General features: G+C 42.6%; 1 protein-coding gene and 1 pseudogene across 1 annotated transcript; one reads left to right on the top strand and one right to left on the bottom strand.

Annotated features, from left to right (window-relative positions):
* Positions 1-50,893: 50,893 nt before the first annotated feature.
* On the bottom strand, positions 50,894-51,371 carry LOC134565758 (programmed cell death protein 6-like; annotated as a pseudogene).
* A 25,364-nt stretch (positions 51,372-76,735) lies between these two features.
* Positions 76,736-143,437, top strand: LOC134565757 (serine/threonine-protein kinase 17A-like). The gene is made up of 7 exons (XM_063425406.1): positions 76,736-77,305; positions 124,434-124,646; positions 137,651-137,795; positions 138,509-138,635; positions 140,267-140,315; positions 141,001-141,180; positions 141,686-143,437. Exons 1-7 carry the CDS (start codon positions 77,211-77,213, stop codon positions 141,933-141,935), a joined length of 1,059 nt encoding a protein of 352 aa, XP_063281476.1. The 5' UTR covers positions 76,736-77,210; the 3' UTR covers positions 141,936-143,437.
* Positions 143,438-144,179: the final 742 nt, after the last annotated feature.

Raw genomic sequence — 144,179 nt, 5'->3', positions numbered from 1 at the left:
CAAAGACACATACACACACAAGACATACATACAAAAACAAGACACATATATACAGACACACACAGGCATACATACAAAGACACATACACACACAAGACATACATACAAAAACAAGACACATATATACAGACACACACACAAGACACACATACACAAGACACACATACACAAGACACACATACACAAGACACACATACACAAGACACACATACATAAGACACACATACAAAGACACACATACAAAGACACACACACAATCAAACACACATTATTTTTAAGTCACCCTCCTGTTTCCTACCTTTAAGGTGCAGGAGGGTGACTTTCCCTGGGGTCCAGTGGTGGCTCAGGTGGATGGGAGTCAGAGTTCCCACTCTGACTCCCCCCTCCTCCTTCCTCCCGCGCGGCTCTCAGTTTTAGCTGGGAGGAGTGACCGGGGAATCACTTCCTCCCAGCTCTGTGATGTCATCACAGGGGGCCCGGTCGCGCTGTTAAAGCGCCCAGCGCTGACCGGGCCCCCTCACAATCCACATCCATCGGGTGGCCCTGACAGCATGGGCCACCCGATGGACCCCTCCATATGAGGCCCCGGCGGATTGCCGCTGGGGCCGCAAGTGGTGATGGCGGTACCCGGTCGCAGGGGTACCGCTAGCTCGCACCCGCCCGCCGGCTCACCCAATCTATAAAAAAATTTGAAAATCCCTACCGCCCACCTGGAATCCCGAAACGCCCACTAGTGGGCGGTAGGGACCAGGTTGACGACCCATGGTGTAGACTTATGAAGCCTTCTCATTATTCAATACAGGTGAGGATGTTAAAGTGAGTGAAGAGATTAGTGGCACTAGAGGTGAAGATCATGAAGTTCACTTAAAGGGCTAGTAATAAATGAGAAAAGCCTTGCTTGTCAGATTTAGAATCTGACAGACTGCCTGTAACTCTGTGTGTGTGTGTGTGTGTGTGTGTGTGACTGTCTGCCTGTGACTGTGTATGTGTGTGTGACTGTGTATGTGTGTGTAACTGTCTTCCTGTGACTGTGCATTTGTGTATGTGTGTGTGTGTGTGACTGTCTTCCTGTGACTGTCTGTGTGTGCCTGTTGTTGAGGAACGCTGCCTGTAACTGTGTGTGTGTGTTTGTGTGTGACTATCTGCCTGTGACTGTGTGTGTGTGTGTGTGACTGTCCAGTGGTGTATTTTGGATTTGAGCTGCCCTATGCAGGACGGTGCTCAGGCACCCCCCTCCTTCCCATATTTAAATTTTCCCCACCCCTTCCTGTCAAGGGCGCACTTTGACAGACAGACACTTTCTTACTGATGCATTCACTGACACACTCACTAAAAGATACAGTAATTCTCACACATACTGTTTAATCAACACACATTTTCACTGACAGACACACACGCACACACACTCACTGACAGACACACATTCTCAAATACATTGACAAACAATGACATACACACTCACTGATTTGACGCTCTGACAGACACACACTATTACTCAGACACACACTGAGAGACACATACTGAAAGATGCACACTCACTGACAGGCGCACAGACTCACTGATAGATGCACAGACTCAGACACACACCCTCACTCACAGAAACACACACACTTACAGACACACACATTCACTCAGACACACACACCCACATTTACAGACAAACACACACACACATTTCCCCCAACACGCTTATTATTTATTTATTTTAATTTAAATCCACCCAGTCTCCCTGGGAGAGTTGGAGTGGATTACTTACCTGTTGTCCAGTGGGGTTGCTGCACAGTCAGGCATGGGGCAAACAGGCAGAGTAGGCAGTGAGGGAGCTCTAATCTTCCTGCTCAGCTCCATCGATTATCGCTTAGTGATGCCGGCAGCCGGAGTGACGTCATATTCCGGCTCCTGGCTTCATTAAGCGACGGGAGGGAGCTGAGCAGGAAGAGCTCAGGTGAGCATGATCCATCACTGCCTGCCGCTATAGAAGCTGCCGTCCGCCTCGGTGGGGCTCAAATGTGACCAGCTGGCTAGCTCTTGAGCCCCCCAGGACACGAGGCAAACAAGGCCTTTGCCTGGGCGTTTGGGTGCAGCTTTTTTTGCCGTCCCCTGAAAGGTGCTGCCCAAGGCAAATGCCTTGTTTGCCTCGTGTAAGATACATCGCTGATCTACACAACAAAACAACATGCGTTAGAAGGAGAGGACACCCAGGGAGACCTATAGTAAGGGTATCATTACAGGTTTGCAGTTTCTCAAACTGTCTGCAGCCAGGTTGTGACTTTAAAAACAGTTCACTCAGTGCTGTTCTGGCTGTTCGAGACTGGGTGCATACCTTTGCTAAGGAAATCTCTCTGGCATGAGGTGGCATAGATAAGAAGGCAGGCTTATGGTTCAGCATACTGCAAAACTAATTTATTTTGAGAAAAAAAATTAAATAATTGGGCATGCAAAACTACAGCATATTAATATATTAATATATTATAGGGACACTATAGGCACCTAGACTACTTAATCTCAACTGGTCTGGGTGCAGAATCCCTGTCCTCCTTAGTCCTGCAATACTAAGACTGCCTCTAGTGACTGTCTAGTGGCTTCTTGGAGATTCACTGAGCTGGATTCCGTGAGACATCGCTGGATGTCCTCAAGCTTTGCATCAGAGAAAATCCCATAGGAAAGCATTTATTTTTCTATGGGCTAGCGGCAGGGCCGGTGCAAGGATTTTTAGATACACAGGCGAAGATGCATTTTGCAGCCCCCCACCCCTCTTCAAAAAATAAAATAAAATAATGCATCTTCACCTGTGTGTCTTGTTGTAAACCCCCCCCCTTTGAATTTCTTACCCCTTTTGTGCTCTAGTGTATTCTATTCCCCCTTTAGTGTGTCTACCCTTTGTATGTATCTTACTTCCTCCCAGCCCCTTTGTGTGTCTCTTCCCACCAGCCCCTTTCTATGTCTCTTTCTTACCCCAGCCCCTTTCTGGGTCTCTTTCTTACCCTAGCCCCTCTCTGGGTTTCCTTCTCCACCACAGTCCCTCTGTGTGGCTCTTTTTCCCCTCAGTTCGTTTTGTGTGTCCCTCCCCTCCAGATCCCTTTGTGTGACTTTCCTTCCAAACCACAGGCACACAGGCATTGTTTCAGACACACTTTAATAAAAGGCACACAATCAAAGTCATACAGGTACACTGTCATACAAACCGAGACATACAGGCAGAGACATACACACATACAGAGACATACACACATACAGAGACCTGCAGGCATACAGAGACATACATGCATACAGAGGCATGCCGTCATACAGACACATATATACATACAGGCATACCGAGACATACATACATACAGAGACATACATGCATTAATACAGAGACATAATGCATACAGAGACATACATACATAGACATACATGCATACAGAGACATATATATACATACATACATACATATACATACAGAGGCATACCGTCATACAGACACATACATACAGAGACATAAAGGCATACAGAGACATACCGTCACATAGACACATACACACAGGGACATACATACATACATGCATACAGAGACATACATTCATACAGAGACATACATACATACATGCATATAGAGACATAGATTCATACAGAGACATACATACATACAGAGACATACATTCATACAGAGAAATACATACATACATACATTGATTGATACAGAGACATACATTGATTCATACAGAGACATGTATACATTCATACATACAGAGACATACATACATACATACATTCATACAGAGACATACATACATACACAGACCATCACAATTACATACCTACTGTACAGACAGGTCCCTGGGTAGATGCTGTCCGGCTCTGTGGAGTCCTGTCCTGCAGCCAAGCCTCATCACTGGGCGCCAGCCACGCTGTGTGGTACACAGGGAGCAGGGACATGATGTCATTAATAACCACACCCCCTCCACGCAGCCTGCGTCAGACACCAGAGTAGGAGGCAGGGTGGGCGGGAAGAGGCTGGGCTCCGCGGGCGGGAAACTCTGGGCTGCGCCCGGCCACTCTACAAGTAGTAACCGGCTGGAGGGGAGCGCAGTGCACAGCCTGATGCTGCGCCCCCAGGGCCGGTGCGCCCAAAGGCAGCCGCCTGGGCCGCCTTATGGTCGCCTGGCTAGCAGCGCTCACTGCACAAGTCCAATAGAATGACGTCAGAGGATGCGGATCACGAACCAGTGCAAAGGGTAATTGGTGCTGGAATAGTTACATGAATCGATAAGTGAATAAAGGGTTATTTCACATTCAACTAGCACTCAAAGGCACACTCAGCCTCCTCCAAACATACACACACAACATACAGCTACTACACACTCTCACGCATACAAGACTCAACAACCCACACACATTGATAGAGCAGGGCCATAGGAGGGGACCCCAATCTGGCACCATGACTAGACCCTGGGCAATACAGCTCTACACATCACCATTTAAGTCAATCCAAACCTATTCCCCATTTAAAATGACACCATAGACCCTATAAACATAAATGGACAAGATTTATATGAAATTTAAAAAAACTGGGTTAATGCCTCTAAAAAGTAATACCTCTGATAAAATTGAAAGACTATGAAACAGAAGAACAATTTGGGGAATTAAAGACTCACATACAGGTATGGGACACAGTGTGGTATAGTGGTCATGGTGCCAGGAGTTTGCTTGCACAGTTTGAAAGAAATATATACAGGCAAATCATGTGCTTTCTAGGGTTATTTAAATCCTCTATGCTCTTGGTGCGTTGCCCTGTAGAGGTTTCTCTTGGGGTTAATCGAGAGTGTGTTATTGTCTACTTGACTATTCTGGTATACTCACTCCAGCTAGTTCCTGACCACTTTCCATTCTGTTATCCTTGACTTTGACTTGTTTGTCCATTTACATGTCCTTCTGTATTGCTAGACCTTGACTCGTTTCTGTCTCCGCTTTTTGCCTCTTCCTCTGCCTATAATCTTTATCTGTCTCTGCGTTATGCCCGACCAACACTAAGAACTATTAACACACATTGATCCATTCCATATTCTTAGTTAGGTTTGACCTAAGTTCTGCATGTAGGGCTTGGTATATTGTGACATCCTTTTGCCACTATTCAAGAACTGCAACCAAAATCTATTCTTCCATTGGAAACAACGTCCCTAAACTCATAAACAAAAATTAAGAAAATTAGTATCGCTCTCCCAGTACTCCGACCAGCTGTCCCGCCCCTCTGCACCGGTGGGGTTATCCCAGTCCCCATTGGCGAACACCACTAACTTCTGCTGCCTTCAAGCACCCGCACCGACACATGTCCTGGACAGGGCAGATTACCTTAAGATGGCAGACACAAGGGCCGGACTGGGAACTAAAAGCAGCCCTGGAAAAAAATTCTATACCAGCCCAATAATGCGTCGCACCAGCATAGTGTGCTGATATAGAGTGTGAAAAAATAACTTAAAACTGAAAACTCTTACTCCAACGAAGGAACCCATATAGGGCTTCAAAATAAAAATAAAGAGCGCCTTTATTTTAAGTAGACGTACATTTGCATGTTATCAATGTTTCAGTACAACAACTTTGGCCTGTTAAGGACATTTTAGTAATGGTACTGAAATGCTGAATGTCTGCAGTTGCACAACTGAAAAAAATTAAGTGATCTGGTTTATTTTGAAGTTCTATGGGTGCGCTCTTCACTTTGAATATGTTATTGTGCATGAGTATGCAACTAGCAACAAGACTGGGCCACTACGTGCTCATTACAGATATATATATATATATATATATATATATTAATGACATTTATGTGTGTATTATGCATATAAGTAATGTATATTACTATATGTGTAAATATTATAGGCATAATTCTATGTTACTAATACACACATCAATATACATGCATATATATATATATATATATATATATATATATATGTGTGTGTGTATTACTGTCAGGATGACATCAATTTACGTCTATTACGTTTACCTCGTTTAGTGTATCATCTCCAATTGTCTCCTTTTTTTCTCTTACAGCGACCCTTGTGCATCTTTTACTTCATCCCAGTCCCTGTGTGTTTCTTTTTACCCTTCTCCAGCCTCTGTATTTCTCTTTCGACCAGCCCATTTTGTGTTGTTCTTAGCCCCAACCACTTTGTCTCTTTCTCCCCTTCCAAATCTCATCTGTGTGTCTCTTTCTAACTCCAGACTCTGTGTGCCTCTTTATCTTCTCCCAGCCACTCTCTGTCTCTTTTTCCCCAGCCCAGCGTTGCCTCCCACAAATCTTGTGTCACTTTGTTCCCCTTCCCTACTGTAGTTATTACTCTATGATGTGGCTGTGCTGGGAATTGTGGGAACCGCGAGGGAGCATGGTAGTTAGCTCTGCCCCCTCCCTCAGTCCTCCTGTGCTGACAGTTGTACTGCGGTCAGTATCAGTGAGTGTGCCGCCGGATCGCTTAGGCGGCCATCCGGCACACTCACTGATACTGACATAAGTCATGCAGCACGGGAGATGGGGCCGCCAGCCACAAGGTGAGTACCCCCTCAGAGTGTGCCGCCGGAGCGACCACCCGGCGGAACAGACATGCGGCCAGCGGCCGCGATATTATTAAAATATAGGGCTCAGGGCTCCCTCTCTATCTCAAGCCCCCCAGGTGCCGTGGCCCACCGGGAAATTTCCTGGTATCCCGGTGGGCCAGTCCAGCCCTGGCAGACACGCTGCCACCTCGTGTGACACCTGTCACGATCACACAGAGCGCATGTGAGCATATACAGCAACGCCTGACTGAGATCTTCTGGGCCAAGCTATCAGCTCACCTTGAGGCGACAACAGCTCAGGTTGAAGAGAATGAGAGGAGAGAAGAGAGACGAGAGAAGAGCAGGTCCCCCGGGCGCTCCTTCCACAACAGCGTTGCAGTTTCCCACACGCGGCCTACCCGGGCTGAAGACCAACAGGCATATAATCCCAATGCATCGACCACCGACGCAGAAGATCTAAAGACGCAGGCAGCGAGTCCATCAGTATCCACTGCCATCGCCCTAAAGGGAAGAACTCGGCCTCCTATTTGAGCTCCTAAGTTCATGGACTCTGGATGCAGGCCTTCATGATGGGCTGGGGCTGTGGGAATGTCTTGCTCAGACTCTCTCATAATGCCGCTCAACCCTCTTCGACTGCCACCGAGCCAGGGCATCGGCTGATTCCGGGACTTCACCCAGCAAGCCCTCAGATAGTAATTGACTCACTTATTTGCTTAATCCAATACCCACTGCATGCCAGCCGGCATCCACTTCTTCCCATATGTTTTTGCTCACATTGATCACCATTTTATTTTATTTGTTTATTTTCACTGTAATTAAGACCGCTTATCTCTTATGCTTTGATATTATGAGATGACATTAAAAGCTTCAGTGGTTCTACGATTGCGCAGCTTAGTATGAAAATGGGTGCCAATGGGTGGCACTGGAGAATCTTGAGCCCAAGGGATGTGATGGGCAGGTAAGTTTGCTTGGAAATTTGTCTTGAAAACGGAAGTGATGCTTACCTTAAAGGGACACTATAGGCACCCAGACTTCTCATCTCATTGAAGTGGTCTGGCTGCAGTGTCCCTGTTCTCTTAACTTTGCACTGTAAAACATTGCAGTTTTAGAGAAATTATAATGTTTACATTGCAGGGTTAAGACTGCTTCTAGTGGACTAGAGGCGCTTACTGCAGTTTCACAGATTTTGACTCCATGAAATGGACATACTCGTGTGCATTAGGATCCCGGATTGTGCTGACCTTGGTGGAGGAGGAGCAAAATCCAATGTCAAGGGACATCGGTGCTGCAATCAGGTGAGTGTTTAAAGGGTTTTAAAGTGGCAGTGGGACATTATAGTGTTAGGAACACACCTTTGTATTCCTAATACTTAGAGTATCAATAAGCTCCATATTTTGTAGATTTTTGTCAAGCAGAGGAAAGTAGTCCTTGATTTCTCTTTTAAGAAAAATAGAACAGAAAAGTAAAAGATTGAGAGACAGGGAGATTAGAAGAATGGACTGAGAAAAGTTTAAGTATGACTTGACAGAGTCACTTTAAGTACTTGATTTTAAATAAATACTATAGTGTCAGTAATACAAACATATATTCCTGGCACTATTGTCCTGCTGTGTCATTTTAGGTGACCTGGCCCACTCTGATCGCACTGAAAAGGTGATTTTACTCACCTTTTCTCCTGCACAGCTCTTTCACCGTGGCTAGTTCCACCTCTCTGGCTGAGATCATCAATCTTGATGATCTCAGCCAATCCAATGCTTTCCCATAGGAAAGCATTGGGAGGCAATTGCACATGCATCTCCTCATATATAGTAGCATCTCTAGGAGAACATTCAGCGTCTCCATGCACAGTGTGGAGACACTGAATACCAGTGTTGCACAATGTTCAACACTGGACTACGAAGCACCTCTAGTGGCCATCTGAATGACTAGCAACTAGAGGTGTTACTAGGCAGCAATGTAAACACTCCCTTTTCTCTGAAAACTCAACTTTTACATTGAAAATATTGAAGGGACAGGCTATAAACACCAGAACCACTATGTTAAGTTGTAGTGGTACTGGTGACGATAGTGTCCCATTAAGAATCATTCTTCCAAACATTCTTAAGCATCCTGAAGACAGCCTTTCAAGGGAAGGCTTAGTCACACTTTGCTCCAGATTGTAGCACCAGGGCCGGACTGGCCCACCGGGATACCGGGAAATTTCCCGGTGGGCCGCGGCTCCTGGGGGCTGCTCTGGCAATATGTGCCACCGGGTGGCCGGTCCGGTGGCACACACTTTGAGGGGGCCGGCCGGCCGGCAGGCAGGCGGCCGCATTGCACGCTGCAGCCTCACCGGTCCGGCGGCACACCTAATGCTGAGGGCTGAGGGAGGAGCATATCTCTACCATGCTCCCTCGCGGTTCCCACAATCCCCAGCAGCATCCGTGCTGGGGATTGTGGGAACCGCGAGGGAGCATGGTAGAGATATGCTCCTCCCTCCTCCTTCAGCCCTCAGCGTTAACAGTGCTGCCGGACCGGCGAGGCTGCAGCGTGCAATGCGGCCGGCCCCCTGACTCCTCTCAGGTGGGTGGGGGGGTGAATAGAGAGAGAGACAAGGGGGGGGGGGGGTGAAGAGAGAGACAAGGGGGGGGGGTGAAGAGAGAGACAAGGGGGGGGGGGTGAAGAGAGAGACAAGGGGGGGGGGTGAAGAGAGAGACAAGGGGGGGGGTGAAGAGAGAGACAAGGGGGGGGGTGAAAAGAGAGACAAGGGGGGGGGTGAAAAGAGAGACAAGGGGGGGGGATGAAAAGAGAGACAGAGGGGGGGTTGAAAAGAGAGACAGAGGGGGGGTGAAAAGAGAGACAGAGGGGGGGGTGAAAAGAGAGACAGAGGGGGGGTGAAAAGAGAGACAGAGGGGGGGTGAAAAGAGAGACAGAGGGGGGGGTGAAAAGAGAGACGGGGGGGTGAAAAGAGAGAGCGAGACAGAGGTGGGGTGAATAGAGAGAGAGACAGAGGGAGGTGGAGAGAGAGAGAGGCAGAGGGGGTGAATAGAGAGAGAGTGACAGAGGGGGGGGAATAGAGAGAGAGAGACAGGGGGGGTGAATAGAGAGAGAGACAGAGGGGGGGGTGAATAGAGAGAGAGACAGAGGGGGTGAATAGAGAGAGAGACAGTGGGGGGGTGAATAGAGAGAGACAGTGGGGGGGTGAATAGAGAGAGAGAGAGAGAGACAGGGGGGGTGAATAGAGAGAGAGACAGAGGGGGGGAGAGTGCCACAGGGAGAGGGGGGAGAGTGAGACACAAGGGGGGAGAGAGGGGCGAATAGAGAGAGACAGAGGGGGAGGGAGAGTGCCACAGGGAAAGGAGGGAGAAAGAGACAGAGGGGGGAGAGTGAGACACAAGGGGAGAAAGAGGCGTAAATAGAGAGAGACAGAGGGGGAGGGAGAGTGCCACAGGGAAACTCTAGCCCTGGAGCTACGGGCTAGAGTTCACTCTCACCACTGCGACCACCAGGGATTCCTGGTGGTCCAAGTGGTGAGAGTGAACTCTAGCCCCATACAAACACTGCCCACACACACCATACACATTCACACACTGCCCCCCCATACACACACACAGACCCCCATACACACATTCCCCTACACACACAGCCACCCATACACACATTGCCCCACGCACCCTACACACTGAACCTTTCACACACATTGCACCCCTCACACATTGCACCACTGCTCCTATACCCTACTACAGCCCCATATCCCAGCAGACCCCAGGTAAGTTGTCAAACTGTACTTAAACGGTTTGACTACTTACTCTGGGAGCGGGTCCCGGCACTCCTGGCACCATACCCACTACACAGAGCAGTAGTGGTTATTGTGCATGGATTATTTCTTTAAATAATCTATAGGTGCCCCTCCTGAGATCAGGCTCTGGATCTGCCACTGATTTATATTATAATATATAATATATTATATATATTATATATTTAATATATAATATATAATATATATATTATATTATATTATATATTTATAATATATAATATAAATATTTATAATATATATAATATATATATATTTATAATATAAATCAGTGGCGGATCCAGAGCCTGATCTCAGGAGGGGCACCTATAGATTATTTAAAGAAATAATCCATGCACAATAACCACTACTGCTCTGTGTAGTGGGTATGGTGCCAGGAGTGCCGGGACCCGCTCCCAGAGTAAGTAGTCAAACCGTTTAAGTACAGTTTGACAACTTACCTGGGGTCTGCTGGGATATGGGGCTGTAGTAGGGTATAGGAGCAGTGGTGCAATGTGTGAGGGGTGCAATGTGTGTATATATATATATAATTATGCCTATTATATTTACACATATATTAATGTACATTTATATATGCATAATACACTAAGAAATTTCATTGATATGTACAATATGTAATAAGCAGATATTGGCCCAGTCTTGTTGCTAGGTGCATAATCCAGCACAATAACATATTTAAAGTGAAGAGTGCACCCACAGGACCTCAAAATAAACAAGATAACGTCATTTTTTACAGTTGTGCCCTACATACATTCACCATTTCAGTCCCATTACCAAGCTTTCCTTAATATGTCATGGTAGTTGGACTGAAACATTGGCTATATGCAAAGGCACGTCTGCTTAAAATAAATCTGCACTCTTTTTTTTTTAAGCCTATATGTGCTTTTTTTCACGTTGGAGTAATAATTTTAATTTTAAGTTATCTTTTCTAACTCTGTATCTGCACACTATGCTGGCGCGACGCATTATGGGGCTGGTAAATAATTTTTTTCCAGGGCTGCTTTTAATTCCCAGTCCGGCCCTGTGTAGCACTGCCCTTTTCTGAGCCTAGAGATAGACACTTCTTTCACCATTTTATCTTGGCCATATAATTACAGCATTGCGGATGATATTCTGCACATTGTCTAAATAAGTATCGTAGCTTTCTGCGTATCATTGATCCTCACCACACCCCTCCTGGTTTAAAAGCCATACTTACCTCGGTTCCCGTAACCAGTAAAACGGAAAACTCCACATATTTACAGCGCACTGTATGCTCCTAGTCCTGGGTTTTGGACAAGAGTGGACAAACTAGAAACATAGCTAACTTAAAAAATGGCTCCAGTTGTGCTATTTTTATCTTGAATTTGACCTTGTTAGTCTCTCTTCGCCTTAGGGCTTCATTATTATAATGCTCTTTGCACCTGCTACGGTATCCATTAACAGGGTTATACACTACAGTGAGAATTCAAACTAAATCTCAAATTGAAGGCCAGAGGGGCTAAACTGAAAGCTTAGATGGCTTAGAGAATTTCTCAATTTCGGCTACTTTTACCTTAAATTTAAAATTTACTTTGAATTCTCACTTTTGTAAATAACCCTGTAAAAGGACACTCTGGTCAACAATACAATTTCAAAGCATTTGACTTCCTTATCAGCGCGTGTACACAGCTCAACCCCTAAAAGCACTGAGAGGGCTGCTTTTAATTCACAATCCAGGTGCAGTCAAAGAAACTATAAACAGGTGGTGATATCCGTAATATATGTCTCCATGGGTGTCCTTTTCTAATGCAGTTTGCTTTGCAGTTCATATCACTCAACGCTTTCAGTTGCTGACCTGTATATATTTGATAAGCAAATCTTTTTCTAAAGTGAGGAGACGTAGATATTTTTTTTTAGGGTGCTCTCAATGTTGTTAATGACAATAGTATGAATAAAGTTTTTGACCCGCCTCTACCCTTTGAGTGTTGAGCAGAGAGGTACAGTACATGTGTGCATACCTTCCAACAATTCAAATGGAAGGTATGCACACATGTATCCTCTTAGGGTGTATGTGTATTTATGTCCAGGGCAGGGCTGCTCTGAGAAATTTTAGGTGACTTACTATTAGCAAGTTATGCAACTAAAATGTAATTTAGAACAAGAACAATGCATCTTATTTACACAGACTGATTTCTAAACACATTTATTGTAATTTAAAGACACATTACACTGGAAGTATCATTGCTGTGGAGATCCGTTATGCACTTAGACACAATATGGATCTCCTAAAAAAGAGGGACATTAGGATATAAAATAGGAACTGTCCCTCCTAAATAGGGACACTTGGGAGGTATGCGTGTATGATATTGTTTTCCTACCATTACATAAACTAACTGGTTATCCTACCCTTTATCCCCTTAACAACAACTGGCATGCTAAAAAAGGTGGGCTTTAACGCGGTATGGCGGCATAACAAGCCCTCATAATCGTCACCCACCGTCCCCTCTGGCCTGAATACTCACCCTTCACGATGATCGCAATCTTTGAGACTGCCTGAAAAGCCCTATATTCGATCCTGTAACTTCCTAAAACCCCATAAAACCTGCACTATTGTACTTGTGAGATATTGCTGAACACAAATATGAGTGTTTTAGATAGTGAAACGTATAATGATGATGATATCATCAGCGAATATCATATAGTTTGTGTGTGAAAAAGCAAATATGAATCCTAACTTTTGGCAACATGTTAAATTACTTTTAAAGCGGCACTGTCATGCCGAATCCCGTTTTTTTTTTAACCCCCCTCCCGCCTCCACTACATCCAATCGACCCCCTAGTCACCCCCAAATGCCCCTAAGCCCCCCACATTACCTCTTTTTAATTCTTTATCTTCTGCCCCGATCTATATTCAGGGGGCCGCCATCTTTGTGTGGGTAGGTGAAGTCCCTGTGGGACACGTCATCTACCCACACTACACAGACTGTGAGATTCCCGCACATGCCCAGTGAAACACCTGGACATGCGAACGGGAATTTCACCTATTCATTCATTCATCAGACAGACGAATGAATGAATAGAAACATCAGACAAACAAACTAACACTGAGTATCAGTGTTCGTTTGTTCGTTCAGTTTATTACAAGGAGGGAGCTACCGGCGTGCAGCTCCCTCCTCCAGAGCTCCCCACCACTTCATAAGCCCCCCAGGTCCCCCCCTCACTCTATGGGGGTCCCTAAATGACCCCCCCCATCAAGGTGACTAGGGGTCCCAAGCCCCTAGTCACCCCCCACCCAAAACATTCTATCCCTTACCTACCCCCCTCACCCTAAAAATAGTGAGGGGGGAATAAAATAACTAACCTGTAAAAAAAAAAAATTCTCCTCCAGAGCTCCCCACCACTTCATAAGCCCCCCAGGTCCCCCCCTCACTCTATGGGGGTCAATATGACCCCCATAATAGCACAAGGGAGATTAAAATCTCCCCAATGCCCCTACTCGCTATACCGCGAGTAAGGGCATGTCCACTAAACAGTGAGCAGCCTGTGGCTGCTCACTGTAAAAAAAATGGTAATAAGGGGGGGGGGAACTACTGTCCTCCCCCCCAGCCCCCACCCCTGCGCGGTGGGTGGGGGCCCTAATAAAACAATAAGGGGGGGGACCTTCTGTCCTCCCCCCCAGCCCCCACCCCTGAGCGGTGGGTGGGGGCCCTAATAAAACAATAAGGGGGGACCTACTGTACTCCCCCCGGCCCCCACCCCTGCGCAGTGGGTGGGAGCCCTAATAAAACAATAAGGGGGGGGACCTACTGTCCTCCCCCCCTGGCCCCCACCCCTGAGCGGTGGGTGGGGGCCCTAATAAAACAATAAGGGGGGGACCTACTGTCCTCCCCCCCGGCCCCCACCCCTGCGCAGTGGGTGGGGGCCCTAATAAAACAATAAGGGGGGGGACCTACTGTCCTCCCCCCCTGGCCCCCACCCCTGCGCGGTGGGTGGGGGCCCTAATAAAACAATAAGGGGGGGGACCTACTGTCCTCCCCCCCTGGCCCCCACCCCTGCGCGGTGGGTGGGGCCCTAATAAAACAATAAGGGGGGGACCTACTGTCCTCCCCCCCTGGCCCCCACCCCTGCGCGGTGGGTGGGGGCCCTAAATGACCCCCCCCCATCAAGGTGACTAGGGGTCCCAAGCCCCTAGTCACCCCCCACCCAAAACATTCTATCCCTTACCTACCCCCCTCACCCTAAAAATAGTGAGGGGGGAATAAAATAACTAACCTGTAAAAAAAAAAAATTAAACTTACCATTTGACGTCTTCTTTTTTCTAAATTCTTCTTTCTTCAGCCCCCCAAAAGGCCAAATAAAAATCCATAAACCCGTCGCACTTTAAAAAAAAAACAAAAAAAATTAATCCATCTTCACCCATGGAGGGCACGCGGCGTACTGAGCTCCGCAGGGCGGGTCAAGGCTTATAAAGCCTTGCCCCGCCCTGCAATTAGGCTTAGAACACAATGATTGGTTGGTTTAAGCCAATCAGAGTGCTCTGTGTCATTTTACACAGCGTGGGAAAATTCAAAAGAACTTTCCCACGCTGTGTAAAATGACAGATCACTGTGATTGGATGGTTTTCAAGCCATCCAATCACAGTGCTCTGTGTCATTTTACACGCGTGGGAAAATTCCAAAGAACTTTCCCACGCTTGTAAAATGACACAGAGCAGTGTGATTGGATGGATTTCAAGCCATCCAATCACAGTGCTCTGTGTCATTTTACACAGCGTGGGAAAATTGAACTTTCCCACGCTTGTAAAATGACACAGAGCACTGTGATTGGACGGTTTGAAAACCATCCAATCACAGTGATCTGTCATTTTACACACGCTGTGTAAAATGACACAGAGCACTCTGATTGGCTTAAACCAACCAATCATTGTGTTCTAAGCCTAATTGCAGGGCGGGGCAAGGTTTTATAAGCCTTGACCCGCCCTGCGGAGCTCAGTATGCGGCGTGCCCTCCATGGGTGAAGATGGATTAATTTTTGTTTGCGCTCGTTTTTTTGTTTTTTTTTTTAAGTGCGACGGGTATGATGGATTTTAATTTGGCCTTTTGGGGGGCTGAAGAAATAAGAATTTAGAAAAAAGAAGACGTCAAATGGTAAGTTTAATTTATTTTTTTTACAGGTTAGTTATTTTGGGGCTTGGGACCCCTAGTCACCTTGATGGGGGGGTTCATTTAGGGCCCCCACCCACCGAGCAGGGGTGGGGGCCGGGGGGAGGACAATAGATCCCCCCCCTAATTGTTTTATTAGGGCCCCCACCCACCGCGCAGGGATGGTGCCCGGGGTGGAGGACAATCGTTCCCCCCCTAATTGTTTTATTAGGGCCCCCACCCACCGCGCAGGGGTGGGGGCCGGGGGGAGGACAATAGGTCCCCCCCTTATTGTTTTATTAGGGCCCCCACCCACCGCTCAGGGGTGGGGGCCGGGGGGGAGGACAGTAGGTCTCCCCCCTTATTGTTTTATTAGGGCCCCCACCCACCGCGCAGGGGTGGGGGCCAGGGGGGAGGACAATAGGCCCCCCCTTATTGTTTTATTAGGGCCCCCACCCACCGCGCAGGGGTGGGGGCCAGGGGGGGGGAGGACAATAGGTCCCCCCCTTATTGTTTTATTAGGGCCCCCACTCACCGCTCAGGGGTGGGGGCCGGGGGGGAGGACAGTAGATCCCCCCCCCTTATTGTTTTATTAGGGCCCCCACTCACCGCTCAGGGGTGGGGGCCGGGGGGGAGGACAGTAGATCCCCCCCCCTTATTGTTTTATTAGGGCCCCCACCCACCACGCAGGGGTGGGGGCCAGGGGGGAGGACAGTAGGTCCCCCCCCTTATTGTTTTATTAGGGCCCCCACCCACCGCGCAGGGGTGGGGGCCAGGGGGGAGGACAGTAGGTCCCCCCCATCTTTAACCCCCGCGCAGGGGGGGGTGTTTATTAGGTTTTTGTTTTTTTACAGTGAGCAGCCACAGGCTGCTCACTGCTTACTAGACATGCCCCTACTCGCGGTATAGTGAGTAGGTGCATATTATTTACTAATACTAAGTAATCTTTACTTAGTATTAGTAAAGTTGGCTGAAAGACCAATTCAGGTCTTTCAGCCTTTTAGTAGATAGCTCCCTGATACCGTGGGAATTAGGGAGTTATCTACTAAGCGGCTGCAAGATGCAGCCGCGGCAATGAATAGGATCGGAGTTTCATTCATTAGAATGAAATTCCGATACAAACAAAGTACCGAATTTCATCCTAACACCAATGGAGAAACAGTGCTCATTCTGTTAGGATGCAATTCGGCAGTTTTGCCGGCGTTCTGTCTAAGTGACAGGACGTTCGTCAATACTGACAGGAAGCATTGTGGGAACAGGGAGGAAAGCTAGGGATCATGGAAAAATTGCTCTGACCAGCGGAAATGAAGCACACTTTGCTCCTCCGCTGGTCTGAGCTGGTCAAGCGGAGAAATCCTCCATAAGACAAAGAGTCCCTACTTTGTCTTATGATTTTAAAGAAAACTAAATAAGACAGGAAGAAAAGAATAACAGATCCCAGAGAGGGGGAGAAGAGGAAGAGATTGAGGAAAGGTAAGTTCGGCATGACAGTGCCGCTTTAAAGCTTGTGAGGGAAACTCTTGCAGGCACTCCCTTGCAGTCCCAGAACTCATTGAATGAGTCAGAGAGGTACCACCAGGTTTTGGGGCTTTAAGCCCTTAAGGACCAAACGTCTGGAATAAAAGGGAATCATGACATGTCACACATGTCATGTGTCCTTAAGGGGTTAAAGGGCTTACACTGATTCTTGCACCAGTGGCCCTGTGGTTTTTAGTTATGCTCTTGACCACAACAACTGCAATGTGCTGTACACATTAGTTAGTCCTGCATTGTATCTGGCTCTCCATTGGCAGTAATGGAGGTAAGGAGAGGCGTGCGGTGGACCTCGGGTGAGGTTCTAAAATGGAGTAAGCAATTATGACCCTCTGACTGATGCTCTCAGTTTATTGGCGGTTTCCAGTCCAAGGCTTCCTGATTGAAACTTCGGACTGCAGTGGATGTTTGCGGGAAGAGCGAACGGGCACGAGGTTCAAGACTTAGGAGTTAAACTATTTAGTAATGGTTTAACACATTCAGGTAAAGAACCTAGTCACCGAGTATGACTTTAAGTGAATTTTATCCATGTTCCACTGCACGACAACCTAAGTAAATTCTTCAGATGCAAAAGAGACAGAACTCTCACCAACAAAATGGTAACAGTCAGTAGCGGAACTACTGCGGTCGCAGGCATCACAGCAGGTCCCGCCGGTAAAGTAATGCGGCCCCGGCCTGCGCGGTGTAACCGCCAGGGCTTCATTGAAGGGGTCCATCAGGTGGCCCATGCTGTTAGGACCACCCAATGCTATGTATTTCCAGGGGGCCCGGTCAGGGCTTTAACAGCGTGACCGGGCCCCCTCTGATGATGTCAGGTGCTGGGAGGAAGTGACTGCCCCTCCCAGCAAACACCGAGAGCCGAGCGGGAGGAAGGAGAGGAGGGAGTCAGAGTGGGAACTCTGACTTCCATCAGGCTGAGCCACTGGACCACAGGGAAAGGTATGTGTGTCTGTATGAATGTATGTGTGTGTATGTATGTCTGTATGTGTGTGTATATCTGTATGTGTGTGTATATCTGTCTGTGTGTCTGTATGTATGTGTGTGTCTCTGTCTGTGTGTCTATATATGTGTATGTCTGTCTGTATGCATGTGTGTGTATGTATGTTATGTGTGTCTGTATGTATGTGTGTATGTCTGTCTGTATGCGTGTGTGTATTTATGTGTGTATCTGTTTGCATGTGTTGGCCAGGGGGAAACATATTGGAGGGGAACGGTAGACGTATGGAGGAGGGGGTGGGAAGTTAGATGTACATGGGGGGGCCCCAGTGCAATCTTCGCACCAGGCCCCCGTGGTTTGTGCATCTATCTCCATTTTTTGGTTTACATCATTGTCAGGAAACTATTTAACATTTAAGCTGTCTTTAAAAGTAGAATGGAATAAAAAAAAGCTAAAAAAAGTTTTAGTTTAAAGGGACACTATAGTCACCCTGACCACTTTTGCTCAATGAAGTGGTCTGTGTGCCAAGTCCCTCTAGTTTTACCCCTGCAGCTGAAAACATAGCAGTTTCAGAGAAATTGCAATGTTTACATTGCAGGGACTGGCGGATCCAGGGGAGGGGCAACGGGCAAATGCCCCCCCCCCCCCCCCCGAGAATCCGAGGTTCTCCCTCTCCCCTGCCGGCTAATGCAGGGCTGGCGCTGCCTTCATGGACCGGAGGGGAGATCAGAGATCTCCCTCTCCGGTCCGCAGGCACTGTTTGCTGGCCGCCGGCAGGGGAGGGAGAGGACCTGGGGGAGCTCAGTCTGCAGCTCCTCCAGGTCCTTCTCTCGCGAGCACGGAGCGTTGCCATGGCAACACCCCGGATCTCGCGAGAGTGAACTCTAGCCCTGGAGACCGGGGCTAGAGTTCACTCTCACCACATGGACCACCAGGGATTCCCTACCAGACCACCAGGGATCGAGAAATTTCCCCCTCCTCCCTAAACAAAGGTAAGAAGGGAGGGAGGACGTTATGTATATTTTATGGAAACGGCACTGACCAAAGTATCCAATGATCTACTCGCTGCAAAATCTCGTGGTCACTACTCTATCCCAATTCTCCTTGACCTATCTGCGGCTTTTGACACTGTTGATCATCAACAGCTTCTTCTCATCCTTAGCAATATCGGTCTACAAGATATTGTTCTCTCCTGGTGCTCCTCCTACCTCTCCCAGCACTCTTTCAGTGTTTCTTTCTCTGGCTCTGCTTCTTCTCCCCAACTCCTCTCTGTCCCTCAAGGTTCAGTCCTTGGTCCCCTACTGTTCTCCATCTATACTGCCTCCCTTGGTAAACTCATTAGCTCCTTTGGCTTCCAATATCATTTCTATGCAGATGACACGCAAATCTACCTGTCCTCTCCTGATCTCTCCCCGTCCCTCTTGACTAGTGTCTCTGACTGCCTCTCTGCTGTTTCTAACTGGATGGCTGCCCACTTCCTTAAACTAAACTTGACCAAAACTGAAATTCTGGTCTTTCCTCCCTCAAGTGTTGTTACTCCTGTGTCTGTCTCCCTCCAAGTCAATGGTGCTACCATCAGCTCCACCACCCAGGCTCGCTGTCTAGGTGTTCTCTTTGACTCCGACCTCTCCTTCAAGCCTCATGTTCACTCTATCGCCAAATCCTGTCATCTCAAAAACATTGCGCGCATCCGCCCCGCCAGATGCGACTAAGGTGTTGGTCCATTCCACTGTACTTTCTCTCCTTGACTACTGTAATCCGCTTCTCAGTGGTCTTACGTGCTCCCAACTTGCGCCGTTACAGTCCATAATGAATGCGGCGGCGAGGCTCATCTTCCTGTCCGCCCGCACCTCCCATGCCTCACTCTTCTGTCAGTCCCTACCTTGGCTTCCTATAAAATATAGAGCTCAATATTAAATTCTGGTTCTTGCTTTCAAATGTCTACATAATGCTGCTCCCACCTATCTATCCTCCCTTATACACAAGTATGTCCCGTCTAGGCCCTTACGATCTGCTGAAGATGCTCGCCTTCAAGACTTCTCGAGGGCTGCACCGTTCCTGTGGAACTCGCTTCCCTCCTCCGTTAGATGCTCACCCAGTCTCCACTCCTTCAAAAAATCATTAAAAACCCACTTCTTCATAAAAGCGTATCAATTAAACTCTTAATAGCTCCCAACTGATTCCTCTTCTGCAACTGTCACTAGTCTAATACTATCCTTACCTTTTGTGTCATTTTACCCCACTTTCTCTAGCATGTAAGCTCAATGAGCAGGGCCCTCAACCCCTCTGTTCCTGTGTGTCCAACTTGTCTGGTTACAACTACATGTCTGTTCGTCCACCCATTGTAAAGCGCTGCGGAATTTGACGGCGCTCTATAAATAATATAATAATAATAAATAAATATTAAAAAAATCATTTTATCAAATTAAAAAAAAAACATTAAAAAAGCACCCCATCCTTATCACACACATACCCTACACACACACACACACATACACTGCCCCCACACACACACATTGTCCCCCACATACATAGACTGCCCCCATACACACACACTGCCCCACATACATAGACTGCCCCCATACACACACATTGCTCCCACATACATACACTGCCCCCACATACATACACTGCCCCCATACACACACATTGCCCCCACATACATATACTGCCCCCACATACATACACTGCCCCCATACACACACACTGCCCCCATACACACACCCTGCCCCCACATACATACACTGCCCCCATACACATGCACTGCCCCCGTACACATACACTGCCCACATACATACACTGCCCACATACATACACTGCCCCATACACATACACTGCCCCCATACACACACACTGCCCCCACATACATAGACTGCTCCCATACACACACATTGCCCCCACATACATACACTGCCCCCACATACATACACTGCCCCCATACACACACACTGCCCCCATACACATACACTGCCCCCATACACACACTGCCCCTACATACATACACTGCCCCATACACATACACTGCCCACATACATACACTGCCCACATACATACACTGCCCCCATACAAATACACTGCCCCCATACACATACACTGCCCCCGTACACATACACTGCCCCCACATACATACACTGCCCCATACACACACATTGCCCCACATACATACAATGCCCCCATACACACACACTGCCCCCACATACATACACTGCCCCCATACACACACATTGCCCCACATACACACACATTGCCCCCACATACATACACTGCCCCCATATACACACATTGCCCCCCACATACATAGACTGCCCCCATACACACACACTGCCCCCACATACATACACTGCCCCATACACACACATTGCCCCCATACACACACATTGCCCCCACATACATACACTGCCTCCATACACACACATTGCCACCATACACACACATTGCCCCCCCATACATACACTGCCCCCGTACACACACATTGCCCCATACACCGACATTGCCCCCACATACATACACTGCCCCCATACACACACATTGCCCCCATACACACACATTGCCCCCACATACATACACTGCCCCATACACACACATTGCCCCCATACACACACTGCCCCATACACACACATTGCCCCCACACACATACACTGCCCCCATACACATACACTGCCCCCATACACCGACATTGCCCCCACATACATACACTGCCCCCATACACACACACTGCCCCCATACACACACACTGCCCCCACATACACACACATTGCCCCACATACATACACTGCCCCATACACACATTGCCCACCATACACATACACTACTGCTCCCACACACATACACTGCCCCCATACACACACATACACTTCCCCCATACACACACATTGCCCACATACACTGCCCCCAATACACACACACACCCTACACACACATTGGCCCCCCACACACATACACTGCCCCATGCACACAAACTTCCCCCCATACACACATTGCCCCCCACTCACACTGCAACGCACACACACACACTGCCCCCCTAACACACACTGCCGTCCTCACGTGCACACTGCAACTTTCACACACACACACACACTGCTCACACAGTCCTTCTTACACAAACACACACACACTGCACCCCTGCTCCTATTCCTTACTACAGCCCCATTTCCAAGCAGACCTCAGGTAAGTTGTCAAACTGTTTTTAACCCCTTAAGGACTGGACTTTTTTTGCGATGTTGTACATTTGCGACCAGGCATCTTTTTACACTTTTGTGGTGTTTGTGTTTAGCTGTAATTTTCCGCTCTCTCATTTACTGTTCCTATACAAATTATATATTGTTTTTTTCAGGACAAAAGGGGCTTTCTTTACATACCATTATTTATATAATCTCATGTAATTTAATTTTTAAAAAATGAAAAAATATGATGAATAATTGAAAAAAATACATGTTTTTTGACTTTTATGTGAAAAATATTTTATTCATCTACAAAAGCGAATGAAAAAAACTGCTAAATAGATTCAAAATTTTGTCCTGAGTTTAAAAATACCCAGTGTTTACATGCTTTTTGCTATTTTTTTGCATGTTATAGGGCTATAAGTACAAGTAGGATATTGCGGTTTCAAAACATACATTTTTAAAATGTATCAATAGTGACATTGTAACACTATTATCTGTCATAAATCGCTGAATAACACCCCACATGTACATATTTTTTTTAAAGTAGACAACCCAGGGTATTCAATATGGGGTATGTCCAGACTTTTTTAGTAGCCACTTAGTCGCAAACACTGGCCAAAGTTAGCGTTCATATTTGTTTGTGTGTGAAAAAAGTAAAAAACTAAATTGAACGCTAATTTTGGCCAGTGTTTGTGACCAAGTGGTTACTAAAAAAGACTGGACATACCCCATTTGCAATACCTTGGGTTGTCTTCTTTCGCAAATGGTATGCCATCATGGGGGTAATTCTCATTCCTGGGCTACCATACGCTCTCAAAGGCAATGTAACCAACCTGGCCATTTTCAATGCAAAAATATTTGACCCATATATTTGACCCTGTAACTTTCAAAAACGCTATAAAACCTGTACATAGGGGGTACTGTTATACTCAGGAGACTTTGCTGAACACAAATATTAGTGTTTCAAAACTGGAAAATGTATCACAACAATTATATCATCAGTAAACGTGCTGTTTATGTGTGAAAAATGCAAAAAAAGTCACTTTCACTGACAATATCATCGCTGTGATATGTTTTACTGTTTTGAATCACTAATATTTGTGTTCAGCAAAGTCTCCCGAGTAAAACAGTACCCCCCATGTACAGGTTTTAGGGTGTCATAGAAAGTTACAGGGTAAAATACAGTGCTAGCAAATTAAATTCTCTGTACTTTCGGCCTGGGTTGGCAGGCAGGTCCCTTAAATTGCAATCAATAAAATAATTTAATTATGTAAAAATATTACATAAATACGCACGTAGAATTTAAATATATGTGCATATTTATATATTTGAAGTCTACGTGTATATTTATATAATTATTTATGTCATTTTGTATATGGACATATGAATAGTTCGTATTCTTTTTATTTATTTATATATACATAGATATATATACAATTTCATTCTAAGTGTATTTTGATATAAATATATATATATTAATATCAAAATACAGTTAGAATAACATTTCGTATAGATATATAATTTTTTTTAATTTTTATTATTATTTTTAATTTTTTTAATTTAATTTAAATTATTTATTATTCGTATTGTATAATAATATATATATACAATATATATATAGTTATTATACATATTATATATATACGTGTGTAAATTAATTATAAGTGTATTTTTATATTAATATATGTACATATTAATATAAAAATACACTTAGCATGACATTATATATATATGATATATAGACATATATTATATAGGTATAATATATGTCTATATATCATATATATACACATATATAATAATATTTTTTTTTTATTAACTATAACTTTACATTTTTTTATGATTTTACAGTTGCAGGGAGACTGCCTGTCAGCACAGACAGTCCCCCTGCAGGCAGAGACTAGGACACCTATTGTGACCATGTGGTCGCCCTGTTGGGCGATCACATGGCCACAGGGGTCCTAATCCGCCATGGGGAGACTGTCTGGGCTGCAGGCAGTCTCCCCACAACGGGAGCACCGCCGATCGCCGCCGGGGGAACGACGGCGATCGGGTAAGTACATTTTAAATTTAGGCCGGTTCAGGACCGTCGTCGGTCGGCAACGCAAAAATGCCGATGACGGTCCTGAACCGTCTTGCGTCCTTAAGGGGTTAAACGGTTTGACTACTTACTCTGGGAGGGGGTCCCGGCACTACTGGCTCCATAACCACTACTCTGAGCTGTAGTGGGTATTGTGTCTGGACTATTTCTCTAAATAATCTGCAAGTGCCCCTTCCGAGGTCAGTTTGTTTTCCTGACACTATAGTGATCCTTTAACCCCTTAAGGACACATGACATGTGTGACATGTCATGATTCCCGTTTATTCCAGAAGTTTGGTCCTTAAGGGATTAAGACACTACTGGAATCCCATCCAAACATTTCTGCTTATCATTGTGTTACACCTATTTGATTGTCCTTTTTTTTTTTTTTTTAATAAATTCTTTATTTTTAATTTGTTTTTGCATTTTCAGTGCAATGTAGTCATTATATAACAGGCTTTGTGGTTATTTCAAAAGAAAGCAATGTGAATAATAACATCCACAGGGTAACAAGGTACAAATATGATACAAAGATATTATATATGGTATATGGTATACATTACAGTCGATAGTATGGAAAAAATGGGTGGCAGTGTTGGGTAAGAGGAGGTGTGCCTGGAGCACTGTGATTGTTCCCTTTAGGGGGTTCGTCAGTATGCTTTTTTCCCTCTGGTCTCTGGGGGGAGGGGGGTTCCGCTCGCAGGGGCTCTTTTGTGTCCCCGGCTGCGGTTCCCCGGGGCGTTTTGGGGCTGTGCGGTCGCATTATCCCTGCGTATGTGACGAAGCCTTAGCTTTGTTAGGGTGCTAAAAGACAAATCAGTTTGGGCTATCTGTGGCTATGTACCATGGGTGTAGGCCTTGCGTTTCGAGTCCTGCCAACTTAAGGTTAGGGTTGGCGTCTGAAGGGATTGGTAAGAGGGAAATAGAAAGGGGGAGGGAGAGGAAAGAGGAGGAGAAAAAGAAAAAAGGGGGGGAGGAGGGCAGAGGGGGAGGTGAAGATCCCCTGCCGCTCCGCTGTTTCTGCCGACCCATGTAATTAGGCAATGTGTTCCCATGGGGTCAAATGTTCGAACCAGGAATCCCAAATCTTGTGGAAATGTTAAGTGGTATCGTGGACCAGAGCGGATAATTTATCCATAGCTATGGCAGTCGCCTTTTGCTGTACTGAGGGTTTGGTATTGTTTCCGCATTGTTCCGCTATTGCTCTACGTGTTGCTAGTGCGATTTTTTTCTTCCATGAGTGTGCTGTATGGTTTGGAAAACAGCCAGAACCAGGGGGTCTAAGGATATATATGTTTGCAGCATGTCAGTCTTAGTTTGGAGATATCCTGCCATAGCAGTGTTATCTCTGGGCATTTCCACCAGAGGCACATCCCTTCCAGCAGAGATCAGAGTCCCTGCCCCTCATTTGTTTCAGCCTGAGGGGAGTCAGGTACCACCGCAGCTGTTTTGCCACAAGTAGAATTGATGTGGAACACAACTGCAGATTGGAAAGTTCCTTTTTATTTTAACAGAACGTGATTGAAGATAGGAGAGAAATCCTACTATAAAGGACAGTTACTGTAGCTTTAAGGATTCGTGGATATTGCAGGTAATTAGTGAGAAGCAAAAAACACTAACAACTGTAGCAGAGATATTGGTAACAGAGTTTTAGTAGGAGAGTATTAGTAATTAGGTTAAAGTTCATTAGCAATGCAATTCCCAGAGAATTACTAATTGTATACTTAGAGTTTGATGGGAGTAATCTTCCAGAGGTAGTTTAGTTTGAGCCAAGATAGAGGATAAACTTCTTTCAGTCCGGATCTTCGGGGTTGGAGAGAGCAGGAAAGTCCAATATTCAGTCCGAGATCAAAGGAGAGGAGAAGGCAGGGAATCCGTTTAAACAGTCCAAGAGGTCGGTACACAAGTGTTAACGAAGAGTAGCTTAGCCGGCAATATGAACGCGGAAGTAACCTAACTCAAATCACTAAGCAATTTTGAAACTGGCGCGGTTTCTCTATAATGCTTGAGAGAGCCGTGTCAGAGAAGGGGACGGGGACTGCTCCGCATACCCGGAAGTGTCAGAACGGAGCTGATCGGAAAGATAAGTCCTGACAGCAGCATTGTTTTGTATGCTTGTTCTTTGTGATTAACGCAGATTGTTAGGGCCACCACGGATTCCCATATCTCCTCCCAGTCTGCCGGGACGTCCAGGGGGCCCAAGTCTGTTGGGTGTTTACCGTTTTTATGTTGTGTGTGTCAGTTAAGAAGCTGCGGAGTTGTATGTAGCGAAAGTGATCGAAGGTGTTAAGTGGTGTGGCTTGGGAAGATCTTGGAATGGTATAAGTTGTTGTTTTTTGAAGAACTAGAAAAAACTTATGTGGCCGTTGTCTTCAAAGTGTGCAAAGTGTTGTGGTGTCATGCCCGGGGCAAATTTCTTGTTTCTCAGAACTGGTGTCAAATCTCATAGCCAACATGCCAAATATGTCAACGAAATTGCCAAGGACTTGTGCCTTATTCTATACGATGTGTTTTATGTATATCTTGGCTCATGAATATGTCCAGACTGCGTTATATGTATCACTGTTTCTTGTACTGATGGTGTTCCACCTTGTTATAAATAAATAATAATTAAAAAAAAAAGAACTGGTGTCAATGGGGAGGGTGTCCCGCTCGCCTGAGTATTTGTGTGATATTCTGTCCCAGATTTGAAGTGTTGTAGTGATCACCGGTGTCATGGGGGGTGTGTCTGGTCTGTCTTTCTTGGACAGCCAGGACAGTAGCGAGGGTAAGTCATGCCCGAACAAGTCATGTTCCAGGTCGACCCATAGCTTTAGTCCTGCTGGTGAATGTAAGTGTTGGAACTGTGTCATTTGTGCTGCTTTGACGTATTGATAGAAGTTAGGGAGGCCCAGTCCCACATTGTACCTCCCACATTGTTGCTCTCTTTACTCTGGCTTTTTTGCCCGCCCATATGAAGTTGTCTATTTTTGTTTGTAGTAACTTACAGTATTGGAAGGGTCTGGAAGAGTTATAGGAAGTGAGGTAAAAGGTTCATTTTTATTGACGCCAGTCTCTGCAGCTTTGAGATGGGTGACTGGTGCCAGGTTTGAAGATCCAATTATGCTTTGTGTAGTAGGGGGTATAGTTTAGTTGGTAAGTTTCGTGTAGGTCTTCGGAGAGGTCTGTGCCCAAATATTGTATGCTTTTTGTGTTAACGTGGAAAGGGTACTTGTTGGAGGTTGGTCAAGTTATTTGGTGCCGTGCCTACAGGGAATTCCTCCATCTTGTCCAAGTTCAATTTGTAGCCTGAAACTTGGGAATAGGCATCCATAAGAAGGGGAGGTAGTGAGTGGTTAGGGTCTGTGAGCGATAAGAGCAGATCATATGTGTATGCCGCTACTTTATATTCTTCAGCTCGAACTTTGAGTCCTCAAATTCCTGATTTTTTTGGAGCAAGGGTTCCAGGGAGAGGACAAAAAGCACTGGAGACAAGGGGCATCCCTGGCATGTGCCATTACGGATAGCGAAGAACGGGGCCTGGGTGGGTGGAATCAAAAGGTTTGCCATCGGGTGGGCATAGAGTGTTTGAATGGCTCGTAGGTATGACTCTGGAAAGCAAAATTTCCTAAGGATCACAAACAGGAAGGGCCAGAGTATGCAGTCAAATGCCTTTTCGGCGTCGAGGGAGAGGAATAGGGTGGGTATTTTCCTGTTGTTGGAAACCCATAGTAAGTCATATGTGCGCCCTGTGTTGTCATGCACTTGTCTCGAGGGTATGAAGCCGACCTGACCAGGGTGGATGAGTTTGGGCAGGAATGAGTGGAGGCAGCTCGTCAGTAGCTTTGAGAATAGTTTGAGATCTATGTTTAGCAGGAATATGGGCCCTTTATTGTCCTGGTTCTATTTGAGATTTGTTTGGTTTTGGTATGAGGCATATGTTTGCTTGGATAATTTCTGTGGGAGAGGGTCTCCTTTCAGGAGAGAGTTGAAAAGTGCTGCAAGGGGTGGGATTAGGGTGTTCAGGTAGGTTTTGTAGTAAAGGCCTGGGAAGCCATCTGGACCCGGGCTCTAGTTGGGCTTCAGGGTTTTTGTGATTGGGGCCGCGAGAATATTCGCCACTTCTGCTGTGAGAGAGGGCAGGGGGATCGATGGCAGAAAAGCATTAATGGCGGATTCTCTTGTGCCCTTCTCCTGGTCGGGGTGTAGGTCATGGTTATCAAGTGCCGTGTAGTATTCCTGGAAGACGGTCGTGATGTTTGATTATTCATTTTGCTAGCTTACATTTAATTTTCTATTTAGTAGTTCACCTTTCTTGAACCATTTAATATATTTTTTAAAATAATGTTTGTGTTTTCATATCCCGTTTATGGGCTTAGGATCATCTGTAAATGGTTCTCTAGATGCCCATTCCTGCACCATTTAAAGATTTATAGTAATTTTTACTTTGCTCAAGTTTATCTTTCTGGTGAGTGGATATGCACCCTGACCTACATACGTAATTGTATTTATATGGACTTAGCTGTATTTACAGAAGTTAAAGAATCATGGTAATGGATTACAATAAAGCAAAGTGTCTGAAATGAAGTTTGTTTCTACTAATATAATGTAACTTTTAAAGGACACGCACCAACACAACTGTGGAAACTGAACAGATGGTGCATATTAACTATGTTACAGAGAGAGAGATCTTTGATTGAGAGTCTTTGTCCAGAAAATCAGGGCAACAACAGAAGAGTAGAACGCGGTCTACTGTTTTTTTATAGACATGACTATGGCGATGTCAGAACTTAAAAACAAAAACTCATAAGGACACATATGAAGACCCTCGGCCCTCAATCCTCTCATTATACGCCAACATTCCAGACTTCTCATGGTACAGCATAGCAAACTTCCATGTGTTATTTTTAACCCATTAGCCATACCTAATATGAATATAGATTATGTAACATTCCACATTAACAAACTATTTGCTTTTAGCCTCATTAATATGCTTTGTAGAATGTTGCACTATACGCCTACCTCCTTAGCCACTGAAATATTAAAGGGTACGTGTCAAACACAAATACAACTTAATCTAAAATAATAGAGAATCAGATTGTATCTATACATTGGTCTAGCAGAATTGCTAATAAATGTCTAGATTTTTCTCAATAGTTAAAGGGACATTATAGTCACCAAAAAGCGTTAGCTTAATGAAGTAGTTTCCGTGTATCATGCCCCTGTAGTCTCACTGATCAATTATCTGACATTTAGAAGTTAAATCACTTGCTTTATGCAGCCCTAGTCACACCTCCCTGCAAGTGACTTACACAGCCTTTCTAAACACTTCCTGTAAATCCATTTTAAAGGGACACCGTCGGCAATGTCTCTGCTTCATCTCATTAAACTGGTTATAGTGTTTGGAGTCCCCTGGTACCATAATTTCTTTCAGCATTAAACAGTTTTTAATGTTTTAATGCTAAACAAGAGTCCCTGGCAGGCCACTCTGTTCTGCTTTGGCTAATAAGGAAGTATTAGCATGAGCAGCAACAGGCAGCTGTGATTGCCTGAGAGTGTCAGCTGACTGCTTTTAGCCTCCAACTAACAGTATGAATGGGTATGACAACAAGGAAGTGTGTAATCTCTGCCTTAGCTACACATACAGAAGGGGCCAGACTGTACGAACATGGTGCAACACTGAATGGAGGGACAGTGCCAGGGCACTCCAGGCACTATAACCAATTTAAAGAGATGAAATGGTTATAGTAAATACAGTGTCCCTTTACGTTTACTCTCCCTTTATTGCAAATTATGTTTAATTTAGAATGTATTATCTCCTGCTCTGTTAATAGCTTGCTAGACCATGCAGTGGTTCAATTTACAAAGCAGGCAATACATCTTAAAGTAAGTAATAGCTAATTGAATTTAAAACCATTTGTTCATGCAGTCTGTGTCAGTCACAGACAGGGGAGGTGTGGCAATGGCTGCATGGACAAAAATAAAAGTGCTTTAACTCCTAAAAAGCAGAAAATTGAGCAGTGAGACTTCAGAGGCTAAGCTAAAGTTGTTTTGGTGACTATAGTGTCCCTTTAAAAAACAGCAATTTCCCCCTTACTGTCACTCACTGATCAGCACAGAGGTAAGAAGGCTATGCTTTGCAAATCTCTTCCTCTGGGCATCTCTCCTACGGTAAAGAAAGCCTGTAAGGGGAAGTAGGGAAGAGGGGCAGGCTCTGTTTGAGCAGCATGAATAAAGAGTCAAAATGATTTATTGCAGCAGCTTTGGACAGGCAAACCTATATCTGTTATGACAAGTACACTTTAATGATACACATAGTAAGTATTTCACTATATACCTTAGTAAGTTTCTCTTACTTTCTGCAACATGGAACATGAAACGGGTTTGTTTTCCTGGCACTAGAGAGTCCCTTTAAGCCTTATATTATAAATTCAGTTTGTACTCATTTTGAAAATAATACAGTCAGAATTATTTCTTGAAATAAGAGTAGCAATGTCCAAGTCATTAGTAACATGTTTGCATTCTGTTGTCAAAGGCCAATATTAGAACAAAACTAGCTACAGCCATGCTAGGCATCTGAGTCAGGAGGCACTCAGAGACCCGTGTAGGGTAAATTCTCAGTTTTGGTATTGTATTTCTGGGATACTCATAACTCAAATGCTATTGTGGTGCTTTGGTATCAGCTCAACATTTCTTGTTACTAGTTTTCCTTACATATTGAAATCCCAGGAAGGCAGATTTATTTATATAAGCCACAGAGTACTTGGTATGGAAGAAAAATGTAGTTATGTAAATTAGAATTCGTTTGGGGATATTTGTCTCAGCAGGAGATGATGAGTTTGTGCGTTGCTGTTAGATGTACTCATAGTGTTCTCTTACCAGGAATATGTGAAAGGTATGTGAACTGATGTTGGAAAATTAAAAATAGATAAGAGGTTTGTATTAGTTGAAAGTAAGATTTATGATGATGCCTTTGCAGTATGAGATGTATGTGCCCTAAAGTCTAGTAATTAGTGAGAGATGTGTGAGAATGTGGCATTGTAATGTCCATGTATTTTGAGATTTAATAATAGTAGTATGAATCTATTAATTTGATATGTCAGGACACATCGCTTCAGGTTAAATATATCTTTTTTTATCTTTTTTTAAATTATGGCCTCTCTTGTAAAATAAAAAAAAAATTAAAACAAAATTTAAACAAAGCTGTTTTTACTCACCTGTAATCTACTCACCTGTATTCTTGCGCTTGCACCGAAATATCTATGCTCTGATACTTGGATGTTTCTTATATGAGTAACACTCCCAGTGTTTGGCGGATTTATGCCGGGCGTGATAATGCTGTTTGTGAGACCTTCCACGAGGTCCCTCTGATACCCACTAGAAGTGTGGCTTAGGCAAAATGTAAAATATAACATTATACAAATATATTCGGGTCCAATACAAACCATTGTGTGGAAATCTATTCACAAACCGGACTTTACATAGGACACGAAGTCATGCGTTTAGACTAGAAAAAAGAAGATTTCGTCTAAGGCAAAGGAAAGGTTTTTTTACTGTAAGAACAATCAGGATGTGTAATTCTCTGCCTGAAGAAGTGGTTTTATCAGCATCCATACAGATGTTGAAACAGCTACTAGATGCATACTTGCAAAAACAGAATATTCAAGGATATAATCTTTCAATGTAGGGTAATAACTGCTTGATCCAAGGATAAATCTGACTGCCATTCTGGGGTCAAGAAGGAATTTTTTTCCTAGCTTGTTGCAAAATTGGAAGTGCTTCAAACTGGGATTTTTTGCCTTCTTTTGGATCAACAGCAAAAAAACAAATGTGAGGAAGGCTGAACTTGATGGACGCAAGTCTCTTTTCAGCTATGTAACTATGTAACTATGTAAACATTAGCATTTCTCTGAAATGACAATGTTTTACATTTGCTTGACAAGTGGGATAGGGTCTCAAATGCAGTGTAATATATAATTGTATAATTGTGACCTTCGACTATTTGTCATGTTCCTCAAACCATTCCTGAACAATTTTTGCAGTGTGGCAGAGTGGATAATCCTGCTGAAAGAGGCCACTGCCATCTGGGAACACCATTGCCATGAAGGGGTGTCATAGTCTGTAACTTTGACACTTTGACATGTTACGTGTCAAAGTAACATCCATATGAGTGCCAGGACTCAAGGTTTCCCAGCAGAACGTTACCTAGACAATAACACTGTCTTTCCATAGTGCATCCTGCTGTCATTTCTCCCCAGGTAAACGATGCATATGAATCCGGATCTAAAAGAAAATGTGATTCATCAGAACTGGAAACTTTCTTCCATTGCCCTGTGGTCCAGTTCTGATGCTTGGTTCAATTAGAAAAAGCCTGAACAAGTATGGCTTGTTTGGAAGGGTTGACAGGAGAAAGCCTCTTCTCTCTAAAAAGAACATGGCAGCACGGATTAGGTTTGCAAAGTTGCATCTGAACAAACCACAAGACTTCTGGAACAATGTCATTTGGACTGTCAAGACCAATGAGAAGGTGTTTGGCCATAATGCACAGCTCCACTTTTGTCGAAAACCGAACACAGCATAACAGCACAAACACCTCATATAACTGTCAAGCACAGTGGTGGAGGGATGATTATTTTGGCTTGTTTTGCATGTACAGATTCTAGGAACCTTGCAATCATTGAGACAACCATGAACTCCTCTATATACCAAAGTATTCTAGAGTCAAATGTGAGGCCATCTGTCCAACAGCTAAAGCTTGGCCGAAACTGGGTCATGCAACAGGACAATAATCCCAATCACATTAACAAATCTGCAATACAATTGCTGAAAAAGAAAAGATTCAAGGTGTTTCAATGGTCCAGTCAAAGTCCAAACATCAACCCGTCTTAAATGCGGTGGCAGGACCATAAGAGAGCTGTGCATAAACAAATGCCAGCAAACCTCAAAAAACTGAAGCAATGTTGTAAAAAAGAGTGAGCCAAAATTCTTCCAGTTATTGCTGCTAAATTTCTACAAGCTCTTAACAATGTTTGAACATTGTCAAGAGGAAGCTAGTGTCACAGCTGAAATTAGAAGGCCTACACAAAACATAATACATGAGGAGGAAGAAATTCCCATACCCAGACCTATACTTACAGAGGGTTGCCAACCTGAATTTCTGTCCTAATATGGCAGAACAGCAAATATAAGGAAGATTACCAAAGATCACTGGAAAACTGCCACCGGACAGTATGCTAGCAGCGGTTAATGAGGCACTGTCAACAATCCCAACCAACACCATCACAAGACCAACCAAGAAGTTCATATATGCCACTGCATTAGTGGTCCTCCAGCTGCTTGACTACAAGATCAGGCAGAAGGAGAAACAAAGACCACCATTGAGACAAAGACAGGAAGATGAGTTAAAGGCAGCACACAAGGAAGTTAAGATTGATAAACTTCACAGAGTCTGAAAGATCAAGGTTAGGTCCTGGCTCCTAATCCGCCCCTCCCTCCCCCCCCCCCCCCCCCCCAAAAAAAAAAAAACAAAAACAAAAAACAAGAGCATGCCCATACCAGAGGCACTGGAAACAGCTGAGCAAGGCTGACAGCACTGACAACCAGAATGAGCAGATACACCAAAGAAGCTGAGAGAATAAATGCTCTATCTACCAAAGAACCATCCAAGGTGTATGCACAGCTGCAGGGTAACCACATCATATCTCCCCAAGATCCACCCAGAGCTGAGACTGAACAGTACTGGGAGAACAACGAGTAGCCGACATGAAGAGTTGGTCAGGCCTAGGACTATACTTGCTTCACATCTACTGAATAAAATAGTAACAATGCAGCATAAATGCCTAGCAGCACATATGAACTAGCTACTAGCAACACACTCTAACCCTGACTGGCTAACACAAGGCAGAACAATACCAATCATGAACAACACCAACTAACTACTGACCAATCACTTGCCTCCCCAGAACATAGAAGGCCCTATCAGGCATCATAGCCACCAATATTGAGGGGCATATGAGTCAGTACATGAGCAATCACATTGGATTCACATAGAAAGGCCAATCTGGTCTTAGCCTGGATTGACTACAAGAAAGCCTATGACACAACGCCACACACATGGATACTGGAATGCTTGGCCCTATAGAATGTCAGAAAAACCAGGAAGACCTTTCAAGAACTCCATGGGCAAGTGGAATGCAACTTTAGAACTCCATGGGCAAGTGGAATTGCCCCACCTCTTCACCTTGAGCGTGGATCTGAGAAGGGTAGTACACATGTGTGATATTGTTCCTCCGACATTATATACTTCTTAGATTCCTTGCTATCCTACCCTTAAAGGGACACTTCACTGCTAAATAAAAATCACTGTTTACTAGATATACCCCAAATAAAAAAAAACTTGCATGCATTTAATAATGCATATTTTCATTGTAGTTATATCTAAAAAAAACACTTGCAAAACCTGCAGTTTTCTGAAAGCCTTCCGCTTTCAGTGGCTGTTAAGTCACAGCTTTAATGGTTGAGAAATCTTTGCAAGGCAGGTGCTCTGGGCAAGGGGGTGTAATCAGGTTAATTTATAAAAGTGTCAATTTCTATTGAAAACTGCACTTTTTGTAAAATAAAAAAAAAGAGGACACTCTGTGCTTTAGAGTTCTGGAGTGTCCCTTTAACAATGCAGTAGGCAACAATACCCCTGTGACTGACTTAATTGACCACTAAAGTCAACCAGACCAATCTCAATGCAGTGTTCTGGATGCAATGGTCCTATTATTTTAATCCTTCAATGTAAAACAGTGTCGCTTTGTAGAAACAGCAATAACAACATGGAGGGGATAAATGCCTTCCTGACAGCCCCTAGAGGTGCTTCCACCTCCATAGCCGAGTTAAACACAGCTACTCAATCAGTTGGTCTCATAGAGTCCATTGGATTGGCACAGTGTCGCGTTTTGCTGTGCATGCGCATTACCCTCCAAATGTTTTCATCTTGTACATCTTGATAATCACAGCTGAAGAGTTTGGGTGACCATGGTGAGGGAGTAAAGGTAAGTAAAACTCCCTTTTAAATCCTCACAGCAAGGGGGCAACCACCTCCAGGCAGGGGAACACTATATTGTTAGGAATACATGTTTGTAAGCTTTAGTGATCATTTAAGAGAATTTAGTCAATTTCACTCAATTCAACTGTTGATTAATATGTAATGTATGATTTTCATAGATTTTTTTTTCTCTTTTCTTACCAACATTGTTTGTTTTTTCCCAAATCAGTACCAAATAAATATTTATGGTCTAGGAATGCTCCGGGCATCATAAGTTAAAGGCCTGCTAGGATAGCCTTTGCGCTATGCCAGTGTAATATTTCAAACCATTTAAGCATGGTTTCACAACTTACTTTGGGTCCCACCAAGAGCCTGCCGCCACGTCCCCTGCATCTAATGTTTTTCTTTAGGAGAATCTGGTTACTCTACTGAGTTAGGAAGACCAGGTTCATTGGACGAATGTGCTCATCCATTGAGAGTGTATCTGTATTAGCCATGCCTAGTTGAATAGAGGTATCTATCTTCCCTTGCAGAAACGAGACTGGTGGGCATTTTGCAGGACCAGGTGAGGCAGCTGCTGATCAGGATTCTAATTCCCACTAACGCAAGGCAGCAACAGGTCTTGATTTTCCATTAAACAGAGAGGCCATGGCCTCAGGGTAGCATGTGGCAGTGAGTGTGTTCTCTGCACCTCCATAACTCTACTCTTGTGCCCCTTCCTGATCATCAGTTGAAGCAGCAGAGATGGTAAATCGAGCCCTGGCCAAGATCAGGGAATAGGAAATGCACAGAATGAATCCATTTATTATTGTCCATTCATTACCATGACTTCAGCTTGGAATATAACAGGCAGATCATTTTGAAAACACTGCATGTCTTGATTTGTTGGCTACTATAAATTGGCTGGAACTCTAAATCTAAAAAAAAAAAAATTTTTAATAAAATATTATTCCTGTGCGATTTATAAGGTTCACAATTCATTGTGTTTTTCCATTACTAAAATCTTGCCTGCTTATACCTGACACTTTAAATAAATAGGGTCGGTGTATGCCACTTCATGCTGCTGGTTTATCTATTAAATCCCAGCCTATTGTGTGCAGAAAGCCAGAGCTGATAAAAGAATCTCAGCTTTCACAGATTTGGGCTAAATAAACAAACAGCAGCAGGCTCTAAGCAGGAATCTGGAGAGTGTGTTAAATAAACTACTCTTTATCCTCTGGTGAAGGTCGCACTGCAGAACTTGGTGAATCCAGTCTAGTATCAGAAAAGCAGCTCTCTTAAAGGGCCACACCAACCACAATATAGTGTTTTAATAAAACATAGTTTTTGGTTAAAGGGCTTTGTATAGTATGTCCCTGCAGGCTTTTAAATGTAAACACTGTCCTTTCAGAGAAAATGCACTGTTTCCATTGCTGCCTAGTAACACCTGTAGTGGCAGTCACTCAGATGGCCACTAGAGATGCTTCCTAGTGCACTGCTTGATTCAATGCATCTCTATCAGGAGATGCTGATTGGCGCAGTGCATGCGCAATAGCCTCCCAATGCTTTCCTGTGGGAAAACATTGCATTCACTGAGATCATCAAGTTTTATCTCAGTCAAGATGGCAGAGCGGGGGCAGGGCAGACCTGCGTGGTGCTGGAATAAAGGTGAGTAAAATCACCTTTCACTTAGCTGATGGGTGGGGGTCAGACACAGAAATTAGATTTTCGGGGGGGCGGGGCCGGGCCGCCGAGCTGAGCGGTCGCAGGACAGATCAGCTCCCGCACACTATGACCCATTAAGCATTAAAATCGACCCATTAAGCAAAAAAAAAGGTCACCATCCACGACCCTCGATGCACACAGGCTACCGGAGCTGAGGAGAGGCTTGCTCCTGGAGCTCTAGTCCCTCGGAGGAGAGGTCCCTGCTGTACCAGGCGGGGGGCCTACCTGGCGGTGAGTGGAGTGGACGGCCGCCGCTCCACTATCCTGCCCAACGGAGCCTGTCAAGAGCACCGAACACGGCAGACCCGGTCCCGGTCCCCCCCCCTCTGGGCCGGGGGGGTGATCCCGGTCCATGCCCCAGAGCCACCCTCGGAGACACCGCCGGGCCGTCGGGCCTTCACCCAAGATGGCGGCGGCCGAACCCACTGCAAAAAATGTAGAGGGGCAAAAGCTACAGGAGAGTTGCGGAGAGAAGACAGGCAGTCTATCTTACCTCCCGACCACGAGTACCCGATGGCTGACAAGCACCGGAGTCCACCAGCGCCTCCTACACCACAACAGTCGTCAGGTATGGCGGCACACCCACGCACTCCCAAACTGCAGAGTTCAACTGACCGGAGATCTTCTAGGGCCTAGCATGGAGGTTCGGGACGCATCGACCGAGGCCGTGTGAAGTGGCGATACCTGCAAACGGGCTTCCCGTCGGGGGCCCGGCGCGGCACTCTCCTCCCTGGAGCTCACGGACAGGCGACTAAGTCGGCTTCAACCGGATAATCCCCCCAACGGCAACACCCCTATGCAAGCGGGGCACCGGCTGAAAATACCACACCACCGAAGCACTGGCCCGCTGCCACGAGGCGGAAGCAGGTCGGATGATTAGCCTCACACATTCGGACATTGGGACTCTTACCTGCAGTTCACGTTACAGCCCGTCTCATTAGTGAATAACGCCATCTATGTCATGTACATTCCAGCATGTTATGCCATTACGATTAATGCCTAAGCAGTCGTATTACTAGCAATGTCTTATTTACGCAACCTGATCCTCACAAGTCTTGCTTAAAATGCTCAGATGTACTTATGTAGCATGCTTAATTTGTTTATCACCTGCTATGCCTATACTATCATGCATGCCGATACTCATGCCCCTTAACTATACCTAAGCCATATAATTTACTAAGCTTTCAAAAAAAAAAAAAAGTGCTGTATATGAACGCCAAGATGTTTTCTAATATGTCTTCTTTCATCTGCTTGTACCAGCTATCTTGGCGATACGAGCATGTTTGTCAAACTTTAAGCACTGCAAAAATAAAGAATTTAAAAAAAAAAAAAGAAATTAGATTTTCACAGCTATAGTGACTATATAGTGTCCCTTTAAAGTAACTCTTACTGACATGGTCCACCATAAAAAAAATGAAAAATCCTGATGTGAATCCATGCCGAGATTCCGTTCTTCCTGCACCCTGATCCTCCTCTGGGGATGTAATTCGCTAGCGTGGAACTCTCAGTTTCTGATGGTAAATAATGCTGATTTAGTTGGAGTCACCACTCCGGCAGCAAATGCCTTTCATTCTTTATTTGCAGTGTTTCATTGAGGAAAGCTGAAAATGTAGACTCCACGCACTATTACCACTTATGATCACTTTGATTACATTTAAATGGTTTAGGTTTAGGGCAGATTAACATAACCATAGAGGTTACAGCTGCAACAACAGTATCACTTCATGTTGACACAATTTGCTATTAAAATACCACAATGAAAAAGGTGTGTAATTACAGATCAGGAATACCCATAACCATCCACATTAGTCGTCTAATCCTAAACCTGGTTCCCTAACTCCTAGTCCTATGTATTACATAACTAACTCACCTTTGTCACTACATCATAACTGGCACTGTAACAATGTTGTATTCCTTTTTATGCATCAACATTATTCTTATTTTTATTATTTTTGGCATTCATATAGCACCAGCATATTTCCGCAGTGCTTTGCAATATTATAAAAAAGGGGAAATTTAACAATGAATGAGATAATTACAAAATGTTGCAAAAACAATAGGTTGGTGAGGATCCTGCGCAAAGAAAACAGTACAACTGAACAACCCCTTCCAAAAACATCCGTCTTAGAGCACCAAATCGGATCTCCACCTTATCTGACCCGATTACAATGTCCTCACACTGAATCCCGCTCATTCCCGCCCGATTAGCACTGTAAGAACAATCAGGATGTGGAATTCTCTGCCTGAAGAAGTGGTTTTATCAGAGTCCATACAGATGTTCAAACAGCTACTAGATGCATACTTGCAAAAACAGAATATTCAAGGATATAAACTTTCAATGTAGGGTAATAACTGCTTGATCCAAGGATAAATCTGACTGCCATTGTGGGGTCAAGAAGGAATTTTTTTCCTAGCTTGTTGCAAAATTGTGCTTCAAACTGTTTTTTTTTGCCTTCTTTTGGATCAACAGCAAAAAAACTAATGTGAGGAAGGCTGAACTTGATGGACGCAAGTCTCTTTTCAGCTATGTAACTATGTAACTATGTAACAATTACCCGATCCTGAAAGCCCCGAAAAAGACCAAAACAAAGGCCACTGAAAATAACACCGCCTCATATGGAGATGAACATGCCGTCGGCAGTCCCCATACCAACTTCTGTAAAACGGCAAAGGAAACCAGCCTCCTCGTGTCCACCGACTTCCTCCCTTTACGGAAACCCCGTAATGCTTGCCGAACTAAATAATTCTTGGTCACATCCTCCTAACCGTTCAATTTAAACAAAAACGCCAAGGCCGACATATGCCGATCTATCACTGACGGTGGCACTAGCTGAGCAAACAAGCGACATAAGATCCACAAAAGAGCATCCAGTCGACTATCGGGAGGATGCGCTACCCCTGCCTGCTCCACTATCTTATGCCACTCATTCTAAACATTTACGTAGAAAGCCCATGCGCCAGAGAACTTCTTATGAATCCCCCAAGCATGATGTCCCGAGTTGCCACATCTCCTCCGGACAAGCCTGTCCCACGTCCTGCGCATCCGCAGCCACCTCCCGAAAACGTTCCCACTGTGAACAAGACAGAGAATCAACCACCACGTTCAGAAACCCGGCACATTCCGAGCCTTAAAAACAATGTTACATGACATACACAACCGCCTGAACCACTGCCATATTATCAGAGTACACTTTCCTATTCCCGAGAGCCTCCCCCCCACAAAGCCACCGCTACCACCAATGGAAAAAACTGAAAAAATGCCAAGTTCCTAATCAGGGGGCTCAACTTCCATGCCTCGGGCCACTGCTCCGCACACCATCGATCATCCAGAAAAGCCCCAAACCCGATGCTCTCAGACGCAATCCGTGAACAACCCAATGTCCTCCGATGCCGCAGTCGGAACCCGAAAGAAGACCCGGCCATTGAAATCCTGCAAGAACCGTTCTCATACTTCCAAATCCGCCTTCATAGCTCCAGTCACTCTAACATAGTGAGTCGGGGACTGCACTCCGCTCATCGCCCAGGCTAACAACCGGCAAAAACCTTGCTCCATGGGAATCACCCAACATGCAAAATTGAGGTTGCCCAGCAGGGACTGCAATCCCCGCAAGGTCACCTTCCTCGCACCCTTGATGGCCCCCACCAGCTAGCTGTCAGGGTACCTGAAGCCTCTACCTGCGAAAAAGGTAGAGACTTAGTAGTTTACTCCTCCAGCAGGTCGGCTTCCTCCATCCCTCGCGGCTCTCCTAGACACTCTCACGCCGGCCGCGAGGGATCCGTCTCATTTTATGACGTCACGCACGCTGCCCGACATCATGACGTCAGTCGGGACCGATCTGTCACTCAAGTGACTGGAAGCCACTCAGGACTCGTCGGAGGCGGGTATACTCACTGTAACCAGGGTATTTAAACCTGTTTCTCCCATTCACTCATTGCCCTGTCGTGGTTCTAGCCTGTCTAGTCACACAGTGCTCTGGCGATTTCAGTTATTCCTTTGGTTCCGACCCGGTTAGTTTGACTTACTCTGTTTCCCTCTGGTATCCTTGACCCGGCTTGTTCCTCGCTCACCTGTCCTCTCGTTCCCTCGACCTCGGCTTGTTTCTGACCATTCTCTTTACTCTCCGTACGTTAGTCCGGCCATTCTAAGGTCCGGTATACGTACCCTGTCCTGTTTGTACTTTGCGTGTTGGATCCCTGTCCCGATCCTGACATTACGACAGGGCCAATGGATCCTGCAGGTACAAACAGTCAGGTTGGTCCCTCTGATTCCAGGTTTGACGCCATGGAACACAGAATGGACCAGATGGCACTAGCACTACAGGCGCTATTATCTCGTGCCAATAACCCACCTGAGGAGATCCGTACTACTTCCATCTCTCCTGTAAGTTCTGGTCTAGAGGTAGCCACTGTAGGTGCCTCTTCCCGTATTACCCCACCTGTACGTTATGGTGGTTCACCGGAGAAGTGTCGTGGTTTTTTGAACCAGATTAGTATCCACTTCGAACTACAACCTCGCTCCTATCCCACAGATAGGGCGAAAGTTGGATTTATTATCACCCTACTCATTGAGAAAGCTCTGAGATGGGCCAACCCACTATGGGAGAATGATAACCCATTGGTATATAATTATAATGCCTTTGTAGCTGCATTTAGAAGAACTTTTGACCCTCCTGGTAGGAAGGTTAATGCAGCCAGATTACTGTTGCGCCTGAGACAGGAGAACCGAACACTTGTGGATTATGCACTAGAGTTCAGGTCTCTGGCGGCAGAAGTCAAGTGGAATGAGCAGGCTTATATAGATGTATTTTTGAACGGGCTATCAGATATTATCCTTGATGAGGTTGCTACTAGGGAGCTTCCTGAGAATTTAGAGGACTTAATTTCGTTCATTTCTCGTATTGAGGAGCGTTTAAGAGAGAGACAGAATACTAGAGAGAGGAACTTCAGACCTGCCTTTAAATTAGCCCCTACATTTCAAAGTCCTGATTCCAATACCTCACTGTATCCTGAACCTATGCAGATAGGCAATACTCGCCTCTCTGAAGAGGACAGGCAGTACAGGAGAAGGGAGGGTTTATGTATGTATTGTGGAGCCAGAGGTCATTTGCGTCTGAATTGTCCTACTCGCTCGGGAAACGCCCGCACCTAAGTTTCTCTAGAGGACAGGCCTTGGGTGTTTCTATTTTGTCCTCTACGCATAATTATAAAGATCACAGGCTTCTGCTACCAATTTCTTTAACGTGGGAGAAGGGAATGCTAAAGACCATGGCCTTGATAGATTCCGGAGCTGCTGAGAATTTTATCGACCAAGTCTTTGCTACTAAACACACTATCCCATCCCAGTTAAGGGATACACCCTTGGCCGTTGAGGCCATAGATGGTAGACCTTTACTTGAGCCTGTTATCTCTCGTGAGACTATACCCATTAACTTAACTATTGGTATCTTACACGAGGAAAACTTATCACTTATGCTCATTTCATCTCCTTCTGTTCCCATAGTCCTGGGCTACCCATGGTTAAAGAGACATAACCCTATTATCGATTGGGAATTAGGGGAGATAATCTCATGGGGCCAGGGTTGTCAGGAGAGGTGTTTACGCAGGGTGTCTCCATTGGCTATGATTAACACACCAGATAGTTCTACCCAGTCTACAGGGAGACAGATACCTCCTCTGTACATAGACTTGAAAGCAGTGTTCGATAAGAAGAACGCTGATACACTACCCCCACACAGGACCTTTGATTGTAAAATTAATCTTTTGCCCGGCACCATGCCCCCCAGGTGTAATGTATATCCTCTATCCATTAAAGAGAATTCTGTTTTAGAGGAATATATTCAGGAGAATTTAGACAAGGGATTCATTAGGAGATCCTCTTCTCCCGCCGGGGCTGGATTTTTTTTTGTTAAAAAGAAGGATGGCTCACTCAGACCATGTATTGATTACCGAGGTTTGAATAAAATAACCATTAGGAATGCCTATCCGATCCCCTTGATTACCGAGCTCTTTGATCGGCTAAAAGGTTCTAAGATTTTCACCAAGTTGGACCTCAGAGGGGCATATAACTTGGTGAGAATTCAACAAGGTCACGAGTGGAAGACGGCGTTTAATACCCGCTACGGGCATTATGAGTACACGGTCATGCCTTTTGGCCTTTGTAACGCACCGGCAGTATTCCAGGATCTAATTAACGAAGTTCTTAGGGAATTTCAACAGGATTGTGTTATTGTATACCTGGATGACATTCTCATACACTCTAGAGAGATTGAGACCCACCATAGACAAGTCAGAAAGGTATTACACAAACTTCTACAACACGGCTTATACTGCAAATTGGAGAAATGCAGCTTTGACCAGACCCAGATAGATTTTCTTGGATACGTGATTTCTGGGGAAGGCTTTAAGATGGATCCTGACAAACTCCAGTCTATTCTAGATTGGCCATTGCCTAAGGGACTCAAGGCTATCCAGAGGTTTATTGGGTTCTCCAATTATTATAGGCGCTTCATTAAGGGTTACTCTTCTATTATTGCACCTATTACCAATATGACCAAACAAGGGGCTGATACTAAGACTTGGTCTACTGAAGCTCTCGTTGCTTTCAAAAATCTCAAATAACTTCTTGCTTCTGCTCCAATATTAGTCCATCCTGATACATCCTTGCCGTTCCTACTTGAGGTCGATGCCTCTGAGACAGGAGTAGGTGCCGTTCTCTCACAAAGGTTGGGGGTGGATAAACCGTTACATCCTTGTGGTTTTTTTTCCAAGAAACTTTCTGGGCCTGAGAGCAGGTATGACATCGGAGACAGGGAATTGTTAGCAGTCATTAAAGCCTTGAAAGAGTGGAGACATCTATTGGAGGGCACCTTACATCCGGTTACTATTTTGACGGACCACAAGAACTTGTCCTATATTGGGGAGGCTAAGCGTTTGTCCTCTAGGCAAGCTCGTTGGTCCTTATTCCTGACTCATTTCAATTATGTACTTACTTACAGACCTGGCTCTAAGAACTCTAAGGCCGATGCTTTGTCTCGACAATATGAACCTTTCACTGTATCTGAACCGATTCTTTCTTCTATAGTTCCTAAATGCAAGATTGTTGCTAATACGAATCTCAGGATTCATTCTCCGTTACTGGCCGAGATCATTAAGCTGCAACATCTAGCACCTAAACAGACTCCTGAGGGTCGACATTTTGTTCCTCCTACTCTTCAACTGGAGCTGTTGCAATGTTTCCATAACAGCAAGATGGCGGGACATCCTGGTATCCGCAAGACGTATGCTTTGATTTCTAAAGACTTCTGGTGGCCTGCTTTACGTAAAGATACTAAAGATTTCATCGCTGCGTGTGAAGTGTGTACTAAGACCAAACAACCTCATACGCTCCCAAGTGGATTCCTGCATCCCTTAGAGGTACCAGAGAAACCATGGTCTTGTTTGGCCATGGACTTTATTGTCGATCTACCTATCTCTAAAAAACAGACTGTTATCCTCACCGTGGTTGACAGATTCACCAAGATGGCCCACTTCATTCCCTTGCCTAAACTTCCATCCTCCCAAGAGTTGGCAGAGATATTCGCGAGGGAGATTTTTCGCTTACATGGGATACCTTCCCAAATCGTATCTGACAGAGGGTCCCAATTTGTTTCCCGTTTTTGGAGATCCTTTTGTTCTCAACTAGGTATTAAATTAAATTTCTCTTCTGCCTATCATCCCCAGTCTAACGGAGCTGCTGAACGTACTAACCAAAAGATTGAGCAATATCTACGTTGTTTTGTTTCCGAACACCAGGACGATTGGGTCGGTTTGATTCCTTGGGCGGAGTTTGCGCACAACAATCTCGTTTGTGACTCTACTCATTCGAGCCCCTTCTTCATGAACTATGGCTTTCATCCATCTATTCTTCCCTCGGTTTCTCCTTCCCAAGGTGTACCGTCGGTTGATGTACATGTTGCCAATTTGAGGAAGTTGTGGGATCAGACTCGACAAATTCTTCTACACAATTCTATGCTGGTTAAGAAACACGCCGATAAACGTAGAAGGGCGGCTCCGATTTTCGTTCCTGGTGATAGAGTATGGTTAAGCACTAGGAATATTCGGCTTAAAGTTCCTTCCATGAAATTCGCTCCTCGATATATTGGCCCTTACAGGATCTTGACTCGAATTAACCCAGTGGCGTATCGTCTAGCTCTCCCAGCTGCCTTACGCATCCCTAACTCCTTTCACGTTTCATTGTTGAAACCCCTAGTTTGTAACAGATTCTCCTCCACGATCGCCCCTCCTCGCTCTGTTCAGGTGGAGGGTCAGGAGGAGTATGAGGTTAACTCCATCATTGATTCTCGTATCTCTCGGGGGAGAGTACAATATTTGGTCGACTGGAAGGGATATGGTCCTGAGGAGAGAAGTTGGGTACCACAAGAGGATGTTCATGCTCCTCGCCTTCGCAGGGCGTTTCACTCACGCTTTCTGTCTCGTCCCGATTCCTTCCGCCCGGTGGGCGTATCTGAGAGGGGGGGTACTGTCAGGGTACCTGAAGCCTCTACCTCCGAAAGAGGTAGAGACTTAGTAGTTTACTCCTCCAGCAGGTCGGCTTCCTCAATCCCTCGCGGCTCTCCTAGACACTCTCACGCCGGCCGCGAGGGATCCGTCTCATTTTATGACGTCACGCACGCTGCCCGACGTCATGACGTCAGTCCGGACCGATCTGTCACTCAAGTGACTGGAAGCCACTCAGGACTCGTCGGAGGCGGGTATACTCACTGTAACCAGGGTATTTAAACCTGTTTCTCCCATTCACTCATTGCCCTGTCGTGGTTCTAGCCTGTCTAGTCACACAGTGCTCTGGCGATTTCAGTTATTCCTTTGGTTCCGACCCGGTTAGTTTGACTTACTCTGTTTCCCTCTGGTATCCTTGACCCGGCTTGTTCCTCGCTCACCTGTCCTCTCGTTCCCTCGACCTCGGCTTGTTTCTGACCATTCTCTTTACTCTCCGTACGTTAGTCCGGCCATTCTAAGGTCCGGTATACGTATCCTGTCCTGTTTGTACTTTGCGTGTTGGATCCCTGTCCCGATCCTGACACTAGCAAAGTGTGATCAGTTTGTCCATGGGCAACCTACATTCCCCCTTTACAGAGTCAATTTCAAGCTCCAGAAAACTAAGGCAATTGGTAGGGCCTACCATCTTATCCTCCACCAAAGGAACCCTGAACGATTGAGCCACCCCCTGTAAAATCCTCAACGTCTGGCTGCACCGGTCATAACCAGCAGGGCCCACGAACAAACAACCATCAAGGTAATGCACTACGGAACCCCCACCAGGACGTATGGGCACCTCCACTGACGTCACCGGGCCTGGCTGCACTCCCTTCCACATAGGATCCTGCCGTCTACACCTTCTGCCCGTGCCCACTAGACGCCTTGCGATAGGGCATACTCTGCTCTGGGAGAATCCTCCGGGTCACAGCCCTCATCTGACCAGTAGCGAGTCGAACAGATGGCGCCGGCCGCTCACCCGCACTCTCCGTTCCTTCCGCCGCAGAACCAGCAGCCCCTGCTCCTCGTGCAGAAGTGCTCCGACACCGCCTTAGGGCAGGTAGCACGCCCGGACTCAGCCGCTGGGGAGGCCGCGTTCTCCGCACGGGCCATCGCTCCAAAACTGTGGGGGGCCCAGCAGACATTCCCGCCAATAACAGCCGCTCCTGTAGCCAGGCCATCCCCCGATCTCTCACCACCGCCCGGACACCTGCCAGAAGTTCCTTCAATGGATCCATCCTGCAAAACAAAAGAAAAACCAACACAGACCTGACAGAAACAACTAACAGGTAAGTGAAGGCTGTAATTAAAATGGCCACTTCCTAAGATGTCTGCTCTATATATCCTTAAGCCCCACCCCCAAATCCAAATGACTAAACCACAGCCCAGAATTAAATTAATATGCCATGCCTACTTCCTGATTCTGTCAAGGCCCATTCCCTTATCTGCGCTGTTCCATGGGCTACAAATGTGGTGTGGGCATACAAGTAAGTATCCCCTCTAATGCACCTTTCTTCATAACTAATTTTTTCAATCACCATTATTAAATTTTTACCTCACCTCTGCACTTTTGTTAGTTCTGTAATATCCTTCTTTAAAATTTGTGACCAAAATTGCACCGCATACTCAATGTAGGGTCTTACCTATTATTTATAAAGAGGCAAAATTATATTTTGATCACGTGAGGTGAGGTGTCTTTTTTTAAGTCTTCCTTTTTTATTTATCCACTCATCTTTTGCCAGTGAATAGGTCCTTCCAAGTTGTAAATATGCACTTATCATATGAAAATTAACCTTCAAAGTGTAAAGTTTTTTCAAGCCTATATAAATATATATTTTTATTTTTTTATTTTAAGTGTTAAACTCAAATTCTATCACATTATGGTCATTATCGCACAAGTGCTTTCCAACTTCAATATTTGAAAAGAGGTCAGCATTATTCATTATTACAAAATCCAGACAAGCATAGTTGGTGCTTCTACAAATCGAGATACGAAAGTCCCTTTTAACAGGTTCAAAAATCTATTTCCCTTAACTGTACTACTAGTCCCACTGACTCAGTCAATGTCTGGACAATTAAAAACTCTGATGATTAACAAATCACCCATATGTACAGCCCTATTCATTGGAGATAGCAGTTGATCTTCCATAAATATTAATGTTTGGGGGTTTGTCACATATTCCTGCTATAAATGAATGCACCCTCTTTCCTCCTATGCAAATTTCTTCCCATAAGGCTTCCACATCCTCACCTGTATCATCACATACCATTTCTTTAAAAGGGACACATTGAAGTGCTCTGGGTGCAGTGTCCCTGTCCCTCTTAGTCCTGCAATGTAAAACTGCAATGATTTCATTGTAGGACCAAGACTGCCTCTAGTGGCTGTCAATCAGACAGCCACGAGAGGTACTTCCTGGATCCTAACAGACTCTTGATCCCTTGACGTTGGACATCCTCACGCTCTGCACGAGGACATACAGCATCAGTAAAATCCTTATAGGAAAACATTGAAGCAATGCTTTCCTATGGGGAGGGCCTCATGCACGTTAGGCTCCCCTGTCTGATAATGTAGGAGGAGGCGGATTGCCAACGCAACACTTGACTTCAATTCAGGATTGATATACAGAAACAGTCTTCCCTCTTTTCTATTTTTCTATCATACCTAAATAATATCTATTTAAAATAGTAGCCCAGTCAAGAGTTTCATTCCACCAAGTCTTATTAATCCCAATTATGTAATATTGTTCCTTGTATGCGAATTTCTCAAGCTCCCATATTTTGTAACACAAGCTTCTTGCATTAGGTACATTTTTTTGCTAAAAGCTCTGACTTTGCTTACCTGGATGCAGCTTGCTGGATAATCCCCTCGCTTGTTACCTCTGCTGTTTCTGGATTGAAAACTGTCTCTGACTCATCACCATAACAATATGAAATTGTCTTACTGTAAAGAATACAATGACATTCTCTGTTGTTGTGTTTTGTTTTGTTTTTTTCATCCAGTATCTTTAATTACTAGTACTTTTCTGCTGCCAATCTTGGAATGGAACATAGAGGAAACAGGCCTCACTGATTAATGGGGGTGGAAGGTCAAGAAATCTGGCAGAGAGCATCACTATTTCATTGGGGCCCTTATCAGTTATGCATCAAAATTCCTTACCTCCCAACATTTCAAACAACCACAGAGGGACACTTTTATTTTAGGGGGTGTGACTAATGATTTCTGAGGCACGGCTATTTCAGGACATTTTAGTTGACTTTATGATCTGATATTATGTAACTGAAATAGTATTTTTTATAAAAGCCTATTACCGTATGTCACAAAAACTATTTACCACCTACTGACTGAGGTTTTTCCAAGAACAATGAATTCAAAAAAGAGGCCTCTTTGGCACTTTTGCTATGTGTTATTTCCATCCTAATTTACCACATGAATATTAAATATTATTCCTTTAAAATTTGGTATGCTGAGAGTATAACTTTAATATTAGTCGACACGTCCAAAACTGCTAAACAAAAGGATATATTTATGGAAAGTTAGACCCCCCCCCCCCCCCCCGCCTCCCCCAGTGTATTCACTCAGGAGCATTTTGACATTTGTCATGTAAACTTGTTGTTGCTACACAAATCTCCTTGCTCTTTTGAAGTTTTATTTTTTACACACATCCATGCAAAACATTGCATCTTACCTACTAATATTGTAATTATAATGTGCTCCAATGCAGAAACAAAATATTTTGTATTCAGCTACACCACCAAGTACAGAAATACTCCTTAACAGTGGAGCAGTATAACAGTGGAGCAGTATATTTGGGAACATATAACTCCATTTAAGGTATCTGCTCTTCAAATATCTTCATTTTTGACAGATTGCTTTACTTGACCCATGTTACCTTTGGGGTAAAATAACAGATCCCATCTGAAATACCTTTTTTTTTTTTTTTAAATAGACAACACAGGCTATATTCTCTGGGCCTTTTCAAGCATTATTACCAGAGATGGATTTTAGATTGCCCAGGTCCCTAGGCAGGATGCTGGATTGAGGTCCCCCTCCTATAAACTTGGACTCTGTCCTGTGAATGAGGCATCAGAGTGTTGTGTTGTATGTGTGTGGGGGTGACAGAGCGTAGTGTGTCTGGTTGGTTGGGTGTGGAGCAGAATGAGAGGTTTGTGATGGGTAGGCCGAGTGTGCTTTGGTTGATTGTTATGTGTATGTGGTAGCTGCATTTTCTGTATGGAGGAGACATGGTGCGTGGAGTGGAGTCTGAATGTAGTGTTGTGTGTGTGGTGGAGGGAGGCTGTGCTGTGTGTGGTGCCTGAATTTTGTGTGTACTGGGGTAGGAGGTGGAGTGTGTGTTGGGGATTTGTATTTTTTTCGTTTTCCCCCTTCTTGTTAATCTTTTGGCAGAAGGGGGTATAATTCCGGGTGATGCTGGGGACAAGAATCTCTAGTGGTCTGGCAGAGAAACACTGTAGTCTTGGTGCAGATCACTTAAAAAGCTCCCTCTCCGAACTGGCGCTCTGTCAATGTTTCTGCTGCTGCACACTTAGTCTATGGGAGATCTTAAAGTGATCTGCACCCAATAGAGGTGCAAACCACTAAACTCTCTTGATGTAGTGAGAGGAGCAGGGCGATCTTTTGATAAAGTTTGTTCTTTACTTTCTTAGGATGTAGTTTGTTCTTCGTTACTCTAGTTGTGCTGTGAATCAATCAGTCCTATGGTAAATCCAACCACTGGCTGCACATAATCTGTAACAGAACCTTTGGCAATGACTTAATAAAATTATAACTGATGGCTTCTACCTTTTTGGAGTGTATTTTTATTTTATTTAAGTCTTCTCTGCTGATTTAACATCTAGATGCTCATCAATACCTGAAATATGGTGAACAAAATAGCATATGTTAATGGTAACTTTATCAGTACATATTGGATCATTTGATGTTTATCAGACAGATGTGAATGGCCTCAACGAATTTGGCATCATATGTATAATCAAGGACTGTATTGTAAAACAAGCGGTGTTGTGTCAATACATTCCATGCTAGATGTTTTCCCAATTGTGCAACAAAACGTCTAGTGTACCCAGTTGTTAGGGCCTGATACTGTGAACTTCTACTAAGAACCAGCAATGAGATATCCAACTTAAAGAGGGAGGGGGTACTTAAAGACACTCTGGCACTTGTTTAAAAGACAACAATTCAACATATATTTCTACGGAATTCAATGTTAGTGAGCGTGTTAGGATTAGCCATAATATTACTATTGTACATAAACTTGCAGCATCATGCACTGAAGCATATTAAATATCATATGAATTTCATTTTGGCCCAAGAAAGCTATATTTCATGTTAAAACAAGGTAAAATTAGGTTTTCCTCATATACAATAACAATTTTGTTTATGATGAACTATAAAAAAAATGAAGCGGTTTGTACATTGCAGTAGAATACTCAAGTATAGTAAAGGAATATGGGGTTTTTGCAATTCTAGTCTATACTGGTATGGCATCATACAATGCTGAAGGCCATAGAAAGATATTGTTCATAAGATACCTGGATCCACCCATCCTGGTCTGTGTCATATCTCCGGAAGACATCAATCAGTCTCTGTAAAACAATACAGCACTGAATGAAGTAATCAAAAGCAACTTGTCCCCTTCTTTGTCCGTCGAATTTGCGAATGAGAACATCATAGAACTGATCTGTTAGACGATAGCCAAAACCTGTTAGCGACGGCTTTAGTCTGTTTTTGTCAATCATCCCTGAATTGTCTCTGTCATAGGTTCAAAAGATAGTCTGCCAGTCTGTTTTGTACTTCCAAACCCCAGAAAACTTGTTGAAGCTCACTCCACCCTTATTTTCTCGGTCAAACATGGAGATTATGGAACACACAGTTGTTGGATTGATGGGTGTCCAGGTACCATTTTACAAGGCTTGCTGGAGTTCTGTATCAGATATAACCCCACTTCTGTCCCTGTCCACTTTCTGGAAGATGTTTCACAGGAAGGATTGGTCGTGGGCCCCCGGGGGCTTCTGGTAGTAAGCCATGTCCTATGCTCCCGGTCCGAGTGCGGCAAAAAACTATACATTTACCGGTTGATACTCACCCTTTTTTTATATTATTCTTTATTTTGTTGTGCAAAAGTTTGACATACAGACAAGCTTGCAATGCCACACCAGGGAATACAGACTTTTCAAGAGGCATTAGATTGTGGCATGTGATAGTACTGCACTTTTTTTTTAAAGGATATACAGGTTGATGCATATAATGTCGCTTAACAAATAAAAAAAGTAGAATTGTATGAGACATACTATATGGATTGACATTAACGTGGTCGAATATATTAAATCAAGAAAACAAAATAGTATAACATGCTGGGCTTACGCACTGGAGGTAATATGCCACTGGCCCTTGTCACCATTTATGCAGCCTTGGCTGACTGTGGTAAAAGAAAAAAAACTAGTGGCACAATGCCGTGTGGTTAACAAAATAAAACAAGATAAAACAATGAGGCATAATACTGGCACTGGTTACCTATTCAGCCCTAGGTGTTAAGTACCAAGCTAGGTTTAGGTGCTGCTGTGTGTGGCCTTGCATTTGCAGCTAACCAATGCCCCTCAGTGGGTATACACAGTCCCGGTCTGTGGAGCGTCCAGTCATGCAGGAAAAGTGCAAGGCTTTATCTGTCCCTGGTGACCTCAGGTGAGTGTAGGCTTGTGATGTAGCATTTGTCATCACCTGGGGCAGCGATCCACTACTTTGGTGCTTTTCCTTTAGATGTATAGGATCCTTCAAAGGGTGTGAGTTGTGCCGTTGGCAGTTGGTCACAGCCAGAACGTGTCGGCGGTATCCAGCCGACCTCTTAGTTTTCAGTGTTGTAGGGGTTCGCTTAGCAAGCTGTAGCTGGACGTGGTGCTTTAGGTAAGTCGGCTTTTCTGTAACCGTTCTCCACCCACGGCTTTCCCGATATGGGACCGCTACAGCGGGACCGCGGACCTTCCTCTGCTTCTCGGTAGGAGCCAGTGCTTGTGTGGTTGCCGAGGAACGGGGGACCCGTATGGTGTGTGCTCTCCGAGTGGTGGTTGCCTTTCTGTGGGCCCCTGGTGCCTTTGGTGTGAGCTTGTTTCTGCGCTTCATGTCAGGCATAGAGCCGTCAGCCACCGGAGGTGAGTAGCTTTGCATGTTAGCACACCTTTGTCTCTCCTCAAGCTTGCGCCAAAATTCAGTGAAGATGGCATCCAGCCTTGCGAGGGTAAGTTCCACCGGGCCTTGTGGCATGGTGTGAGGACATGCGTCCGCCATCTTGGTTCCCGCCAAGTCGTCCAGCAGGAACATGTGCTGGGTCGCAGGGCCACCAGGTGATTGTGAGTACGGCGTGTGTGCTGGGGCCGGGATAACCCCCACTGGCAAGGGGGGGGGGGAACGGGAGCCCTTGCTGCGTCTGCTTTTGTCAGTTGGGTAGCCAGCAGGAAGTTCGGCCGCTTCCTCCACGCCAGCCCCCCCAAGTAGGCCGCTGTTGTGTTTCAAGACTAATCTGCTCATAGTGCATCTATAAAACTGCCAGGTGTTGCAGAGGTGTAGTCAGCTTTTTGCCAGTCGTGGATGGCTGAGTGTGATGAGGCAAAAGTTCGGATTTAGGGCACTTCTGTAGTATTTCGCACGGAGCACACTCTGCATGCGACCATTTAGGTTGGAAGCCAGGCCCCGCCCCCCGATACTCACCCTTTTTTAAACATGCAAAGGTCACTTGATTTTAATACTCAGACAAACGATCAAACCATAGCCCTATATCACTGCTTCCGCTTGCATCTAAACTCCTGACCACTTAACCTCCTCACTGTCCTCCAACTCCATGCTTGAACCCCTGCATTATGGCTTCTATCCTAATCACTAGACTGAAACTGCGCTCATTAAGGTTACTAACAACTGTCTTTATGCTAAAATCACCAGCCACTTCTATATTCTTATCTGACATGACCTCTCAGCTGCCTTCAACATAGTTGACCACCTACAGACTTACCTTTCCTTGTCTCTGATACAGCTCTCTCCTGGACCCACTCTTATCTCTCTAACAGATCCTTTTCATGTCATTTGCTGGAAACTCCTCCTCTGCTTTGGCCCTGTACCTCAGGGCTCTTTCTTGGGTCTGCTACTCTTCTCCATTTATACTTCTTCTTTGGGTAAGCTTATCAACAGCTATGGCTTCAAATATGATCTTTATCCTGATGACACTCAAATCTACCTCTCCACCCATGATATCTCAAGATTTGTTATTTCTCATGTCAACGACTGCTTGTCTGGCATTTCTTCATGGGTGGCCTCTCGCCATCTTAGTATCAATATGTCTAAGATTGAGATGCTCCTTGTTCACCCCTCTGGCTCTACTCAGATTTTTTACTTCTCTATCACTACTGATGGTATCACTATCTCCTCATCACGAGAGTCAGCTGCCTCAGAGATACACTTGACTTCAATCTTTCCTTCTTCCCCCATACCCAATCTCTTCATCCTGCCCCAACCTCTTATCAAATATTTCCAAAATGTGTCTGTTTCTAAGCATTGACTACACTGAGCAACTCATCCACTCAATTGATATTTCTTGACTACTGAAATCACCTACTCAATGGCCATCCTCTCTCATTTCTCTCCCCCATTAAGTCCATCTTGAATATCTCTGAAAGGCAAATTCACCTTATCCATCATTTTGTATCTGCTGCACCTCTCAGTGAGTCCCTTCACTGGCTTCCCATTCACAGCAGAATTAAATAAAAAATTCTCACCCGACCTACAAAGCCCTTACAAATGCATCACTACCTGTCCTCACTAATCAACAAATATCAACTCCACCCAGCCCCCTAGGATCTAACAACGACCTTGCATCTTCTATTGTTACCTCTTCCCATGCGAAACTTCAGGACTTTTCTCATGTAGCATCAACCCTCTGGAGACCAATTCCATTGTCAGACTTTTCAGAGTTTGCCTTCCTTTAAGCTCTCCATAAATACATTCTTGTTCAGGGAATCCTATCCCACTCAACTCATTAACTGATGCGTTCCACTTTACTAACTAATGACCTCACCTCACTGTGTATGAACAACATCATTCTCACCTTAACATTCACTACCTCTTGTTTCTCACCCTCCTATCCATCTAGATTGTATGTTACTGTGGAAACAGGGTCCTCAATTCCTCCTGTGCTTGTTATATACACTGCGCTCCACTAATATTGGCACCATTTGTAAAAATGGGCAAAGAAGGCTGTGAAAAAATGTCTTTAATGTTTAATCTTTATTTTTAACACTACACAAAAATACTCTGCTCTCATCGATATAAAACAATAGCAAACACAACTCAGGTTTATCCAAAATAAATCTTTGTTAATTATATGTGTGACACAAATATTGACACCCTTTTTAGTCAATACTTTAAGCCAAGATAACAGCTCTGAGTCTTCTCTATAATACCAATGAGGTTGGAAAATACATGGCAAGGAATCTTAGACCATCCTCCATAGAGAATCTCTCCAGATGCTTCAAATTTTGTGGTCGATGCTTTCCTCTTCAGTTCACCTCACAGGTTTTCTATTTCTATGGGGTTTAAGTAAGGGGTCTGGGATGGCCATGGCAGGACCTTGATTTTGTAGTCAGCAAATAATTTTTGTGTTGATTTTGAGGTACTTTTTTAATATTGTTATCTCTCTTTATGCGCCAAACCCACTTTGGGTGTTTATTGCCAAAAAGCTCTATTTTGTTTTATTTGGTTTAATTTAACCATATAACCTGATCCCATTTGAAGTTCCAGTAGTGCCTGTAAACTTGAACCCCTTGAGTTTGTTTTTGGGTGAGAGTAGAGGCTACACCTTCCAAACAACTTCTGCAATTCTCCAGCTGTGATCCTTGAAGATTTTTGGCCACTCAAACCATTCTCTTTACTGTGCATTGAGACAATATAGACAGGGCCGTTGCTAAGATTTTTTTTTTTTAATTCTTTATTTTTATTGTGCAAAGAAGAAAACATTGTGCTTGTAGCACCCCGACAGTGTTGACAAGCACTGCATTGATGTACAGGAATATACAGTGTCATGGCATTAGTAAAACGTGCACATATTTTATATAACAAAAATAAAACAGGCTGATCTGCATTTCACTTGTAGCTTAGAAAGAGAGTTCGGTTGAGTTGTTAGGTAATTCAAGTGAAATTAGCTATGTTTGTATATAAGCAACACAATTATCGTGTATTATGTTATTTGACAGGCTAGATTTTCACATTGGAGTGGTTAGATGCTGAATGCCTTGTACAGGAAATGTGTATATGCGAGGGTTATGTCCTTTTCGTTCTGGTGTGATTTTGAGGACAGATTTTGTATCATCTACAGGGATTATAATATGTAACGTACACGATTGGTTTGTACCCTAGAGTCTCCTTACAGGTGTGTGTCTAATTGTAGTGTAGGCGTTAAGGATACTGGCCTATACGGGCATTTCTTCGCAGTGTCAAGCTGGGTGTTTTAAACTTGAGTGACTGGCCCAGAAGAATCGAACATGAGAGGTTGGGTAGTGCCTGAGTGCTAAGCCATAGTGGGCCTGGGTTCAAGGTATTGGGAGTTATAGGTAATGTGGGCACAGTGTTGTACTCGGTTAGGGGGTTGTGAGCCTTGCTGGAGGCTTGTCTATGGCTGTTTAATTTACCCCCATGTTGCGGGGGGGGGGGGGGTGTGGAAGGAGGTAGCTCTGCTTATGATGTGCCTTCTAGCGGATAAGGTGGATTGCCCCTTCTCATGTTATTCACTTGGATAAATCTACGGTGTGGTAAGTGTAAAACTTAATAAAATGAAATCGTAACTTAGTATATACATGATGAACAGTATTGTACTCATGTGTACACATCCTAACAGTAGAGGTATTAACGGCATTTTCTGGCTTGTCTGGCGTTAGGTGTCCGGGTGAACCTCCCTTTGGTCTTGTGGGACGAAGGGCACCACATGACTTGGGTCCCAGATTGGGGTCGTGCGTGTTGCCTCTGGGGGCAGTGCAGGCAGTCCCAGAGCTTGTAAGAAAGCGGGGGCCTTGGTGATATTGGAGAGCCGGTGAACAGTTCCTTGGTGTGTCACTATGAGGGACCTTGAGGGGCCCCAGTTGTAGGCTACTCCAGAGTCTTTCAGGTGGCTTGTCACTGGCTTGAGGGATCTGCGCCATTGGAGCGTGGATCTAGTGAGGTAATGATAAAACGCGAGAGGAGAGTTCTCAAATGAGTAGGGGGTCTTGTCTCGAATTGCTGACATGATATGTCCCTTGTCTTGCAGGGAGGAACATCGCACCACTACGTCCCTTGTCACGTTAGGGGGTGCGTTAGGGGACTTTGGGAGGCGATATGCCCCATCTAGGGTTATCTTTCTTGCCTGATGCTGAGGTAGTATGGGCGCCAGCAGCCGTCTTAGATAGTGTGGTAATTCTTCCAGGGGGATGTTATCAGGTATGCCCCGAATCTTAATGTGTTGTCGTCTATAACGATCTTCCATGGCTGTTATTTGTGTGCCGAGTGCCTGTTGGGAGGTCTGGACTTGCCTTATGGTGTCGTGCATTGCGGACATGTCCTTGCGTATGTCCAGAATGTCCTCCTCGGAAGCCCGGACCCTGTCTGTCACAGCTCGTACCTCCTCCTTTATTACTGCATTGTCCGTTTCTAGCCACTTTCGGATCTCCAGCATGAAGGTTTGTATGTCTTGCTTGGTAGCTAGCTCAAGCCCTCCTTGGGTTATCAAAGGTGCTGCAGGTGCTGTGAGCTCTGCTCCAGTTATGGGCAGAGGTGTTGGTGCTGCAGGTTCTGTGAGCTCTGCTCCCATTGTGGGTAGTAGTGTTGGTGCTGCTGGTTCTGCGGGGCTGGATGCAGGAGAGGGGTCCTGGTTCTTTGCGGCCGCCATCTTGTGTTGCGGTTGTTGCTGCAGGAGAGTGCCGATGTCTCTCGTGTCGGACACTGTGGCTGGTGCAGGTCTCTGGGATCGGCGTCTCTGCCTGTGAGGTGGGTGCCGGTGGTTTGTTTGGCCAGAGTAGGTCGCTTTTTTGAAATCCGCCGAGGATGTACTCGAGTCTGGGAATGGAGGGCGCATGGTAGGCCTCAGACCTGCGCTTCGGTCCCTTCGTCCGTGGGGTGTGGAAAAGGGCATCGGGCACTGCAGCGGGATACCCGGGTGTGCTGTCGTCATATACCGTTGTGTTATTTCTTAGATTGCTCATTTTTAGAGTGATTTTGGTGCTTTTCTTGCGGGAGCTCGGTGAGATGGCGTCCACTCTGCTCCCGTGCTGGTTCCGCCCCCGGTGCTAGGATTTTTGACTACACAGGCGAAGATGCATTTTGATGACTCCCCCCAACCCCCCCCCAAAAAAAAATAAACAATGCATCTTCACCTCTGTGTCTCATAGCCCCCTTTTGAATTTCTTACCCCCATTAGTGTTGCATATCCACTCTCTTGAATTTCTTACCCCTTTGGGCCTTACACCCCCCTTTAGTGTGTCTCCTACAACCCCTCTTATGTATTTCTTACTTCCCCGCCAGACCCTTTCTGTCTCTTTCTTCCCCCCAGCCCCTATCTATCTCTCTTTTTCTCCCACATAGACAAAGATACAGGTAAAAATACATACAGGAGAAAAACAAGTCGCAAGAGTGCACTGAGGACGGACAGCCGCTGAAATAGCCTGCCCTTCGGTGGGTCCCCGCTCAGAACTCAAGCTGGTTTTAGCTCATCTTGTGCCATTACAGAGAGAACATCTCTGAAGCATATCAGACTTATCCCACCCATACGGGCAGTCCAGATCCGAAATGCCAGCAAGTTCTCTCTGCACGAGAGATACAGCAACCCCAGACGATCGTTTCAACCTTGTTAGGCATCATCAGTGAGGCATAGCTGATATCTCTCTAGGCACCGTGAGCAAGGGGTCCACGTCTGGATTATCCTTTAAAATTGTGGAGAGCAAAAAACAAGTCGCAAGAGTGCACTGAGGACGGACAGCAGCTGAAATAGCCTGCCCTTCGGTGGGTCCCCGCTCGGAACTCATGCTGGTTTTAGCTCATCTTGTGCCATTACAGAGAGAACATCTTTGAAGCATATCAGACTTATCCCACCCATACGGGCAGTCCAGATCCGAAATGCCAGCAAGTTCTCTCTGCACGAGAGATAAAGCAACCCCAGACGATCGTTTCAACCTTGTTAGGCATCATCAGTGAGGCATAGCTGATATCTCTCTAGGCACCGTGAGCAAGGGGTCCACGTCTCGATTACCCTTTAAAATTGTGGAGAGCAAAAAACATGTCCAGTTGACATGCCCCGGCTGCTACTAAACTACAACGTACCTGAGGCCCCCCTGGACCCGTTCACCCCCCCCCCCCTTTGGACCAGCGGGGGTTATCCCGGTCCCCACCAGGCAAACTACCACCTCAGCAACCAACTTGGGCGGCTCACTATAATGGCTGACGGCGGCGCAGCGATCCCACTGGCCACCAAGGATGAACCCTCTGTGGCGCGCTGCAGCAGTGCTCGTACACTTCACAATCCGAGCTGACATCGTGGGGATTCTCAGATGGCTCTCGTCATTCAAAGTGAATACTCCTGGAATAAGCTTGAAGACAGGCAAGAACCACAACAGCCTGCATTTATTACACCTTCTCACACTGCAGTGGCAATCCCTAGATGCTGGCTCAGTGCCTACTCCGACTGAGTGTGCCTGACCACCGGTCCGCACCAGAGACAAACACTGGAAGTGCACTCAGGGAAGTCATCCCCATGCACCAACTACACTATACTGCAGCCCGCACCTGTACACTGTGGCTTGGAAAGTACTGCGACCATAACCATCCAACAGCCGGGAAGCCTGTCAACAACGGTCTGTACACACTGTGGCCTATGGCGGGACTTTGGGACTCAGCGGGCCTCTTAGGTGCATTACAGGGACTCACCTCATGTCTAGGAACAGGCTGCTTTTTCCTATCTTCCGCATTGCCAGAGCCAGCAGCGACCCCAGTTTCAGATAACATATACGAATCAAGACACACAACGTGTATTGTACCACTGTTAGCCACATCAGAGGTCACTTAGGCTGCATTTACTGATAGTGTGTATCTCCTCAGTTAATGTTAAAGTAAATGTTATTTTTTTTATTTTTTCATGCCTTCTGCTGATGTCTGCCCAGTATGCTACACTCTACCTGGTGGTAACTTGCCTTTATACCTATCTTGGCTAAGCTTGCGACCCAATAACCCACAAAAAATGTCAGTATGTTTCTCTGTATCCGTACCTCATATGTCGTAACCTGTAACTGACAAAGAAGTTTAACCCTTGATGAAACCACATTACTTTAAAAATAGTGCTGTGAATCAGACATGTGATGCTCTGTACTGGATGTGTTATTACCTTTTGCAATGTCTATGTTTATATGTGAAATCTGCAAAGCACTACAAAAATAAAGAATTATAAACAATAAAGACAATTTTTCACAGTCTTCTTCGCTCACATTTACCAATATAAGTGAAGGGCACTTTATTTGTTACATTTTGTATTGTCTCAGATGTATTGGACCTTTTTATTTTTACACGTACCAATGGCATCTGTATACAGCACTGTGGAATGTACTGGTACTTTATAATAAGTATAATAAAATTAATTACTGACTCAGTCAGAGCTGGTGCTCCAGGCTCAAACAGAAGCTGACTACTGCCTATGCCATCTTATGGGTAATCTAGCTCTACTTATCACGTGACCATTTCATTTTATGTCCTGATGTATATGGGTTTAGGAACCGGGAGGATGCGGGGGGGGGGAATTCTCTCCCAAAAAGTCTTTCATTCTCTCACCTATACATTGTTCAATATGCACACAATTGTGTATGTGTGTGTATTGTGTACATATATATGTATATATACAGTGCCTTGCAAAAGTATTCTCCCCCTTAGCATTTTTTGTGTTTTGTTGCCTCACAACCTGGAATTAACATGGATTGTTTGAGGATTTGCATCATTAAATGCCCATAACATGCCCATAACTTTGAAGATGTTTTTATTTTTTATTTTTATTGTGAAGCAAACAACAAATAGGACAAAATAACAGAAAAAGTCAATGTGCATAACTATTCACCCCCCTAAAGTCAATACTTTGTAGAGCCACCTTTTGCGGCAATCACAGCTCCAAGTCGCTTTGGATAAGTCTCTATGAGCTTGCCACATCTTGCCACTGGGATTTTTGCCCATTCCTCCTTGCAAAACTGCTCCAGCTCCTTCAAGTTGGATGGTGTGTGCTTGTGGACAGCAATCTTTAACCCCTTAAGGACCAAACTTCTGGAATAAAAGGGAATCATGACATGTCACCCATGTCATGTGTCCTTAAGGGGTTAAGTCTGACCACAGATTTTTTATTGGATTTAGGTCTGGGCTTTGACTAGGCCATTCCAACACATTTACATGTTTCCCCACTCAAGTGTTGCTTTAGCAGTGTGTTTGGGGTCATTGTCCTGCTGGAAGGTGAACCTCTGTTCTAGCCTCAAATCACGCACAGAGTGATACAGGTTTTGCTCAAGATTATCCCTGTATTTAGCACCATCCATCTTTCCCCAACACAAGTCCCGGCTGCTGAAAAACATCCCCACAGCATGATGCTGCCACCACCATGTTTCACTGTGGGGATGGTGTTCTTTGGGTGATATGATGTGTTGGGTTTGTGCCCGACATAGTGTTTTCTTTGATGGCCGAAAAGTTCAATTTTAGTCTCATCAGACCAGAGCACCTTCCTCCATACATTTTGGGAGTCTCCCACATGCTTTTTTGCAAACTCAAAACGTGCCATTTTGTTTTTTGCTGAAAGTAATGGCTTTCTTCTGGCCACTCTGCCATAAAGCCCAACTCTATGGAGCGTACGGCTTATTGTCATCCTATGTACAGATACTCCAGTCTCTGTTGTGGAACTCTGCAGCTCCTCCTGGGTTACCTTAGGTTTCTGTGTAGCCTCTCTGATTAATGCCTTCCTAGCCCGGTCTGTGAATTGGTGGGCGACCGTCTCTTGGCAGGTTTGCTGTTGTGCCATGTTCTTTCCATCTGGTTATGGTCGATTTGATGGTGCTACTTTTTTTTAACCTAACCCTGACTTGTACTTCTCAACAACATTGTTCCTTACTTGTTTCTTACATTGTTCCTTACTTGTTTGGAAAGTTACTTGGTCTTCATGGCAGTGTTTGGTTAGTGGTGCCTCTTGCTTTGGTGTTGCAGCCTCTTGGGCCTTTCAAAAAAGGTGTGTATATGTAATGACAGATCATGTGACACTTAGATTGCACACAGGTGGACATCATTTCACTAATTATGTGACTTCTGAAGGTAATTGGTTGCACCAGAGCTTTTTATGGGCTTCATAACAAAGGGTGTGAATACATACGCACATGCCACTTTTCTGTTTTCTATTTCTAATACATTGTTTTATGTATATATTTTTATTATATATTTTTTAAAATAGGTAAAAATTCAATGGGGTGAATACTTTTGCAAGGCACTGTATATACACATATACACATATACAAGATCCAACACACTCTCTCATACACTAAACAGCAATTTCAAGTCTCACAGAATGATATATATATATATATATATATATATATATGGGTAGCGATTTAGAAAATCACACCTCTCTGTCTCATTAGAGATTATAACTGAACACAGAAGGTGACCTAAAACCCTCCAGTTATTTAAATGTGCATTTGACATAGTGTGCAAGTAAATTTCTTCTCCTTTTTTTTTTTTTATTGTATAGCTTTATTGGGACTGATGTGCACTATAGTCATTGCACCCAGGAGTAGTGGGAGTTTGAGCGCAGGCCTTAATTTTGTATGTGAATATATATATATATATATACAGTATCTCACAAAAGTGAGTACACCACTCACATTTTGTAAATATTTTATTATATCTTTTCATGTGATAACACTGCATAAATGACACTCTGCTACAATGTAAAGTAGTAAGTGTATAGCCTGTATAACGGTGTAAATTTCCTGTCCCCTCAAAATAACTCAACACACAGCCATTCATTTCTAAACCGTTGGCAATAAAAGTAAGTACCCCCCTAAGTGGAAGTGTCCAAATTGGGCCCAAAGTGGAAATATGTTGTGTGGCCACCATTATTTTCCAGCAGTGCCTTAACCCTCATGGGCATGGAGTTCACCAGAGCTTTACGTTGCCACTTATAGCCACTTCCGTAAAAATATATTTTACATATCAGGACATAATAACAACCAGCTGTTCCTTAGCAGGTCTTAAAATGAGGTAAATACTCATCTCAGATGAACAAGACATGACATATTACACTGTGTCATTATTTATTTAAGAAAATAAAGCCAAAATGGAGAAGCAGTAAATGTTTCATCTCCACCATTTGGATGCTTCTCTTACATGTTGGCGATCAGGTACTGCCCAAAGTCTTGTAATACCTGATTGCGAATAGAATAATTTTTTTATGATTAATATAATTTATTTATTGGAGTTTTATTAATTGATTTCGTTATCTTACCAACTGCACAATCCTATTTTCATTCCAACACTAAAAACTATTTAGAAGGTCATAACTTAAGCTTGTGTTAATGTCACTTCTCATGACTGTATTAATACCCACATGTCATTAAATGGATTTCTTTTGGAAATGCCAGTCATTTTTCTGGGATGACCATGATGCTTGAAATATTTTTTAAGGCTTCATCTGAGTATCCTCCAATAGGACTTTAAATGGAAGAGGTATGAAGATATCCATCCAATACAAGTCAGGACATTCTAGTGCAGAGACAAGCAGGAGCTTCTGAAGGCCATATCACTCTTTGATCACGAATTCCATAATATTGCTTGTTAAAGTCTATCTCTCATAGCAAACTTCAGGCTATCATCTATTTAATATGATGTGAATTTTAGATATCAACCAGGTAGAGTGGCCTTCTCTTCTGTGTAGAACTAAAATGATTCTCTGCAGAAGAAGACCTGAAGCGGTGTTGCAGGCCGCGGTGCCTGGTAGGACCAAGGTAAGTTGTAAAACTGTGCTAGAACAGTCTGACTACTTACTGTTGGACGTTGCCCGGGTACTTGTGGAACCATAACCACTACAGGGGGCTTTACTTTTTATGATGATTTAAGTCTTCCTTTAACATTGAGCCCTTTATATAAAATGTTCTTCAGCCACTTTAATATATGGAGGTTTAGGGGGGCGGGGCCTGACGACCATGCACACAAGTCACATGGAAGAAACAGTCCCAGCATTTGCAAACCTTTTGGCCCACAAAAGCGGTCTGTTCCTTTACTAGGCACCAAGAAGCGACAACCACATGCACTAAGTGGTACTGGTCCTGAAGATCGTCTCGAAATCTAAAGTCTTGGCCCCCTGAGGGGAGAAATCTAATCTTGGTACCTAAGGCCTACTCCAACGGTGAGTGGGGTGGACGGCTGCTATCCTGCATACTGGAAACATGCCAGACCCTCGACTCCACTAGGTGTTGAACCTGCTTCCCCCCCACTTTGGACCGGTGTGGGTCATCCCGGTCCACCCTGAAGCCCTACCACCAGCTTACTAGCATTGTCAGCTACCTGCATTGGAGGACTTGCTTACCGAACAAGATGGCGGTGGAGTCTATTTCTCCATCCACAGAGATGGTGGTCTCTCTCGGGGCTCTTGGCGCCCCATGCGGGCAAGGCAGGTCAACACTGTCTGTGTCACACATGGCTCACGATTGCTAACAATCGACACCGAGGCAGACTGCCGGAAGCACCAACCTCTCCCTCTCCACATGCCACCTCCTGGCTTCGCAGCATCAGCTCCCACAAGTCACTCCACAACCTCAAGTGACACACTGCACCTGATCCTGAGGAGTGACGGGCTAGCAAGGCTTTGGTGGCTGTCCACCAACAGACCCATGTCTGAAAATGGGGACTCTAGCCGACTGGCGGTGGGGGCTGGGGGATCTCTGCCTGGGGTGACTCTCCATGCAGCCAGTCCAGTGGATACCCACTTAATCCGATATGGCATGCATAATCTAATATAATCTTATCTCCTATTGTTTTAATTCTAATGCCATACTGTTTAACTTGTTCACTTATGATTTATTTACCTTTAAAAAAAAAGTGCAGCATCTATGACATATGATACAGATTTTTATTGTTAAACATGCTTAAGCTAATGTGTCTCAACAATCCTGCATTTTATCCATGCATTACAAAAATAAAGAATTTAAAATATATATATATATATATATTTATTTGCTAAACTGAGAATTGTGAAATACATTGTGAACCATATATTGTAGGGCTTAAGAAAAATAAGGATCAGTTGAGATGAATATGTTCTCCAGTTTTATTGTGTAAGGCCTAAAATGTGTTACATCTACTTAATTCACAATTTAGTGAATAAACCCAGAGAGACTAAGTGTTTCTACCGAAGCTGACCTGCTCTAACACATCATATATATCAGTATGTTTATGAAAGGGAAAAAATATAATGAGAACGAAAACATGATATGATATAACAGCTGTTAAGACTTAGCCATTTGTCTATTCCATCTAGAATGACACATGGCTGCATCATAGCATGGTAACGTGAAAGTCACTTTGGTTCATACCAGCGAGTTTCGGTGGTTAACTAAGAAGAGTAATTATAGCATGATGCCAAACTATGACTTCATCCTGCAGTCTTTCTCTTGGATAATAAAGCAATGAATGATTATGACCCAGTCATCAACAATTTAAATTGAGAATAACACGTTTTTATCTATAAAAATTAAATAACTATATGAATAAATTAAACTATAAATTTAGATTATTATTTAATAGGTATACCTTTCTAATACATAGAACCCCACTTTGCCCTGTTGACAGTCACTGTAATGTTGACAGTCACTGTAAATTTTTCAGCTGTACATTCAGTCTGTAAATATAATTTTCTGTAAATTTTGTGGTTTTTTTTTATATAAAATAAGACTATTTATTGAAAGCTTGACCGTGATAATACAAACTCAAAAAAAAAAAAGAACAAAAACTATTTTGATTTAGTAATAAGTATAATTTTCAAGATAATATTCCTTTTCACCAAGTAATGAGTTATTTCAAATTTGCACATTGGTACAGGTAAGGGCCTAAATTTTGAGCCCTGGATTAGTATTTGATTGACCATATCTGACACAAAAGGGTTCACATGTATGAGAATAGACAAGATTTATAACATGCTGTACATTTGGGTTCTCAGCACTCGGTAAATCATTTGCTGGTAGAAGAACTAGAAAATGATTTTTATTAGCTATTGGATATAAAAATAATTACTTGCAGTTTGAACAGAATCCCGAAAATCTACCCTTAGATCTATTGTAGAATTTTCTCATATGATGACCCTCTCACGTATTAATCAACACATTCAGGGTTATTAACTAATAAATAGAATACCGCACTCAGAATAATGCAAAAAAGTTATGTATTAGAAGTTTGTTCAAAAGAAAATCAGAACCAATATTTCCAATATAATGGAAGGGGAAAGAAATACACACAATTGCTATGTATGCTCATAAAGTCCAAAAACTGGATATTGTCTAGGAAGATCTCTGGAGTCTGGCACCGGTCTTAGGTTCAGTCAGACGTGCAGGTGACTGGTGGGCTGAAGACAGGTGGGCTGCAGACGGGCTGCGCGCTCGAGATCACCTTGTCCCTTCAAAGACCGGTGCCGGACTCCAGAGATCTTCCAAGACAATATCCATTTTTTTTCTCCAGCATCCATCCCCCATGGACTTACTCACCTGATCAGCACTGAGAAAATGTGCAGCACCTATGGTCAGTGTCTCTGCTGAACTTTACCCATAGAGATGTATTGATTTAATGCTGATTGGTCATGGCGGCATTTGGCTCTGCCGCCCCCACCCCACCTCCTTGGCGGAGATCATCAAATTTGCCAATCGTAGACAATCGTTCCTATTGGAAAGAATTGTGATTGGCTTAGATCATCAATTCTAATGATGTCAGCCAATGGCCGAAATGGGGCGGGGCCATTGGAAATAAGGTGGGTTTTCAACCTATTTAAGGGGGCAAAGGGGGGCAGGGGACCTAAATAGTGTTTGTAACACTGTAGGGTCAAGAATACACATTTGTATCCCTGACCCTATAGTGTTTGTTTAAGGCCAAAACAGTCAAACTGGAAGCATAGGTGAATGTGATCTTTCCCCTATTTGACTATTTTGGCCTTAAATTTTAAATTCACTTTGAATTGCCAATAATTCTCACTTCTGTGTATAACCGGTTTGTATTTCTAATGGAATTCTAATATCGAATAGACTAAATAAAATATATTATCACAAATCATTATTTTACATAAAGCACTAACCTATCCAGTAACCCTGTACATTTATCACTAGATTGCACATTGTAAACATTGTCCATTTCTATACAACCACAGGGGTAATAGGTTGTAACAGATGGACTACTCAGCCTATTATGTCCCTTTTGTTTTGTAATTGTTTCCTGCTATTTCCATGGAAAACTGGGTGGAATCCTGGGAATCTTAAGAGGCAAGTTATAGACATGGTTTAAAAAAAAAAAAAAAAAAAAATCTTTACTATTTAAATGTATGCAGAGAGATAACTGAAAACACAGCATTCATTCACTGCCCCCTAACATGCCACTCAATTAATCATTGACCTTGTTTGTTAAAGTCAAAATTCCATTCAGTGTTTCAAATTTTGTATATTCTGGTATAAAGTTAGAAACACACTGCGCCAGTGGTTTCCTTTTTTTTTCTCTTGCAAATAATAGTGCACTGTTATCTCTGATTATTTGATACCTTTTTTTTTTTTTTAAACAGTATTTCTAGCTAAAACCATAAGAGTTTTATTCACTAGATGGTGAAATGTAAGGGCTTTATAATGGCCAGTACACACAACATTTAAGCCATTTTTTGGAATCCAGAAATAACCAATATGATCTGATCTGCAAATGCAGTTTCAGTGTAACTCAATTTACAGTTTAGTGAGGTCACACCAAAATGAAGTTGTTATGGTGCCGGGAGGACTCTGGGAGCATTCTTACATTCAGGGGTTAAACCGTTTTAGATCAGTTTAACCCCGAAGTTCCCTCCAGTGCCTATCATACACTTCTTGTGGCTATCATACTGACAGAGTAGAACTCGGTTATGTGACCCAGAAACAAACGTCGGAAAGCGCTGATTTAACACTTTTCTATGGAGCAGTTTGGATGTGTGCATGGCGCTTCTATTAGGAGCAATGGATTGGACCAACAGTGGACATGCCTTCTCCATGGAAAAAGGTACATAAATCCCTTTATTTATTTTTTTTTAATGCACACATGGGGAAGTACCTTTACAACTAAGAAAAAGGGCACTAACGTGTTAAGAATAAAGTTTTTTTTTAATTCCTAACCCTTTTGTACTCTAGCAGTGACAGCTCAACCACGCAGGAGGAGAGGGAGGTGGGCAGGCTATCATTGGCAGTGATTGGCAATTCCTACCTGTGTAGAGTCCTGGCTATAACACACTGAACGGATACAAATAATCTTCTTGCACAGTTGCACTGAAGTCTATGCAAGGAGTATAATAGGTGGGTATTGTTGTCCTTGTTGTATAAGGGGTTTCACTGTAATAGGAGGTAATATCACGGGCAGTCTGAGGATTTGTGGGCATCGTTTGGCTATGCTGGGTTAATTTAACTCTAAAATAGTTTTATTTTATGGCTGTTTATTTTTTTATGGGAAACATTATGAACAACACCCACTCCATTTATACAAGCATACATTCAAGAGCATGGGAGGTAAGGGCTTATTTTTAGAGTTCACTCAGTGGTTGGAGTAATGAAATATGAGATTCCCCGCGCACACAACCCAGAGACGAGCTGAAACCAGAGCAACACAACCCACCACCACACAGAAGGGGAAACCCACAAGGGGGTCCTTCACCGGGATGCCCTCAGGGGGGAAAAATACGACTGTGCAGGGTAAAGCAAAAGCAAGATGTGCAGAAAGAGGAAAGAGAGACTATCAATGGAAAAATTAAAAGTAGATTGAGAAAATAGGTCAGGATGACTGAGTGAAGTACTCAGTAGTGATGGTGTGAAAATGTAAATAGTAGTACAAACTATCTATGTTATAATGAATAGCTTAAAGGGAAACTATAGGCTAGGAACACAAAATTGTATAGCTCCCTATAGTGCCCCCCTCACTCCCTTTTGTCACTTACCTGAATCCAAGTTAGGATCTGTCTTGGCTTCTCGCCGGAGATCTAATGCGCATGCGTGGCATGCGCATTGGGACAGCCTTTATAGCCCCATAGCATTGTATAATGCTTCCTATGGGGTTTTTGGTGATACTGCATGTCCTAATGCATAATATGGGGATGACCAGCTTCAGCAAGCGACCAAAAGTCACCTAACGACCCAGAAGTCCCTCATGTGGCTGTCTGGTAAAAAGCCACTAGAAGTGGAGGTAACCCTGGATAGTAATTATTGCAGTTTCTCAATAACTGCGATAATTACTATTGCAGGGTTAAACTTACAAGGGCCAGTTTGTGTCTGGTCTGGGTGCCTATAGTGTCCCTTTAACAATATGCCAACAAATTACCTTTATGCTGTATAATTAACATTCGTTATGCCTCTTAAAACAAACGTGTCTCTCTTTGTTTATTTGATATTCGTAACTGTACTTCAATAGGTTCCAACATGTTTTAAAGATTTTAAAAAGATGGTTTATGTGTGCAATGATTTTTTTTCAAATTGTTATTCTTGTATTTACACCCAACTCACTGGTGTGAGAAGTGTTTGAAGTACAAATACTGACATTTGAGTTATGCAGCATTAGGTAAACAATTAATAATAGGACACAATATACAGTAGAAACAATTCCACTGAGGATTTTTGTATGTATGATGAAGCTATACAATTATTAATATTGACATGCCAGCTGCTGGCGGTTAAAATAATTATATAAGGCTAGAGTTGGCACACTATAGCTTGGAATATAAAATAAAGAAAGACACATCTAATGTGTCATAGACTTGAGAGTCCGCATACTGGGGATATTAAAATTAAGTGGGAAAATCCAGAAAGAGAAACTTAACCACAGGCCTCCTGCTTGTCATGGACCAAAAAAGGGAATTTAGATTTATAAAGACATAAGAAAATTTCGCCTCAAGGGCATACTATCCATGCATAAGTGGATCTGGGGGCGGACGGGTGTAGGCCATTGCACTGAACTGTCTGAAAACAGGGTACACAGCACATTTAAATAAAACAAAAATATTAAGCGTATGGAATTAAAAAAAACTATCTACAATCTTAACATATCAAACATTCTTGGCTAATTAATGTGTAGATTCAGGTAGTAGCCACAGCAAAGGCGTCTGAATAGGCCAGTTGAGGAATAAATGGAGTGGTATTCTCTGGATCCCATCTATAGACAGTTTCTGGTATCCTGTCCTGGCCCAGTCTGCCACAGAGAGTCCAGTGGGAGGCAAGGGTCTCCAGCAATGCCACCGCTCCTCGTAAACCTTGAACTGGATATGAAGAGTCCCCTTTGCAGGACCATAAGAGATCAGGATAGGAGCCATCTATAGCAGATACCATGATCTCCAAGTAGCATTGTAAAGGGGTGGAGAGATCCGCATAAAAGGTAAGCTCCATATTCTCAAAATCACAAGGAGATGTCCCCTTGAGGGTGGCCTGGACTGCCGATTTGTCTCTTCTGGTTTGAAAGGACACCACCAAGGCTCTCGCATCTGGGACCTTTGGTGGCTTGGTAATAGTCAAACATGACGAACATGGCCTATTTAGGTGACAGTAAGGCCACAAGCATACGCCTCAGGAAATGTGGAAGCTCTGCAGCTGATGTTCCCCTAATCTTCAAATAATTGTAGCGCCTCATATCTTTTAGGGTTGTGAATCGTCGCTCATGTGTACTGTTGTTGCTGTAATGCTTGAACAACATTTTCAAGTGAAGTAATTTTCTGGTTTTGGCTTACAGATGAGGCTTCCATAGAACCCAGTTGGCTGATAAAATCTGTAAGTTAAGTGCAGAGTGAGGCCACATTGGCTAGGATGCTTTTCATTGAGATCTGCTAACAGCTCCTGAGATCTGCGCTCTGTGGGACCGGCTGGGGTTGTCGGTGAGCAGGAAGGTCCGTATTCTCTGTGCCAAATGACAACTCCTCCAAGTAAACAGAACAGCCATCAATATAAGCTGCAATTTTGGACCCAGACGCGCCATGTGCCTTTTGGGGAAGGTCGGGGTCGGTCTCATGCTGGTCACTTTATGTAGCATGGCCGAGTGTCTGTACCATGGCTACCTGGCACCAAGTGATTTTTAAGGGGAGGGGGACGAGCGAGGGAGCTCAGATAAATTTCAGCACTGCCTGTACAGCTCCCTCGCCAGCCCTGTAGAGGTCCCTGGAGCTGGAATGTGATGTTACTCCAACCCAGGCACCACTACAGGGAGCTGTACATGCAGTGCTGAAATGGATTGGAGATCCCTCAGAGGAGCGCTGTGGCAGCCAACTGGACCCCTGGCTATGGATCCACTCCAGTTCTCTTAAAGGTAAGGAGACTGGGTGGATTTAAAAAACAAACAAACAGTGTGTGTGTGAGTGTCTAAGCCCCACTCCCCCACAATACTGCCCCTACATCCCTCATACAATACTGCCCCAGCCCACCCACAAATACTGCCCCTATCCCCAGGGCCGGTACAAGGATTTTTGCCGCCCTAGGCATAAGTTAAGTTTGCCGCCCCCCCCAATGTGACATCACAATGCCCCACCCATATGATCTGCCATGTTAACTAACGCCAGTGCTGCAGTGCCGCCGTGTTTACATTAAAAGGCCTGCAGGGACAGGCTATAGACACCAGAACCACTACATTAACCCCTTAAGGACACATGACATGTGTGACATGTCATGATTCCATTTTATTCCAGAAGTTTGGTCCTTAAGGGGTTAAGCTGCAGTGGTTCTGGGGACTATAGTGTTTCTTTAATGTGAGGTAAATTAGAGATTAGAGCCACGAATAATATACTAGATTGCCTACTTACAACCAGATGAGGATGATGATGGGCTCTAGCTGCAGTCTGGATCCACTGGTCTGGTGTAGAACAGGATCTCTGGAGGCTGTTTGTAACTGTGGTCACAAAAATCAATGTTCTAGGACAGTGATGGCGAACCTTTTTGAGCCCGAGTGCCCAAACCGCAATACATGCCAACTTTTTTTCCCTTAAAGTGCCAACACGGCAATTGCGTGTGTGTGGGTGGGGGGGGGTGTGTGTGTGGGGGGGGTGCGTGTGTGTGTGGGGGGTGCATGTGTGTGTGTGGGGGGTGCATGTGTGTGGGGGGGTGTGCATGTGTGTTGGTCGGTGTGCGTGTGTGTGGGGGGGGTGCGTGTGTGTGGGGGGTGCGTGTGTGTGGGGGGGTGCGTGTGTGGGGGAGGGTGCGTGTGTGTGGGGGGTGGGTGTTGTATGTGTAAATGAGGGGTGCTGTGTGTGTGTGGGGTGCTGTGTGTGTGTGGGGTGCTGTGTGTGTGTGGGGGGTGCTGTGTGTGTGGGGTGCTGTGTGTGTGGGGGGGTGCTGTTTGGGGGTGTGTGTGTGTGTGGGTGGCTGCTGAGTGTGTGGGGGGTGCTGTGTGTGGGGGGGCGTGCTGTGTGTATGTGTGTGTGGGGGTGATGTGTGTGTGTGGGGGGGTGCTGTGTGTGTGGGGGGGTGCTGTGTGTGGGGGGTGCTGTGTGTGTGTGGGGGGGTGCTGTGTGTGTGTGTGGGGGTGCTGGGTGTGTGTGTGGGGGGGTGCTGGGTGTGTGTGGGGGGTGCTGGGTGTGTGGGGGGGTGCTGTGTGTTTAGGGGGGTGCTGTGTGTGTGTTTGGGGGGGTGCTGTGTGTGTGTGAGAGGGGTGCTGTGTGTGTGGGACGGGTGCTGTGCTGTGTGTGGGGTAGGGGTGCTGTATGTGTGTGAGAGGGGTGCTGTGCTGTGGGGGGTAAGGGGTACTGTGTGGGGGGTAGGGATACTGTGTGTGGAGGGTAGGGGTGCTGTGGGGGGGGTAGGGGTGCTGTGAGGGGGGTAGTGGTGCTGTGTGTGGGTAGGGTGTCAGGGTACCTGAAGTCTCTACCTCGGAGGAGGTCAGACTTCCCGACGGCCGTTCTCTCAGGGGGGCTGATTCATCCAATCCTCACAGCTCTCTTAGTCATTCCCACGCCGGCCGCGATAGCCCCGCTTCCTTTTATGACACGACGCTCAGGAGCCGACGTCATGACTGCAATCACATCCCGACCTGTCAATCTAGTTCGGAACAACGAATCAGGGCTCGGCAAGGGCGGAGTCATCAATTAGAGAACCAGGGTATAAAAGAGGGATGTGTGTAATGGTTCATTGCCCTGTCGTGGTTCTAGCTTGTCTGGTTCCTCAGTGCTCTTATGTCTATTGTTCTATTTGGTTTTGACTCGGCTTGTACTATCGTTCCTGTTTACCTCTCGTGTCCTTTGACCTCGGCTTGTCTCTCGCTTACCTGTTCTCTCGGTCCCTCGACCTCGGCTTGTCTCTGACCATTCTTTGCTTTCTCCTTACGTTAGTCCGGCCATTCTAAGGTCCGGTATACGTACTCCTCTCCTGTTCGTACTCTGCGTGTTGGATCCCTGTCCCGATCCTGACATAGGGGTACTGTGTGTGGGGGTAGGGGTACTGTGTGTGGGGGGTAGGGGTACTGTGTGTGGGGGGTAGGGGTACTGTGTGTGGGGGGGTAGGGGTACTGTTGTGGGGGAGTAGGGGTACTGCTGGGGGGGTAGGGTTTTTTCTGGGGGGGTAGGGGTACTTCTGGGGGTAGGGGTGCTGCTGGGGGGTGGGGTGGTGCTGTGGGGGTAGGGTGCTGCTGGGGGGGTGGGGGGTGCTGTGGTGGGTAGGGGTGGTGCTTGGGGGTAGGGTGCTGCTGGGAGCGTGGGGTGGTGCTGTGGGGGGTAGGGGTGGTGCTGTGGTGGATAGGGGTGGTGCTGGGGGGGTAGGGTGCTGCTGGGGGGGTGGGGTGGTGCTGTGGGGGGTAGGGGTGGTGCTGTGGTGGGTAGGGGTGGTGCTGGGGGGTGGGGTGCTGCTGGGGGGGTGGGGTGGTGCTGTGGGGGGTATGGGTGGTGCTGTGGGGGGTAGGGGTGGTGCTGTGCTGGGTAGGGGTGGTGCTGGGGGGGTGGGGTGGTGCTGGGGGGGGTAAGGGTACTTCTGGGGGGGTAGGGGTGATGTGTTAGTATCCCACCCCCCTCCTTCTTACCTTCAATGAAGTGTGAGATGGGTGGGGGACAAAGCCATCCCTTGTGGTCCGGTGGTGGTAAGTACTGCAGGGGGAGGGATCTGTGTAGCAGCTCCCCCTGTCCTCCCGCGCGATGCAGTGTGGAGCGTTGCCATGGTAACGCTCGGCAACGCTCCACACAGCATCGCACGGGAGGACAGGGGAGCTGCTACACAGATCCCTCCCCCTGCCTCCCGACCCGGAAGCAGAATAGGCGCCTGCCATTTCGGGCAGGCAGGCGCCTATTCTGCAGTGATGGCGGACCTGTGGCCGCATGCCCACAGAGAGGGCTCGGCGTGCCACCTGTGGCACGCGTGCCATAGGTTCGCCATCACTGTTCTAGGAGAACAGGAAGCAGCTCCATTTTTGGGGGCCCTTTACACAGCTCAAGGTCTGGGTCCCAGGGTCCACCTTCATGTTTCACCAATGAGTTTGTTCACAGGGGGTGGAGTGTGTAGGGGATGTCCTGATATGTGTGTAAGGAATGCATTGTGTAAATCTGTGTTTGTATGTGTAAGGGCTGCAAGGTGTGTTTCTGTGTATGTACAGGATGCAGTGTGTGCGTCTGTAAGGGGTGCATTGAGTGCGTGTAAGGGGTGCATTGAGTGTGTGTAAGGAATGCATTGTGTGTTTCTGTGTGTGTAAGGGATGCATTGCGTGTAAGGGTTGCATTGCTTGTGTGTGTGATGGATGTCAATCTCTCCCCCCTTTCTTGTCACTCTCTTCTCCCCCTTGTCCCTCTCTTCTCCCCCCTCTCTTGTCACTCTCTTCTCCCCCCGTTGTCACTCTCTTCTCCCCTCCCCCTCCCCACTCTCTTCTCCCCTCCCCCTCCCCATTCTCATTCCCCCTCCCTCGTCAATTCCCCTCCCTGTCAATTTCTTTCTCTCCCCCCTGTCAATTTCTTCCCCCCCTCTCAATTTCTTTCTCCCCCCCATCAATTTCTTTCTCCCCCCCTCCTCCCTGTCAATTTATTTCTCCCCCCCTCCCTGTCAATTTCTTTCTCCCCCTGTCAATTTCTCCCCCCCTCCTCCCTGTCAATTTTTCTCTCCCCCCCTGTCACTTTCTTTCTCTCCCCCCCCGTCAATTTTTCTCTCCCCCCCCCTGTCAATTTCTCTCTCCCCCCCCTGTCAATTTCTTTCTCCCCCCTCTCCTACCTCTGTTGTAGCGTGGTCGAGCCCTGTATGGTCCGCGGGTACAGGGAGCTTTTGTTTCCACGCTACAGTGCTTCCCTCCTGAGAGCCTTCATGGACGCACCAGCCCGGGCAAAGCAGCAGCCGCCTGAGGCTCTCTATAGAGCGCTCGGGCGGCTGCAGCATAAGGGGCGCCGGCGCTCCTGGCAGCGCCCCTTCCCAAGGGGCGCCCTAGGCGGCTGCCCAGTCCGCTTAACAGGTAGCGCCGGCCCTGCCTATCCCCCAAAAAACTCCCCTTATCCCGAACATTACTGCTCCTAAGTCCCTTTTTCCCCATGATGCTAACCCTATCACTCTACAATACTGTCCCTATCCCCCACATTACTGTCCCCATCTCCCACAATACCGCCCCTACCCCCCACAATAAAGCACAGTGACACAGAAAGGAACTGGTGGGAAAGTAAGAGATACACAATGATGTGTAAGATACACTAAAGGGGGGATATCATACACTAAAAGTGGTTTAACACACACACAGGCAAAAAGGGTAAGACATTTAAATGGAAATCATAGTGCCTGGAAAACAAAGTCCTAATGCACCTGCGTGTCAATAGCCGTGCTCGCATTAGGATTTCCCCATAGGAAAGCATTATACAGTGCTTTCCTATGGGGTTTAGGGTGACGTGGACGTCCCCATGCATAGCGTGAGGACGTCCAGTGTCAGTTAGGCGACCAAAAGTTGCCTAGCGGCCCAGAAATTTCTCTAGTGGCTGTCTAGCAGACAGCCACTAGAGGTAGAGTAAACCCACCAAGCTAATTATTGCAGTTCTTAAAAACTGTAATAATTAGCTTTTCATGGTTAAGGGACCTGAGCTGAAGTGATCTGGGTGCCTAAGAGTGGATATGAAACACTAAAGGGATTAAGAAATTCAAAAGATGGGTTACGAGATACACAGGTGAAAATGTATCATTGGACCTAAAGGACCTTTGCGGCAGTTGAACTCGCTCTGGGCTGTGCAAGAGGGAGGGACAGCAGTAGGAACAGAGACAGGACGGAGGAACAGACAGTATCTGCATTGGGAACTCTATATGCCCGTTTCCAGCATACTATATGTGGTTGCAAAGGACATATTTTGTGCACAAAATTCTTATTCGTCAAGCTTGAGCAGAGTTCCGGACTGAATGGATCACAAATGCTGTAGGTGGGATTACCCCTCTGGCAGCTAGATCAAACGTCTATATCAGTACGTGCAGCATATAATACTGAAACCATGCACATACGGACTCATTGTACCATAACAACTTCTAAATATTAAAGTGGTCATGATGCATGGAGTAATCTTTTAAAGAAACATTACAGCACTAGGAATTCAAACCTGTTTGGAGTAGATTCTCAATGCTTTCCTATGCACTGCACTCACACGACTGAGATTTGACCATGACTTGTCATGACATTGTAGAGAAAGCTCTTTTAATGGCTGACAGGAAGACAGCCACTAGAGGGGTGTTTAACCCTGCAATAAAAATACCACAGTTTCTAGGGTTAAAATAGGGATAAAACTACAGTGTCATTGCACCCAGACCACTTCATTGAGGTGATATTAGTGGTCCTTTAAGTGTTTATATTGTAGTGAACTGAAAACTGAAACTAACAAATGCACAACTTGGGAAATAAAAGTGCTGATATTACCAAATCTGTTTTTCAAGTTACCATTTAGTGGATAAGCAACTCAGACTGCTGCAGTGAACTAATTGTGCTTAGAAACCTCCAACGTGCAGTTTTTTATTATGAGACAGCACCTTCCGTCTAGCGTTCTCATAGCATCCAGTAGGAGGCGCTGCGCTGCGCTGACTGATTGGTTTCTGCCAGCCAGCCTCGTGTCTGGGAGGTAGCTCAGCCCAGCCAGTCTGTGCAGATGTGCGCGATCGGATCTCTTATTTCACAGAGTTCCTTTGCAGTTCCAGACACACACGCTTTAGACTCCAGCTGCTGGGGATCTGAGGTGAAGGACTCACTGCTTACTGCAGAACCTGGCCAGTATATCACAGGAAATCCCCTGCATTCTAAACCTGGTTTATTTTGTCTGCTGCATTCTAATTCTACTTTATTTTGCTAACCCACTGAGAGGACGTTGCATAGGTTTTTGAACTGATCACAAGGACCTTAAATCAAGATCTGCAAGATTTTTGTGTTTTCCATCATGTTACATTGGAAAAACTATATATCTTCCAATGTAAACTCATTTTAACCATTTACAATTTGGACACTTTTGAGGACATTTGCATTTTTTTTTCTTAGAGAATGCATGCTTCTTAGACGTCATTTATCTTAAAATCCAGATTGTGTAAATCCACTTAAAAAAATAGAATTGGATTTAGGACGACATAAATTGGACCAATGGATACAAGCACCCTTATCACCCATACAAAGACCCTGCTCAGGACAGATCCATTCTCTGATAACTACCGGCTGGTGGGGAAGGAGCTGGGCAGGTAAGTGAATTGAGAGCAGATAACATAATATACACTGACGCCATACAATGTATAATAGGTGCAACGTTCTGCACTCCAGATGTAGTGGACTAAATCTCCCAGAATGCTCTGAAAAGCCACCATGCTGGCAAAGCATCAGGGGAGATGTAGTTCCACAACATCTGGAGTGCCAAAGGTTGCCTACCAATTCATAATCCACCATTCTGATTATTCGGTGCATACTTGGGCAACAGGTAGACCTCCAGCTACAGTTAGGATAACGTTATGGTTACCCTCAGCCAGTCTGTGAGGATCATAGGGATTGTGGTCAAAACTAATACTGCGTGTATGGTATTACAGTACGTGTTTTTTTACATATCTTATTTATTCAGTAACAGTGATTTGTATCTCTCATAAAGATATATACATGTGTACACTCTCTCTCTCTTTCTTTCTCCAAAAATAATGTTTACATTATTTGAAAGTTAAATATCAAAGAACCCATCAAAGGTAACCTGCTTGGACTGTTTGTATGTTTGTCAATCTGTTCTATGGCGATGTAACGCTGCCAATTTGAACACCTTTAACTTTAAGGTATATGACATAAAAAAAATCATGCTTCCTGTTATTTATGTTTAAGTTAAAAACATTCAAAAAGTGCAAACATCATTTTGGGACACTCTGTATATATATATGTGTTTAGCTGTCTTTAGCTGTCAAACTGGTTCTGTAATATTTGTTTTAAGTGTGCTATAAAGGATACCTCAATACATTTTGCAAATCACACTCATGATGCTGTTATCACGGTCACAGTGGTGTGATCAATGATGTGGCTGGCTAGCATAGTGGCACAATGTAATGTGGGCAGCTGTCTGAGAGATGACAAATATGATGTGCTTGTTTCAGCCAATAGGAATGCTCTAAAATAGAACCAGGACTCCGTTTTGGGTCCAGATCCAGATTTCAAGTCATCGGCATATATATATATATAAGCATTGTAAAGTAACACTGCTTACTGGCAGACAGCCATTTTTGTACACATAAAAAAACGTATATAACAAACATTAATGTATTCTTCCCGATAAAGAATTTTACTAGTATATAAAAATAAGATACATTTATAGGTGTGAATTGCGTATGGAGATCACTTCTAAAATGTCACCATATTTTGCAATGCAGGTGAAAATGTTCCAGCATTTGTAAAAAAAAAAAAATGTAGTCTTATCCCCAAAAAAGATTTTAATAAACGTTTCTACCAGTTGACGGTATAGATGGATTATCAACAATGGGTAGGTTGCTACAAACTTCATATATATCTTTGTTACTGGATAAATTGCTTGACATGACACTTCAGAACCTCAAAGGGTTAACACCTTAGCAGTCTGTACAAAAGGGTTAACATTCCAAAGATTTCCTCAATAAAACCAAGGCATTACCAGCATCTTGTTGCCCATCAGTCATTCATGTTCCTACACTGTGTGTACTTTTCTTAGTTTGAAAGGTATAAAATACCCCATGTGTCTTTTTCCAACAGATCATTAGCAACCATTATTACTTGTTTAGTTAAGCCCTGTGCCTGATTATGCCCTTTGTTTAAATGGGTTAAAACAACAATGAACAGTTCTCACTTTACATTCTTTTAGAATTGCACACCAGGGATGGCTGAATGGGGTGGGTTTGGCATTCCTCTTTGTAAGTTATTCCATCGTTACTTTTGTAATATTGAAAATAAACATTGAATTGAATGCAGGTAGGATTCGCTTGGTTGAACTGGTTTGTGATGTTTCCTCCTACGACTATTTTGGTTTTAAGCTTTACACTATTGACTTGTAGAGTTGCATTTTTTAAATCATAATGAGACCTATTTCAAAGTAGTTTAAGCATATGATAAAGTTCCTCCTGTTAAACAGACAGTTAAGCGCATACATATTGTTTTGTAAGCTTGTATTGTACTAGGAACAATGTGTAATCCAAACACTATAGTGCCCTGTTGACCATTTAGGTGACTGCTCCTGAACTGCAGGGAGCAAAATTGGTATTTTATTTATCTTTTCTCCCTCGCAGAGCTGGTCTCTGACTCCTTGGCTGTGATTATCAAGATCGATGATCTCAGTCAATTGGGAGGCTAATGTGCATGCGCAACAAAATGCACTAGAGGAATTTAAACCCTGCAATGAAAACATTGTGTCCCATTGCCTATAGTGTCCCTTTAAAAGGGCTTTCGATGCTCCTTAAAGGGATAGTATAGTCACCAAGACCACTTCAGCTCAATTAAGTGGTCTGGGTGCCAGGTCCCTCAGGTTTTAACCCTTCACATGTAAACATAGCGGTTTGAGAGAAAGTTTACAGAGCAGGGTTAATCCAACCTCTAGTGGCTGTCTTCCTGACAGCCGCTAGAGGCACATCTGCGAAGCTGGATGCGAAATTCGCATCTAACGTGCAGAACGTCCATAGGAAAGCATTGAGGAATGCTTTCCTATAGACAGTTTGAATGCACGCGCGGCACTTGCCGCGCATGCTTATTCCGCTCCACTCGGGAGCGGATGTCGGCGGGGGAGGAGAGGTCACCAGCGCCGAGGGAGCCCGGCACTGGATAAAGGTAAGCTGCTGCAGGGGTTTTAACCCCTTTAGCGCCACGGGAGGAAGACCCTGAGGGTGGGGGCTCCCTTAGGGCACTATAGTGTCAGGAAAACCGCTTTGTTTTCCTGACACTATGGTGATCATTTAATCTTTAAAGCCCAGTGTAGTGTTAGGCTTGGTCTGGGCTTTTCTGTATATACACTAGTGTCTAATTCACTTCTAAGGCAAATTGATGGCCATGATCTACAATCTCTCTGACATAATCCATTGAACAGCGCTGCAGAATTTGTTGGCCCTTTTTAAATAATAATAATGATAACAACTAAAGTTTTTGTGCACATAAACAAAACTGTCAGTTCTCAGCTCACCACCCTCCACACACAGTTGCCCTGTTAAGCCCGCTTGTAGTGTTTATGGATCCAAGAGTGCCCTGGCACTGGCCCAGTGTAATTTGTCAAACCATTTAAGAATGATCTGACAATTTACCTGGATCCCCTGGATGCCCTGCAAGAGAAGCCAATGTCTCCCTTGAGCTAAGGAATGCTCGGTACAGGGCTGAGAGCTTTTAGCTGACACTCTCAGCCAATAAAAGCAGCCCCTCACAGCCCTGCTTAGTTCAGATATTTCTGTCTTAAATGTTTAGCAAATTACTCTGGATGGGTGCCAGGGCACCATAAGTACTGCAGTGGGCTGTAGTGTTTATGCTGCTTGGAGTTGTACTTTAAGAGTGCCTTGTGAATTGTAGATGGGTCTAATTAAAGGAACACTATAGTCACCTAAATTACTTTAGCTAAATAAAGCAGTTTTAGTGTATAGATCATTCCCCTGCAATTTCACTGCTCAATTCACTGTCATTTAGGAGTTAAATCACTTTGTTTCTGTTTATGCAGCCCTAGCCACACCTCCCCTGGCTATGATTGACAGAGCCTGCATGAAAAAAACAACTGGTTTCACTTTTAAACAGATGTAATTTACCTTAAATAATTGTATCTCTTTCTCTGTAAATTGAACTGAATCACATACAGGAGGCTCTTGCAGGGTCTATCAAGCTATTAACATAGCACGGGATAAGAAAATCTTAATTAAACAGAACTTGCAATAAAGAAAGCCTAAATATGGCTCTCTTTACAGGAAGTGTTTATGGAAGGCTGTGCAAGTCACATGCAGGGAGGTGTGACTAGGGTTCATAAACGAAAGGGATTTAACTCCTAAATGGCAGAGGATTGAGCAGTGAGGCTGCAGGGGCATGTTCCATACACCAAAACTGCTTCATTAAGCTAAAGTTGTTCAGGTGACTATAGTGTCCCTTTAAGCAGTAGTAACTATGATCCAGTGTAAGAAAATGAAGATTAGCACATGCTTCTGCCACCATTTGTTAGTGGATGATCTAAATACATTGAGGCCCTAGGATGTGAGTAGAACTACTGTATTATATTATTATTATTATTATTATTATTATTATACTAAACAATTTTTTTCTTATAATGTTACTGATTTACAAGCTTACAAAACAATATGTATACCAACACTGCCTACTATTAATATGCGCTTAACTGTCTGTTTAACAGGAGGAACTTTATCATATGCTTAATTTGGGCAATCCCACTTCAAAGTCTTTGTCCCTACCCTTACAAGAGCCTTTTAATTAAGGCTGAAGGAAATCATGAAAAAGAACATCTGTTCTGTCCTTAAAAAGCTTACAAGTGTCCTTAAACGTTATATTGGGCCATCTTGAGTAGTAAGGGTTAATTAAACAATTCATGTGCTATTTACACCACAATGTCAGCTCACATGTTGTCATTACTATATATGTAACACCAATGTAAGAAAGCCAAGCCAAGCATTTAATTATAGAACATAGATGTGTTAATTGGTGTCTGGGCTTCCCTCTGACCACCCAACGCGTTCCATAAACGCATGTGTAAAGATAAGATAATGTTTGTGAACAAATCTGCTTTTTTACCTTGCTTAAGGGATATGTCACAATACATATTCTTCTTATTATTTATAAAGAGCCAACAGATTCCGCAGCGCTGTACAATGACTATACATAGACAGTAACCGATCAATAAGGTTTTCCATCTTTAGTCTGGCATAGTGTGAATGTTTTAAACGCAATCACAATCTAATCTTGGAATCGGTTTCTGGTGGTCATACAGTCATAGCTAGAAATTGCGATTGACGTTAAAGGACCACTCTATGAAGTGGTTTGGGTGCAAAGGCCCTGTCTTTTATATAAAGTAGTAGTACCTTTTTATCCGTTTTATACTAAAAAAAAAAAGTGAGAGGTGTTGGACAACCTAACATTAATCTAACTAAGGCACTATGGCTTCAGGAATACAAGTTGGTATTCCTAACACTATAGTGTTCATTTAAAACTTGTTTAACTCCAGTCACCGTTGTTAATGATGTGATCTCTAGATCGATACTCCAAGTTCATGAGGTTAATAACAAACAACATGGATTCATCTTGGAATAATCTGGCCTGCCTGTTTGACCCCTTTTATTAGTGCAGTGGTAATGATAATAGGTGACATGTGTGTCATTAAGTTGTTGTGTTCCAAATAGACATTGATATGGGTGTTTCTTTACCCAGTCACGTGTGTTTGTTGTGTTATCGCTTTTGCTGTTATTTTGTTGTTACCGAGTTTTGTACTTTAATTTAACAAGGAGTTGTTGGTATAAGTTTGGTTTCATTGTCATGTCATCACTTCAGGGAAAGTGTTCGCGATGGTAGTTGTGTTCATCTACAGATACTTGGAAATGTATCAGGGTACTGGTTATAGAGCTATCCAAAGCACCGTAACCACTTCAGTGTTTTGAGGTGGTCATGGTGCACCAAATCAGTATGTGTAATGTTTCACTTTGAAATACCAGCATCATTGGGGCATCATTAGCCATTACGGGCTGACTAATATCAATTCTGTGCATATTCCTTTGCACAGAATTGCAATAATTGTCTGTGAGCTGAGAGCGTCAGGTGACAGCTCACAGACAATTATTACAATTCTGTGCAAAGGAATGGCAGGTGGGTCTCGACTTCCAGTTGCTGAAGCTTTACCGAAGCCTGTTGTTGTCACTCGCCAAGAGTGGGACCAGGTAAGAATGCAAACTACTACAGAAAGGTAGTCCCATTACCGGAATACAGGGTTAGGGTACTCCTGGCATGATAACTACTGTGGGCTGTAGTAGTTACGTTGCTTGAAGTAACCATTTAAAGGGACACTATAGTCACCAAAACAAATTTAGCTTAATGAAGCAGTTTTAGTTTATGGATTATGCCTCTGAATTTTCACTGCTCAATTCATTGCCATTTATGGGTTAAACAGTTTGTTTCTGTTTATGCAGCCCTTGCCACACCTCTCCCAGCTCTGACTGACACAACCTGCATGAAAAAAAAAATGGTTTCACTTTCAATCAGATGTAACTTACCGTAAAAGATTGTATCTCTTGCTCTGTAAATTGAACTTTAATCACATATAGGATGCTCTTGTAGGGTCTAGCAAGCTATTAACAGAACAGGAGATAAGAAAATCTAAATTAAACAGAATTTGTAATAAAGGAAGGATACACATTAGATGACTCTTTACAGGAAGTGTTTAGGAAGGCTGTGCAAGTCACATGCAGGGAGGTGTGACTAGGGTTCATAAACAAAGGGATTTAACTCTTAAATTGCAGAGAATTGAGCAGTGAGACTGCAGAGGTATGCTCTATTCACCAAAACGACTTAATTAAGCTAAAGTTGTTTTGGTGACTATAGTGTTCGTTTAATTGTTAAAAAAGTGTTTTCTGTGTTCTATCAAGTCCCTTTATGTGTTGAATATGCAAAGTGTCCTTTGGTTCTGGTAATGTGTAATTAACTCTCTGCTCCAAAATAATTGAAATAGAATGAGCAGAACTGTTTAATTTAAGGTATTGGCTCCTTTACAGAACTGTTAATGGTAAAAGTGTTGTAGAAAAGTGTCAGAATGGTGGTAGCTTCAACACCGTTAGCTGTTAACGTCTTGATAATTACTATAGGTTGTAATTTACCCCTTAAAGGAAAACAGTTAATATTATTACTCACCCAAAAGAACACTCCCACCCCTGTAACAGCTTCAACTATTGAGATTGTTGTGGGAGCAGGAGTCTGGGCACTGTCTTATATTAAGGGGTTGAACCGTTTTACATTGGTTTATCCCTTAAGTTGGTCCCACAACGGGAATTAGGCATGCAAAATGTCAAAATGGGTTCTCCAGCAAAAGAGGGTAGCCACGCTTACTGACGGCCTACCCCCTCAAGCAGGCCATGCACAGAGCACTGCTGAAACGCTCTCTGCATAGGTTTAGGTCCTGGGACATATATTTGCTGGGACAATTTGCTTTATGGAATAAATGGTCATAATCCTCACAGTAAGTCCAGGATATTTCAATTTAGTCTTAGACCGTCACAAACACAAGAAGCACCGAACACACTTGAGATCTTTTGATTCAAGATAAGGAACAAAGTAAAAAAAAAAAAAAACCCACTGTATCAAGTGATATAGCAGCTGATAACCTCAGTAAGTTCTGACTCTTCACAGGTCAGTAACGGCCTTACAGGAACCATTTGCTTACACAGGAATAGATTCCATTGGTACACTATTTACAAATGAGATTACGTACAAAAACATCCCTTTGCTGAGACTGATGATGGCAAAGGGATGTAAATTCTTCAGAAGACTCAGGGGATTCTATTTGGCTTTACATAGTATTTAGAAACAGACACGTAATGGATTTACCTTCCCACCAACTATTGGAAAACTGTATTGCACCTAAAAAAATGACTAGTGTAATGTTAGGACATCAATTCATTCCTACTAGAGAGTTATTTCAGTTAGTTGCAGCTTCTACATAGAATTAGGTGTAATACATAATGAAGTACATACCTCATGTACCAGAGGTACTATACTGGTGATAACTGTCTGTGAGACACTACTACTGGTATTTGAGTAGCACTGAGGCACAGATATCTGTGGTAGGTCCTGGAAGTCTTTGGTGGCAGGAGAAGGGATGGACGCTGTAGCAGGTTCAGGTCCACAGCTAAAGTTGGGTATTAGGCACCCTGACTCTGTTACACAGAAAACGGTGATCAACTATGTGCTTAAAATGTAATAAATACTATCACTAGTTATGTGACACATTCTTTAGCACCGTCCCAGTGCCACATGGACCTCCATTGCTGCCATATACAATATACTGTGGGTAGTAGCCTGACTAGTATGAGATGCTTGTTCCATCCAGTAGACTAAGACCAAGGTTAAGATCGATGATTATAGGATAATATAGGAATACGCCTTACGTTGTGTACTGGAAAGAATACGTCTTACTTAAGTGTAGTGATGGCGAACCTTTTTGAGCCAGCGTGCCCAAATTTTAGCAGGATACTAACTTAGTTCTCTCAAGGTGCCAGCACTGCAATTAAACATTATGGTCAGGCTGTGTGTGATATGTGGCGTGTTTGTTTAAGTTATGGAGCAGACCATATAAATTTTTCCTTCTGGTGTGATGACCAGTTAGGAAGTCTGAACACAAGTTTGGAATCTCTGAGAGTGTGCTTACTACTCCCTTGGTGAGTGCTGAAACCACAAGCGAGTTATTAATATGGTCTGCATCAGTTTTTAAATTTAACATTAGCTGCCCCTTGCACCGCACCACCTTGTGCCCCCTTGCATTCCCCTGTTACCGTACCCCCTTGCACCACCCTGCCTGGGTGCCCTAAAATGGCTGCATGTGCCACCTTACAGTAGTGCAATGCCCCAGAGTAAGGTAGCGTGGCAAACCTTTGATTCATATGCCAGCAAAGAGGCCTCTGCTTGACTGTTGTGGCACACATGCCATCTCTGCTTTAGTACATGAACTCTCTAGGACAAAGCAAGTAGCTAAAAAGTGTTTCTGGATGCTGTAGTTGTGGGCCTATGCAGCTGCACCCAGTAAGTCTTGAGAGGACTTCCTGCTTTTAAGGTCCCTGCGGTTTTGCTGGAGCCGCAATGATTTTATTAGCAGAACACACAATCAGAGAATGCAACTGGCTGTCTGGGAATGTTAGCACGGGATCGGAGCACAGTCAGGTGCTCATACGCTGCCTGTAGCTATCTAGCTATACATTTACAGGAGTAATAGTATCCTATGTTGTTTATAACATGGCCCTGTGAGCTGATGGATTGGAATTCCAAGCAGCTTCCATTAGGTCAGGAGACAATGACTGTTTGACCCATCATCTCCTTGTTTACTGTCAAAAACTGGTCCTCTGTCTTCTAATCCTCTGCTTTTCTGCCTGTGAAGCCCTTTTCTAAGTAGATCAGCAATTAAGGATGGGCCTGTTGGTGCCTCTGGCTGCAAAATAATTAAAGTCTAAAAATGTCAATTAACGTAACTAATACGCAATGGTCATGAAAGGCAGAGTTTTTTTTTTTTTCAGGAGTACTTATCGATTTGTGAGCCTTTTTAAAGTCTCACAGGGTTATTCATTAAATTCTTAATTGTCCCGAATAAAACCTGTATAGCAAAATTGAGGTCAATATAGCTGATCTGGAAAAAAATTCCAACTCAGCTTGACTATTTTAGCGTAAATTTTGCTATTTTAATTTTTATTCCATATAATTTGTAGCATAGTAAATAACTGTGTAGTAAGATATAAAGCAAGAAAGGATAAAAAATAAAAATGTTTTAAAAAGCAGACTAATCCTTCCAGTATGGATTGCTTGAAGGGCATCTGTTATTAAACAGGCTTGTCATGCAAATTATTATTATTTTTTTTAATTCTTTATTTTGGTTGCGCAAGTAATAACAAGGTATCGTACAGTGCCACAACGGCGTACGTAAGCTTCTTAATCAAACAATGGTACATATATGTGACATTATGGTCATGGCACAGTTTAAAAAAAAAAAAAAAAGAAAGGAAGTGTTTGAAAGGCATTACAGTGGTGGTATGGTGAACCAGTATAAGAACCAGGAGGTGTCACCATGTATGGGTTCTCCCTCTCTCTTCTGCCGGGGCAGGATTAGGGGCATTCCAGTGACCCTGTAGGGCGATACAAGTGAGGGGGGGGGGGTGTGGGTCGTTTGATTATGTGTCATGCATATGACAGAGTGTCAGAGCGTCAGAGTGTTAGGGGCAGGTTAGTTCAGTTCTCTGAACTGGTTAAGGACCTTCATAGGGTGTTGAGGGGGTCCTCCCCGATATGTGACTATGTGTCTTTGCTGATGTGAGTGTGTATATGGAGCAAAGTATACGAGATGAAAAATAAAAGAAGCAAAAAGAAAAAAAAAGAAAAAAAAACACTACTATAAGGCAACGATAGAGTCCATTTCGGTGGTATCATTAGGTATCATTAGGGAAGTCCCGATATAGTGAGGAGCTGTCAAACTCCAGCTGAGTGTTGTAGGGACGGTCTCAGAGTGTGCGGTCAGGTCTTAGGTCCAGGTTTTGGGGAGGCCCGTGCGGTGCGGGGCACGAACTCCTGGACTCTAGCCGGGTCAATACGAGCCAGTCCAGACCCAGAAGCAGTGTTCGGGGAGAAACAACCAAGCCTGCCCAGGTGGTCTTCGAGTTCTTGCAGGGTGTTCACCCGGTACGATTCTCCCTGTACCTGGTATAGGAGGGTCCTCGGCATCCCCCAGCGGTAAGCAATGTCTTTTGCCCGCATGATCTGTAGGAGGGGGCGCAGTGTGCGGCGCCAGGCCAGCGTGTTCCTGGTGAGGTCTGGGAAAATCTGCAGTGTGGCTTCCTCAAACAGGATTGGATTCTTCCCCCTTACTGCTGCGAGGAGCAGGGCCCTGTCCTGCAGTGACTGGAAGCGAACGATAATGTCCGGAGTTGTAGAAGGAGGTGCACCCTTTGGTATAGGAATACGGAACATACCATCGAGTTTGACCGCTTTTGCTTGTTTGGGCGGCATGTGGGCCGCAAGGAATCTTCGGAGAAAGTGAGGTAAGTCCGAGATCCCCACCGATTCTGGCACACCCCGGAGTTTGAGATTGTACCGTCTCCTTACGTCTTCAAGAGTGTCTAATCTGCCTGTGGTAGTGGCGTGTAGTGCTTCTAGCTCTCCCACTCTCTTCTCCATTGCTGATAGTCTTGAGTCGTGGGTGCTATGCGCTGCCTCTAGTTGGGCGATTTTAGTTGTCGCGGTCTCTACCGCCTTTTGGAAGCGGGCCATGTCACCTGCGATATTGGCGCGCAGCTCTGCAAGCATCGCCCTCAGCATAGATGCAGTAACCTGCTCCTTGTCATCCAGCGTCTTGTGCCTGGGGCCCGCATTGAGAATCGCTGTAGCCCCTTCTTCTGGGTCAGCGGAGTATTCCTCTGAGGAACATGAGGATCCCTCTCCGAGGGCCGCCATCTTGTCCCACGCGGCCTTCTGCTTATTGCGGAACAGTTTCCCCAATGTCCCGACTTGGAAAGTCTTTATCGGCTCTCGGCTTCTTATTTTTGCGACCCATGTTGGTTGCTCTGTGGTAGGTAGGGTTTGTAGACCGTTTTTTTGTCCGATATCACCCATAAAACTCGTGGATTATTGCGGAGCTCGGAAAAAGCGTGTCCGCTCCGGTTCTCTGCCAGGCTCCGCCCCCCGCAAATTATTTTTAATAACAATTACCAACAGCAAAAAAATAATTACATTCTAACAATGCAGACTAATTTTTTTTTTTGTATTTGTTTTATAGTCAAAGGATCTACACTCATGTAATATGCAATATAAAAAGATCCTTGTGAGTCCTATATCATTTTTAAAAATCTCATCTCCTTGGAGACTAATCCATGCCTCTATAACTCCTTTATTAAAACATTGCTTTCTCACTTGCTCAAATTTTACTCAACATTTTTTTTCGTAACAAGAAAATAGTATCATTCACCCAGAACGGCACTTAAGGTTGCTACCAGAATTTTTTTTTTTACACCTAATGTTTTAGGTCTCTCGTCTTTGACCTTTTTCTCCCCATGGTAATCTAGAATGCTAGTCCTGACTGAAAGAATTACACTGACAGCAGCTCTAAGGCTGGACATTCTTTTCATGGTTTTTGTGCATTTTTGGAAGTTTCTCTAGAGATTTGGCAGCGAAACAGATCTTCTGCTACTAGTTTGCGATCTTTTAACTCTTAATGTTCCTTGAACTGTACAATTAATTCTTACTTTACCCTGGATGGCCTGTTCCCTAAACACTGACTTTGCAAAAGTAAAATACAATTTTGCTCAATTCCCTACATTGTCTGTTAAAATTCCTCTGTGCATCACAGTATGTAAAACACATTCCTGTTATTTTCAGTGGATTTCATTGTTGCAGTTTGATTTGTTTATACCTCTCAAAATTGGGAGGAATGACACAACTTGCGTCATTGGCGACACTTATTATGGGCAAATCCGTCCACTGAAGGGGCCAGCCTGGCATATGTGTGTGAATGTTTGTGTATTTCTGTATATAGCTGATGTTTTAATGCAGTGGTGTATTTGTGTGTACTGTAGTTTCTTGTGTGTAGGTGTTAAAACGCAGGGAAGTGGATTTTGTAATGTAGTGCTATTTCCCAGCAGCAAGCATCCAACTAATGAAAGACTGTAAAATCCAAAAAGACATTAGAGTTAAAGGTCCCTTTTGGGTGATAGAGAACTCTGTCTTTGATTCCTACACAAACAAACCAAAGGTTGGTAGAAACCTACCTGCAAAACTCTCAGCATGTGGTTGCTGTCCTGGTTATACAGAATTGAGATTCGCTGTGTATTTAATAAAAATAAATGTGGGAAATACAGAGTGCTGGAAAAAAAAAATAATATATATATATATATATAATAGTTTTTTTATTTACTTTTTATATATAAAATTGAGCATGAAAAAACATGCCAAATGCCATAAAATTTAAGTTTTGTTAGTGACTGGTTATTTTTATATTCAGTATATTACAATAATGTCCCCACTTTTAACACATTTCCAGGGGTAACGAAAGTAAATGAAAGTGCGAAAGGGAACGTGTATGGCTCATATCTGTAATTAAGATGTATGTTACAGTTAAATCCCTAAACAGCTGCATTTTTGGATTTGTTACTGCTATATTAATTATTTCTCTTTTACAAGAGAGTGACAGGGTGATTAAAAATGCATCTTTAAATGTTTTTAAAAATGCATCTAGAATTATGGAACACAGGCATAGTCCGTGTTACCATTGCTTTGTTATGGGTATGTGCTCCATTTGCCGTCTTAGCGAAGTTCCATTAGATTCTTATTCCTCATCATTTATGATGTCCTTTAATAGCATTCCCTATGTTATAAACGCTATAACAGTGGTTATAGTATGCCCCACTGGTTTGAACAGGTACATCATTGACCTTGCGCTAGAAAACTGTCCTCGTTTAACCGGTTAGTGTAGCAGCACTGCTTTACCCAATGCAAAAGAGACTCTTATATATCACTTGGAGGAACCTAAGATGTTTTCAGAAAATTAACTTTGTCACAAAATAATAACAGAAGAAGAATGGGTCGCCAAGCAAATGTCATGTACGTAATTTGGGCCCTTGTCAAGAAAGGTTAAGAATCAGTATTCTGTAATCTCCCTTGATCTTGCCTTAGCTGTAATTTGAGTTGTCACTAAGAATGTGGTATGTGGTTCCTCGTCAAATGAATATGTTTCCTTTAAAGTGCAGAGGGAAGTGGTTCATTTTACAGACATGCTTCAACCCTCCCCCCAAACCCCTTTCCCCTTTTGGTCTGATACTGGTTAAAACTAAGAATGGCAGCAGGAGTTTAAAAAATCTAGATATAAGAAAAGGCATGCAATATCACATCCGTGTGTTTGTCATTTACCCTGTTATTTGCATATTATCCACACAAAAACACATATATTACTGTAAAATCTGTAGAGCTGTTTGACGATTATATGTTATAGGTTTTGTAAATCAAACATGGGAACAACGTTGGCCTTGCAGGTTCCTTGACAGTTTTAGTTGTTGCACATTTTTGAATAATACTTTTTATCTCAAACTGGATATCAGATTTAAAATGATAGTCCAGGCACTAAAACAACTTAATCTCATTGATAACCCTTACCTCAAAATCTTTACCCACTCCCTCTAGCATGTAAGCTCATTTGAGCATGGACCTCTACACCCTTTGTTCCTGTGCATCTAACTCGTCTTGTTACAGATACTTGTCATGGTCCACCGATTGTACAGCACTGAGGAATTTGTTGGTGCTTTATAAATAATTATAGGTTGAGAGCGTCAGATGAAGTAGTTATGGTGTGGTTATGGTACCCAGAGTATCTCTTTAATGGTACTCATTTTGCCAGTTACATAAGGTTGAAAGGCTGAGTAAGCCAGAAATCTAATATTATTATTATCGGCATTTATATAGAGGCATATTAATGAGAGGTCCTGCACAAGGTACTTAGAATGCAGCACAATTTTCCTCTAAGACAGAGCATAATGAGTTATATAATGGCACAGAGGACCAAGACCATCAGTTGTGTATGAAAATATGAAATCGAGCTACTTGAATATAATTTTTTTTAATCTATAGGACTATTAACTCCTGATTATGAGATTATTATCCAGCCTTTTCCCCTTTCCCCTCCAACAAGCCTGTAAAGTATGTATAACTTTCGAAGTACTGAAATAGTTTCATATATTTTGGCAATCTGATTCTCAAAGAATGTTTGCTGTACCTTCTCTGGAACATTGTTATTTATTGAGTTGTTTCCAAATTAACTTGTGCCTGGAACCACCTTTATATACGTAAGTGTTGCATCTTTGTTCCATATACACTAGGCGTCTAAAAGGTTTAAAAAAAATTTAAGAACCCTCGGACTCTCTAATAGAGGACCCGAGAATGAGAAATACATATACCACTCCAGGAGGGGTGAGAAAATAATTTTACATTTTTTTGGTTGTTTTCTATGAGTTATTTTGACTGGAGGAGCGACGATGACGGTGAGAGCGCTTCAGCTCTGGTTTGGAAGTGACATGACGCAAGGTAGTGACAAGTAATTTCCGTACCACGTAAGTAAATCGGCATGTGAATTTAAAAGATGATTATCTGGAACAGGAGGACTCTGAGAAAGCTTTTATGTAAAGCGTATCTTGGCAAGAGGCTTATACCTGACTTTTTATGCAGTGCATTTTTAAAAACCTTTTATTTTAGGGTATGTTATTTCTAGTAAATATTTTACTAGCACAGTCCTAGTCTGGATACATCCATCCTGAGTTCCAGATGGCTACATCTTATGTATGGGAGGTGTCACCTTATTCTTAACACCAGGTATAATTAGGCTCTCTAAAATGTGAGCATTCTACCATTATTCACCCTCTGTGGAATATTATACTACACAATTGTTTTTTCTTTGTGTCCTGTGTTTTCTTGAGATTCGGGGAGAGATACCTGAAAGGATTGTGTGGTTCTACCCTAAAAGCACGGCTGCATACAAGATTGAGCAAGCTGTATTAGGCTCCTAAATATGTGAGTGAGTTTCCACATAGTTATATATATATTTTGCCATTTAAGGTAGCAGTCTACACTATTGCCGCTTCATTTTTGTTTTCTTTGTACCTGCTGTGAATTATTTACCCGGAACAATTGTGAAGGGGAAGAGGATTATTGCTCTTTAGTTTGCAAGATATTTTGGTATTTGTTCCATTCATGTTTATGCTTCATCACACTGTCAACAACTGCAAAGTGTCCTGCCCTGTTTGAAAGATTTATGTGTTTCACAATTAAACTCAGGTGTTGACAGAAGTAGTTGGATGCCTCTATGAGCCCCGATCCAGCTGTGTTTCTTTACATAATTTAAATGGGATTAAAAGATTCAGCAAAAAAAAGGAGAGAGACATATTGTAGAGAAGAAGTTAGCGATGAATTCATAGAAAGTTATGTATACCTGGCAGGGCCGGACTGGGCATACAAAGGAGCCCTGGAAAAAAAATCTATGCCAGCCCCACAAATCATTGCACCATATATTGTCACATGTTATATGTAAGGCTATGTTTTGCCACCCCAGATATATATTTATTTTTTTAATATAAAATATTGGTCCTTTCAAAGTAAAACATTTAATTATACAGTAAGTATACTCACATGCAGACACAGACAATCTCACAGACAATCTCACTGACACACACAAGCTCATTGATACACAGCCTCATAAACAAACAATCTCACTGACACACACAAACAAGCTTATTTGTATACACACAAATGTAGTACAGACAAACTCTGACACGCAAAAGCTTACTACAGCCAAGCTTACTGTCACACACCCCCATGCTCACTACAGAAAAACTCACTGATACACACATGCTTCCTACAGACAAGTTCACTGACACACACAAGCTCACTACAGACAAGCTCACTGTCATACAAATGCTCACTACAGACAAGTTTACTGATACACACATCCTCCATATAGAAAAGCTTACTGACACACACATGATCCATACAGAAAAGCTCACTGACACACACATGCTACCTACAGAAAAGCTTGTTGACACACGCATGCTCCCTACAGAAAAGCTCAATGACACAAACATGTTCACTAAAGAAAAGCTCATTGACACACACCTGTTTCCCACAGAAAAACTTACTGACACACATATGCTCACTGCAAGCTCAGGGAGGAGGAGCTTCTATTGAGAAGGTGGAGCTTCCATGTGGGGGTGGGATATGCGGCCGCAAACAGGGCCGTCTTTAAGGAGGGGCAAAAGGGGCAGCTGCCCCGGGCCCAGTTACTCCTGAGGGCCCTAAGGCAGCTGCCCCATGGGCCCCCTGCAGCACCTGAGGTAATCAGGGGCCACAGCCCTTTAATACTGCTCTGGCCCTGGCCCCTGTAATATGGGGGTGGCTGAATACATACTCACAGCTAGCCCCCCTCACACACTGCCCTGTGATTCATTTTCTTCTCCGTGGCATGCTGGGAGGAAGTAAGGTCAGAATCTCCCAGTAAGAACAGATCACTTCCTCCTCAGTGCCGCTGGGGAGGGGGCACACACCACATGGAGGACGCAAGCATTGTGGGGGAGAGGGACTGAGAAAGCTGATGGCAGACTCCCATCAGCCTGGGCCAGCAAGCTCCCACTGGACCCCAGGGAAGCCACCTTTCTGTACCCAAAAGGTAAGGAGACAGGAGAGTGGCTAAATATTTTTTGTTTTTTTTTGTTATGCTAATTTATGATATCACTTTTATTCAAGTGTTGGTGTTTGTAATGTAACACACAGGGAATAAGTACATGTTACAAATCCTAGAAGAACCTGGCAGTTCCCTATTAAATATAAATGTAAAAAGTATTTATTTTAACATATTATTGCATCAAGTGTTATCAAAGGCTGTACACCATTTCCAAATGTCACTTTTGCCAAATTCTGGACCAGGGTATGTAAGAACAGAGTTGAGACATTATATTGGCCAAGGTTGCTGGGAGTTGCTGTCTAAGAGCTGCTAGAAGGCAGAGATTAAAATATGTAAATGTACACATATGTGTGTGTGTGTGTTTGTGTGTGTGTGTATCTGGCTGTGTTTATGTCCTTGTGTGTATCTGGCTGTGTTTATGTCCTTGTGTGTATCTGGCTGTGTTTATGTCCTTGTGTGTATCTGGCTGTGTTTGTGTCAGTGTGTGTATCTGGCTGTGTTTGTCTGTGTGTCAGTGTTTCTGTGTGTATGTATACCTGTGTATGTGTACTTGTGTGTTTGTGTGTGTGTGTGTATGTATGTGCCAGTGTGTGTGTAAGTGTGCATCTGAGTGTGTGGTAATGCATACATCCCAGCATTTTAATGCCAACACAAATACACTCCTATATTCCATCTCTAGCACTGTACACATATACACCCCTGCATTTATACCTTTATGTATGTGTGTATCTGAGTGTGTGTGTGTACATACCTGTGTGTGTGTGTGTGTGTGTGTGTATCTCTGTGTGTGGATGTGTCAGTGTGTGTGTGTGTGTGTGTGTGTATCTAAGTGCTTGTATCTGTTTGTCAAAGGGTGTGTATCTGAGTGTGTGTGTGTATGTGCCAGTATGTGTCAAGGTGTGAGCATGTGTCAGTGTGCTTATGTGTGTATCTGCGTGTTAATGTGTATATGTAAATGTGTTATAGAAATCACACAACATGCAAACAGACCCCTGCAAACACAAACATTACATAAAAGCACACCAGTTTGCTGAAACACCAATACTACACACAAATGTACATATGCATTTAAAACACAACACTACATCAAAACACCCCCCTGCATTCAAACGCAAACACTACACACAAGTACACCACTGCATTCCAATGGTAACAGTACATACAAATACCCCCTACATGCACACATACACTCTATACAATAACATGCTGACATTCAATTGCACAAACACTGCTAAAAAATACAACCCTGCAAGGATGGTAGATCCCCAGCTGGCATAGCATCGCAGGAGTTGTATGACAGATGGGGATCTATCTTTTCTTTACTCTTGTGCTACAGGGCAGGCCTGAATATTGTTTTTGCACCAAGGCACTCTCTACATTAGTTTTGCCTCTAGGTTGGGGTGGAGGGAGTGATTGCATGCCCAGGGGGCCCAAGCAGATGCTTGCCCAGGGTCCAATCAATATTAAAGACGGCCCTGGCCGCAAATGCTGTAAATTGTAAAGGGAGACTGACAGGTCTCTCTCTGGCCACCAGCAACCTAATTGCGGCGGCACCAGCCCCCAGCTCCTCCCTCTTTTACTCCCCTCGGACCTATGTGTTGAAACGTTGCCCTTTTATTTTGATGGCTGAATAAACCACTTGAATCTATAGCAGAGCACTAAGGACCTTTTTTTTTTTTGTTTTCGCGAGTTTTTGTTACTCAGCATTCTACTTTTTTAATTTACATCTTTTCTTCCATTTGATACGTTTTCGAGCTGAGACAGGCTGACACAGTCCAAGGGGAAAATGATTAAATGACAGGAGCTTGATAATTAAGGCTGTCTATCCGGCCCCAGGTGCTGTGGCCCACCAGGAAATTTCCCGGTATCCCGGTGGGCCAGTTCGGCCCTGATACCTGAAAATGCCTGCAATACTATTGTTATAGAATCTATTTAGCATCATTAATATCTTTTTACAATTATAAAACAGGGATATTTAATTGTAAGAAAATGACATAAACAAATAATGACATTAACTATAAGATTAATAGACAATGGAATTTTGAAATTGCATCCAGAATAGCAAATCTGGAAACCATCCAACTATTTATAAACATGGCAACTCAAGCTTAGTTCATCATTCTCATACACAATATAAGTGTGGCTGTATCATTCTGTTGAAAATAACGCCTATGTGTTGAAACGTTGCCCTTTTATTTTGATGGCTGAATAAACCACCTGAATCTATAGCAGAGCACTAATACCTGAAAATGCCTGCATTACTATTGTTATAGAATCTATTTAGCACCATTAATATCTTTTTACAATTATAAAACAGGGATATTTAACTGTAAGAAAATGACATAAACAAATAATGACAGACAAGAGGCGAAGAAGACCCTGTTCAAACACGATTACAATCTTAGCCTAACCCTAATACCTATAACAGGGTTTTTTAAGTAGTCATGGTGCAAGGAGCTTGTATGTGCATACAAAATGTCCATCATCAGCACGCATAGCATGCTATCAAAACAGTTTTTCTTTTGTGTTATTTGACTTGTATGTAAATGATTGACCCACCAGATATGTAAGATATATATCAGACATCAGACAAACACGTATTCATGAACCTATAGTGTTAAAAAAAAAATTAAGTTACCGGCCCCCTTTACCACCTTAAATAGGAATACAACTTTAAAGGGACACTATAGTCACCTGAACAACTTTAGCTTAATGAAGCAGTTTTGGTGTATATAACATGCCCCTGCAGCCTCACTGCTCAATCCTCTGCTATTTAGGAGTTAAATCCTTTTGTTTATGAACCCTAGTCACACCTCCCTGCACGTGACTTGCACAGCCTTCCATAAACACTTCCTGTAAAGAGAGCCCTATTTAGGCTTTCTTTATTGCAAGTTCTGTTTAATTAAGATTTTCTTATCCCCTGCTCTGTTAATAGCTTGCTAGGCTCTGCAAGAGCCTCCTGTATGTGATTAAAGTTCAATTTAGAGATTGAGATACAATAATTTAAGGTAAATTACATCTGTTTGAAAGTGAAACCAGTTTTTTTTTTTTTCATGCAGGCTCTGTCAATCATAGCCAGGGGAGGTGTGGCTAGGGCTGCATAAAGAGAAACAAAGTGATTTAACTCCTAAATGACAGTGAATTGAGCAGTGAAATAGCAGGGGAATGATCTATACACTAAAACTGCTTTATTTAGCTAAAGTAATTTAGGTGACTATAGTGTTCCTTTAACTTTTTTGCACACGCAACATCCACTGGCTGAGATGATAGGAATATCGGAAAGCGTTGGGATGCTATTGCGCATGTGCCACAAATCGCAGTGCCGCCCCAATGAGCATCTCAGTGCATTGAATCAGTGCATCTCTATGGGGAACATTCAGTGCCTTCATAGAGAGCATGGAGATGCTGACAGGCAGTGAAAAGGAAGTGTTTACATTAAAAATTTCCTGCAGGGACAGGCTATACACACCAGAACAACTGCATTAAACTGTAGTTGTTCTGGTGACCATACTGTACTGCCGGACACCATTGAACTAAAGCGGGATGGTGGTACAGGATCTTTTGAGACTTTTTGGGGCCTGAGTATAAGTATACTCAGGCCCCAAAAAGTCTCAAAAGATCCTGTACCACCATAAGTATACTCAGGCCCCAAAAAGTCTCAAAAGATCCTGTACCACCATCCCACTTTAGTTCAATGGTGTCCGGCAGTACAGTATGGTCACCAGAACAACTACAGTTTAATGCAGTTGTTCTGGTGTGTATAGCCTGTCCCTGCAGGAATTTTTTTATATACAATTAATATATAATTATATGAAGATGTGTCATACAGTGGGTGCAGACAGATATGTGTGCATCATTCGTCCATCAACAAATGCTGCATGCAATATTCCACATGTACCCATCATTTTTTTTTTTTGTGATGGACATATGTTTAAAAAAACATATATTCTATTAAAATATTCATATATGACAACTGGCAGAGGTCCCTGGCGTTCTCCCTATTCTCCCGTCAGCAGGGAATGAAAGGTCCTGTCCTACCTCTTTAATTGTTACTCAAGAACCTAGAGTCATCAGGTCAAAGCCAGAGAGTTGTCGGGTAAAATAACTATCTGTTCCCTTAATCAAGTGGTAACAAGAATTTTGGCTAAGACATGATGCTGTCAGCATCCTAAATGCCCTCCAGCCACAAAATATAAATATATATATATCTAACCAGTTAAAACTATATTCATACCGGTTGTGCAATCCATCGCCAAGTACATATGCATGCACAACAAGGGAGATAATTAAATGTAATTTAATGTTTCCAGGTATTTCTTGTTGTACAGCATCCTCATATAGCAATGGCCAAGATGTAAAAAAAAAAAAAAACTTGCCCCAGGTAGAGAAGCTCTTAAAAGTTGTCCTTTTACAAATCTGTCAGAATCACATGTGATATAGAAAGATTAAAAATAATAAAAAAAACTTGTGCCATTATTTATCGAAACCACTTTATTTCACAAATGACAAAAAAAAAACGCACCCCCTTTTCACCGGCGAGGGATCAAAATTATATGGTTTTGTTAATTGCCAAAATAACTGCCGATCAGCTAATAAACATGGATGTCTGCAAACCATCTGTATTTCGTGTCTGCTTTATGTCTTCTAAAATGTGAAATCTTACGGAGGAAGGATATCCTGTTACCGATATTGTTACTAACTCTTCAATCTCATAATCATGTATCATGTTTATTTTAGGCCATTAAATGAATGTTCTTGTTTCAAATGGTATGTCATATTTAAAACAAAATAAATGTAAAAAAAAAAATGCTCATGATCCTCCTCTAAATTGTAAGCACGTTTGAGCTTACAAAGTGCGTTTAATGTAGAACACTGCACTCTAATTGTGAACTTTAGATAGGATCATGGTGTGTCCTTATCATATGTATTGACATATAGACAGAGTATATGTATTTTAGATAGGAAGGTTTATACTTGGAATGTGCAGGAATACAAATACATAATTAGGAAGGCTTATAATTTAAAGGACATTAATTAACTATAAGATTAATAGACAATGGAATTTTGAAATTGCATCCAGAATAGCAAAACTGGAAGCCATCCAACTATTTATAAACATGGCAACTCAAGCTTAGTTCATCATTCTCATACCCAATATAAGTGTGGCTGTATCATTCTGTTGAAAATAACACCTATGTGTTGAAACGTTGCCTTCTTATTTTGATGGCTGAATAAACCACTTGAATCTATAGCAGAGCACTAAGGACCTTTATTTTTTTGTTACTCAGCATTCTACTTTTTTAATTTACATATTTTCTTCCATTTGACGTTTTCGAGCTGAGTGTTAAAGGGACACTATAGTCACCTGAACAACTTTAGCTTAATGAAGCAGTTCTGGTGTATAGAACATGCCCCTGCAGCCCTTACTGCTCAATCCTCTGCCATTTAGGAGTTAAATCCCTTTGTTTATGAACCCTAGTCACACCTCCCTGCATGTGACTTGCACAGCCTTCCATAAACACTTCCTGTAAAGAGAGCCCTATTTAGGCTTTCTTTATTGCAAGTTCTGTTTAATTAAGAATTTCGTATCCCCTGCTATGTTAATAGCTTGCTAGACCCTGCAAGAGCCCCCTGTATGTGATTAAAGTTCAATTTAGATATTGAGATACAATTATTTAAGGTAAATTACATCTGTTTGAAAGAGAAACCAGTTTTTTTTTTATGCAGGCTCTGTCAATCATAGCCAGGGGAGGTGTGGCTAGGGCTGCATAAACAGAAACAAAGTGATTTAACTCCTAAATGGCAGTGAATTGAGCTGCTTTATTTAGCTAAAGTAATTTAGGTGACTATAGTGTTCTTTTAAACCAGCTTATCTGATATTTCATTGTCTGACATTAAAGAAGATCTGTCAAATTTGTGGGTCTTTGCATATTTTGCAAAAAGATTCCTGAATGTGATGTCTCTGATTAGAATCCAGTAGCAATGCAGTCAAACTTAGGTTTTACTCATCTGGATTTTCCCTAGTATCCACCACCATCTTCAGTTGGAGATCCTCTTCAGTGCTGTGCTCTCATTAATGTGAGATCTATGGAAGATCATACATCCCATTTTGTGATGAGCAAGACGATACCTGGATCTCACAGCCATCCCACAAAAGGCAGAGCTCTGGCAGTACTTTTGTCAATCTGAAGCTTGTTCGAAATACAAAGTAGTCCCCACTTTGTCTTATGGAATATTTGGATTGTGTTGGAATTTTAGTGAAATTCTTATGCATTCAGCATTAGTATTTCATAAAGACTATAGCGGCAGAGGCACTTTAAGACATTTTACTCCAAATTGTTTGCTCTGTATTATTATTTTATTATTTATATAGCACCATCAGATTCTGTAGCGCTGTACAATGGGATGTATTGCTCGTTTATGCACTAAAATGAAATGGCTCCAACCACCATGACCACTTCTGCTTTTAGAAAAGGTCATGGTGGCAGGAGTCTGTATGTGCAAGTGTTTCTGTTTTCAAACACTGCACATACAGAGATATATGAATTTTATTCCGAGAGCTCATAACACCCACAGCACACGTGACTTATGCCTAATGTCAATTCTGTGCAAAAATTACATCTGTCGTCAGCACGCAAAGCGTGTCTACTAGGCAACGCTATGACCAATTTCCCAAATTGGTGGCCAAGGTAGAGAGAATACATCCTTAAATAAACTGGACGAAGTGTGCATGGTCCATTGTCACCACCTGTTACTGTAAATGAGGTCTCCTTACAGCCTACCAAATAAGGTACCTTGCAAACATCTCAATATACAATTAAGTGTCACAGCCATTTACTTTGGATGAAGTCTTGCTGCAAGCCATTAAATGTAATTTGCTAAAAAAAAATGTAATCTCTCGCATACAAGATCATAGGATTCCATTGTGTCCAATGGTGTTTCCATTCTTAGATGATATGTGGGGGATCATCAGTCTCCACAGACTGAAATATTCATGCAGACTCATATCTGGGTATTGTGGAAGACAAACTGCGTTTCAAGAATGTGGTCAAAGGAGGTCTAGTAGAGAGAGGTGGATATGGCGAGGCTCCTACATCTTCTTCACAAACTACTTACGTCTCTCTTCATGCCTTAGCAGTCCAAACTCATCTAGTTTGACTAAATGTTTCAGTTTCCAAAGGCATTATTCACAAGGCTTGATACTTGATAGTTTCAGAGCAGTTAGGCCAATGCATCAGTTTTCAAGCAGTGGAAACACTTCCTATATATTCAGTCATCATTCTCTCACTTTCTTTCCAGATTTGTCAATGATACAATTATTTGATGGCATTCACTCCATCTGGCAATCCAACTCCTTTTGTTCCAGAACATACTGAACTGATGAGAAATTCAAAAATCCCTTTTGACCCAACAAAATGTTTCCATAATTCATCTGACAGATACAAGATAAACATACTTTCCTACAGGGCCTGTGCTGCTCACCATGCTCCTCACCAGTTTCCCCTACCCGTAGCATATCATATGGCTAGAAGAACCGTTGTGATTCAGGGTAATACACATGACCCTGAATCACCATGGTTCTTCTAGCCAAAGTCTAACCACTTGAGTTCATCATCAGTTCAACTTTGAATTGGACCAGTATGCTCCTCCTTTGTGATGTTTAGGTGTTTTGCTAGGTAGTCATTCACTGTCACTATGCCTTTCTAGTTGAACTTTTAAGACTTGCTTACTTTAGTTTAATTTATTTCTTCCATGGATTTTCCATTTTCCCCTCACCTCATTTATATTTTCTGGGCTTCTTTTACATATTGTGTCCCATGTGTGTTGTAGCCTCAGGATGAAATACTTTCTATTGCTGACAATCTCAGTGTCCTCTTTGTTGCCCTCAGTTCAACTACAATATGTTGATATTGCCCCTCTGAATCTGTTTGAATGGAGGGGATAAGTTTTCTCTTTTCTTTCTCTTCATTTATCTCTGGGACATAGTTGTGGTTTGGTACTGATTACAGTTTTAGAAACACATTCCAAAGTTGTAATGCCTAGATATACCGTTGTATATACTTATTGTCTGGATGCTACCTGCCATCATTTTACATGGATTTGGATTTTTCTTGCAACTTGAGTGGAATGTTTATAAAATATGTAAATAGAATGTATAGTAATACAATAATTACACTTACCAATTTCACAGTAGCGGATTGGGCTGCAGTGAGTATTCTATCTAATCACTGGACTATACTTAATAGTTAAAAAGATAAAAATAAAAAATCAAAATCAAAACTGCTAAGCAGAGCTCATAAATGTAAACTTATAGAGTAATTAGTGATAACGTAGATATAGATTACAATTTTATTAAAGACACGGAGGCTCATATTATGCATAACTTTCTTTATTTCCTCAGCAGCAAAGATAGAGGAATATAAATATATCAAAATGAAAGAAAAAACTGTATAGGTACACAGGCAACCAATCACATAACAGAGGAAGTGACTATATAAGGCCTGTGTCTCCCACAATCCCCCTCTTTCTTTGCTGCTTACCTCAGACAGCTAAGTATTTTGCTCTTGCTCTTGGATTTCTTTTCATGATTTAATGTTTATGGTTTGTTGTTATTGCCTGCTATTATTGCTTATGGTTATTTGTTTCTGGTTGCCTTTATCTGTGCAACCTTCCGCTGGTGTGCTCGGGCTATCCCCTGTCCTGTGCCCCGGGTTTCTCTCTCGGCTCTTTGGTTTTCCCCTGCGCTCTCCCTACCCCCTGCGGGTGCCGCGCGGGACCCTGTACTGTTTTCCCGGCCGCGGCTGTTTCATCTGCCGCGGCTGTGTTTTTCTGCTCTGCTGTTTCTCCTCGATCGCGGGCTGCCCGTGCGGGTAAGGTGCACGCGCCCCTTCCCCCGCCGGGAGTCAGTCCGCGATCGTTCTGTTGCACGTGCGGCGGCCATTTTGGGCGGTCCGTCTAGCTATGATCGGTCGCTCACTCTGCTACCGTGCGGTTTGTCTCCCGGTCTCTGGGTCCCCTGAGTGCACCAGCGAGCATGTTTTCCCTTTCCCTTGTACTTTATTGTGGGTTACTCAACCCTTCTGTACATTCCCTAGTCTACTATAGTTGTAATCTGTAAGATATATTTGCACATATATTTCTCTAGCCTTTTTTATATATTCTCTAGCCTTTACATATATTTCCCTATTATTTTTGCCACCATGCAGGATAGGGATGATGGGCCTGAAGGCACCTCTGATGATTTTAATGCTGATAACACTGAGGGAGCTATGGTCCCCCATGAATTTCAGGCCCTGCTGGATGCCACTATGGCTTCTTCATAGCAAAAGGCCTTTGCTTCAGCTATGGGTGCTGTTTCTTCCTCCTTCTCTCAGTCCCTGCATTCTATGCTTATGTCCTCACTAGCTACTCCTACCCCCCTGGGTGTGGGGTCCCTGCCCAGACTGTGCCTGGTGCCCATAAGGTGAAGGCTAAATCTAAGCACGTTGATTCCCACTCCTCGATGCAGGTTTTACCTGCCATGACTGACACACTGGATGTGGTCACAGACAGCGCGCACCACACGCGCAAAAGAGCCCCTGGCCGGGCTAAAAAGGCTAGACTGTGGAAACGGGCTAAGGCCCTAGAGGATGAGTCGGATAGCGACCGGAGTGTGGAACGTGACTCTGATGCTATGGAGTATGACTCCTACGATGAGGGCGAGTCATGCGAGGAATTACCCATTACGGGTGTTACCCCTTCTGGTTCCTCTGCCATTACCCTTGGTCAGGCTAAGATCCCCACTGGGGACAGTAAGGCACTTTTCGACCCCCAGGGCAACCCCCTGTTCGACCCTGACGACCTTCGCCACCCACGGTCAGCAGAATGGGTCCCTCCGGACCATATTGCCCAATATGTGGCTAAACGCCTGCGTACCCCCCTCTCCCAGGAGGGTCGCAACAAGCTACGTGCCGAATGCCCTAGGCCCTCTCTCCCGGCCTCGGCCTGTAAGACTCCGGATATTGATACCCATATTGCCCAGTTCCTGAACAAGTCAGGCTGGAAGCCCAAAAAGGGGTTTGATTTTTCCCTCAAGGGATGCCAAGATAAAATATTAGATACCCTGGGCCCCCTGTCAAAATTGTATGAACTGCTAGATGCCGCTAGAGCGGGGGATTCCGTTTTGGATGTAGATGTGGCCATTGGATGGGTCCAGAGGGCGATCTGCCTTTTGGGGAACGCAAATACCGCCATGTCTTCGGAAAGGCGTAAGGCGATTCTCCTTAAAGAGCGACCCCAAGTTGGCTGCCATGTCGGTGGCGGAACCTGACCCCTCTGAAGAGGGTTTATTATTCGGAACCTCCTTTGTTAAAGACCTAGGTTCCTATGTGAAGACCTTTAGCGGCCATAGACAAGGCCCAGGCAAACATGAAGCGCATGTTCGCACCCAAGGTTTTCGGAGGGGCCGGGCGCAGCAGGAACTGTCCACCCGGCCGCGGCTTCCGAGGCTCGTTTCGAGCCACCAGAGGTTCCTTCTTTCCTTCCCGAGGATTTCAGGATACAAGGACACCTCCCTTCTTCCCGGCCAGAGGGAGATCCTGGGGCTCCAGATACCCCCGCGGTGCCACTTCGGGCAGACGTCCTTATGGCGAGTACCCCTTTTTTCCCCTCTCGATCATGTACGGGTGGCAGGGAGGCTAGCCTTTGTTTTATCGAGGGTGGTCAGAGATAACTTCAGACGCTTGGGCTCTGCAATGTGTGAAGGGTTATCACCCGGAGTTCGTTTCTATGCCTGTCCATCCCCAGAGAGTTGTCCCTCCCGCTGGATCAAGACGAAATGATTTCCGCAGAGGTGGAAGAGATGTTCACGAAAGGTGCCATAGAGGAGATGCCGTTGGCCTCTCCAGGCTTCACGAGCAATCTTTTCCTGGTGCCAAAGAAGGGAGGCGGGGTCCGCCCTGTGATTACTTACCTGGACGACATTTTGATCATGTCCCGGTCCAGGGACTCCTTACTGTTACACTTGGATTGGACAATCAACCTTCTCCAGAACTTGGGTTTTCTGGTCAACTGGGACAAGTCGGTCATGACCCCTTCACAGTCGATAGAGTTCCTGGGTTTCCAAGTGGTTCCCATCAGGCAGCTCCTGTACTTGCCGGACTTCAAGATGAAGACCATTCAATAGGAGATCCAAAGGGCTCTTCGGGTGCCGGATATGTCCGTAAGACAACTGGCAAGGATTATCGGTCTTCTGGCGGCTTCTATTCAGGCGATATTTCCGGGCCCGCTACACTACCGTGCCCTCCAACGGCTCAAAGGTTCACACCTCCGTTCAGGTCATTCTTACGAATCCCGGATACGACTGGACGAGGAATCCAGAGACGAGATAGTGTGGTGGTTGGCCCACATGGAGGCCTGGAACGGAAGAGCCATCTTCGGTTCGATCCCGGATATCGTAATCGGATCCGATGCCCGCTTACACGGCTGGGGTGCTCGTTGTGGAGACGTTTCCACGGGAGGCAGATGGTCCGACATAGAGTCCTTACACATCAATTATCTGGAACTTCTGGCGGGGGCCTTCGCGATCCGCAGCCTGACCCCGGACCGAGCAAACTGCTGCGTTCTCCTCAAGATGGACACCGTGTCGGCAGTCCGGTACATAAATCACCTGGAGGGAACAAAGTCCAGAATGTTGGCACTGTCGGCGAAGGACTTTTGACAATTTTGTCTTCTCAACAATGTCTCGGTGCAGGCGGAACACATCCCAGGTCTGGACAATTCGGGAGACTCGGGGGTTTGACGCTTGCACGTTTTCCGTATTCCAAGGTCTGGACAGTCTATGGGGACGGTTCGAGTTGGACCTATTCGCTTCACGCCTGAACACTTTACAGCTGGAGGCCGGATCCGGCAACTGTGGCGACGGATGCTTTTCTCCAGGAATGGACACCAGGCGGCCTATATGCCTTCCCACCGTTCAACATGATCGCTCGCACGATCTCGAAGTTGATTCGTCACAATTGTTCCCTGGCGCTGATCACACCTCTGTGGAGATCCCGTCCATGGCTTCCACGCTTGATGGGCTTGATGGGGACCTTCTTCTGGACCCGGATGGGAACTCGCACGGACTGGTACTCGGTCATCAGTTACCTCTGATGGCGTGGCTCCTTTCAGGGGATCCTGGGTTGTCCCGAATGTTTCGCAGTCTACTCGCCTGCTCCTCGATAACGCCTGGGCTCCAGGTACGAGATCGGCCTACCGCTCTTCATAGATCTCATGGTCTGGTTGGTGCATGGAACGGGCTATGGATCCCGTATCTGCCCCTCTCCATATGACTTTGGAGTTCCTCACATTTCTGTTTGATTCGGGCAAGGCGTATCGCACTATCAACCTTTTCCGTTCCGCTATATCAGCTGGACATAGTGATTTGGATGGTTCGCCCGTAGGCAAGCACTCTTTCGTGTGTCGCCTTCTCAAGAGCATTCGCCTCGCTCGCCCTCCCAAGGCTCGTTTCTCTGCCTTTTGGGACGTTAACGTGATGGTACAGTTTTTCTGTCGTCATGGTATCCTAACCAAGATTTGACCCTTAAGCAATTGTCCTCCAAGTTGATCATGTTGCTTTGTTTGCTTTCGTGTAAGAGGGTCTCCGACGTCAGGGCCCTTGACTGGGACACCATTGTTTTCACCCCGGAGGGTGTTAGCTTCAACATATTCAGGAGGACAAAATCAGCTTCTAAGTCGTTTGTGTATCCTAGATTCTCAGGGAGTCCGGCACTCTGTCCAGTGGATTGCCTAAAGGCCTATCTAGAAGCTACGCAACCTCTACGTTCATCGGATTCGCATCCCTTGTTCATTTCTTTTCGTGCACCTCACCGACCTGTTTCAACGCCAATGCTGGCGCGTTGGGTAAGATGGCTCCTGTCTATGTCGGGTATAGACACCTCTGTCTTCACGCCGCATTCGGTTCGAGGGGCTATGGCTTCGAAAGCGTCTACAGTTGGATGTCGTTTGGAGGACATTATGCGAGCAGCGGATTGGTCTCGAGAGTCGACCTTCCGCAATTTCTACTTCAGACCTATTGTGCACATCGCATCTCAGGTGATAGCACAGCTTTGAACTTGCATAATATGAGCCTCCGTGTCTTTAATAAAATTCCCAGATTTTACTATTAACATGACGTAAAGTCATGATTTTATTAAAGACACAGAGGCGAGTATTATTCCCTCCCACCCTCCCAGTGTGGGGTATGGGGTGAGATGCGATTGGCATATTCAGGTATGTTGAGATTTGGTCTGTTTTTATTTGAATTTCATGTATTCTGTATGGTTATATTGATTAATTATGTCTATTATATTTTTCAGATTTCAGTTTTGTCATATGAATAATCGACAGTCTGTTTTGGTAAGCCCACAGTTTGGAGTTTGGTTATTACCATATTTCTCTCTCTTTTAGCTTGAAGTTATCGAATTGTTTCCGGTTTTGGCCAAGTGGGATATCGTTCTTCTTACCTGGTCTTTGGTTTTTGCAAGAAAGAGGGGGATTGTGGGAGACACAGGCCTTATATAGTCACTTCCTCTGTTATGTGATTGGTTGCCTGTGTACCTATACAGTTTTTCATTTTGATATATTTATATTCCTCTATCTTTGCTGCTGAGGAAATAAAGAAAGAGTTATGCATAATACTCGCCTCCGTGTCTTTAATAAAATCATGACTTTACGTCATGTTAATAGTAAAATCTGGGAATTTTGGAGAACACATGCATGCCTGTATGAAGCAGGCTTCCCCACATGCGATGCAGTGACACACCAAACAAATTGCACCCATGAAGATTTTCACCACCAGGGTGTTGGATTACATCCATATTTACTTGAAGGTAAATATGTCATCCACTTGATCTTTGACTCACTGGTTCACTTAAAGTCTAAAGGGAACATGTTTTCAACAACTCAAAGCTTTAATACAAAAAAACGCACATTTTGTGAAGAAGGACATTTCTTTGGGATGGAATTGCATTTTTTCACCTTCTGTGTATGCTTGGTATTGATATTCTCCATGACTTTCCTCTCTTTGAAGCAGAAACAGCAGGACACATTCCCAGAAAACAGATGCTTAATTCTTGATAAGTATCTAGGTCATGAAAGGTTTATTCCCATATCTCAAACATACACACTGAAGTCTTGTTGATAATAACTGGCTCTGGGTGCCTTCATTGCCCCTTTCATGTTGAGAATTACTTAGAGATCTTTGAGGAGCTTCTTCATCTGAATAGGAATTTGTCTATGTGTTAGGGTGAGGAATTGAATAGTATGTCAAAACCACACGGTCCCTTTGGACATTTTGAAACAACAGCAACGATCATATAAAATGTCTGCCACGTATTTGTTACTGAATAGCATGGGCTTTCTCAGGACAGAATAAAGTACTTTTTCTTCCTTTGTTAATTTACCAAGTTATCCCAGTGGTCTGCGGACATTTCTTTGCTGCATCATTTGATATGACTCAGGACCAGGCAAGAAGACTCCTGAAACGTATTTGGGCAAAATATCTTTGGGCAACTGGGATGAATCATTTGACCAATTTTATTTGTGCGCCACCCTTGAGAAGTGTCTGCAGACAAACCACACTGAGCAGTAATTTTTTTTTTTTTTTTTTTATTCTTTATTTTCTGTTGTGCATGATATAACAATAGGCTTACTCAGCCACGATAGCTGTCGTAAGCGGCAACAGGCATAACAATTCAAACATGGCATATGAATATACGGCACACTTTTTTACATTTTGTTGAGAGAAACATAGACAGTGGGTAAACATAGCATTTAACATGTGAGCTTTCCTGTCTGAACTGCCCATTTTTGAGGAGTAAATATAACAAGGGTTAACTATCGCTAGAGTGTGGTTAAGTAGGTACTAGCTAGGGAAGCTATACATTTTAAGCTTTGACACTGCTATATCTAGAAGTACGGCTTGTGGTAGCTTATAGAAAAGTATGTTTGCTGTTTAGTTAGACTAATGGTACGTTTAGAAAATAGGTAGACTTAGTTAGTTGTCGTTGAAGCTTTAAAGGACCACTATAGTGTCAGGAAAACATACTCGTTTTCCTGGCACTATAGTGCCCTGAGGGTGCCCCCACCCTCAGGGACCCCCTCCCGCCGGGCTGGATGGAGAGTAAAGGGTAAAAAACTTACCTTTATTCCAGCGCCGGGCGGGGAGCTCTCCGCCTCCGATCCTCCCTTTCGGCTGAATGCGCATGCGCGGCAAGAGCTGCGCGCGCATTCAGCCGGTCTCATAGGAAAGCATTTACAATGCTTTCCTATGGACGCTTGCGTGCTCTCACTGTAAGGATTTGGAGGCTGGATTAACCCTATTATAAACATAGCAGTTTCTCTGAAACTGCTATGTTTATTAAAAAAAGGGTTAATCCTAGAGGGACCTGGCACCCAGACCACTTCATTAAGCTGAAGTGGTCTGGGTGCCTAGAGTGGTCCTTTAAGAGTAGGGTACGTCTAAAAAACTTAAATTACAGTTAATCACTCTAGAGGCTTAGCGAGGCAAAGTTATTAAGCAACATAGTATAATAACTGTAGCATAACCATCATATTTATGAAGCAAAATAATTGGTATGGATAATCTTTTAGTGGTTGTCGCTAGCCTTGCAGCAGATTATATCACGGTAACACAATAAGACTAATAGAAATCACGTTTGCGCTAAGCAGTACTTTACAGCCACTGTGCTTGTGGAATTAACAGGTTATGAGACTTCGATAGTTAGTAGTGTGCATGCTAAAACATGAGGTTATGAGAAGTTAGCAAGCTATAAGACATCAATGATAGGTAGTTAACATGCTAGGACATTGGGCATCAATAGATTATGGTAAGAAGCATAAGTGCCAGAACAATTAACATGTTATTAACAAGCTATGAGACAGCAGTGGATTATAGCAAATTGTGTACATGTTAGGCTAGATATGCATACGATTCAGTATCATGCTTAAGGTAAGATCAGAGTCCGTTAGCCCTAAATTTTGATTAGATTATGGCAGCACTTAAACTGTAACTTTACGGTTAGATTGTGTATATGGAGCAGTTCCTGCATTTAGGAGCATGGTAGTGGAGTCCAGCAAGAAGTGCCTGGCTGACTAGTCTGCAGCTTGTGCTCATCCGATTCCAGCTGGGTGCCATACGCCGTCCTCGAGGGCTCTTATCGCCAGAGATGTCGGATGCTTTGGCGTGGCTGAGTGCCAGGTATCCGGCATGTGATGGCGTGCCCCGCGGTTATGCAGGTCGGTAAGGTGATTCAGGCCCCTGGGTTCCGGTCTCATGCTGCGGGGCTGGTCAGTCCCTCGGGTGGTTGTTGTTAGAGGTGCCGGAGGTCTTCGGCGGTGAGCAAAGGTAGGGTTCAGGCTTTGCTTTTGTTTGTGTTGGCACGATGTATGAGGCCTGATCAGCCTTCTCCGCGTGATCCTCTTCCCTGCGGGAGCCGCGGGTATTTTCCGTGTGCGCGGGGGCCGTCGTCTAGGTGAGGAGCTGCTTGCCTGCTGCAGGGCATGTTGCAGTGCCCTTTTCTCCAGCTTCAGCCAGAATGCTGCCATGATAGCCTCTAGTTTGGTCTGCAGCGTGGTCTCAGTGCTGAGATCTTGTTTGCGAGGGAGGCACGAGGTTTCCGCCATTAGGGGTGAGTCGGCAGTTATGTGAGTCGCTTGTTTGCTGGCCTTCACCTCCCCCTCGCCTTTGCGAAGCGTAGCTCTCCCGTGTTGGACCGTGTTCACCCCCGACGGTCCCAGGGGGGGTAATGGGGCATCTGCCTCTCCGTAGCAGTCGCTGGGTATCCTCGGAGCGGGAAAGCGTCCGCCTCTCCCGCCCGGTGCACACAAGGCCGCATGTTGTCACACGCGTGGTTACACGATTTTTACCGGGTCACAAACCCCTACAACCAGGCCCAGCAGTGTCAGGCGCCGGAGTGGGCTCTAGGTGGTTCCGAAATTAAGCTTGATGGGGCCTTGTGTTGCTTTCGTTGGCAAAATTGTGGAGGAGCTTCAATGAAACACGTCTGTCCTCCATGACAGTTATGCCCCGCCCCCTGAGCAGTAATTTTTTTTGAGTAGATGTCCACAGGGGCTGCTCTATCACTGTTAATACATAAGGGTAAAATGTTCAAGCTCGAAACTTTTTAAATATTATTATAAACCATGCAAATTGTGAACATCACTCTCGGCAATGATAATTTTGCTTCTCAGTTCGTAATCTGAGTAGCAAGCAAGTGCACATTACATTGTGATATAATTTGCTTCTAAGGAGTCCAACAGTCCAAAGGATTGCCATAAAATTCACAGCTGTGCCAAGGTCAATTAGGGGGTCACTAATTGTCAGACATGCTCAAATATCCACTTGTGAATAAAGTAGTTGGTTAAGTTTGTCACAGCCAAGGTCACACAGAACCTGCAAAATTCTGTTTTAGGCCTATAATAATCCCCTTAATTTAGTTGTACTTGGCAGGGACCCTGATATATTCACACCAAGCTTTGAATAGGTCCTAGTGGAATCAAGACACATAACATGCCAGTTGGTATGCATCTTTGTGCAAGTTTAGAATGAAAAAATTGTATTGAATTGTCATTGACAAATTCCATAAGTTATTGAGTATAGAGTATTTTTTGGTTTAAAAAAAATGGCAACATATTCTGCAGTTCCGTTCTAGGGGTAGACTCAAAGAAATTCAAAAAGTAATAATATTCATACACAAGTTATTCACAAAGATCAGAATATGTTGTTCAAATGCAAAATTCAGGGAAAGTTATTGTCTGTATGTGCAAATTTTCCGTACTTCACGGTAATACCATGCTTTAAAAAGTGAGCAGCCGTACGTTAAATGGTCAGAACAATCTTTCCTTCTCATTTCAATATGTTGTGTGTTTATTTTTGCCTATTCATTTTTTTAATTTTTTTTTTTTTAAATGAGGCCTAGTGATTTTCAACTAGCATAAATTGTCATTGTACATGAACAAACTCTACAACAAAGGGAATTCAAACACTGCCAACTTTTTTTTTAGATAGTTCTTGTCAGTTTAGGGGTTCATAAATTTAGTGAATTACCTCCAAATTTGCTGTTCCAGATTGTCGTAATTTGACGCACATAATTTTCACAGAATGTCCTGAAACAAATTTGTCATACAAATAACCTTGTCTATATCATTAGCATTAGTTCACAACCGATTTTAATTTTATTTTTTTTACTGAAAGAATGTTTTTGTACTATGTCAGTAAACAATATGACCCTAGATTTTTATACATTGCTTACACAATTTCCATATTCGCAGCACAAAACAAATAGTAGGTTAAACATTTCATGACATTAGGCAAGTCCTTTAAACAAATCTGTGCATTTTCTACAAAAACAATCCATTAAAATGTGTCCTCGTTTTATAATCCATCATGTCAGGTTACTTTGAAGCCATAGCAAAAAAGAAACCATTTAATGTCCATGTTTACCCCATTTATAGACTTTAAACAAGATTTACTAGTGACTTATCCGGTTAGTGAATTAGAAGGTAAATGGGAGACTGGAAAATTCTTATACTTGTGTCCTTTATCTTCTCAAATGCATTAGAGGAAGCAAACATGATATTGTCTCAATGGCAAATATCATATGAAATATGACCTCCTAACCTACTCTCCTGATAACATATCCAGCTAATTCCAGATTTACCATAAAAAAAGAAAAAAGTTTACTTTTAATTCTGGTGCTTTGGAAAATTATTTTAAACTGGCTGTTTAAACATTTGTGTTTTAATGACTGCATTAACCCTTCATGTTTAATTGATTTTTTTTTTTAGATAAGTGCAATATTTATTTGAAACATGACTTGTACGCTGCATGTGAAATTAGGACAAAGCAGCATTTTTTGCATAGACTGCTGTTGTTCGGGTACATCTAAAAATGGACATTATGTATATGTACAAAATGTTTTATTTTTGCTTACTTTCATATGTCCTCAGTTTTATGACAACATAATAGCTAACTAAAAGTACCCTATATATTGTGCTAAAATAATTTTACATTTCTTCATAATTCTTTTATATTCTATTGCATTCTTTGCTGGGCAAACTATATAAATTAGTTAATTCACTCAGTCCAATATGCCTGGCAACCTATTCTGAAGAATATAGCAAGCGTACATGTATATGTATGCCATTACTCCATTAGCTGTCTGAGTGTGCGGGCGTGGTCCAAAGTGGGATATGGGAATGACAAAAATGCTTTCAACACCGTCATCCAGCAGAGGTAAATACATTTGTACTTACGATTGCTGTGTTATTTACTCGATTAAATGCTGAAATAGCTTTTACTGGGGTGAAGGAAAAAGGAACATCTCTGAAAGTTCCGCTTTAACAAACAAAATTGTGTACATTATCTGCCAATTCTTCTGACAGGCTCAAATATCATAGACGGGCAAACAGAAATGAATTGGTAGAAAAGTAAAGCCAGAATGACATTGAATTTTCGGGAATACTTGATATCAAAATGCTAGCTGAATAAATGTTTCACTGTATGTGGGCATAGTGCCAAAATATATTAATTATGGTTTCCTGACTAATAAATAAATTTTTAAAGGACCACTCCACACTTAAAATAATTTTTGTAAATTAAGATTTTAGTATGTATACCCCCAATGAATTCCATGCATGTATTCATTTTTGGTATATCCTGAAAGTGGTTGCAAAAGCAGGAGTTAATATGAACTTTTCATCACCGAAAAATAGAGTTCAGAGGCTTCTCATTTAGAGGCCCTCTGAAGGCATCCTTTGTGCGTGTCATTCTACTCATGTGCATGCGCATCTACTTGTGCACAACGTTCAGAGAGAATGCTCCTCTAATATGTGGTCTGATATGAGTTATGTGGAGGGAGGCAGGCACAATCAATTAAGGCATGCCTCCCTCTTCTGTTAGCTCAGTGGAGATAATGGAAGCAGGAAGAGGCCTCCCTGGCTGTTTGATTCAGATGGTGTTCCATTATTTATAAATAAAAGTGGCAATTTCTCATAGAAATCATCACTTTTATAAAGTGTCTTGTAAGTGGCCTACTCCACACCCATAAGCAACCTTTAACACCTGTGCTTTAAAATGTTCTGATTTGAGGAAACAGCATGTGATTTTTAACTCTAACCTGATGGAGAATTATTCTCCCTCTTGACTGGTTAAAAGACCCCAGTGCAGCTGTTAACATCAGTTAAACTCTGCTTGTTAAGTTTACAGTCCTTATGGGTGTCTCAAACATTGATTGTTGCTCTGACCTTTCAATAAGGAGGACCCTGCAGACCAGCGAGCAATGAATGGTTTTAGCTCCTAAAAAATTTAAACTAAACCAGTTCTTGTAATCATTGATTAAATTACATTTGCTGTTTTTAAAATGGCCAACACTGTCAATCCACATAAGTCCCCTGGAACCAGAATGACCAAAGTTAAGTAGTATAGCCTCGCATAAAACACTAGTTACACTTTAACTTATGCCAAGACAAATCCAGCACAGTTTAAGGCTTTGTCATGTAGAAATTAACATGCAAGCTGGGGTACTGAATTATGGGTGTAAATCTGAACTGCCCTTAAAGGAATGGTATGTGTCCTATGATTTTACCAAGACATCAGTTTCACATTAGCAGACACAACATTAGTTCACAAAGTAATAGGGATTAATCTAATTTGTTACAATCTCAGTTACTTGACCTCTAGATTTTGTATCACAATGGCACATGTGGAAAACATTAACTAACTCAAATTGACCCTTCGTTATATTTTTTGTACAAGTAAAGGCCTGCAAACTGCTAATTGCATTGGAAGGGTATTAGGATTACATTCCTGTTCTACTGAGGGGGGGGAGGGGATTTGCTTTTTTTTTTTTAACATTCAATATATAAAAAAAAAAATAAGATTTTGTGGGTTATCCTTCATACACACTTTGTAAAAATGGATTACTAATTAACATGTCCAATATCCAGTATATTTAATAATTTTCAAATCTATAAACGCTAAAAGATCTGGGGGGAAGTTAACTGTTGGCACTAATGCAATTGCTAAGTAACTCTGGAGACTCTAATTGTGGCTTCAGATGACAAAAGGGACCCTCAGGTATCAACATTTACCTGAAGCTCCTTGTTTTAAGCTTTGGTAGGCTCAGAATTACCGTGACTGAGCAATTGCATTTAAATGGATTTAAAGAGCTGCACATAGCTCATGTGTCAGTCTGGGGCCTCCAACTTGGGACCCTTCTGACAGAGGGGACACTCAAGTATCCAATAATACCTGTGGCTCCTTGGTCCCAGCATGGATTTAACCCTGCTGGTAATTATGATGCATGACGATTTATGCTGTCAACAGGTTTTAAAGCCTACACTGCATAACGTCTTGTGGTCGTTAAGGAGGTTAATCTATATATTTTCTGGTGATTTGCTACCACATTGTCTAGGTTAAATGATATAATTTTAAGTGGATCATGTTGTGTACTCATTTGTGACTATGTCCCTTTAAGAGCATTTGTTTCTTCCAAACAAAATATCTGGTTTTAAAGGCATTGGATACAATAGCAAATAGAATCAAATCCAACTGGCTCCACTTTGAGATAAGGCCTGCCCTTATTTATTAAGTAAGACTTTTGGCGTGCCTGACCATCTCAAGGCTATCCCAGAGTGCAGCACCTGGACTCAATTGAGTGGCTATCGATGTCTAGATAAGATTTTTGAAGTGAGGGATTATAAACAAAAAACCTAGACAGGTAAAATGCATTTTCCCAGTCTGGACCAGTTTTAGTTATGCACAGTGGTATGTGGTTTTAAAAGCTTAACTCCATTTCAGACAAATTTAGTGCACCGTTAGCTTTCTTAAATCTTTTATATTTGGCTGCCTGAAATCTTGCTGTAAGGCTGAATGAATGCTGAAGGCTAATGCTAAATAGGCAAAAGTCAGACAATTAAGAAGTTTCCATACCCTTAATCCACGCAGAGATTACCGAACAGCCAATAAACACACACCTGTTCCCAGTAGTCTTGGTCAAAAAGCCAATTAATGTGCGACTAGTAGGACAGAAATTACTCTCACTGTGGGCAACCATGCTGCATAAAAATATATTATTGCATAATAGTAGAATCTACACTGGACAATTGGTAATATCCACAGACAGCAATGAATACTGGGAATTCATAGTGAAACATTTATATTTTTGTCTTATGTGCATTATGTCTGAATATAAATACCATATTTTTAACTGTTTATATTTGAGTATAAATGCCATACATTAAACTGTATCCAGAACTTGGGATGTGTACCGATCATAGTTTGATAACTTAAAAAAAAAAAAATGGGATATAGCAATCCTTGTATATTTTGTTTGTTATGAAATATGCTAAAGGATGTTTTTAAATCGTAAATTAATATTTTATTGTTAACCTCAACCGGTGGCACTTATATCACGGGATGTTTAAAGGAACATTATCCAACTATCCTGCTATTGACTGGACAGTTCCTATTTCGGGGTACTATCCTAATTTAGTTCCCTGGTGTCCTTGGGCAGCACCACACAAGCGCTTGATTAGATGTACTAATGCTGTAAAGCTTGGTACTAGAACCATGCAGAGTGCACGTCAGCAGAACTCTCAGCATGGTCCTGTAGGTTGGGGGCCGACCACAAGGCTGTCAGCCTGGCATGCTTGACGTGGGTGTCACCAGTGACATGACTTGTATCACTGGCAAAGCTCCCCAGAAGGCCCGCAAACCCTTCCCTATTTTTTTTTTATCTCCCAATGTTGGGAAGGATGCCTTCTCAATATGCCACAGTTTTTGGTTTGAATAAATCCCCTTTCCATGGAAAATACCCTCACACACCTGACATTGTATTGCAAGCTCAGTATTTAGAGAGACATGCCAAGCACTACGTATGCTTCTTTCATAGGTTACTAAATATGGAGGTTCAGCGGTCTCTATCTCTCTGTACATTCTGCTATCAAAGGCAGTGATTTACAAGCAAAAAACGCATTGCTGCAGTTATAAGCTGACCTCATTGAAGGAGATTTAACTTGCATCTCTGCCATCTTAGTACTTGTTAAACATATCCTCAACTACACAAACATACTAACATTTACCAATTTCAATGAAGCGTCTGAGAGGCGCACAGCTGCAGCTCACAAAACTGTTAGACTCCCCAGTTCAGTCTATTCCTCTTTTCGTACAAATGGAATTGTTGACAAGGCTGAACCTTGAAAAGTCGCATAAACCGTTGAGAAAATTCACTGCAGAAGCAGGAACATAAAATCTTTCTATTTCCCTTTTTTGTCCTTCAGGTTTTTTTTTATTTTTTATTTTATTTTTTTATTATATACATTCCCTGTGTAATATGATAACAAAATGTTATACCTCCCAATATCGGCGCTGGGTGAATTGGGACACCAGAGGGAAGAGGATTTGTATGTCAGCATGGCGTGAATGCAGGCCAGGCTGCCTATCAATCATCCAGGCAGGCTCACGGTGGGCATACAATGCAGGGTGTCTAGAGCCCTGAGTGTAGCACATGCTTGTCTAATGACAGGACACTAGGGAACATAGTTAGGATGACAGGACAGGTCTCAAAACTCGGAACTGCCTGGCATAATCGGGACAGTTCGTTAAGAGGATGGGGTTATCTGCAGCCTGGAGTGTGCCTTTTACCATTTTTGTTTTAAAAAAATTGTGTTGCCAGTGGGATTTATGACTCCATACTCGGGTATCAAGCTCTAGTGTGCTGTATGCCTCCTCCGTGCAGTCTGCTGACTCAATTTCTTGCCTTTCTCTAATACACTGGAAGAATAGCATCCAACATGCAAAGTACCGATATCCTCCCATGTGGCTTTCATTTCCTCCTGACAAATGACTATGGAAACCACACGGAGACGGCAGGTTTGATAACCAGCTTTCTGCATTTGTTTAATGGGATCAGTTGAATTCACAGAAATGCTGTCTGCACAATAGCTCGGTGGTTCCCAAACCTTTTAGGTTCCAGCCGCCCTTAATATTTCAATATGTTTCCAAGGCACCCCAAGTCAAAATTTCTAGGTTGTATATCTGTACAACGCTGCAGCATTTACTGGCACTATACTGTAATGTACAGTGTTGGTGTTTGAAGAGGTGCTTGTATATAGTTTTAGTGTTTTAATACAGGGGTGTGTTTGATTGAAGGGGTATGATTGAATGTAATGTTCACTTTTAAATGCAGATGTACATTTGTGTGAAGTATTTGTGTTTGAGTGAAGGGGTGTGTTTGTATATCCTATTGGAGTTTGAATTCAGGGGTTTGTTTGTATGTAATATTTGTGTTAGATAGCAGGAGCGTGTTTGTATGTTGTGCTGGGGTATGACTGCTTGGATGTATGCACATACACTACCACATACATACATACACAGATATATATATATACAAACAAATTCATATACACACCGACACATGCATGCACCAACATATACACACACATGCACACTGACACACACAAACATTGATACATGCACACACTATGATACAGATACACACACTAACATAAAAACAAACACAATGACAAACAGATGCACATACACAGATGCATATCCTGATACACAGATGTGTGTGCACACACTGACATATATATATATATATATATATACATATACAAACACACACACACACACACACACACACACACAGATGAACACCCTGACACACACACACACACACGCACACACACATACACACACTGTTGACACATAGATGGTAATACAATCTCAACGTAGTACAACAGGCACTAAAGGTAGTGTATCTTTATGTTTGACTGGTATATCAAGTTTATGGGGATGCTTTTCTTGTTTGTATCTCCTATTAAGTGCTATTTCATGTTTAAAGATACTGAATATTGACATATATTGCTATTCACCACTCGAGCATACATGCGTTATATGACCATACTTAATGCTAGCCAGTTTAGTAAATTAGTAATGTGAGCACTTCTAATTTACTATTAACATGGCAATACACAAACAGTTCATTACACAATATAATTTTTTAATATCTCCAGCCACCCTCATGTTATCTTACCTTGTGTGTCTTGTAGGGTGGCTTGGATTCCTGCTAGCTGGTGGGAGTGAGAAGTCTGGAGCTCTTCATGCTCCTCTCCCCTCACTCTGCGGCTGCCTCCTCCCGCGTTGCCTCCCTGCATAATGCTGGGAAGAAGTGACAGGCTGTCACTTCCTCCCAGCTGGGCCGACATTACAGATGCCCAGTAGCAGTCTTAAAGGATCGCGGCACCCGACCCTGTTCAGCAGTAATGTTTCCCCAGTGCAATAATCATATAATCACCGGGGAAACATTCCGCGGCACCCCTGTGTGCACGTCACACAGTTTGGGAACCGCTGCAATAGCTTATAAACTTCATGATACACAAAATAATTCTGCCTAATTCTTTCAGACGACAAAGGAAAACTTTTGATACCCACACATTGGGCTTCAGATAATGTGATTTTCTACCACATTTTCTACCACATGTGTCATGTGATATCATGTAACTTAATATGTCTGCTTTGTTTTTTCAATTAGTTACATATATGAGATCCCTCTATTCATTAAGAATGTTTTGTTAGAAATCAAAAAGACGGCAAACTATAGGTTAGCATGACATGTTCTAAAGGTCATAAAACTCATTTAAGTGTTTACACTGTGGAAAAGGATTTACCATCTTGTCCATTTTTGCTGAGATAAATCACTTGTCTTAATACCGATATATGAGTAGACAACCTGTATATAGTTTGTGCATCATAGGTGCCCAAAAGGTAGATGCCCAGATGTTGTAAAACTACAGCTTCCATGATGCTTTGCCGTTCTAAAAGCATGCAAGAAATGCATCATGGGAGTGGTAGTTCTTTCACTGTTTTCCAATGTTTGTCACGGGTCTCAAAGTCAATGCACTGTAGTGCCTGTTACAAAAAAGGAACAAAGTAAAAAAAAGAAACCTCAAAAATGTTTAAAATTGCGTGTAACATTTGTGGGCTGTGAATGAAGGTTCACTTCCGCTATTCTGATGAGAAAGTTACTGTGTTAAAAAAGTGCTCAGAATTTAGTTTACCAGCATTAGAATAGGAGATCGGTTATTCAGTATTGTTTAAAGGAACACTTTAACATTAGAAATAAATCCATTTATTTCTCACTCTGAAGTGTTGCATAGTTCAATCAGACAGCCGGTTCTGTTACTTCCTGGTTGTTTAGCTTAGTGGGCCTAAACTCAGGAGGCAGGCGATTGTCCTTATTAACTGCCTTGCAAAATATTTAGACAAAGAGATCTGCAGCTTTTTGCAAGCTGAGTTTAAAAAAAAAGCATATTAAAATGCATGCATGTTTTCATTGGGGGTATATCTACTAAATGGTGATTTGAATAGTTTTTGAAACCGCAGGTCTACATGGAGATGCCCAAGATAAATACACAAGGCATTCCATGCCAACATTTCCTCGGGGACCAGACTGGGGTGAAATCAAACTGGAACATGTGGTTGTTAAAGGGACACTCCACTGCCCCCCAAAAATAAAAATAAAACACTGTTTAGTAGACATATCCTAATGAAAACATGAATGCATTTAATTATGAGTTTTCAAATTTCAAGTATTTCTAAAAACAGCTTGCAAAATCTGTACATCTCTTGTCTGAAGCCTTTGCATGCCCTCCCCTTCTAACCCCGCCCAGATGTTATGTGGCTGTTCAATCACAGACTTTCCAATGCAGATCAATGATAAGTCGCCTCTTGAGTTCACTGCAAATAAGCTAAACAAACCAGGAAGTAACAAGACCTGTTGTCTGCTTGAAAGCCTAACAAAGCTAATTTATAAACACGCCAATTTCCCTGTGAGAAAACAATACTCAGTGACAAATGAAAAAAATGTGTGGGATTTATTAAAAATAATATAGTGTGTATCATAAGTAGGGCAACTTGGAACAATGTAAAATCTCACACGAAAAGCGTTAATGAAAATGATGATTACAGTGCACGCTGGTTAAAAAAAAAAAAATATTTGACTTCCATTTATGTTAGCCAATTGGCATTTATATTTTTTTCTGTCTCATTTATGATTATAATATACTTCCTTGTGCTGTTTTTATTTATTATTAGTAGTAATTATGCATCAACTATGCAGAGCTCAACAGTTCTAGAATGGGGATATTCGACAACAAGTAATTGACATTCTGAATATTCCAGTGTCAGACACGTTTGAACATTGCATGTGTTTGAATAGGTGGATGTGAGTGTGTGTTCACTGTTATATTGTATGAGAAATATTTTGCCATTGTACACAAATAAACACAACACAAACTTGTTTTTCACTCAATTTTCTCCTAATACCAGACAGTTGAAAGCTGTTCTGTTAATCTGATAATCAATAAATGTTAATTGCTACAGCTCTACTTCGATGGGTTGTCTGGGGTGTATATATTAAATAGTGGTTCGATAAGGAAGTTGTGAGTTTTTTCTTACAAAACAGCTGAACTGGAAAAGCAGATTTTTTCCATTTAAGCTATTTTGGGCAAAAATATGCAATTCCCTTGACAATTCTCCACAAGTTCCCACTGAGTGAAAAAAATCTTCACATAAGCTGGAGATTCCTAATTTTTCTCTGCAACGAGTTTATGATACATGCGCTTTCCAATGAGTGATTTTCTAAGCAGTAGACATGTGCATGAGTGCTTTTCAGCTGGTACGAATTAATCAAATACCTTTTAATCAACATCTGAATGAATCCTGGATTTATGGCCAGATCTATTCATTCAGGCCTAGATTAAAAGGAGTTTGATTAGTTTGTACCAGCTGAAAAGCATTATATGCAAATTTAAAATCCCTTCTGAAAACAATTGCCTGAGTTAAGGATATCAACTAATCCTGACAAGTTACGCTGTAGTGGTTATGGTGCCAGGAGTCCATCCCCTAGTTAGTAATCAAACCACTAAACCGTGTAACTTCTTATCTGGGGTCCTATGGGTTCTGGTCACTTCCTCTATAGTGACCCAGAAGCTTCTTTCAAGGAGTTTTCTTTAGCTCTCCTGAGCTAAACCCTGGCATGCTCCAGTTCTCATAGAGAAGGTGACCGGCACATGGTGGACTCCAGGCAAGTTGTCAGACTGTTCACAGATGATCAGATAATGCTCACAGAGAAGCTTTGTATCCGTTGATATTTCTATTCACCACATTCACAGCGTTCAGCATTATCATGTTGTGTTTGAATACTTCCTTTGCCAGGAAGTGACATTAGTGGTGGTCTCTCTGATGGCAACTAGAGGCATTATTATAACACATTGTCGTTTCTCTGAAGAGGGACAGGGTCTAAGTAAGATTAAGGGGTTTTAGTACTTAAAGTGTATTTTTAATACCAATTTATTTGCAGAGCAGTGTGTGAGAACTGAGTAGTGTAAACAGTAGATTGTTGGTAAACTTCTCAAATTCAGGTATTTTTTGCCTAAAGTACCAATTCTTTTGTCACACCGAAATTAATTGTTTATTGTTAACATCACTAAACCTAAACCCGATATTTTTTGTTGTTTGTTAATAAGGCCAAGCCACAAGCACTGCCCTGTGTAGTTTTACACATCTCTATTCTCTAATTTTTGGGTTTCATCTTCTGTATATCTTTTATGCACTCTCCAGACTTTTCTCCCATATTGTTGTCTCCCCGTCCAACACTCTCATTTTGGTTTGTATAAGACACTTTTACATTCTCTTACCAGTCTCATTTTTAATTTCGGCCCGGTTTCGATAACTCTTACTCTATTTGCCCTTCTTCACCCAGTAATCCCATATTTACAGTGAGGGAAAATACTTATTTCACTCATTAACATGCAAATCAATTTATAACTTTTTTGACATGCGTTTTTCTGGATTACCTTTTTTTGTTATTCTGTTTCTCACTGTTAATATACACCTACCATTAAAATTATAGACTGATCATTTATTTTTTCAGTGGGCAAATGTTCAAAATCAGCAGGGAATCAAATTATTTTTTTCCTAACTGTAGCATAAGGGGGTAGGTGACAAGGTTGGTGGGAATAAGTATTGTAAAGTGATACAGAATCTGTTGGCGCTATATAAATGGCGATAATAATAAGTGAATGACAGGTGAGCGAGTATATGAGACAGGGTGGGTTCTGGGAAGCACCCTATGGTGGCAGCATATCCCAGTCTGGTGGAAAATCCCTGCACAATATCAGTGTAGTGATGTCCATGTCACATCACGGGGGAGGCGTCCAGGGGACGGGAACTTAGAGAGGTTGCCTACTAAGCCACCTCCCTAACCTAGCAGCCATCTTTTTCCCTTAGTATTGAGTAGCTGCATTGAAAAGTGGCAGACACGTTTGCTTATGTAAAGATACGACTGGTGTAGCCTTGGTGCCAGGGTGAGTGACAACTCTCCCCTGCCTGGCCGTATTAAAATCACTCAATGGTGGCTTGATGCATGCTGGTTGAGAACCAGTGCCCTAGACACAAGGGCTCATATCAAATACAATTCACTATTGATAAATACATCCTCTAGCATTCAAGTAGAGAAATTGTTGGGAAACTGGAGCAATAAACAAAATACATTGTATTGTTTCCCATGGTGATTTGACATATCTAGCACTTACTCCCAAATTGCTTCAGTTCTGTCTGATCCAGGTTGCTTCTTTTCTTTGCACTGCCTCCCCCTCATTTAGCTAGACAATAAGCTCTTTATAACAGGGCCCTCCTCGCATGTTAACGGATGTCTAATTTGTAATGCCTCTGTTTACTCTACAAGATTATCCAGTTCTTTGCAGTAGAATAATCTTAAATTTTGTTAATTATGATAATTAAGTAGTTTAGAGCTCAAGGGCCACTGACGGCACCCAAACCACTTCATTTCAGTGAAGTAGTCTGGTTACAGTGGCCCTTTAATTTAAACCTTGCAATGTAAAAAATATTGCCATTCTGTAGAAATTAAGAATTTTCAATTGCAGGGTTAAACACACCTCTATTTGCCGTCTGTCTTTCTGATAGTCACTAGAGGTGTTTTCCCATGAGAACCAAGTGAAACTCAATTCTCAATCAAATGCTGCTCATAGAGCAGCATTCGATTGGTGCAGTATGGCAATTTGCCGCGCATGCACTGTAGCCTATCAATGCTTTCCGATAGGAGACAGGAGATTGAGATCTTAACCATAGGAAAATGACCAAAGAGGCAGACTGGCAGTGAGGAGAGCAGTGTGGTGAGGGCTATATGTATATATACATTTTACTTAAGACACTGGGGGAAGGGAGGACCTAAGCAGTTAGTAGGAGAGAATAGCATTAGGAATACACTTTTGTATTCATAACGCCATAGTTTTCCTTTAAGCTTTAGGTATATTTTGATTGTTCCTTAAAATTCCTGTATTTCATTATTTTGATTCATTGACATAATATTTAAAACAAAAATGTTGTTCTTTTCTCATAGGGGAAAGTTTGCAGTGGTGAAGAAGTGTGTGGAACTAGTCACGGGCAAAGAATATGCCGCCAAGTTCCTGCGAAAACGCAGAAAGGGAGAGGACTGCCGTTGCGACATTGTGAACGAGATTGCCGTCTTGGAAATGGCCCGGTTCTCTCCCTACGTAGTGGATCTCCATGAGGTGTATGAGACGAACAGCGAGATTATTCTGGTGATGGAATAGTAAGTTACTAGAGTTAATTTAATCAATTCAACCAACTGTACAGTTGAAAAACATGATATTTTTGTAACTCTGGGAAATAAGTAGACATTTCTGAGTTCGTAGATCAGAATCTGTATAAATAATATACAATATGCATGCAATGTACATGATTGCCAACTAAACTATTGATTTAACAGTTTGTTTAAATTGATGCACACCTCCTAATTTTGACGGACCTGCGATCAGTTAGGAGAGCCAGGGGGTGGGTGGTTGCAGAGCTGGAAGCGGGTTTGCTCATGACAAAGTAAAACTATCAAATTGCTTGTTAGTAAAGGGTGTCCCCCATGTGCTGAGCACTGCTGAAGCACTTGAGTTTTAAATTAAACAACCTGTAGTACATATCAAGGGCACTTTGCCTTAGATAGAAAATGCAAGGTTACTCATGAAGAATTTAATTCTTGATAAATCCTGGTATAACGAAAAATCATGCAAATGCTATCCATTTTAAGTCAAACAAAACACAAGTGGTAATGATGTTTGAAGACAGAATAAAGTTAGACTTATGGAATTAAAATCTATGTATCCAGGACAAAGATCAGTCATGGGTAAACAATATCTAAGCCTAACACAAAGGAGGAACAACACATCTTTTTTTTGTATAATAAACGCACGCTATAGTGTAAGGAATACAAACGCTACATACATTGTTAAAAAGGCTATATAAACTGTGCAGCACTGACCCAGGAAGCACCTCTAGTGGCGTCTGAGTGACTGACACTAGAGGTGTTCCTAGGCAGTAATGTAAACACTGAATAAAATAATTCCCAAGCACAACAATAGTTATTGCACAAAGATAGTTTTTATTTTTTTAATACATTTTTAGATTAGTATAAATTATTTAAAATATAAATTATTAAAGAAATAAAAACTATCTTTGTGCAATAACTATTTGTGTGCTTGGGAATTATTTTATTGTATGACTAATATATACCTGGTGGGGGAACAGATCATTGCCATTTAGCACCCTATTTGTTCATAACTGCATGCTTTACTACACTAACCCGTATCAGTTGAGCATTCACTATTATATTTTGTGCAAGTAATGTTTTTTTCCTCTGAAAAGGCAGAGTTTACATTATAAAGCTTGCAGGGACATGCTATAGACACCAAAACAACTACATTAAGCTGTAGTTGCTCTAGTGACTATAGTGTCCTTTTAACATATTATTATAATTTTTTTTATTATTTTTATTTTATTTTTTGCAAAAAGGGCAAATTTGGAGTAATGTTAGTTTCTGTCCCTAGCAATTTTTCAATGTCCATAATATGTACCGGTAAGGTTATTTTTGGTAAAAGAAGAAAGTGTTGTTGTTTTTTTTACGTTTTTTTACGTTTTGTTTTTTGCAGTCTCAGTAATTTACATGATTATTTATTCAAGTTTAAAAATGATTGGAATTCAAAGTTAATTTCAAGTCAAATTTTAGGTAAAAATAGCCACATTGGAACGTTTCTCCAAGCCAGCTATGTTTTCTTGGGCTAAAATGTAAAATTATCTTGGAATTTTCAACAATTCACATTTTACTAAATAACCCTGCATGTTATTTTGCCTCGATACTTTTCTTTGGTCATTTTGCCGAGGGACTCATTCATTTGCTGCTTCAGTTTAAGTAAGCCTTAAGGGACATCTAGTCTCTAGAGAATAAATGCTCTTAATCAGTCATTCTTTAATGTGGTGTTACCTTTCTTCTTGTAACTTTTACAAAGACTTTATAGGAAATAGTTTCACAATCAGTAAGTAAAACCCAATCATCTTTCTCAGAAGAAAAGCATCACTGCATCAGTGTCTTGCTTTTAGGTAGCCACATCCTGCCGAGCTATAGAATGCACTGCCACAACACATTTTCATATCTTATACATCACCTAATAAGGAGATATGAAATGATCTTTTAGACCTTTAAATTTTTTTTTTTACGCACGCACAGAAAATGTTTACCATTTTTCCATTATTATGATTGTAATTTTTTTCGAGTAGTGTATATGGAATACTAACATTTAGTATTTGATTTCTTTACTAATGCATTTGGTACCAAAATTGTATCATACATGTTTATAGTCAAGCAGATATCCTATTAAAGCAGACTTGTATTGCGTAGAGTATCTTTAAGCATTATCTGTTAACTATTTCAGTCACTGTTTGCATACTTTAGAGCAGTGTTTCTTAACCTTTTACGGAGTAGAAACTTTATTGCGAGAAAGTAATTTCTATGGACTTAAATTCCAAATGAAACTTGTAGACACTGATATGGATATATATGTTAATCCAATACTGGAGAACAAGCCTGATTAAAGGTTGTAAATATATATTTTTAAAAAATAAATATGACATAATTTCAATATTGTGTTTGTTAGGAGGAGTGTATGAACTAATTATTTTTTAATACTTCATTTCGTGAAGTATAAACATCATAAAATTAAAATATGATTCACACATAATAGTTACACACAGAGAAAACTGACAAACACAGAGGACACCGACTCACTCACAGACACTCACTGATTTGACACATACTGACACTCACACTCACTGATTTGACACACTCAATGACACACACACTCACTGATTTGACACACAGACACACACATTTACTGGCAGTCACATACACATTCTCTCACACACACTCACAAATTATCGAGACAGCTGGAGTGGATCCTTTACCTGGCATCCAGTGTGGCCGGGGCCGGTCTGATGTGGCTGCTGTCATCTTCATGGTGTTCTTGCTGTGCTCCCTCGCACGCGTGCAGTGATGCCAGGGACGGAATGACGTCATAACCCAGCTCCTGGCATTACTGCAGGAATCTTGAGGGAGCAGTGGTGGAAGAACACAGATTACAGCTCCCTCGCTGCCCAGCTACAGCCTTTTCCAGACACTGTATTTGGGTAAAGTAGGCATCTGACGTCCAGGTAAGCAGGTGCCTATTCTGCCCTAGCTCACAGCCAGATGCCTAAGGTGGCCAGCCGGCCAGCTCTTGCTATACTCCCTGCTTTTTGTTGCACATATACCCCCTGAGTTATACGTATCACAGGTTGAGAAACAAGGCTTTAGAGCATCAATTCATTGATAGTAATTTGCAGGCATGTGCTATTCCTTGACAGGCTTGATACCACCACAGTGTCAGTGCAATTCTCTATTCACATCTTACTGCTAAAAATTGACAAAGTCTGGATGGAAACAAAATGGCATAGTAGGCATAGTTTACTGATCCAAAGGTGTATGGGAGAGAAGTTATATTGCATCATAAGTAGGTCATCTGTAATCGCTATGCTGGAAATAAAAGCATCATGAAGAATGAGAAGCACTGTTGTAGGGACACATTCTGTCTTTTATTAAGAGCTATATATCAGTTTCATATCTAAAAAAAAAAAAAAGGTACTACAGCATAGGTCTGATTTACTTTACTTACTGGTTAATTTTTAAAGCCAAAATCCACAGAAAGCATTTTTGTAGCATGCATTGTTCTTGCAGCAGGGCAGCATGGACTTTTTAGTAGTTAAGAGACAGGGGCCAGCTTTGGACACATCAAATTCATATTCCTGTTTATTTAAGCACAGTATCACTGAATGAGGGAAAGATGGCATGATGCCTGCTACCAGATTTCTATCTCCAGGGAATGCGGACAACCAGGTTACCACCAACGACGACAAGAATGATACGAAGATGCAGAGTCCCTCAACATAATAATGTAGACATTGAGCCATGCCATTCTTGTATCTCTGTGTGCACCTCTTAGTTATCACAACTGGGGGTTAATTTACAACAATTTTTTCTTTTTTTGTAACTAAAAATGATTTCCTCAGTTCATCTCAGACAGCCTTGTGACGTCTTTATTCAGTTTTGTGCATGGTTGGTTTTCTTAATTATAGAAGTCGTTTCAGTGCCATGATGATAAATACTTATATCACAGCCACTAGTTAGTCGGCAGGAAGATACACTGTACAAAACCAGCCACTGGGAAAAGTTGGAGAAACTGGAGTGCGGGCCATAATTTGCAGCCCTTGCCGGAGTGTCGTAGTGCATAAATAGAAGCTAGATTTGAATCAGACTGTATCTTTAATAGACCTTTAAATGACTGAAAATCCAATGCACGTTATAACTGGAATGCCAGGTGCTGTCTATATATTATTGCAGATTAGGCACAAAGAGTTTTTCTGGCATAATATTTGAGTTTTCCGTGACGTTTAAAGAGCAGCTGGAAGAGCAGATGCGAGGGGCTGTATGGAAATGATATGCTTTTAATCATGTTCTTGTCAGTGGGGCTTATACCCCTTACTAGTACGGCAGCACATTAACTTGCCGAATAAAACTTGCCGGCGCATGTGGAAGGAATGCTTTATTTAATTAATTATTATCACTCATCAAAAAACAACTACCAGGGATCAGGTTTGAATTAAAATTAAAAACACGCTGGCAATAGTATCATAATTATATTATTATAGCAATCCTGACAATACCGTCATCATTTAGCTTAACAGAATGATGTTTTTATTCGGTACAAACACTGATGAGTCAGATTAAAAGTTCTTGCATTCATCAGGTATGCGACATTCTAAGGTTTTTTCACTAAAGTGGGAATAGTCGAGAATTCAACATTTAACCCCTTAAGGACACATGACGTGTGTGACATGTCATGATTCCCTTTTATTCCAGAAGTTTGGTCCTTAAGGGGTTAAAGGACCCCTACTACTTTATCTCATGAGATATCCCCCTTATTCCTGCAGTGTAAATAATTGCAGTTTAAAGAAACTGCAATGATTAACTTGCAGGGCTTGCAGCCACTAAAGGCACATCCACGAGTTTGAGGCAATGCTTTCCTATGGGAGCGCCTAATGCTCTTGCTGCGCATACGTGCTAGGCTCCACCATCGGAGAAGGAACACTGACCAAAAAGTGCAGAGGGACATCGGCACTGGTATCGGGTAATTAAGTAATTTTTTCTTTTTCAACATTTATGTTGGGGGGGGGGACGGGGACCAGAGGGCACTATAGTGTTCTGAATACACATTTTACGCAAATGGAAAACTTAGTGGATATGGAAAAAATTCCCAATTCAGCTATTATGGCCTAGAATGTAAAATTCAATTTTAATTCCCTACAATTCACATTTTAAGGAATAACTTTGTTCTAATTGTTTTTCCTACCAGGTGGCCTAGGTGTAGATGTTCCCTCAATAGTCCTCGCAAAAAAAATGCATATTAATGTGTCATTTCTAAAAAGAGCCAGATAAGTACCCGAGCAGTTGATCAAATACCTTGTATTACATTTATTGGACTCTGATTCTGTTAATTTTCACACATTATATTAGCTGACATGTTTCCTACTGTGTAACTTTAGACTACACTACATATAGTCATGAATTGTGCCTGAGCAAGAAGCATCAGTTATTTATGTGAGGTTGGGGCTGAATTATTTTACTAGGAATTCAATCTAAAAGAGTGTGGATGCTCAATTTGTGCTCTGCTAGGTTGATCACATACCTGCTGCGAAATGTCCTAGATCTGAGAAGGTGTATTCTACCTTGCCCAGTTTTATACAATCTGCACATTGTTTTCTGAACCAGTATGGTAGAGAAGTAAATATAGACACATTTACTAAAGTAGCATGCTGTGACACCCCTGATACTGTAGGACAGAAGATTTTCTAAACTACTAAAACGTATAAATTAATATCACATGGCCAAATGGAATGTTGGCAAATGCCTTCACTACTGCTGGGTCAAAAATTGGAGTTAAAAAGTAAACATTGGCATGCAGAGAATGGCTAAGTCCAAATTAATTCTGTATGTGACCTTGACACAATTTATGACATCTACAGGAGTTCCATACATGTCTGCTCATAGCTTTGGTTTTAAAGTAGATCTATCTTTGGAAAAATATAGGTCTTTGTAGAGAAGGTTAAGAACCTTTAATCTAAAAAGCAAGATGGGTTTAAAGGGACCAGACACTACCAGCAAAACAACTATAGCTTATAGTAATTCTGATGGGGCAAGTAGCCTTTTGGTGTAGTCTCTCCAAAATCTGTCAAACCTTTAAAGTGTCTTGGCAAATACCAAACTCTATATATAAATGTTTTACTTTTGCGATATCCTTACCAATCTATGTAAATTTGATTGGCAGTGGTAGGCTTGGTCTTACTATTTCCCTAAATCTATGACTATTTACTAGCTTGGTACCGTCAGGTTTATTTATTTAAGAGGAAATTGTCAGACATTCAAAGTGAATTTAACGTGAATTTCAAATTTTTTTTTTTGTCAATCTTTGTTTTATTAAGGCATGTGCAATGGGGTACAGAATGGAGAGAGGGAAATGCAAAAGTGGCATACAAGTTAGGGTTTATACATCGTTAGTTACATTTACTGGGGAACAATGCCTAATTTTTTATTTTTATGTTGGTTAACGAAAACATCTTGGTCAGTCACAGTGTCGAGTAGTTACATTAGCTTAAAGTTAATAATGATATCGAGTGACGTCGCTTCAGTATCTATATAGTGATAGGGATACGCTTGACTAAAAACAGCACACTTTTTATAATATAGGAGTAAAAGGTTCTGAGGTATCATCGCTTTGTACCGATTAATATATATGCTATAATACGAAGTAAGTGGGCCAAGCAATCTTGGTAGGTATAAGTATGTAGCAAACACGCTAACATGCTAGACTAGTCATGTATACAATAATGGTTAGTGCCCTTAAGCGTTTATGATTATGCTAAATATAGTAATAACAACCTGGCTAGTCGTGCTCATCTAAAGAGAAGTCATTGGAGTTAAACAGTAATGCAGGCATAGAACGGTAACAATATACGGCAAAGGCCTTGCTTAGCAGTCGTTAGCACTGAAACAAGATTAAAAGGCTAGATTAAGTTTTGTGAGGCTTATACATTGCATATGCACTTTGGTGAACTTAACGTAATAGTAGAATGAGTAACTGCCTGGCTAAAGTTACTATCAGTGTGGTAACATAGGTGTATACTTTGCTAGGCCTTTGTGTTTGGTTATATATAACAGGTGAGAGGCAATGCACTAAAGAAGAAATAACGAGTGGTAGGCTGTGGGATACATTACAGCAGCCAGTAGGTTAATTATGAGCGTTCAAGTCCTTGTGTGGTATATTGGAGCTGCGTAGGTAGTCCAGGTAAACCTGATTAGCCTATGCCCATGCGTGAGGCCGGTTTCAGACGATCTGTCGGTGGTGTAGCAGGGAGCTGGTTCCACATGTCCCGGTGGTGCAGCCTGTGGGAGATTGTTATGGGTGTTCGCCCGTGTATGGAGCTCGTTTGCGGTACCGTCCCTGGAGTATGTAAGCTGGTTCGGTGAAGTCGCAGGTGGTCTTGACGCTGTCTCCTTTGTGGTCGCCTGGCTTTTACCCCGCTCTGGGCGTTGGTGCGCCGCTTGGGCTGTGTATATCTGTTGGGAGTTTGTCGCGCCCTCAGGGAGTGCTGGGGTCTGCGTGGCTGGCCCAGTTTTTCCGCCTTCAAGGGGATTTGTGGGTCCTTCGGAAGGGCACGCCTGATAGTGGTGAGGGGCCCCGCCACACGTTTGTCACTGGGTGCTCGTTTTAACCTAGGGTGCTCCCCTTGGCGATGTCTGTCCCCAGGGGGTGTGCTTCCCCATTGTACCTGCTTAAGGTGTTCTGCCTTGCTCTCGAGCTTTTTCCAGAATCTCCTGAACAGGTCGTCCAGGCGCTTTTCTAGCGTTTCGTGTTGCTGTTCAGCCTCCCTCTTGCGGTCAGCCGCCGCCATCTTGCTTGTCATGGCTTGTCTTTGTGTGCAGTGTGCTGTCCAGTGGGGAGAGTCAGGTGAGTCAGACTGCTTGATGGAGACCAGGATAACCCCCGCCGGTCGGGGGGGGGGGGGAAGTGTCTTGCCGCGGCTCCTGGTACAGCTGATGCCCCAGGGAGCGGCCGTCTCCCCGTGGCTCGGTCCCAGGTAGGCCGCAAGCCTTGTTTCTTCGGTATGGCAGAGCAGGGGCCTCGTGAGGGGCACCGTTCCGTTCTGTATTCCGGCGTTACACCCTGATTTTCCTCCCCAGACGTGGTAGCTCTTGCTAGGCACGTCTGGGCTGCTTGCCTGCTTGGCTCCGCCCCCGTGAATTTCAAATTTAGGCCCAAAATAGCCAACCTGGCAAAATTCTCAGTAATGTTTCTAGTTCGCTAAATTGGACATAAATTTCCCGTCAATCAAAGTGAATTATCCTGCATACATTATGTTGGTCACGTCAAACTTTTCAAATGAAAATCCAGTAAATGTTGATAGCTAACTTTGGCTTAAATTTAAATATTTTGGATAAACTTTTCAAATGATCACATACTTTTCCAATGATTTTTCTAAACCAATTCCCAAAGACTTTTTTGACTTCTGCAGATAAATCATTTGAAAAGATTTTCTAAGAGATTGTGATTATTTGAAAAGCTTATCCAAACGTTAAATCCAAGCCCTTGTTTGTCTTGGAAACAAGATCATTTAGCCTCACCGGATAGTTCTATGCACAATTGCAACTGCTGGTACCTAGAAAAGAAAGTTCTTGATATGTATCTATTGACATTAATATTTTAAACTGAATCATTGCAAAAAATATATAACTCAATTCAGCTATTCCAATCCAGTAGATTTATATTGGGATTTGGAACTCAAAAAAGCCGGCAGTCCAGTAGTTGAGGATGGGAGTTGGCCACACGGGGCAACTATCTAATGGCACGTGAAGCCGAAATACTACCAAGGGCCAACTAAGGTACCCTGATAGCCAGACCACGTTAAATGTAACTTTCTGTAGACAAAATGGTTTCTCGTAAGGAGGAAGGTAGTTACGGCAATGCGAGTCACTTTACATATACAGTATTATACACACGCACACACACACAGGGTGTTCCAAAATCCAGAGTAGGATTTGACAGGTAGTCAATTTAAAAATGGCAATTTGGAATCAAGCATGCTTTGCAAATAGATATGCAGCACAACCTGCTGGCCAGATTGTGGTACTGTTTTCATTTGTTTTATCTGTAGCCATGTAAATTTCAGTTTGAGGCAATTATACCTAGGTGGCTTGGGATAAGGACCACCCCAAAATCTGTCAAACATTCCATTAACTTGCAAAAAAGATTGCATAAAAGTTTGTATATATAAAAAAAAAAAAATTAAAGAAACATGTAAATCATGAAAACGAGAAAACAAAATTATTCTTGAGCCACGGCAGAAACACATAATATTTGGGAGTATAATATTTTAGAATCTAAAGCTGTTTTTTACAGACTGACATGACGTTATAGCAGCTTTTAAATGTCCATACAGCCTACCTCTCGGGTAAGCTACCTATTGTATAGAGCAAAGGTCTCTTTATGTTTTAGTGCCCCCTTCTGGCTGCTTCAAAAATTAACAATCAGCAATGCTTAATAATTGTAAATCTTATAAATCCTAGTGTTATACAACATGAATGCGATATATTCAGATATTTAATACTACACAAGGGTTGTAGCAGCTGCTGCCGGAACTACCTCAGCAACGTCTGTTTTCAGACATATTAAAGCACTCCCACTAATGTCTTAATTTAGCTCTATGAAGCATAAAACCACAAATCTTAATATTTTGCATATTTAATAATCCTAAGCAATAGTATTATTTATTACAATACTCTTTTGTCACATGCTGTAGCTTTCTTAGATATTTTACAAAAAAAAAAATTACATTACTTTTTCTCTTCTGGTAATAATAAGCAGAAACAATAAACACAAAATTGTAGTAAAGTGAAAAAAAACTTAATTTCAAAATATAGGGTAAAAGGAGAAGGCATTATCTATGAGTTTAGAGACAGACCCATTTTACTGCAGCCCAATAAATGCCTTAGCTTAGATTACGGGCTTCTTCTGTCAGGGCCCTTTTAACCTTTTGTGCCTGTATATCATACATGCTTTGTTATTGTTCCTGTTGTTGCTGCAGAATGTGTTTGTGCTATAAATCTATATTAATATATAAATAATTGTAATTGTGCTGTATAATTCTGTGCAACGTAGATAAGTATAACGCATGCATGGTTATTTACTAAAGCATGAACTGTTGGGAATTTAAGGTTCATTTAAAATTTTACGCCAAAATAGCTGAATTGCATAGTCTGCTATTTTCTCAGTTATTTTGCCCTAAAAATGTGATATTTACTTTTGCTGTTACTTTTGAATTTGCTTTGACATTTTAGCAATTCACACTTTAATGTGAATTAGTGCCTGGCTTTATCACTTTAGCATTGTCACTTTAATGTTTTCTGTTAGAGCACATCATTACCCTCAAATTTACAGCTTCCTACCCCTTAAGGACCAAACTTCTGTAATAAAAGGGAATCATGACATGTCACACATGTCATGTGTCCTTAAGGGGTTAAACATAGCAAAGAAACACATAGAAGTTGTTACATATTTTATCTGCATGTTATAACAAGATATACCTTGTGAGTAGATTTTTGTTGAAATGGATATAGATATGTTTCTAACTTCCACTATATAATCTTAATTTATTTGCATTGACTTGAGAAATAGAGAAATGTTAGTGACCAGAATGAATACACTAATGCAGTGATAAGATTTAGACTTTGGTAAGTAAAGCAATTATGTCCCTTATTTTATACCCCCCCCCCCCCCCTTTACTTTCATCTGGGTGTAGTTTTCCTTTAATCATCCCTATGGATTATTTGCCAACATTTCTTCCCCCCCTCCTCTGCCCATTTGTCTGAGAATTTACAGCAGAAAGGCTAGTGAGCGTGGTCTTGAGTCAGATAATGCCGGATTCTGACACAAGATAACTCAAAATGGCTGTGTACCCAGGGGAAAGAGGGCAGGGATAAATTATTAAAAAATCAGTAGGGATGCATGAAGAAAAACTGCATTAAAAGAAAGTATACAACACTTAAACTGATTAAAATCAATAACCGTTTTCTTTTGAGTAAATATATTTTAAAACTTGAAGACTTGATTTAATGAATGACATATTAACTTTCACTGGTTTCTCTGTGTTTATATAGGCAATGAGTTAAAAATTACCCAGAATACCAAAGTATCTCAGACCCATGCAACCCTGCTGTAAAACATCGGTCTCACTGATGACCTGCAGGCATTCTTTGAAAGGAATTCCAAGAGCGAATTAAAAATTTTAGGTCAAAATAGGGTTGACATTTAATTGGAGAAATTTTTCCTTTTTGGCTCGTAAGGCTTGAAATTTGAATTCCCAATAATTCACACCTGACAGTATCCTCAAACATACCCTGGGACTCCATTCAAACTGTTGTGAAGGACAGTCAAAAAGACTGCCTGATAGGAAGGGGTGGATCGGTTTACATAAATTTCAGAGCTTTTTTTCCCCTGTAATTTTTGGTGTGAGGGGAGGAGTTAACCCATAAGTAAGTGCAGCCATGTTTGATTTTGCTAAATATGTAATTTGACTAAAGATCCCATAATCCTAAAAAAAACGAAGAGGATAAACCTTTAGAGCTGGGGGTTTAAATTTTGTCAGAAATGCTTTAGGGCATGTTATGTGTTACATTTCCCCCTCCTCACTCCCTGGGTTTTAACTTGTTTATTTTTTTTTCTATAACAAATTTTAATAAGAAAAAAATAGGGCCCTAGCAGTTAACTGGCTCCAAGATTCAGTCCCAGCTTTAAAAACCGTAATAACGAAGTTTGATGATAACACATCTATGGATACATTAACAGGCACAATATGGTCTGCACTAACGTAATTTCATAAAGTATGGACCCCTTTGAGAGGATTATAAAGGTTCTATACGGTGTGATTGTGATGTGTACTCTGCTTACATTTGTTATGTTAAACATTGACCCTGCAGCGCGGCCTACCCCATCGTTTTGTTTTCTCTCATTTGCCTAATTTGTGTAATGGGCAGCCTTATAACACAAATGTTGAGTACTCCACTTTCATAGTATTGTTTCATTGTGCATGATGCTTGACTTCAAAATAGAGCGTTAAAGATACAGAGTAGAGTGAATAGAAGGCACACAAATAATCGAAATAACACAATGTGAGCAAACAATTCGGCTAGCACTATGTATAGTTGATATGTGGTTCTCCTTTAACACTGGCTCTAAACTCGTGTCCCATGTCACTATAGCGCGTCTCTAATGAGGAAAAGACATATTGTGCACTGTGAGGGCATTAATTTAGTGCAACCGAAATACTTGTGATATTTGGAACAGTCTAATTAAATGGACACTGCGCCTATTAGCTTGTTGAAATTCTTTGTGTGAAGAGTGTGTCCTCTTTTTAACAATTTGATCAAAAGTGCAGATTTCAACAGAAATTGGCACTTTTATGAATGAACCTTGTTACACCCCCTGGCTGTCAAGCAGACAAATTGTCCTGTTACTTTGTTACTTCCTGGTTTGTTTGTTTGTGTAGTCCTCTTCACAGATATAGTTATAGACGTTTCCATACTAATATAGATCTATAGATTTTGACCTTATTAGGACTAAATAAATTGGCTGTGAGCCTCAACTGATCCAAAGGTGGTGAGAAGACCAACACATAAGTGTCAAACCTTTAAAAAATGGTTTTAATCTTAACATATGGGCATCACCAAGGGACTCCTGGCGACATCCACTCCAGAGAACAATAGTGGTTATGGTCTTAGAGAGCCACTTTCAGATACACCGCGGTATAAAGTAATTTTGGCTCATCAAAACTTTAAAAATCAATGCAATTATTCTGTGTGTGTTTTATATTCTTCTTGTCATTGACAGAAATATGCCCACTTTTATATAAACCTTAATTATATTTTTTTATTTAGAAAGCGCCAACAAATTCCATAGCGCTGTACATATGACAAATGGCTTACTAATAGTGTCAGAAAATTATGGAATTTAAAAAAAAAAAAAATTTGTAGGCCCTACACATATGTATCACACTGTGCTCCAATATAATTGTGTTAGAAAAAAATATTTAAATAAGATTTGTTTATTTCTGTTATTTATTTTCCAGTGCCGCTGGTGGAGAAATATTTAATCAGTGTGTAGCAGACCAAGATGAAGCTTTCACAGAAAAAGACGTGATCCGGCTGATTCATCAGATTCTTCAAGGCATCTCATACCTACACAGAAACAATGTTGTCCATCTAGACTTAAAGGTACATTTACATAAATTGGATATTCTATTGACTAGCTTAGCTATGTCAATTGTTTGCTAATAACCTTATCTATGCCATCTGTTTATGGTTGCTATTGAAAAAAATAAAATCTAAAATTTTTATATATTTCATTTTGTGGCCAATCAGGAGACCTATCTCTTGTTTATGGTGATATAGTGCTATAAAATATAAACATACATTATTATTACTAGATGGAGCTAACATATTCCATAGAGCTGATGTGTCCTTTACAACACAGGGTAATTTTCAGGTCATCGATGCCACCTTTCAAAAGTTCCTCCATACCCTCCATTTTGCAGCCCCAGTAAACAACTAATTTCACATTGTTTTGACCCTAAATGAGAACAATGACATCACACCTTTTGCAGCAGACCTCACACTTTCTATGAACCAGCAGCACTTAAAACGTTATACTAGAAGTTTGCATGAGATTATATGCTGTAGAATATTCTGCATGCTTTTAACTTAGTGATAGAAGTCTTAAAAGTAAAATAATATTTTATATTTACATTTTTGTAGCAAACTTGCTAGTTCACACCGTTTAGATGCAATTGTTTATAAATGTAAAAAATATTATAAGTAATTCTTACTTTATGATTTTTTGCACATAATTTCTGTAGTTTTATATATATTTTTTTAAAGCGTCAGAATATTAATTTGCACACATTTCTGTATTTATTTATTTTTTAAAGCCTCAGAATATTTTGCTGACAAGCTCTAATCCACTGGGCGATATTCGTATTGTGGACTTTGGACTGTCCAGACAGGTAGACACCATTAAAGAAGTAAGAGAGATCTTGGGAACACCTGAATATGTAGGTGAGTGATATGCATTTCCTAATTTATTATCTATTCACTTTATTGTTATTAGTAAAAGAGGACTGGCTATGGTTGCATTGTGTTCCCTTTAACAAAGTACCATACGTCACGTAGTAAATACACTATATCGTATTGCTATCCTGTCTCATTCATTCCTATATTACTGAAGGAAAATACAAAAACAGAGATGTAAGCATGTCTGTTAAACATCCTTGATTGTGTCTAGCAAGAAATTCATTAAGACGAATCGATTTTGCCGCTTTGACATATTTGGCTTGATCTCACCCACACCCATCTCTAAATTGGGTCAATACCACTATGGCCAGAAGGAGACATAGCTTCCCTACAAAATATGTCTTGATTGCAGTGGAGGTAGGGAGCTTATTGCCCAGACCACTTAGTCTCAATGAAATGGTCTGGGTGCCATGTTCCTCTCATTTTTTTTAAAACTTGCAGGAGGAACATAATGTTTACAGGGTTGCAGGGTTTAAATGCCTCTGTTTGTTTGTCACACTGTTTGACAGCCATTAGAGTCGCTCCAGACAATACAGCCAAGTAACACTCAGTCTCATAAAGCCCATCTAATTGGCTCAGAGCTACATTTTGCCATGCATGCACACTAGCCTCCAAATTTGTATTCCCAACACTAAAACTAGACTAAAACTAAAACAATTCAGATGACCAAAATAAGACAAAAACTAAAATGGCATTTTAGTCAAAAGACTAAATTGAAATTTGCCGCCAAAATGAACTGCACAATTTTAGTGCATTTAGCTTTAGTCATAGTCTTTTGACTAAAATGCCATTTTAGTTTTTTTCTTATTTTGGTCATGTGAATTGTTTTACTTTTAGTCGACTAAATCTCTAAATTTTTACTCAACTTTCCTCATAGGGATGCATTGACTTTCCTCATAGGGATGCATTGAATCCCTATGATAAAAATTCAGTGTCTCCATGCAGAGGGTGGAGACACTGAATGGCAGTGCTGCTTACTCTGCAGCACTGCCCAAGGAAGCAGATTTAGCAGCCATCTAAGGAGTGGCCAGTGGAGGTATCACTAGACTGTAATGTAACACTGCATTTTCTCTGAAAAGACAGGGGCTGTGGAAGGGGCAAAAGAGTCAGATTGGAGCTTTAACCAAACCTATTAGATTTTAGTCGACTTGACTCAAATCTACTGGAGATTTTGTCAACTAAATCTTTAATAGATTTTAGTTGACTAAAACTATGCTAAAACTAAAACCATTCAGATGATTTAAATACGACTAAAACTAAAATGGCTTCTTAGTCAAAAAACTATAACTAAAACTAAATTGAAAATTGCCACCAAAATTAACACTGGTTCTCAGGGACAGGGAAGCTACTTACACTACAACAGGTTCAAGGAGCATAAGATGCTATGGTGTTTAGAGTGTCCTTTTTATTCTGTATGCTTGTGTGTTGTTTCAATTTGTTTTATTCCAGCAGCGTTTCTTTTTCCCTCCCCACTCTTGAATACAAATTTATAATAAAGAATGTGTACAAAACATATTTTTTACAAATGTGACCTTTTTGGCCCAATAATTTGTGTGTAAATATTATCCACAACTTTGATGACCATAAGCTAAACCGAGTACTTTTATTTATCCTAGCTCCTGAGGTACTAAATTATGAACCAATCAGCACTGCTACAGACATGTGGTAAGTTTTTACTCATTAACTAAATAATATCATTTACAAAAAAAATAAACACATGCCTCTTTTTTTTTTTTAATTAATTACCAAGCTATATCAAACTCAAATGGGAGTTAGTTGATAATGGCTGAATCGCAGTAGCAATTTTCTCTAAAATTTACACATTAGCAAATGTATCAGTTAAATTGTTTTTTTTTCCATAGAGATCACATACACCACAACCACAATTTCTGGTAAATATAGATGCTCTGCGACATGTTAAGGAAATATGGTGCATGCAATTTCCCACATGATCGTGTTGGCATTATTTGGGGACATTAGGTAGGCATATGCATTGCAGAAAGCACTAGGGATGTAATAGGCAAGTGCTCTCAGCCTTTCATTGCTGTCCAGGTTGATAACATGAAAGTGTAAGAAGCGACTGGCAATAACCATAGCTCTCTCCGTAACTCAGAGACCTCCGCCCCTAGCAGTTTGATAAAAAATGGGAGATGGTGTTCATAAACATTTTGCACCAAATCAGTACACTGGGCCGTAGTGATTGTGGTGCTTTGAAAGCTCCTTGAACATGCACAGTGTACAAACAAAGAGCGTCTTAGAACAGACAGCAGTTTATTGACAATCAGTTATGGCCAAACATATGAAGAGGTGGGAAGGAACATCTCAATTTTTTTTTTCACTTAAACCACAGGAGTGTTGGGGTGCTAACCTATGTCATGCTTACTGGAGAGTCACCCTTCCTTGGAGACACCAAGCAAGAGACATTTTTGAATATATCACAAGTGAACATCGAATACTCACAGGGGGTGTTTGAAGGCATCTCTGACCAGGCTGTTGATTTCATCAAATCTTTGCTCATTAAGAACCCAAGGTAAGATTATGGAAAAGAAGGTGGAATTATAAATTAATGCGTGGACAGGGGTGGGAATCCATGGTCCAATGTGTGTCATACAAAACATTTCAGTTTATATATTTTAATTTACATTCAGGCTTTCAATTTAATTGCAAGGACATTTTAGAGAATTGAGTGTGCTTGATGTTAACTAGTGTGCTAGATTGCTATTTCCTCAAAAGTACTTGGGATTCTCTCAAGCATGAGTTGTAGAAATGGATGCCACTCTTTACTATCGGAGAAGCACTGGTAACATCAGTATATGTGATACAACATTTTTTTCAGTGCATCTCCAATTTTTGTCTTTGTTAGACCGGACATTGGCTTAGATATCTCCTTCAGATTATGGTTGAAGCCTGATCACTAATGAAGATCCCGAGTCCATAGATTAGAGATATCACTTCCAAGTAGTCTAAATAATGGATGAAGATTAGAAATTAATTTAGTCCCTTTAAGTAACATTTATTTTTTATCTATTCTGCAGGAAAAGAGCTCGAGCAGACCAGTGTCTCAAGCACCCTTGGCTTTCTCCTCAAGATGAGTCTGATCCTTTAAAAGACAAGAGTTTTGAGCAGAAGGAAAGTGAATTGAAGACGCCTGATGCTACAGAAGACATAGTACTGTTGGCTTCCTACACTGTACGCTGTCCATGCCATACCATAGAGACTGATCTGAATGTTGTGAGGAAACCATTTACAGCTCTTCCTGATATACAGCAAGAAGTTGTTTGTTAAAAGCTATAACCTTACAGATTACATCCAAAGTGGGTCCAGTTTTAGACATTACCAAACTGTATGACCCATGTCCTCTAAATGTAGCAAGTGCCTGTCTTGAAAAGAAGAAAGTTGACCTCTTTGTCTTCAAGCAACTCTGAAGTCAGAACACGGTGACTTACGTTGATTTAGTTGTCAAAAGAACTATTGTGAAAACCTATACACCTTTGAACTTGGTGTTTGTGGCATTTATAATGTCTGGTGTTTTGTGATTCAGCGTTGCTGCTTTGGAAAGCTTCTGAACCTAAACTTGGACTTCTAAAGGCTTAGCTCTTGGAAATTTGTCACGCAGTCTTTCAGTTTTAACCGCTCTTCATGCTACCTGGAGAACATTATGGAGCTTACTTAGAAACCCACTAGAAAGTTAGTTCAGGGCTTATTAAAAGAACTTTCTAAAGTTCATATGCTGAATGCCACTCAGTATGCTAAAGACAAAGCACCTAGTTAGAGAAACTTTGTTTATTGCACTTGGAAAGATTTTAATGTTGCATGGTTTATTTTTTTATGAAACCCCAATTCACCAAACTTGTAAAGTATAAAAGTCATGGTATATTAATGTATTTATAAAAAGAAAATAATTTACTGTCAGGTATTACCATTTTGTTCTGTATGAAATATAACTCACATCTTGAATGACCCCATTACCTGGATTTTCCATGCTTCTAGATAACAGTAGATAAATACACTCTCTGCCCATCATATTCGCATACTAATAGGGTCACGTATAATGCTTTGTGGACACTGGTATGACCCTTGAGAAGTGCAATCAGGGAAGTGTTTAAAAATATTTCTCAATGGCCATGTAAATAAGAAAATCTAGTAGATTTGTGTGGCCCTCTTACTTCTCAGCTTTCAAAATTTCTAAGTTATCTGCAATGAGGTGTGTGTGGCTGTTTTGAGAAGCAGCATTACTATCAGGGTTATTCACTATCAAAGTGAATTTCAAATTTAAGGTCAAATAGCTGAACTGAACACAGCCATGCTATCAGTTCTGCTACTCTGCCCTTAAATTTGAAATTTGCATAGAATCTTCCATTTAGTAATTAACCCTGTATGTGCCTTCTTCCCTTGACATTTTGTTCCCTCCGACCTTTAGTGATCATTTTAGCCTAGTGCCTGACATGGTCAGTATACGCACTGCTCTCAATTATGGCACATGCAGACTTATGTGTAAGTCCTGTGAAATGTACAAGCCACTTGGATGTTGCCTGTGCCAACGACCTGAATCCTGTGTTAACTACACAACGGCTGTTTGGACACGAGCAATAAGTAGTGGTTTAATGCACAAATGTAAATGATGGGCAATGAACAATGAATGGAAAATGAATGAATCTATAGCTCGTGAAGGTACAGCTAGTGAATATAGATTGTGTTAAAGGGAAACTCCAGTGTCAGGAAAACAATCGGTTTTCCTGGCACTGCAGGTCCCCTCTCCCTCCCAATCCCCAGTTGCTGAAGGGGTGAAAACCCCTTCAGTAAATTACCAGAGGCAGCGACAATGTCCCACCTCGCTGCTTCTCCCTCCGTTGCCGCTCCTCCTAGTGATTGTGTCAGCCGTGGGCGAGACTGATCCCGTCCACCGGCCGGGGAGACCTAATGCGCATGCGCATTAGCGCTTCCAATAGGAAAGCATTGAAAATGCATTTCAATGCTTTCCTATGGGGAAATGAGCGACGCTGGAGGTCCTCACACAGAGTGAGGACGTCCAGCGACACTCTGGCACAGGTTTCCTGTGCTATGATCCAGGAAGTGCCCTGGAGTTAACCCTGCAATGTAATTATTGCAGTTTATAAAAAACTGCAATAATTACAGTTGCAGGGTTAAGAGTAGTGGGAGTTGGCACCCAGACCACTCCAATGGGCAGAAGTGGTCTAGGTGCATGGAGTGTCCCTTTAAATACATGTAAATGAGATTTATATATGGGATTTTCACTTAGAAGGTAAAGTGTGTTGAAGAATGCTTCTTTTCATTGTTCAGATGTTGATCAGGGTTTAGGATGCTTTTTGGAGATCTGATACTAAAACAATCTTAAAAATGCTGAGCAGTGAATAGCTAGGATGCAGGAAATTCCTGGTTTAAGGTGAGAAAGTAGACTTTGGGGTGTATTTACTACACTGAAATTTTTAGGGAACTGACAACATTGCAATGTTAAAAAAAAAAAAAAATACATCTGTCAAAGTTTGTAGTTTACAGGCCTGTTCTCTA

Source organism: Pelobates fuscus, chromosome 6 (genome assembly GCF_036172605.1).
Source record: "Pelobates fuscus isolate aPelFus1 chromosome 6, aPelFus1.pri, whole genome shotgun sequence".
Classification (NCBI taxonomy): Eukaryota; Metazoa; Chordata; class Amphibia; order Anura; family Pelobatidae; genus Pelobates; species Pelobates fuscus.
This window is presented reverse-complemented; position numbering and strand designations above follow the sequence as displayed.

Excerpts from the sequence above, each read along its gene's own strand:
- LOC134565757 (XM_063425406.1), top strand. The coding sequence starts at position 77,211 with ATGGATACAAGCACCCTTATCACCCATACAAAGACCCTGCTCAGGACA. Across the intron at positions 124,647-137,650 it reads ATTATTCTGGTGATGGAATA|TGCCGCTGGTGGAGAAATAT; the intron begins GTAAGTTACTAG and ends TTTATTTTCCAG. Across the intron at positions 140,316-141,000 it reads AGCACTGCTACAGACATGTG|GAGTGTTGGGGTGCTAACCT; the intron begins GTAAGTTTTTAC and ends CTTAAACCACAG.